Here is a 144,179-nt window from a genome sequence, read left to right as displayed (position 1 = left end):
AACTATAGGACTACTGCGCAGAGTCTTCCCACTGCTTCCAGACACCATTAGAAAGACCCTGGTCCAGGCGCTGGTTATCAGTCGTCTCGACTATTGTAATGGTCTCTTGTTGTCAGCTAATGAGGAGGATCTGGACAGGTTGCAGGTTGTGCAGAACACTGCAGCTAGGCTGGTGGTAAATGCTCCTCCCAGAACACCATCAAAACCACTTCTTGCCAGGCTTCATTGGCTCTCCATTCGTCAGAGAGTCACCTTTAAGATCTGTTGTACGATACATAAAGGACTTCATGGTTTGGGTCCCTCTTATCTGGCAGACAAGTTTGTGCCGTATGTCCCTTCCCGTGCTCTACGGTCCAGTGATCAATTGCTTCTTATGATTCCTAGGATCAAGCGGGCAAGACAAGGGGGTAAGGCTCTGTCGGTAAGGGGACCGAAGATTTGGACTGGCCTCCCTCTCCAGCTTAGGCAGCTTGAAAATCATCTGGCCTTCAGGAAAAAGCTGAAGACGTTCCTGTTCCAGGGCTAACTATACAGTCTCAGAATTGGATTGCAGTTATGTAACTTGTTCTCCTGTAGGTTCGGCAGTCATAAAGCGCGGAGATACTCCCCAGGGAGTCTATTCTAGCGCTCTACAAACACGCAAAATAAAATAAATAAATATATAGACACATTCCTGCAGTCATCCCACGGACATCACAATCAATCAAGAATGCCATAAGCCATTCTGGGGTCATAACAGATAAAAGCAACCTAGCATTTCTACCCCATGAGTTAACGCAATAAATCACAAGCGGGCACAACCAGTATCATTGTGTTGATCTACGAAACCACAAACCAGCATCATCGTGTCATACCAGGAAACCACAAAGTAGCTGTACATAACCACAAGTGTCATCCATGAAACCACTAAGCAGTGCCATAAGGTCAGCCTTGGGAAACCACAAACCAGAACCATTGTGTCAGACACCACAACCTAGCACCATAAATGAATTCCAGAGAATCCACAAACCTGCACCATGATTTCGCACCAATGAAACCACAGACCAGCCCCGTCCCAGGAAACCATAAACTATCTGTATATAACCAAGAGCGTCATCCAGGGAAACCAGTAAGAAGACATGAGATCAACCCAGGGAAACCACAGGCAATACAATAATTTCGTCCCAGGGAAACCACAAACCAGCACCACAACACCCATAAGTCACCCAATGGGATTCACAGCCAGCACTAATGTAGCCTGTGATCATGTACTGAGCAACACCCTGAGGTCTTCTCTTTTACCAGACCAGCTTTGCAGCGCCATGGGAACATCAAATCACCAACCGGCATTAAAGCACCAATGAGAAAGTCAAAGGGAATCAAAACTACCTACAGCCCCACTGGATCATCTACACAAACCCGAAAAAGCTACCATCCAACCACCCGTTCATAACTACACTGCGGAGTTACATCAAGTCACCAAACACATCCACCGGAGTATTTCTACCTCATTTTTAGGGGTGGCCGTATCTAACAGACACCCAATCTCTACACCCCAGCCTCTTCTTCAAGACAATCGTTGGATCAAACACTTTGTCTCTAATTCATACTCTCACACTCAGCGCATCCAGTACCCACATCTCCCTAATCCACCCCATGTATAGGCCAGGCCCAAGTCCCAGTGTCTACCTCGACACCGACTGCCTCACAGCACCCCTACGAGGACTACACAAAGCAAGTACTGCGTTACAGGCAGGGACACACAGTCCACCACAACACCCCTATGAGCATGACAAAAAATGAGCATGATGTACTGGCCGGACATATGAGTGCTGCTGAGGCGCAAGGGTCTTAAAAGAGGCGAAGCACCAGATTTCCCCCCCGCCCGAGGTCAGCAGCACCACAAAGGAGCAGGCGCGAGACACCATCAGCCGCGCGCAAGGCTGCCTGCTCGAATGCAACTTCAAAACACGCGCTAAATCACCAGGCAGGCGCTGGCTGATGGATCCCGGTTAGGATACCCTGTGACACTCCGGGGAGGCCATGCATGTCACGGTGGAGCCGGGGTTCCCTCCCCTTAGCCTCCGGCATGGGCCAGGGTCACTGTCCTCAGATAAGGTGGCCTCTGTTTACATATAAACACCATGCGTGGAAGGTGTGCGTCCCACGCCCCTTTCGTGCTGGCTTGTGGCTCCGGCACCCATAATCGGCATAAGTGGCTCATGCAACCCCCTTACCAAAATAATGAGACCCCCCAAGTGGTTCTTACCCCAACAAAACACGGAATGCGGAATCCTACTTCCAGGGTAATCATAACGAGCGAGGGCTCGTGGGTGGTAGAGTGTGGAAGTGGCTTCACACACTGAGGAGAACAGAAGCTTTTTCCTGCTGTTTTGCCACTGAGCAGGATGTGGTTTCCAGTGGACCCCCGATAAGGCAGCCAGGCGCCCACAGCAGACCCTCCATACATTGCATTAATTGAGGGGATGGCGGCATGTTTTCTACGTTGGCCACGACACGGTGCAAGCCAGCCGGGGGCACATCAACGGGTTTCTAAAACGTGCAAAGTGTGTGGGGCTGTATGAGGCCATGTGCGAGTCATACTGAGGAGCGAGTGCTGGGCTCTTTTGAGAACTGATTTCTGGAAAGAGTTTCTGCCTGGCTGCGCGAGCCTGCCTGCCTGCCTGGCGGTGGTCGGAGCTCTGCTTGGGTGTGTGTGGTCCCCCCTCCCGGCGGCATGTCCTCCGGGGAACGAGACAGGGAGTGCCTTGTGGACGCTCAGCGGGTTTGGGGTGCAGAAGCTCCTGTGTGCATGTGACACGCGCATAATGCTGAGCTTACAAACAAAGCCGCCGGGTGGGTGCAGCCCTCCCATCCGCGCGTCTGATAGGAGACGGGGCTCCCGGAGAGGGGGAAACGCCAGCGGATGCGCGTGCACAATGCCTGCCAGCGCGGTGATGGGAGAAGCCACGCGGTGTGGGGTTGTTGTGGGAAGTCCGGCCAGTGCAAGCCGCGCAGCACACCGCTGGGAGTGGAGCGGCGGTGTGTGGTGGCGGTAGTCATTCAATGGGTTGTGTGGCACGGAGTGCAGCCTGTGTCTGCGGCTAGTATAACCAGATGCGCTGAGTGAAGGTGTGCAATATTTGCATGTCCTTATGGGCTGTGCGTGTGATGTTGTTATAAGCCTTGTCGAAGTGTGAGCAAATGGTGTGCTGTGGAATACAGTGATTTGCTTTCATTTTAGTGAGCGTGTGTGGGCTGCATGCCCTGGTGTGCGCTGGCATACACGGCGATGCACGTGTTGCGGTGTACTTCTTATATTATGGTGCATCATGCTTGGGTGATGGTAGACAGTAGTGTATAGTGAGGAGTTGAGCTGTGGGTCGGAAATATACTAAACCTCGTTGTTTTGCGATAATGGTAAAAAGCTGTAGCGCCCCTTAGTGTCACCCGGGATACTATGTTTTCAGTCAGCTGCTTTCATTTAACCACCCAATGCGTTCTGGGATTTACAGTCCGGGGTTTCTTCTAGTTAAATTAGAAATCCCACCTGATAAAAGTAGTTTAAAAATAAAAGCTCCTTACTACAAACTTGGTATATTGACGAGATGGAGCGAAGCGGTCATCCATGTGTGTCTGTGGAATGCAGCGATGTGGGTTGGTATTGTGGTGTGTGTAGTGATAGTGTGTGGTATTCAGTGATGTAGTGCAGGTTACTGGTGCCTTCTGCTGTGTGTAATTATATGTAGAAGTGTTGTGATGTGGAGTAAGTTGTGTTGTGTGCAGATGTGGGGGCAGTGGCATGGTATGGAATGTAGAGGTGTGTTATTGTGTGGTTGTTGGTGGCATGCATGTGTGTGTTGTGGGTGGTATATTGTGGTGTGGATGTGGTGCACTCACCCGAAAGGACCTGTGCATGGACAGCCATGTGGGATGTGCTCTGGTGTGAAATCCTGTTCGCGTAAACCAGAAATCGGCCCCCAACCTCCCCCGCGCACCCGGCAACCCCTGCAGTCACTGACCTGCTGCAGTTTCCTCGGTCTCTCCCGTCCCCTCTTCAGGGTCTCTTCCGAGGGTGCAGGCGGCCCCTGGCCAGAAGTGGAAGGCTGCCCGGCTCCTTCACCTCGTGTGATCATCGCTGCCGTCCACAACACCAACAAAATTAAGAAAAATTTTTACATACTAAAATATGTAAAAAAAAAATTTAAAATAAAGAACATTCACAACACTGCTAGACTTTAATACAAAAATCTCTTCTCCCCCTTCCAGCACCTTGAAAGATTCCAAAAAAATAAAGATCTGGTGCCACACCGGACGTCCTGGTGCTGCCAAAAAAAGAGGGGGGAGGAGGCAGGGGGGCAGAGAGGCAGGGGGATCTCCTCGGCTACAATTTAGGAAACAGGAATCGAGCTAACACGAAAACGATCCGAGGGCGAGCCTACGAGGGCGAAAAAAAGGTTGCTGCCAAAAACACAAAATGAAATAAAGGGGGCAGCAGGGTTCCCGGCACCTGCAAAGAAAACAAGAGCCGGAAAGCGTCGGCTGGCTGCGGCTGTTCGCCCTCCGGCAGCGGCGGCTCCAGGCGCACCCAGTCTAGCAGCCAGGGAAGCGGCACAGCGCTCCCGGGGGAACGACGTGCACTCGCCTCACGAGTCCTCCTCCCAACCTACGCTCCTCTCCAGTCACCGGCGCAGTCTCCACCAGTAACATCACCACACACCGTCCGCCGCCCCGGGGCCCGCGCCGAAAGCAAAGAGAACATACAATACTCACGTGACGTCAGCCCCCAGCATATATGGGAAGCGCGCATCATGGGGCTGTGGCGCGCGGCGGAGATGCTGGTGCCGTGAGCGTGCACGTGACCAAATCTGCGCGTGGCCAGCTCTTGTCGCTCCCTCTCCATTCATAATGCTGGGCGCGTGCCCAGCTCTTGTCTCGTTTGTCGGCAGAAACGATTGCTATCGTTCTCTGCCGAGAACGCGCTTCGCGCGTCTCTAGGCCGAGACCTAACAATCATGAGGTCTTGACCATTTCTTTTGTGAAGCATGTATGTCCCACCATGCCTAGCAAAACACGGATCCACCGCAGAAGGTGCACTGGTGAGGAACATGGGCTTGCTTTGCGGATGTTCTCTTGGGAAGCAGACCACAAGAAGAGATCTGAGCTACCTATGTTCTCTTGGGGAAAAACTGGGAGATGACCTCTTAACCCCTTCGGTGCTGATGACGGCTCCCGGTCGTCATCAGTTACGGTGGGCGTGTGCTGATGACGGCCGGGAGCCGTCATGACCACGCCTGCGATCGGAATGTGCCGCACAGGCGCAGAATTCCGGCCGCAGCCAGGGTGTTAACGTCACAATCCATGCATTATTCATCCGAGATAATAGCTGTCAAGCGGGCCCTTGTCCTGTGGGCAGTGCTTAATTTGTAAAAGAGGAAGTGCAGTGGCCCAAAGTTATGCTCAGAAACCTGAGCTATCTAATGTTGGTGTGCAGAATATCAAGGCTGTCCAGGCCTTATGCCACCTAATGAATCTTTCATCTTCACCATACACATCCTGTTGATGTTTTTATTCTTGAATAAAAATGAGCATTCTTAAAACAGAATCTGGAGTGAAGGGTAGGAAAATATTAAAAACGTACCTCTTCCGAGTTGACATAAATAAGGCATAACATTAGAGAAGGACGATGCACATGAAATGGCACTGAGAGCTTTAAAGGAAAATTATAGCAAAATGAATGAATAATTTAATAGAAAAACGCTAATTAGTCTCTGGAAGTCAAATCCAAAGAGGAAGCACTAAACAATATTTGAGTTGTTTACATGTTCTGGCTACTACATGTAAATTTAAAGATCTAGAAGATGGAATTGTGAGAGATCAGTTAATCAACAATACTAATAATTTAAAAATGAAAGGAAAGCTTTTAAATGTAAAACTTTGGAGAAAGCCATTACAATTACCAAAAGATTGGAAAGCGCATGATTTTATTAGAAAGTTTTGAACCCTAATGCAAGAAATGGTAAGGCCGAAGTAGGTTCTTGTGAAGCAGAGGTTAAAGGTAAGTTTCACTGCAAATAATAAACATGCACGCAAAGATAATATGGTTGAAATCTTGGAATCCAAAAACTAAATCCAATGTTTTAGATGTGAGGGCATGTATCGTTTAGCTACTTTGAACAGCTGTCATGCAAAGAAGGCAAGATGCTGTAAAAGCTGTGGGCAGTTTTCAAGTGTTTAAAGTTAATCTTGAAGATGATAAGAAAAACAAATGGTAATGGACCTAGCATGTTGTGTGTGACTGAAGAAAACGTTTCAGATGGCTATAAAATATTGGTAGTTAGTAAAACGTTACTAGAGTTTAAAGCTAATGAAAGTTTAAAAAGTGAAGTAGTTTTGAATATTAGAGAACCACATAGCAATCTAAATTTAAGGTAAATATAGGTGTGTTGTGTATTAAAATGTGAGGAGATTCTTGTTCACTTTACGCACTAATTGATTGGGATACATATATACTGTACATCTGTGTATAATGTGGAACAGAATTACTGCAAGGTATATGTGGTAGAGAAAGGTAGGTTGCTGTTGGGGTGGAAGAAAGGAGTTTGCAAATATTGTTAAATCCTAACCAGCCTCAACAGGTTGTAGTAAATGGCATCTCTGGTGAATTCTCTGAGTTGTTCCAAGATAAATGAACGAGGTTAAAAGGATTTCCACACCGCATTATTCTCAAGCCTGTTTCTATGTCTACGGTTCACAAGGTCAAATGAGTTTTATTAACTATGAGAGAAATGCTGAAGTGCCAACTGCAAAGGTTATGTGAAGAGCAGGACATTGAACCCATAAAGGCTTCAGAATGACTTAGTACAATTGTTTTAGCACATGAGCAGAATGTTAAGGTATGCATCTATCTTAATCTGTGTGATTTAAATGATTGCATTTGAGTGGATCGCCACCCCCTACTGAATATAAATCAAATGTTGAGTACTTCAGAGGGCACATATTTTTCAATGCTAAACATGTCAAAAGCTTATCATCATATATTTGTGTGCCCTGACTGCCGACATTTAACATCTTCCATAACCTCAAAAAGTGCATTTGTGTACTTAAGGATGCCTTTTGGTTTGGCATCTGCTTCTGTGGTGTTTCAAGGAGTTATGCAGAAGATGTTGGTGGGGATCAATAGATTGACAGTATTCCAAGACGATATACCAATGTATGGAAACGACAAATTAGATCATTACATGATTTTACACATGATTTTAAGACAAGTTCTACAAAAATTTCAAAAAGGCAGCTTAACCATCGCAGTAGGAAAATGTACAAGTCCTGGAAGGGAAGTAGAATATTTGGGTCATGTTATTCGTGGTGATAGAATTAAACCCACTTTAAAACCACTGAAAACTATGTGCACATAGCTTAAAACAAGGAGCAATTAAAATCCTTTTTCAGTTTATCCGAATATTATTTGAAATTTGTAAATCCTATTGCTGGCAGAACAAAACCTATGAGGATGCTTGCGAAAAAATGTGAAAAGTATTTTATGTATGTAAAGGAGAGTTTGATAAAGCTCTCATATTGAAAACATTTGCTCCAAAGTATAAGCCAGTTGTCATTATAGATGCAAGTACGTATGGCTTGGGTGCTATAATCTTACAATTACATCAATGAAGTAAGTGTATTGTAGTGTTTGCTCCAAGATATTAAAGGGGAGCTGCAGAAAGTTATGTAGTCATTTTAGAAAGAAGCCCTTGCTTGTTGGTGTGGAGTCCAGCATTTTAGAACATAATTGCAGAGAACAATATTCAAATTGAGGACTGATCACAAATCACTCATTAATGTTTTTACAACACATTTTGGGGGCTAGATGGTTGTTCATACTCCATGAGTATTCTTTTAAAAAGAAATGTATGCCAGGAGTGAAAAAAGTCAATGCCAATTGTCTATCGCATTTACCACTAATGTCAATAGCAGATTGTGAGGAAGAAGATTGGATAGTGGTAAATGTAGAAATGTCTTTGAGGGAGCTATAGGAGAAAATGAGTGGAAAGGGAGCCTAAATAAAGATGAAGGATTAAATAAATTGAACGAAAATATAGCAAGAGGCTGGAAAAAAATACTGAATTATGTTTTACTATGAAAATACAAGATTGTTTGTCCAGAGCTATCCGTGGTGAATGATGGATTCCATAAAGGTGTAAGATTGGTAGTTCATTAATCTCTTTGTATGAGGATCACAGAATTGTTAAATGATAAAGGAGGTATGTCTGCCTTGAAACATAAGGCGAGTATGTTTTTTTTTGTGGCCATGGATAGATAGGGATATAGAAAGGTTTGTGATAAGTCATGTGCAACAGAAGAGTACCCCCTCTCCCCCCAGGAAGGTGGAAAAACAGGGTGTGAACATTGAGGACCTTTCAGTCAGGGGGGATTGAAAGTTAAATTTGCTATTGTGATGGTTGACTATTTTCTAAGTGGCCAGAAGACTGGATAGTTAATGAAGTAAAGAGAGGTAATGTGATTGCATTTAGATGTATTTGCGAGACAGTGGATTCCATAAGATATCGTTATTGATAATCGTCACCAACTTATATCTGAACATCATAGGACTATGATACATCACCCTACATAAAATGGATTCAACAGAGCTCTTGGAGGTTTTGACAATCTGCAGTCAGAAGTAATTTGGACTTGAAGAAGAAGTAAGCAAGATGTTGTGGAATTACAGAACCACACCACATTCTGTAATGGGAGAGCCTCCATTTGTGCTTCTGCACGGAAGGAAGCCAATGGTAACGATAGTTTATCCTTGGTGGATGAAAGAAAGAATGACGAAAGGGTATGATCTAAGGATAATTGTGAAAAAGGTAAAGTAGATGAAAGAAGTAAACACAACGTTAAGTTTAGAAGAAAAGTTGCACAACAGTTCAGAGAAGGAGATTGGGTTCATGTGAAATTAGGAACAATAGTGAAGAAAGGTGAGTCAAAATATTCAAATTCTAGATGGTAAGCAGACTTTTTTGAAATACTGTAATGCTAGACAATGATGAGAAATAGAACGTTAGATGGTTGGTTCCTCCTTGCAGCAAGAAAAGATGACAAGAAGGAAGATAGCTTGTTGATGGTAAATGGTGGCAGAAGTTTCCTTCAAGAAAGGGTGAAGAGATGTCTAACATGGATGAGTGATTACATTCAGTATTAAACATCAAGTATTTCACTACCCTTAGAACACATATTTTATGGAAATATTGGCATCAAGTTGTGTAAACAACAACAATAGATGTTTTATGCTAATATGATTTTATGTCATTATTATATACAAACATACGGTGTAAAATGTGTTGTAGTCTGTGTAGCTTTAGGATTTAAGAATTCCATGTCGTCAGGTGGAATTTTAGAACACATGTTGGGGAAAAAGCAGAGCTGAGTAGGTCGCACAGTCGAAGTTCTTCACCTAATGTGTGCTAACCTTATTTGAATAAAACAAATATCATTTAACACCTTGGCATGACTTCTTCACCCCACATATGGTTCAGTGACTTAATATCGAGGGGCATAATATAGAATGCCCAAAATATTGACTGCATGGTGGACTTTTCCACAACGGCCCCTCCTGGCATACAGGATCACAGCAGCGGTGCCACGCAGGCTTCAGCCCTTCTCCTTAAGGCAATCTTTTCCACAATAGCCCCTCCTGGCACACAGGGTCACTGCAATGGTGCTGCGCACGTTTTCACCTGTACCATACAGCACGCTTTCCACAGGTTATTCTCACAGCGACCCTCTCCTGACATATGTGGTTTGCTGACTCATGTCTGCACCTGGGTAACAACCCGATCAGCCCAGAAGCCTTTTCCTCACACTGAGAGTCCACTCTACAGGGCTACCCACTAAACCTTGCTCCCTCCAACACTCTCCTCTTCCTCACAGTGCACACTGGTCTTGGAAAGTAGGCAGGCGCTTTTGTTCTAGACATGTGGTCTTGGTTTCCGTGGGTGTTGTCTCCTCACCAAGCAGGGAGTCTAGCAGACCTCAGCCCCTATTCTGGCTCACCGGCAGAAGCCTTGCAGATCATCCCCTCCTCTCATAGCCCGTCTGGCTGCTTGGAAAATGGCAGTTGTGGGGTCTCAAACTCACCCTCTTATACCTGGACCTTCTTATAGTCCATTCCTAGACACCAAATGCAATTTAGGGTTTTTGAAGTTTTATGTTGTCATTCTTCTTCTTTTAAAGTGCATACTACTCCGCTCCCTTTTCCTCTTGAAAAGCCATCTGTCAAATCAGGAGAGATCCCAAAGCCACACACAGGCAATGGGACTGAACAGAGTTCACACCTGGATGTCAGACACAGTTATATGTGCATCAAAAGGCTAATCTCAGGCTCCCAGTCCTACTCTTTATGATTTCCTTATCAGCCCCATCTCCTTCCTCAGATATGTCCAGGCCCATTACTTATGATCTCTCACTGAATCAAAGAGCAATCTTTAAAGTGTATAGGGGAGCTTGCGCTCCCCTCAATGGTGTATCCCATCCAGCTCCCAGGAATGCAGCAATACACAAACCTATCTGGGAAAATACCTTTACCTCCTCATGCCTTCACTATGCAGGCCTGGGTTTCCCAAAATAAAACCCAAGGTCCTCCATGCAATGTATCATTACAGGCACACTCAGTGCTTGTGCACCACACACACACTGTCCAGCACTGTTACCTCCATGTATTGTGTCACCACAGGCACACATACACTCAGCACATACATTCCCTTTGTGTGTGGTGCACAGCACAGTAGCTTTTCCGCATTGTGCCATTTGCAGGCACATATACACTCAGCACACACATTCACCATGTGCATGCTGTACAACACTACATCCTTCATGGACTGTACTCCTCGGAGGTACACATACACCTGGAGCACGTATTGAACTTTGTTTACCCAGGCATAACACTTGATTCTAGATTGTCATAAAACTCACAAATAACCCACTCTAGAATGGTCTCACACAAGGGTCAGGGGCTATTCTTACTAAATATAATGTGTCCGCGCCCAAAATGATCACGCCAGCCCTAGAGATCTAAAAATATAAAGCCCAGGTGACTGCCCTATATAGGTCTGAGTTGTGGGGCATATGTACTGTTAAACATCATATATCCGGTAAGAATAAATTACATTTATGAGAGGGATATTAGGCCTACGAGTGGTAACACCTCTTGTTCCTATGTACCATGACCTAAACATAAACGAATAGAGCATATTGCAATCTTATCTCCAATGCTCCACTGGATTAGATTGTGGATGGCCCGGGAGTTGACAGACTATAGAGAGGGTAGCAAGGAAATACTGGAACTCGACAGGACTCCGACATGTCCAGAAATGGCTTATTAGGCTTGGCCTCTTTTCTTACTGGACTGCATCACAATCATTAGTGCAAAGCTCAAAGAAGCATTTAAAATGAACAGACTGGGAGTATGTCCTGAATGGCCTTTACAGTGACCTTAACCTAGGCATATTGACAATGCCATGTTTCAAAGAGTTCCTATGTAACTCTTCAAACTAAGGCCTATACTGTGAACTGGAAATCACAAGATGAGACTACCTGTATCTTAAGCACTTTAAGCCATATTGAAGATGTTGCACATATTTGGTTCTTTTGTACGGCCTATGACAAGATGAGGGTGAAATGGATCCACCAACTATGTAAAAGAGTGGGGTGTAGGAAGTATCAAGAAGCTCTAAGAATACTGAAATGTAACACAACATCATACATAATTTTTTGCTTGAATAAATGGTTGCTAGCAGTAGGATTCGTACATGGCAAGGTGGGCTTGAAACTGTATTGCACTATCAGTGATGATTGCTATAATGTACATTTTTTATATAAATTTCATCGTTTTAAGGAAAACATGGTATGAACTGTAACCTTTTTAATGCATACTTTTAATGTTTTTTTAACTGAAACAAGTTATTTACATACACCTAGTTTATGTCCTCACCATTCACACACTGCACAGCACTACATTCTTCATATACTATACCCCTCGCAGGTACACATACACCAAGTGCATGCACTCACAATGCACACACTGCCTGATCCCTGTATTGTACCCTTCCCAGGCACACTTGCATTCAGTGCAGAGTCACCACTTCTACTCTGAACAGCACGTCATATCCAACTGGTGTAGGCCATAGGGAGAGTTAAGCACACAGCAGCTGAACTACAAAAAGTGAGTGAGTCTCAATCAATCAATCAATTAGGGATTTGTTAAACGCACTACTCACTCGTGAAGGTCTCAAGGTGCTGGGGGGCGGGGCTATCGCGCAGTTTCGACTCAACCAAAGAGCCAGGTCTTGAGGCACTGCCTGTGTAGGCCTCACTCCCATGACACAGGTTTAAAAGGGCCTGTTCACTCCTACTCATCACTACTCAGCTGTCACCACTGCACTCGTACTGCTTAACTCCTGGTGAAGGTGGTAACCTTCCACCACTTATATGGGTTGTGCTTTGGGGACCCCTCCTGGTCCAACACAAACACAATCCGTGAGACAGGCCTACGTCATGGGCACAAGACTGCTTTGCATATGGCTGTGTCTGAACTGGGGTGGCGAAGTTAGCTAAAGAACATTAATGGATTCAACCCAGATCTGTGGCTAGGGGTGAGTGTCAGAAAAGTTTCAGCTCTCCGTCCATCATCTCCTTGTGTTTGCTTTCTCCATGGTTTCTGTTTGGGGACAGGAGTGTTTGCTCGTGAGTCATGACAGTGGTGAGAAAGACAGACAAGGAGGTAATGACATAGGACTGGTTTCTGAAACTGTTGGCACTGACTCTGCAAATTTCACTTTAATTTCTGGCATTTTTAACTGGTTTCATTAAAAAGAATTCTCAAGACAATATATTTTTAGATGCTAAAAGCAGAACTTTATGTTTTCTGCCAGCAGCGTTTTTATCACCATTAGTATAGACCCATGAGAATAAGGCCAAACTGCTGGTAGTAATTGGACTACCATTACATGAAGAACTCTACTTATTGAAGATGAAAAAACAGCAGAACTGTCATTTACCACCAGCAGAAACGTGATTTGACCCTCAGAGGTAGAACTGCAAGTCTCAGCAGCTCTACCTGACACCATTAAATAGTGGGTATACAGTAACATGGTCTTATCATATGTTCTGGTTCAGAGTGAGTCGGTTAGATTTCCAATGTTGTTGTTCTGCTTACCCTTAGAAGATCAGATTTTTTCATGTTTGATAAGCGTTATTAAAAGTACACAATCATAAAAGTTAATTACAATAAAAATAGATGCATATAATAAAACAGAAATGGCTGTACAATGTTAATGAAAGAAGAAGCTTTTTGGGTTTTTGTGTTTTGTAGGGAAAAAGGGAAGGTAGGAGTGTAAAAGAAAGGGGGAAGAAAATATCAATATTGAAGACTGAATAATGATCATAACTATGCAATATAAAATACAAACATTTGAGATGAATGGTTGGTATGGTAAAATAGAACTAGGAGTATGCAGAGAATGCAACATCTTACCGTGGTTTAAAATGTTCAAGTGTGTAGGGTGCCTCTCAGGATAAAAAGTATCAAAGAAGGAAAAATACTACAGTCAAATAAACGTCCCAACCCTAAATATAAAGCTCAGTCCCCCTCATGATTCTGCAGTACTACTTCCTGTACTCATAAATACTTTTGTGAATCAACCCCAACATGCAACTTTGTGAAGCACACTTTCACCTCTGAGGACTTCTTGGCACTGAGGGACAGATGCCTTCGACCCTGGAAGGATGAAAGGCTAAGTTGATGTGCCAGGATTTGATTCTATGACTCTGAGATCAAACACAGACCCTTGGATTGGATGCATTAGTCAAATGAGCCATCAGCCCTAGCAACTTCACTATCTCGTTATTGCATGTTAAGGGAGTTTATTCAAATGGTGGAATGATTTAAGCAGTACAAACAAAACTAAAATACACAATGCTTCTTCAAATACTAACTAAAAGTAGAAAGTTTATGATTCTTATTTTTCTCGGAAACACTTGTCCTTTAAAAAGAACCAAAACAACAATTTACAAATACATAAAGCAAAGTGTGTGTCTGGGGTAAAAATTGCGAAATGTAAAAGTAATAAAGCCGGGCTTTCCAGCATTGAAAGGGCCAACCTTCCGAGGGGGAGCGCGAATCCCTCTTGAGCTGGAAGCAAACATTTCTGTAAACAGAGTTCTTTGCACATCTCAGCTCCCTCTCAACTTCCTCTAGACACAGATGGGAGCAGAGAGGGCTTGATAGGCTGTCTTTATTAACAATAACCGGCGGCCTTATTTATACAGACGTTTCCCCACATCATGTCTATTTTTAGATGGAAATCTATGGGGCTCCGTAGAAGAACAGATCACTTTAGCAGCAGAGACCATTCGATTGAAGCAGGGGCGGATATTTTTCTACATTTGCAGCCTCCTTGAATATCAACCCTAAATAGCCCTCAAATTGATAAAAAAACAATGCCAAAATGCTTCCAGAAAACAATGCTAATTTTGAGAAAGAGACTAGAGTTCCAAGTGTTTTTTACATATTATTATATATATCAACTTTGGTTTCCCTTGCGATGAAAAAGAAAAAAGAAATCCACAGCACTCCGATGCTAGGTCTACTGTTGAATTATTATTTATTACCGAATGTGGAAGAAGCATCGACGCGTTTCAGTGCTCATACACCTTGGTCACGATGACGATCGAAATCCATGATTTGCAATATATATATATATATATATATATATATATATATATATATATATATATATATATATATATATATGTATATATATATATATATATATATATATATATATATATATATATATATATATATATATATATATATATATATTACCTACTGGCGGTCGCCAGTAGGTATATATAGTTAGGATTTTTTTCCTATGGGATTTTTGAAAATTCTATGTCGAATAACTTTGGCGTTTGAGGACGGAATTGGCTGAAATTTTCAGGAAAATGGAACATTTTGTTTCTGAGCAGCCACTGAAAATTTGGGGGGGTTCCATCAAGGGGGGGGGGCCGAGAAAAAAGGGGGGTCCCAAACGCGTTTTTCCCATGCAATTTTCCATAGGGCGGTTGGACTCACTTTTAGCTCGAACGGCTGAATGAATTTCCACGAAACTTGGCAAAATTGTAGATATTGTTTGCCCGATGTGCCTTTGCTAGGTCTCAATATATGTGCTCCAGTGGATTTTGATAAATTAATGTTCAAAAAATATATATATTTGTAACAGCGCTCCGGTTAGCGCCCCGGTTCGCGTACCTGACGCATAACGGAACTTCGCGAAGCGAAGCTGATTGGCTCTCCGGTGTCTGTCAACATTCTAAACAGTCCGGAGAGGCCGCCATCTTGTCTCTCGGTAGGATCGAGGGACAAGAGGTGAAGAAAAACGAAGGGGGAAATTAATGAAAGGGGGCAAGGTAGACCCCTCCTGACCCCTAGGATTGATGAGGGGGATATTAAAGTGCCCCGCGGGGCAAAAAAAAATTAAAAAAATGTTTGCGATTTTTCGCCGTAGAGGCGCGTCCCGGTACGCGAACCGGGCAGCTCACCGGCAGCGTAACGGGAGTCTGAGGAGAGGCTGATTGGCTGTCAACATTGTAAAAAGTCCGGAGCGGTAGGTCGGTAGGTTCGAGAGACAAGATGTGGTGAAAAACGAAGGTGGAAATTAAGGAAAGGGGGCAAGGTAAACCCCTCCTGACCCCCTAGGATTGATGAGGGGGATATTAAAGTCCCCCGCGGGGCAAAAAATAAAAAAAATCAAAAAAAATCGCGGTAGAAGCGCTTCCCGGTACACGAACCGGGCAGCTAACCGGCAGCATAACGGGAGTCTGCCATCTTGTGTTTTTGGAGCGTCCGGTTCGCGTACCGGGTAGCGTCCCGGTAAGCGTAACAAGGGGAAAACCAAGAGAAACAGTAAAAAAAAAATTAAGGGAATAGATTTCCAGCAAACTTGGCAAAATTGTAGGGACTGTTTGTTTGATGTGCCTTTGCAAGGCCTCAAGATATGTGCATGTGTGGATTTTGTCTAATTAAGGTTAAAAAAAAATATATATATCTGTAAGCGTGCTCCGGCGCGCTTACGTTACGGGTTTTGTTTGCGCTGCAGAGCCGATACGTCACGGTTATGCGACGCGCCATGAGGCGTCTCACGTGGCTACGTGATACGTCACGTAATAAAGAATATATTTTACAGCTATAGATATTAGCTTTTAAAAAACCAATGAAATTCACTGAAAAAACCATAGGTTATAGACCATATATAGTTAGGAATTTGCATTTACAAAACCTTGAAAATTCACTGAAAAAACCATAGGTTAGAGACCATATATAGTTAGCTGGACATTTTATTGACATAAAACCAATGAAATTCCATATATAGTTAGTTGCACTAACTATATATCGCGCACCCGCAATCCACTGCTGATGATGTCACATATTACATCATTCATGACATGGTCAGTGACATCACTGATGACATCACTGATGACATCTCAAATGACATCACTGATATAAGGATGCTAACATACCTCCGGGCAGACCGATTATTTCCGCCAGGGACGGTCTGCTGGAAAACGTCACTAAGTACATTGATTACTTTTTGCAAGACTTTGTTTCTGCTTTACCTTCATTTGTGCAAGATTCTAGTGACTTATTAAGAAAGCTTGAGACTATTGATTGGAAACCTGAGTATTGGCTGATTACACTAGATGTATCATCTCTTTATACAAGTATAATGCATTTAGATGGTTTAAGAGCAATTCAATGGTTTTTGAGTAACAGATCTGTGCAGTTTGTGGAACATAACAAAATGTTAATTGCCATGATTTCATTCTGTTTGAACAATAATTATTTTTCGTTCAATAATCAATAATCAATTTTTCAGCAGATCAGAGGTGTTGCCATGGGGGCCTGCTTCTCTCCCAGTTATGCCTGTCTGCACATGGGCTACTGGGAGAGGCAGGTCCTCTTGGGTGAGCACTCTCTGATTATGTCTGAACATGTGCCCCAATGGTATCGTTACATCGACGATATTTTGTTGATCTGGCGGGGCACTAAACAGGAGGCAATTGATTTCATTGCACTACTCAATATCAATGCTTATAATCTAGAATTTACCCACAACATGAGTCAATCAAGCATAGATTTCTTGGATGTTAAAATTGTGATTTCAAACAACCAATTACACACCACCCTGTTTCGAAAGCTAACATCGGGTAATACATTGCTCCATGCTACAAGTAACCATCCGGCACATTTAATCCGTAGCATTCCTTACGGGGAAATGTTACGTATTCGCCGTATCTGTAGCACAGAAGATCAGTGCACATTGGTCCAACAACAAAGCAAAGCCCGTTTTCTAGCCAGGGGTTACTCTCTGGATTTGATTAAATCAGCTATCAGCAAGGTTAATGCTATGTCAAGAGAGCAAGCGTTGCAACCTAGAAGACCACCCAATTTGGAAATAGATCAAACCAACCAACCGGTGAGACTGGTATTGACTTTCAATTGCCAGTTCCAGGCTCTCAGGAAAATTGTCACTAAGAACTGGAATTTGATTAGCTCAGATCCTGTGATCGGTCATCTTTTGCCAGGAAGACCTGACATTTCCTGTAGACAATCCTATTCATTGGGTGACGCATTGGTTAAATCTAGTCCTGAGGTGGCCACTAAAATCCCCTGGTACAAAGCAATCAATGGTTTTAAAAAATGCTCGGTTTGCAAAGCTTGCAAACATGGCACCAGTGTGACCAAGTATTTAACTCCGTTTTCTGATGTTCCACGTTTGATTACAAAACAACTGACATGTAAGACCGAGTACACAGTGTATGTGCTGGAGTGTCCCTGTGCCCTGCGGTACGTCGGCTGTACGAAGCTGCAGGTGCACAAGAGGATACTCCAGCACATTAGGGCCATCAACACTGACGATTCCACCTATCCCGTGGCTCTGCATTTCAAGGAACATCACAACCAACAAAGTCACTTATTGAAATATTTTGCCATTGACTCGGTTCCACCGTTACGGAGAGGTGGCAATCGTGAAGCTATTTTGAGGGCTCTTGAGACGCAGTACATCCTCGAATTAGACACGAAGGCCCCTTGTGGCCTCAATACCAGTGTGGACTTTTATACTCACCTGTAATAATCTGCTAGTTTTCACATGTTGTTTTTTGATTACATCTTTGTTTTCATCTCATATTTGGGGTTCTCAAAATGAAATTGCTATGAATCTGTATGTGAAGGTTTCCCCCATATGAAATTGATCTTTGATCTATTTATTGATTGTACTCCCATTTTTCATCTAGGGATGAATTAATAATTTTTAGCCTTTATTATTTGTCAGCACTGCTCACGACATCAATTATTTTTATTTTTTTACGGTTGATCCAATTATATGAATGTGATACTTGAACAGTATTTTTTGAACTAAAGGCCACAGAGATTGAGAGTAACAATCCAACTTGATATGATAAGTTCGATTAACCCACTTGGGTAATATTATTGTTTCGACCATCACCATCAGAGTGTTTACATTTTTTTTCACTGATTGTGTTTCAACAACTTTTGCATATTTTGCTTGGAAATATTTTATTGTAAATATTCCATTTAGTTGTTGTACACCAGTGTTACATTATGGTGGTTGTATATTAACGAACGTTGTAAACAACAGTGGTGACATATTGACTGTGGACACGGTATATGTTGTCCATTTCTATTGCCTGATCTCTGTGAAGAACCAATCACTGGATCCCGTAATCATGCACTAGCACTTTAAAAATGGGTTGTCTTTTCCCCAACGTCATGTGACCAAGGCCTCTGGGTAGGCCGAAACGTTATGCGGGTGGCGATGCATTTTAATTTAATAAACACTTTCTTCACCTGATGGCTGGGTCGGCTTTCGTTTTTGGCTGGATCGGTGGTGCCCTGAGAGACTAGGGAGTGCTGGTTCATGACGGACGAATGCAGTTGTCATATATATAGATATATATATATATATATATATATATATATATATATATATATATATATATATATATATATATATATAGATAGATAGATAGATAGATAGATAGATAGATATTTATATCTATATTCACTGAAAAAACCATAGGTTTCAGGCCTTATATAGTTAGGAATTAGCATTTAAAAAACTTTTAAAATTCACTCAAAAAACTATAAGTTTTAGGGGTGTTATAGTTAGCTGGACATTTCACTCATACAAAACCATTGAAATTGCTCCTATATAGTTAGTTGTACTAACTATATTTTGCGCACCCGCAATCCACTGCTGATGATGTCACATATTACATCATTCATGACATGGTCAGTGACATCACTGATGACATCTCAAATGACATCACTGATGACATCACTGATGACATCATCCAGTGAATGTGGTTTGCTTCGTTATTTAAATATGCATTATATATATAGCAATTTGCATTGAAGAATGAGTGGATATATAAAAAATAAATATTTGGATGGAGGATTTAGTAGCAGTGTAATTGACTGTTTACTTGACCAATTTATAGTGTCTCACTAAATATAGTGGATAGTGACTAAACTGTTTGAATATCTGTATCACTTTGTCAGTTGTTGTGTAAACTGGTTCTCCAGTTGGTTACTAGCTATGTGAAAGTCTGTATTAGTTATTGATTAGTTAACTGAGTATTTGTATGGGAGAGTGAATGTGTGTGTGGTTCGGTGGGGTGTGTGTGACTGCCCAAAGATGTGTGAATAGTTGATTCACTAGATATATGAAGTTAAAACTACATGGTCTAACAGTTGTTTGGTTGAGTGAATATCTTTATGGGTGTGGTGATGAGCAAATATATTTCTCAATGGTACATGTCCAACAAACTAGAAAAATAAAAGGCAGTGTATGTGTCAGTTGTTGTATATTAATAAGTATACATAAGACTCAATGATTGTGTGAGTGACTGTATGGATAACTTTATACTTGTAATAATGATTTTATAATTCACTAAGTATGACTTACTATCTAAATGAATAGATGAAGTTGTGTTTGTATAAGTGTGTAGCTAAGTAAATATGTAAGTATGATCCATTGTTTGCATAAGTGAGTAGGATGACTTCATATGTGAATAGGATGTGTGCTGGTGTGTAATGTCGATTTAGGTGTATAAGTATTTTTGATAGTATTCTATTTTTCATTGACAGCATGTATGAGTGAATCTACAGGTAAGTGATTAGATGTGTGTATATATCTAAAATCACTGAGTGGGTTTTTAGATACTTGTATTGCTGTAACAATGGATTCAAATATATGATACTCTTTATTTTACAAAGAGTGATGAAAGATTTTACTAGTGTATGAAAAGGTGTATGTGATTGTCACGTGGATGATGTCATCAGTGATGTCATCAGTGATGTCGTTTGAGATGTCATCAGTGATGTCACTGACCATGTCATGAATGATGTAATATGTGACATCATCAGCAGTGGATTGCGGGTGCGCGAAATATAGTTAGTACAACTAACTACATAAGAGCAATTTCAATGGTTTTGTATGAGTGAAATGTCCAGCTAACTATAACACCCCTAAAACTTATAGTTTTTTGAATGAATTTTAAAGGTTTTTCAAATGCTAATTCCTAACTATATAAAGCCTGAAATCTATGGTTTTTTCAGTGAATTTCAAAGGTTTTTAAATGCTAATTCCTAACTATATAAGGCCTGAAACCTATGGTTTTTTCAGTGAATTTGCAAGGTTTTTTAATTGCTAATTCCTAACTATATAAGGCCTGAAACCTATGTTTTTTTTCAGTGAATTTCAAAGGTTTTTTTAATGCTAATTCCTAACTATATGAGACCTGAAAGCCCATAAGGAATCTCCAGTATGCGCCAGGGGACTGCATTGCAGGGAGGTGTAATGAAGCCACGCCCCTTTTTACACCTCTCTGCAACGCAGCCCCCATGCATGTTTGAAGAGGGGGAACTAATTCCCCTTGCATACTGGGAGCCCCTGGGGGCCAACTAGCCCACCTTGAACCTCCAGTATGCGCCAGGGGGCTGCATTGCAGAGGTGTAATGAGGCTATGCCCCTTGTTACACCTCTCTGCAACGCAGCCCCCTGTCGCGTTTGCAGAGGGGGAACTAATTCCCCTTGCATAATGAGGGTCCCTGAGGGCCAACTAGCCCACCAGGATCCTCCAGTATGTGCCAGGGGGCTGCATTGGAGAGAGGTGTAATGAGGCCACACCCTTTTTTACACCTCTTCGCAACGCAGCCCCCGTGCATGTTTGAAGAGGGGGAACTAATTCTCCTTGCATACTGGGGGTCCCTGGGGGCCAACTAGCCCACCTGGAACCTCCAGTATGCGCCAGGGGGCTGCATTGCACAGAGGTGTAATGAGGCTATGCCTCTTTTTACACCTCTCTGCAACTCAGGCCACTGGCGCGTTTGCAGAGGGGGGACTAATTCCCCTTGCATACTGGGGGTCCCTGGGTCATATCTGCCCAAATGCCGAAATTCCGAACGATTGAAAATGACTTTTCTTGAGAAAACATTTGGATTTGGATTATCATGTCCTATACTTTGGAATTTTTGAAATACTGACTTTGAGGATGCTATAAATTACTCAAGTCTGCCCGAATTGTGTGGGTAAAATTGATACCTAGTCACTTTGAATAAGAATGTACTTACTTCTTGTCTAACATTTGGAAGAAATATCTAGTTATATGACAACAGGATAACGACATAACTTGAAGGAAATAAGAACGCCCTGAAGAAGTTCTGTTGTACAGAACGAAACGCGTCAGCTGGCTGTGGTACATAAACTTAAGGAAAATAAAAGCATTTGAATATACACCAAGATTGCTGAGGGGCAAGATGGCCGCTGTAGCGCTGTAGCTAGAAGCCGCATCTCACCCTCCTCTCTGACCTAAAGCCTAAATGAGGAGACAGATGACCCAAACTCCCTCCAAACTGTAAGGACTTATCAAGGCGAGAGCCGCAGAGCGATTTGTCAGAGGAAAAGCGACGTACTTGCCAGAGCTGTATCCCTTTGGAGGAAGTCCAAGGCTCTGTCTTTCACACTGGTCGAAGCGCTACGCTGTTTTCTTGCTGAGAAGGTGATGGCGCAGCGCGGCAAGGAGAAACAACAGCCGCCGCCTGGCAGCACGAGTAAGGAGGCTAGCCAGAGGGACGTAGCAAAACTGGGCGCAATCCCCAAAAACAAGATGCTGATGCCCCCCGCTAAGAAATCTACACCGGCTGCTCTAACGTCATCTGCCGCGTTGAAAGTGCAGCAGCGCAAAGTGGAGAAAGCTCATGAAAAGGAAACAAAGCTGACACGAAGCGCTGTTGCTGCCCGAAGTAACGGGGCTCAGGAAGGGCCGGCCCGCGGCCTGGCAGACAAAAAAAGATCTGACAGAGACCCTACCTTGAGACAGCCCTCGGTAACGGAGGCGTTTGGGCTGATGGCGAACGCGGGGGATGCAGGGACAACTGCGGCAGGCAAACCGCCTGGAGCTTCAAGCAGGAACGTCCTCGAGGACGCCACTGGCTGTGTTGCTAGGCAACAGGAACGTGCGAGCCTCACGCTTCCCGCGGAAGTCTGTGCAACATCGGCAGTAATGGCAGTCGGTTTGCAGAAGGAACCGGAGAGCCAAGGTGAACTGGGAAACGCTCTCTGGAGGGTAAGAGAGGATAATGATGGGGCAGAGAGTCACAATACCTCCCAAATGTTAAAGGCTTTAAAGGAGGTAGAAGCGGAGATGGTGGGGGGGCAGAATCAGCAACAGGGGCCCAAGGAAGCAGAATGGGGGAGCCTGGTGAGCCTTGACTCACAGAAAGAACTGACAGAGCCGGACATTGTCGAGGGGGCTGAAGGAGACAGGTTCTTCACGGTCCCAGAGGGTTCTGAATCTACCATTGCCAGTAGTGACGAGCACAAAGAATCTTCAGATCCAAGTCTCGGTACGGAGGATAGTGGAAGTTCTAGAGGCTCCAGGGGTTCCAGGGGGAGACGCACCCTGAAAAAACGCAAGGTGGGAGTAAGGCGGGCTGGGTCCCCTCTGAGCACTCAAAAAAAACTACTATGGGACTACTCAGCCACATCCAGTATGTATAAAGAGGATGGGCAGGATGGACAAGGAGAGGGGGAGAAACTCGACATTATGTTTGCCACGCTAAAACAAATCCAAGCAGAAGCTAGAGCGGAAAGCAGAAGAGCTAGGCACGACACCAAAAAAATTCAAGCTGCAATCAGGAAAGTAAATAAAAAATATGAAGAGGTCGAAGAGAGAGTGATATGTGTCGAAGAGAGAACTGGCAGATTGGAGGACGAAGTAACGGACTGGAATGTATTCAAAGTGGAACAGGAAAAGGCTGTGGAGGACTTGCAATGGAAAGTCGAGGAGTTGGAGAACCGCCAGAGACGCAATAATGTTAGGCTCCTTGGGATTGAGGAAGGGGTGGAAAAACAAGATCCAAGAGGGTTCGTCATCAAGCTGCTAAATGGGGCTTTTCCTGATGTGCCATGGCAGTGGGAGGTGGAAGTCCAGAGGGCCCATAGATTTCCACTCACTAGAAAGAAAAGACAGGATGGGGGCACAGACACACTCCCAAGGGCTATGTTGGTGTTTTTCGGGAACTTCCTAGCAAGACAAGAACTGATGGACAAGGCCAGGCCAGATTCCAAGAAATCTTTTGATGGTGTAACATTCTTTGCCAGACCTGACTTTTGTCATGTGACAGTGGAGAGGAGATGGCGCCTCAGACAGCTAATTGCAGCATTCCAGAGACAAGGGGCAGAGGCGTACTTAAAGTTTCCGGCAAAGCTAAAAGTTATATCTGCAGGACGAATAAGAATGTTTTTTTCTGAAATAAAGGCGGGAGAATTCTTGGCAGAACTAACAGAACAATGCAGAGATAGGAGCAAGGAATTGGCAAAAGGGAAGGAATAGGGGGAAAAGAAATAGTTGTATAGGGAGGGATGCGATGAGCCTTTATCTAATCTGAGTCATCGCGGGTACTAAGGGAAGGAGAGGGAAGGAGAGGGGGGGCGACTCTGCAACGCACAGCGATCACGCATAGGTCAGCTCTGACCTATTTGCCTGTGCTAGGGGGGAGGGTATCTGGAGGGTGGAGGGGGGGGGGTTAAGGGGGAGGGGGGTGTTGGGTGCAGTGTTGGTGTAGGAGGAGGGGGACATGCAGTACAGATTTGTAAGTTACACAAAGGAGAGAGACAACTACTGATTAACTTCATAGGAGGAATGGGAGAGATGGCAAAAGTAAACCTGTTTAATGGCTGTTAGGATAATTACGCTCAATATCTGCGGGTTAAATAATGCAGAGAAAAGGCAAAAACTAGCCGCAGCATTACGATTTTGGAGATCTGATATACTTTGTCTACAGGAGACGCATGTGGCTAGGAAAGATAATTATATGCTGGAGCAAATGGGGTTTGAGGTGCTCGCCTATACAGGACAGGAAGACAGGAAAAAGGGGGTGGCGATATTAGCTAGGAAAGGGGTTGTAAAAGTTAAAAGGAAGAAAGAAGATCAAGATGGGAGATGGGTCTTGTTGGATGTGGAAACATTGGCTGGCAGAATGACAATTACCTCAATATATGGGTCAACTGAAGACGAACCTGAACTGCTGGAATTTCTGGATGGGGAAATAGCACTGTGGCCGGAGCCTGTAGTATGTTGTGGGGACTTCAATATTAATGGCTTGGATGGGTTAATCGAGAGGGATGGGGGTAAATACCGGGGGAGGAAGATAAGGACATATAAAGCAGTACAGAATCTAATTCGACACAACGCCTTGGTGGATATGTGGGCTGAGAAAAATCCCATAGGCACAGGCAGCACCTACTATTCAGCTCCTCATAGAAAGGTTACCAGACTGGACTATTTTTTCATCTCGAGTTCACTGATGGGTAGAGCTGGGATAGAACGACTTCCTAGGCTAGTGTCGGACCATAATCCGTTGGTTTTAAGCTTGGCATCCGATAGAGAAAGGGATAGGACACATAATCAATGGACGTTTGAACGGGGGCTGCTAAAGGAGGAGGAGTACGTGAAAAGGATGCAGGAATGGATTACACAATATTGGGACATGAATAGATACTCGGCCTCAGCGGATATGGTGTGGGATGCTTTTAAAGCTGGAGTCAGGGGAGAGACACTAAGCTATACTATGTTAAGGAATAAGAAAGAAAGGGAGAGGACAGAGGAGAGGCTTAGAAGTCTGGCAAGTTTAGAGGAGGGCCTAGTGGGTGCAATAAGCAGACAAGAACCTATTGAACAGATTCTACTGGATATAGAGTTACAGAAAGCGGAGACAGGAGTAATGTTGGCGCAGAAGGCAGCAGGGAATTTTCTAGCAAAAAAAGAAAAATGCTATGAGTACAACGAAAGAGTGGGTCATTTATTGGCAATTAGAACGAGACAAACATTAGCTGCAGGGGAAATAAAAGAAATCAAGGACAGTACAGGGGCTATAGTTACTAAGGTGGAGGAAGTGCAGGAAGTCTTTAGGAGGTTTTACGATTCATTATACGAACAGGATACAAGTAATGATATGCCAAGGATAACAGAATACCTGTCACAGACACCACATAGAGGGTTAAGTACGGAAGATAGGGAGAGATTGGACCTTCAGTTAACGCTACAGGAGGTAAGAGAAGCAACATTTAGCCTCCCCTCCGGCAAAGCAACAGGACAAGATCAAATTCCTGTAGAATTTTACAGGACCTTTTGGGACGTGCTAGGAACAGACATCTGGGCAATATGCTGTATGGCGCAGGGGGGAAGGGTAGTTCCACAGTCCTGGGCCGGGGCGGATATAATTGTAATATTAAAAAAGGATAAGCCTCCAACAGAGCCAGGCTCATATAGGCCAATCACGTTATTGAACGCTGATGCAAAAATATTCTCCAAAATACTAGCAAAAAGGCTTAGTAGGGTTATCGAGAGCCTGGTGTCCCCGGAACAGCATGGCTTTATACCAGGCAAGGGAACTACCCAGCACACTAGACAGATGATCACCGTCTTGGATGCAACCGAGGTGGCAGGAGACCCTGTCGCGGCTATTTTTCTGGATGCTGAGAAGGCCTTCGACAGGGTCTCCTGGGCCTATCTGTGGAAAGCTCTGGAATGGGCTGGGATAGGTGAAGGTTATATAAAGGCAGTTCAGGCACTTTATAAGCAACCATCGGCTAGGATAAGAATTAATAAATCATATACAGAGGCAGTACGGATCCGGCGCGGGACTAGGCAGGGTTGCCCAGCTTCACCTCTACTATTTGCTATATACCTAGATCCGTTGCTAAGAAGGCTGGCGCGTAACAATAGGATCCCCCCAGTCAGATTACACGAACAGGAATATAAGTTGCTCGCTTATGCGGATGATGTAGCAATCATAACATCAGCGCCAGGGGGGACCCTAATAGAAATAGAGCAAGAGGCAAAGGACTTCGGGGCATTTTCGGGGTATCTTATAAATAGAGGAAAGACGCAGATAGTGCAGAACAGGTTTGCCAGTTTTCAGGATACGAGAGTAGTTCCGGAAGCAACGTATTTGGGGATTAGGGTATCAGCGGAATTGGATAGAGTCGTAGAGATAAATATAGAGCCACTCCTAGGGAAAGTTAAAAGAAACTTAGAGAGAGTCAATAATTTACACCTGACGCTAATGGGGCGAATTAATATGATTAAAATGGTCACGTTTCCAAAACTTTTATACATTCTCAGAGCAATTCCCTTATATTTTGATTGCACATGGTTTAACAAAATAGAAGCAATTATGAATAGGTTTATATGGGCACAGGGGAAGACACGAAGGGCATATCGGTTTTTGACACTACCGAGGGAGAAGGGGGGATGGGGTGCACCTGATGTTAGATTATATTACTGGGCAGTAGCTCTACAATACTCGCAAGGGTTGTTAGGTGATAGTAGCCAGGGTGGAGAGAGATGGGGCTGTGGGAATGTTTATGAAGCGGTCCTGGGTAACAGGGCCGGACTGGGAACTGAAAGCAGCCCTGGCAAATTTTGCCAGACCAGCCCCCGTCCGTCGCGTAGCGAATCAGCCCCTGTCCAGCGTGTAGCGAGCGAGCGCAGCGAGCGAGCCCGACCGCCACAGCGGGGGTTTGGAGGGGTTCTCCCCCCAAGAAATTTTTGAAAAACGACAGACCAAAATGGTGAATTTTACAGCACGTTTTTCATTACATATTCAAATTGTATCAACTTTCAAAGCACAGTAAACAGTAGATGATGTCCTTAAAGAACATCAGGTTACCCACCCAGTCATATGTATTCATAGGCATTCTTTCAGAGAGCACCAAAAATAGTCTTGGGCCGAGAGGTTATAACTTATCAGGTACATATTCACGTCGCGCGCTGCTTGCTTCTTTCAAGCTCGGGGCAGAAAAACGGACTCGCCTCATTCAGGCCTGCTGACTGCTGTTGGTGGTGGGGTGGCACTGTGCCACCCCACCACCAACAGCAGTCAGCAGGCCTGAGTGAGGCGAGTCCGTTTTTCGCACTGTGGCAGACACTGGACACAGGGCGGTCGGGCTAGGCGTTAGCCACTGCCAGTAGAAAATTATGGTTGTGGTCGCTTACACAGGCAGCTTCAAGCAGCTTGTGTGGGATTTTTTTTTCTGCTGCTAGTGCGACTATGATCCGCGACGACCAGAGGCGATTTCTAATTGAAAGAACAAAGAAGTAAGCAACAAGAAAGCATAGGATCGAGAGAAATTAAGTCCTATAGACCAATAAATGTTTACGCAAAAGAGCAGACACAAAAGCAATAGGCAAACTTCTTGACTGAGTATTAGAAGGCTAGTAAAATGCTTGTAAAACACCTTAAAACGTAAAGCAAGATGCTCTAAAATATCCTTACATCAATCTCTGTGGGCATTCTCAAAATAGTCCTTTTAAAGTTAAGACAAGAGTTATACAGTACTGCTAGATTCTTTTTTGAAAAGCTACCTAAATTCTCAGTAAAAAAAATAAATATATATCTATCTTTTAAAAGCTAAACATTTTTAGCATGCCTATTGCTCATAAAATCATAATTATCGGGCACATACATCAACCGAAGGAATTGCGATTCCTTAATAGTGATTATTAAGGAATCGCTATTAAGGACTCGCAATACCTTTTGCATGTAGGAATTGCAAAATAATTTGCAATTCCTACACATTTCCAAATAGCGAATTGCAAATTGCGATTCGCTATTAGGGAATGCCTAGAGACCCCTAGGAATGATTGGGAGAGCATTCGCAAATTGCAATTACCATTGAAGTAATCGCAAATTGCAAATGCAATTTCAAAGGTGCTAGGGTGTCAAAAGGCCACCCTGATGCACCCCCAAAAATGGTATGTGTGCACATGTGACGTACACACATGCCCTTCTAAGGATTTGTAAATTAACATCAACTTGAAGTTGATGTTAATTTGCGATTCCTTAATGCAAAGTCACATTCTGAGAATGCTTCTTGCACTGCATTTTGGGAATCGCAAATTGCGATTCGCTAACTGCATTCGCAGAATAGGTGATCGCAAAAATTGCGATTACCTGTTTTGCGAATGCATTTTGGGTTGATGCATCGGAAATGCCTGTTTACCAGTCGCAAGCGGGACGATTCTGCGAATCAGCCCATTTGCGACCGGTAAATAGCACGATGCATGTGCCCCTGAATTCCCACTACAGAGTATTGATTTCTACACAAAATTCTAATTTCAAACTGTGGAGAGCAACTGACCTCATATGTTTCCTTTTCTAAACCCATAAAAAAAAACATTGGTCATGTATTTACACCATTATCGTGAAATCGTTGTAATGAATTTGTGCACAAGGCTCTGACAGATGCCATTTTTCCATCTAAATACATATTATTGATCACAAGACAAAATAAAGAACAATAAATATAAACCGTTATTTTACAAATAAATCAGGACTGTAAATCATAAGCAAACATTCTCTTAAAGGGACTATTCGAAGTTGATACTTTAATCACAAAGCCCCAATGAAGTTGGATTTCTACTGAGCTAACTACCTCAGTATCCCGAGTAGAAAGACCCCAGATCTGCTGTTGGGTCCTTTACCATAGAAGTCGGAAACGTGTAGGGCAGTATCTTCTTGCATTTTATGGTCGAAACATTATATGCATTTGGATGAGGCTCAAAACAACCATAAATTCAAGACATCCCTGGTCCTTCGCCCCAGTTCTCAAAAAACATCATACTAATCTCAGGGCCAAACCTCATATTAACAAGCATTTGCAATGCAACAGATCTCGCATTTGCGAAGGTGTAAGCTATTGACATTGTAAATGAGAATGCTTTTTATTTATGTTTTAAAAACCAAAATATAAATAAAAGGCATTATCATTTACAATGCCAGTAGCTTAAAGTCACGTAAATGCGAGACCTATTGCATTGCAAATGCTTGTTATTAACACTGAGTGGTAGTTATTGTGAATGTCAACGGCAATTAAACCAATTTGCAACATGTTTGAAATGTACAAACGTGAGGGAGGGGGCATTGGGGGAGAAGAACCAGGATGTGAGGGGGCCTGCTCCTGCGTCACTCCCACTCTGCGCTGTAGGCTACACACATCCCATGATAAATGAGACACATCCGGACCGTAGTAGAAACCTCTGCTGTGAGACAGGCAGGCCAGGCCAGGCCAGGCCAGACCACTTGCAGTAGAAGGTGAAAGTGAAACTGGGCATACATTGGCACGGCACTGGCACAACGAATGAGGAATGATGAGCAGGCAGCGCGACGTGACTGTACCACCACACTACCTGATAAGTTAGAACCTCAGTGAGTCTCTCGGGCCGAGAGTTTAGAACTTAGTTATCAGGTGGTACTGGTACATAGTCGGCAGCGAGATGACGGGGACAGCGCTGCCTACAAACACGAGCGCTAATGAGAGCAGCACCGCTGCGTGAAGAGTGGGCCGCACCACCGTCCAACTCCAACCACCCAATGCCCATCCGCATCCATCCAACACCCATCCGCATCCACTATCGTCCATCTCCAACCAACCAATGCCCATCCGCATCTACCCAACACCCATCCGCATCCACCCACCGTCCATCTCCAACCACCCAATGCCATCCATCCAACACCCATCCGCATCCACCCACCGTCTGCCTCCAACCACCCAATGCCCATCACATCCATCCAACACCCATCCGCATCCACCCACCGTCCATATCCAACCACCCAATGCCAACCGCATCCATCCAACACCCATTCGCATCCACCATCGTCCATCTCCAACCACCCAATGCCCATCCGCATCCATCCAGCATTCACTTCCATCTGTCTAAAGTCACTTACATACAACGAAAGCCATCTGAAAGCACCCAGCACCGCCCTGCATTCATCCAACACCAATTTTCATCTGTCCAACCACAGCTATCTCCAACCACCCATCTGCATCCATCCAACACCCACTTCCATCACACCAAACTCCATCTCTCCAGAGGTCCCTTTCATCTAACCACCACAGCACTCTCCAACCAGCCAACGCCCATCTGCATGCATCCAACACCCATCATGATCGAACACACACCTGCCTCTATCAAATGCGCACTTCATCCAACCAAATCATCACCATCAAACCAACTCCACCTACATACCCCAACATTCACCTAAGTCCATCCAACACCCATCTCTAGCTGCCAAATGCCCATTTCAAGCCACCAAGCGCCCATATAAGGTGCCCTCTTCAGCCGGTCAAGGCCAAACTTGATCTATCAAACCCCCTCCCTCAACCTTTCCTGCAACAGAAAAATCTCGACGTGGCAACAACGGAGATGTGACCAGATTACAACGTTCATCTTTCAGATGTGAAATACAGCGCCTCCTCCAATGCCGGTCCATTCAAAGCACTGCTTCCCAGTGCCTTAGGCCAGGGCGTCTGAGTCGTGCTGTAAGGGCACACCCAGAGTTTGCACAGCACGGTGCTGTGGTCAGCAGGTCGCAATGACAGCACCAGAAGACATTCGATGCATAGATAGGGGGCTAATATGCCAACTCTACATCTTGTACTCTGCCCCCTGCTGCTGATCTGCACCATCTGCTCCGGTTTGATGTGGTAAAAAATAATGCGGATAAAGCTCAAGGGAGGTGCACCTGTGCCCGAGTAGTAACCCCGATTAGGGCTCGGACTGGAGTTTGCGCCTGAATCTAGATTGGCGCTACACTTGGGGGGAGCTGCGCCGGAAGTCAGGGAAAGCACTAGTCGGAAAACTGGAAATATGGACGCCGCGGCCAGTTGAACCAGAGACTTCCCAACAACCATCATCACCGTAATTGCAATGGCAGTGCGATAGCTCTGTGGGCTAATGCGCGTGTCTGCATATGTGTGACCTCACAGTTGCATTCATTCACCGGACGGCAAGCACTTGAAAGAGGTCAGAGAGACATGTAGTATTACAGCTAACAGCAATTATTTTCTTACTTTTGGTCAGCCGCACCTCCGGCTCAGCTGGGAGACAGGGTGGTGTGCTTGGGTATAAAGGTTCCTGGAGGAGACTCGTGTACCTTGACATCAGGACATCAGGAACTGTATTTAATGTAGACCGCTCAGTGGGCTATTGCTTTTGCGACAGAGATCATTTTCTTACTTGTGGTACAGCCGCACCTGCGGCTGAGCGGGAAGACATGATGACGGACTTAGACATGGGTGTAAAAGCCCCTGCTCAATAGTTACTTGTCTAGTAGCAGTTTTGACTCCCCATAAAATTGTGCATATAGGGTTAAAATGCATGCTGCAAAGATCAGCTGCTTTGCACCTGTTTCTGGTATTTACAGGTTTCCTTCATCTTTATTGAGTGATTTTGCCCGTGAGAAAGTGTCACTCCTCATAGCTGCCAAGGTTTCAGATTGCTATGAGTGACATTTTCATAACTTCTGTGTAATTATGAGTGACATTCCAACGACTATGAGTGACACTTTCCCGCAAGAAAAATGAAGCAGTGAAGACAATGGAATCATACAAATGTCAGAAATTACACTCATTTGAGCATAGCTGCTAATGTTTCGGATTGCTTATGGGTGAAATTTCATAGATTCAGTGGATTTACGAAACGAAAGACATTTAACAACTAAATGTATGACAGGTAGAGCTACACTTTCTTGCGGCCAAAATTATGGAATGAAGTCCATGAAAACAGACACATTTCGGAAATCATACTGATTTGAGCAATAAGAAATTCCAACTCAGTAGCATGTACTTTTAAAGCAATTATTTAATTTTTAAATAATCAGCACCCACCACCCCAACCTCCGCTTCAGGTGTGGCTGAACCACAAAAACCAAAGGGTTCTCTGTGACAAAAGAATTAACCCACTGAGCTATCTACATATAACACAGTTCATTACAATACAATATGCTGGTAACTTTATTTGCAGTATGCATATAAACTCTATGCTCTACTTAATAGTGAGTGAAAACAGCCATGAGCCAAAAGTCTGACACAGACAGCTCTCCAGCGCAGATATTAATCATCTGCCTTATCTGTGACCAAGCAAGTCTCATGCTGCTTGTAGTAACACGGTCAAGCAAAGATATTAAACCCTTTAACTAAACTAGCAGTTTTGATGATGTATTAGTACAGACAAAACTCGGATATGGCCTGCAGTGCATTTACAGAACAGACAACTTTAGAGTACCCATTTACAAGGCGCTATGCTGTGCTTGAGCCCCCTCGCCATTTTCTTAATAAACATATTGAATTTCAGGAGCGGATTATTAAATTAATAACTGACTTACCTGGTGTGGTCTCTTGATAGAATGATCCACTGAGAGGAGTTGCCTGCATGTCACAGCAAGATCGTTAGCCTGCCTCTTGGTTAAGAGTCCGACAGCGAGCGTCCCGCACTGTATCCTCAATCTGTGCCACCTGCTCTCACTACGAGACTCACGCTTGCATGGTGAGTCCGGGGCACTAGTTGGGCTCTGACTGCCTGGGCAGGGCACAGCAACAGGATAGTGTCGAGGTCATGAGGTGAACAGGTGATGATCGTTCATTCTCGAACACCGGCTGCAGAGGAACAGCAATTCATTCCTCGGTGCCTTGGGGCCCGGGCCGGCTGGCGGGCAGAAAATTGAAACATCCTGTTGCAGCCTGGGACAACGGAAGGAGGACCTGATAACACCCAGGAACTTTTAGAAATCACACGAGCGCACTAAGGCTTACCAGAGAAGAGAGCAATTTTAACACCATGCGCAGTGATAAGATCAGTCAGTGCCTGCTGCGCCGTGATTTATTTAAACTAGCCGCGCACCCGCCTGTAACAAGTGGCGCAGGTATCACATCACGAATGTGGTGATTAATCATCTGACGCGGCAGAGGAGGAGACAGGGGGGGGCATTCTGCGCGCTGCGCACAGCCTCCTCCTCCGTTTGGTGGACGGAACCGTGGAAGTTTGCATTGCTGCAGTGCTGGCTGGGTCAAACTCTCGATGCGGGGGCCGATTTTCTAAACGGGGGCCGGTTTTGTGGCTGGGGGCCGATTTTCAGTCCGACCGGCACAGGCTGTGAGTGTGACTGACGGGCGGACTGAAAATCGGCCCCCAGCCACAAAACCGGCCCCCGTTTAGAAAACCGGCCCCCACCACCCTCCAGCCGACCGGGGGATTGCCCGGTGGGCAGACTCACCAGTCCGGGCCTGCTGGGTAAGGAGGCAGGGAACGCCTTGGTGAACACAGTGGACTATGTATATTTCAAACATACCAGATTCAAGACACTGAGTGCAATTTATAAAATCTGGAAGGCCGTTGGGAAAAAGCTAGGAATTGGGAGGTATAACAGATATCTCAGGCTGTACTCAAATAATGATCTTCCTGCAGAAATCTTCAGGGACACAGTCATGAAGGAATGGGATGGTAAGGGGATTAAAAAACTAGGTGATCTGCTGGATGCAGAAGGGGTGTTCTTTTTATTTCAAGAAATTCAAACTAAGTTTAATATTCCAGGATGTAATTTTTTTAAATATCTACAAGTCAGGAGTTATTTTTATAAGAAACAGGGTGGACCAATAGGGATGTCTCATTGTAGGATAATGGACTATTTGGAGCGTAGTACACGGGCAACGATAAGGCAACTTTATGCTGAATTTTATGCATTAAAAACAGATGATAGAGAGAAATTCTCCAAGAAATGGGTGGAACAAGTAGGGGCGCACCCTGATGGTTTACAAACCTCATTAGATTTAGGACGGTCGGTCTTGTGTTCGGCTACGCTACAAACCCAGCACTATAAGACGATTTATTCTCTCTATCATACACCTGCAAGAATTGCCCAGTGGGGGGGCACTACGGGTATAACGTGTCCAAAATGTAATTCAAGTAGTGCCAATATTGTACACATGTTTGCACAATGCCCACAACTTTATACATTAAAACTGGCAATCGAAGAATTTATGTAAGTTTCTCTAGGGATAAAGACTAAATTGTCAGAAGAATTGATAATGTTAGGGGTGAATATAAGAGATAGCAATGAACATCCAGAATTTTTGTTTATGGCTACGGCAGTATTAAGGATTATTATTGCAAGGGCTTGGCTTGATAAGACGGCACCCACATTTCAGACATGGAGCAAGGCTTCTCTCCACATACAACTTAGAGAAGGCCATCTATGATAGGAAAGGTAGAAGGGCAAGGACATTGGGGGGTAGGATTTGGTTACCCTTAGAGAAATGGAAGAATAGGAGTAAGTAGAGGTCGAAAATATATGAATTTTGATTTTGATTGTACCTGAATTTTGTATTTGTATTTGAATTTTGTGCAATGTCTCTATTGATTTTCTTTCCTTTTTTTTTTTTTATAACTATCTGGTTATATTCTTATCTGTGCTGTTAAAATGTATTGGTTGTATTGGAAAAACGAGGGGGGGGGAAAAACTCAATAAAAATAATTTAAAAAAAATGAATATACACCAAGATTCAGCGCTTCAATAAGGACTCTAAGTGATATGATTTGATTGGACTTATTGTGCAAGTGGTGCTGTGCCAAACTTTGGAATATTCTCCACTACTCTCTACTACTTACTCTCTACTACTCCACTACTCTCTAATACTCACTCTCTACTACTCATTCTCTACTACTCTACTACTCTCTACTACTCTCTCTCTACTACTCACTCCCTACTACTCACTATCTACTACTCTCTACTACTCACTCTCTACTACTCTCTACTCTCTACTACTCACTCTCTACTACTCTCTCTCTACTACTCACTCTTTACTACTCACTATATACTACTCTCTACTACTCACTCTCTACTTCTCACTCTCTACTACTCTCTACTACTCACTCTCTACTACTCTCTCTCTACTACTCTCTAATACTCACTCTCTACTACTCACTGTCTACTACTCTCTACTACTCACTCTCTACTACTCTCTCTCTACTACTCTCTACTACTCACTCCACTACTCACTCTCTACTACTCTCTACTATTCTCTTTCTCTGCTACTCACTCTCTACTACTCTCTACTACTCACTCTTTACTACTCTCTACTACTCACTCTCTACTGCTCTCTACTATTCACTCTACTACTTACTCTCTACTACTCTCTACTACTCACTTTCTACTACTCACTCTCTGCTACTCTCTACTACTCACTCTACTATTCACTCTACTACTCTCTACTACTCACTCTCTGCTACTCTCTCCACTGCTCTCTACTACTCTCTACTACTCACTCTCTACTCTATTACTCACTCTCTTCTCTCTACCTCTCTATCTCTCTCTACTTCTCTCTCTACTAGTCTCTACCTCTCTACCTCTACCTCTCTACCTCTCTCTACACGTACACATATACACATATATATATGCATATGCATTTATGTATGTGTGTATATATATATATACATACATATATAAACATATATAATCTGCATATCTATATAAATACAAATATAAATGCATGCATACATATACATATATGCATACATATGCATGATATTTACATGAAAGTTTTAAAAACACTAAGAAAAGCAAAGCTAAAAAGCCACCTCATTACAAACAGAATGGCTTTAACTTAAACGAGGGCGAGAACTATTGCATTTTCAATACTTGTTTACTTTGGTTCCATCAAGAAGGCATTCAGATGTGTCACACATTTGCCATAAATTCTGAATGTTAGCACTCTAGTTGCTCATTAGATCACTGTAGTAAAGCTACTGCTCACCAGGGAAGTCTGCTGCTAATCATACTTTCTATGGCAAAATGAACCCCCTCATTTTGTTCGTTTTTAAATTAAATGTTTTCAGACTTACCACTTCATTCCAATCAAGATGGCTTCTGGTGTGCCATACTTTTGTCATAAGTAAGACTGTTAGCGCTCTAGTTGTTCTTTAGAACACTCTGGGACATTCTGTAATTGGGCTATACTTGGGCTACATCTGGGTGATATTTGGGCTACATTTGGGCTCTTTTGTCTCTAGTGGCCATCTTGGGAGACTGCATGTCAAAATGTTTTAATGAAATAGAAGAGGATTTGGGAAGTCACTCAAAATGTGCCCTAATTTTTCTTTCTGCAGCACTAATCATGCTTTCTATGGCAAAATATACCCCCTCATTTTGTTCCTTTTTAAATTAAATGTTTTAAGAGTTACCACTTTATTCCAATCAAGATGGCTTCAGGTGTGCCATACCTTTGTAATAAGTAGGACTGTTAGCGCTCTAGTTGTTCTTTAGAACACTCTAGAAGGCTGCAGTAGAACACAAAGGAATCAACTGACAGTCTCTGTCCTTGTTGGATGTACATGTTTTACTGAGAATGTCAGACTTCATGCTCACATGACTGAGAAAGATAATGTGAATTTACAGAAAATATGCTTTCAGTTTAGCTTATAGATCCCCTTCCAAACCACTGTGGGAAAAGCATGAGATAATAGTTTTCTTTCGAACATTCATGATATCCAAGCAGAAGGCTTTTTCACATGGTAAAATCACCTTAGAACACACCACAATTCCTAACATGAGTATGGTACCATAAAAAAATGATTTATAATGTAACTAAAGTCCTAAAACCCTCCATTAACTACAATGCTTTTTAATGAGGTGCTATCATGTATATTGGTCCCAAGATGGCTGCCAACACTTCTTGAATGAAGTGCTGACAGCCAATCAGATCTCACGATGAGATGTGTGGTTAGGCTTCGCCCAGATATATATGTGTTTTTGAAGTTAGTTATCATAATAACCACTGGAGCAATTTTCACCAAATATAGCAAAGGCACTTCTGCGTACCAGTCCCTACAATTTTGCCAAGTTTGGTGTAATTCCGTTCAGCGGTTCGGGCTGTAGCCAGTCAGTCAGTCAAATACTTTATTGCGATAACTTAATATCATACAAAGACAATGGCAAATATATGAAACAAAAATACAAACAACACATACATTAAAAACAGTTAAAAACAATTAAAGAATAACAGGTTAAAAAAGACCAACATACACAATGTTACATTTTAACATCAGCATAACTGGTACAAAGTGCAAAGTGCTAAAGTGCAAAAGTGCTAAAGTGCAATGAAGACTTAAATAAAAATGTAAAAATGCTAAGGGGGTCCCCAGCAAAATGATTAGAACTGGCAACTACTAGCCCTGTTACAATGCTATCTAAGAATGCTGACCCAAGAGGACACCAGCAAACATACTAACTAGAGTGTTGATCTATACTACAAAGGGAGGTAGACACATTTTTAAGTCTGATGTTCCTGCTTCTAATAGCTCTCACCAGGAAACTAGCCACGTAGAACATAATCCTGGGAGTTTGTAGCATTTGTAGATAAATAAGAGCAGGTCTAACTAAAATAAATCCTGCTTCCTTGAGTATAGGTACGAGAAACAATTTCCGAGCTTCATTATAGTGGCTGCAAAACATTATAAAGTGCATAGTACTTTGCTCAGAAAAATGGCCGCAAGAACAGGGTGGTGCCTTTTCTGGGGTACTCCAGACAGGATAAAAGCCCAAGCTAAAATGTATCAAATTAAATCGAAAACGAGTTAAAATAAACCTGTGGTAAGGATGGATCACCACGTTAAGGTAACTGTCAGGACCGTTGGGTATAGCCAGCAATACACTGTCCCTGACACAGGGTTTCTTCAGCTCAATTTCTTCCCTCTCCAGGGTTAGGAGCTCCTTCATTCCAACTTTGGTGTAAACAATATCTTTAGATGTTACAGAATCAATAGCAGTGTAAAGTTCAGGCCTCCCCAACTTCAAAAAACTTTCCTTAATGTACATCAACCACCTAATCCTGTGTACATTATCTAGGTTCAAACAGTCCCTCATTATGGTATGATTAAGAGGAATTTCTGTGTTCAGCCACATCCTCAGCCAAGCAACTAAAGGTGCTATTCTAATCAGGTCTGAGATGTAGCCTTCCCCCAGTTCCATGTGGACTGTATAGGACGGGGCTGACTGGGGGACGCCCAAGACAGATCTAAAAAAATTGTTTTCCATTGTCTGTATGGGTTCCACTCCCCTATATCCCCACAATGAGCCACCATATGATGCAACTGAAATGCATTTAGCCTTGTATATTTTACTGATAGCTGCAAATGGCCTACCCCCCAGTTTTTTAGAAAACCCATGGAGGGCGGCAGATGTCCTGGCCAGCATAGATGCTCTGCTTTTAACATGAGGACCCCAGCTACCTTTGTCGTCAAAGGTGAGCCCCAGGTAGGGAAAGGAGGAGACGCGTGCGAGCTTTTCCTGCCCACAAAGAAAGGTCTTATGAAAAGGTCTCCTAGAGGCCCTGCCCATGAGCATAACCTGCGATTTTTTTGCATTTATTTTCAGGTCAAGTGAGCCCATAAAGGATTCAAAGGCATCCAGGAGTCGTTGAAGCCCCACCCCAGTACGCGCAAGAAGAACCGCGTCATCCGCGTAAAGGAGAACTGGTATCCCCTGCTCTCCTGCACGTGGAATGTCGCTTGTAACGCCCCTGAGGGCTGGCTCCAGTGCGTTCACATAAAGCGTAAACAACAGTGGTGCCATAATACAACCCTGTCTTACTCCCTTTTCAGACGCAAAAACATCTGTACACCTTCCATTCGAGGATACTCTAATTTTAGCAGTAAGGCCAGAGTGTAAGTCAGCTAATAAATTAACTATGGATCTATCCAGACCCATGTCGAGTAATTTTAACCAGAGCTTGGATCTATTGACCATATCAAACGCAGAGGAGAGGTCCATGAACCCAAGGTACATGGACCCATCCTTGGCCCTGGTATATTTCTCGATCAGGAGGTGGAGATTAAGGCACTGATCCAGGGTACTTCTTTTAGGTCTGAACCCATATTGCACATTACTCAAGATATTATTCTCGGTGGCCCATTCGTTCAATTTAACTAATATGACTCTCCCTAGAATCTTAACTGAAGAATCAATCAGTGAAATTGGTCTATAACATGCAGGATCCTGCCTATTTCCTTTTTTAAAAACAGGAATAATTATTGATGTTTTCCATGACTTGGGAATATTATCACGGTTTAAGGCATTAAAGACCCTGCAGAGCAATCTTGACCAGAAGTTAGGGAAGCATTTAAAGGCATCAGCGGGGACACCATCTGGTCCTGGTGCCTTTTTTTTCAGAGTACAATCTATTGCAGATAATACTTCACTGACTTCAAAGTGCAAATGGTTCCCTAATGGAATAATATTAACTTCCTGTTCCCTGGTTTCAGCGTTATTATGAACTGAATAGATGTCTCTGAAGTGTTTAATCCAACCCTCATCAGGGATATTAGTTTCTAGAGGGGAGTTATCCTCCCCTGTGAGTAAGGGTTGGTTGACAATCCTCCAGAATTCTCCACTATTTTTTAGTATGGCTGGATCAGTAAGTTGTGTCCAGGCTTCATCTTTAAGCTGTTTTTTCCTTACTACAATGGCCTTTTTGTATAGTGCTCTACTATTACTGATGAGGTCACGATCTTTCGGAACAGTTTTCAAAGCATTGAGCAATGCAGAGTGTGCTTTTGAGCAACTGTGATCAAACCATCTTTTAAGAGGTTTCGGCTTGGGATTACTAGTCACAGAAAGCCTGCCGTTTATCTTGTTACATATGCTGCTAAATGCAAGGATCACTTCCCCATCATTAGAGTCACTGGATAAACACACTCCAACCTCCTCCTCAGCCTCTGAAAGAACTTCTTGAACAAAGGGTTCTGGGATTATACTATCCCATTTCAATCTCCTTCCCTGTTCCTTAACTTTAAGCTTTCTTTCTTCATAACAAGGACCATGGTTTCGCCCTAAAAATTCAGACACTACTAGGTCCATGGAAACTGGGTTATGATCACTAAAAGCGGAAACCACAGTTCTATACATTAAAACCTTGGATAAAAAACATGCAGAAATAAAGATATAATCAATAATAGAGTCATTGTCTGAGCCCTTGAAAGTAGGGGCCCTAATCCCCCCCTCCCCACAACTGGATTCATATAAGTTCCATCTTGCGAGGAAGTTCTCTAAACAACCCCCCTGTCTGTTATGTTCAAGATGGACCAGTGCACAATTTGGAGGGGATTCTGAGTCATCGCAAACACACATAAGTGAACAAGGGTGTATATTAAAATCCCCCAAAAAGATGATTTCAAATGCATTAACATCTTCACTATAGACTGACAGAAAGTAATCCAATCTACCTAGACTATATGATGTACAGTCAGCAGCGTTGGAATTATAAAAATTAATAAACAGAATATTAGGAGATTCCACACGAGACAATTCAACAATAAGGCATTGCTCAGATCCTGAGTCACATTTCTTAAGGCTACCTTTGATGTCTAGTTTGAAGAGGCTTAACAGTCCTCCCCTCGCTCTTCCTGCTGTGCTAGCCACAGCAGGAATACAAAAATAACTGTAGCCATCAAGCGAAAAACTAGAATTTGTTTCCCAAGTTTCCTGCAGAGCAATGATATCATACCTAATTATAAAAGCCAACCAAGTTGCATTACCTACTTTGGTCTTTATACCAGGTATATTCCAAGTAAGCATGCTGAATACTGGCACACTATTCTCTGTCTGACTAGAATGTTCTGACAAGAGTCAGTCATTATGATCCAAAAAGGATAAGGGTGCAAATCGATTAGACAATAAGAGGGGTTGAGCAAAAGGATTCTGATGTACTAGGGGAGCGGATTGATTTACAGTATTCCGATGTTGTTCCCGGCCCCATCTATAGTTTAAATCAGAATTAGTATCCCATCCAAAGGCTGGTGTTTTAGGGTAGGTGACGTTCTGCTGCTCACCATAAAAGAACTTCAAAGTTAATGGTACAACAGAGCCCTACCTGCGTTGGGGTGGGAGTAGATTGATAAGGATGTTAGGCAACACGCCTGAATGTAAGAAGCTTACTGCCACGCAATCCCCCTTAAACTTTTTGGGGCGATTACCTAGCCATGGGACCCTTTTAGCAGTTTTAATCTCTTGAGCCAGCAGTTGACCCCCCCCTCGAGCTAACCTCATATTAGTAGTAAGCCACTGCAAGGCTTTGTTGGACAAAGAGGAAGGGGATTCTTCAGCACCAGCTTCTAAGGGTGGTACATTTGCCAATACTAAAACGACAGGGGAAGCTTCAACTATAAATTGAAGAGGGTCAGTTAACTGAGCATGTGCAGGGGGTATCTCAACCGTTAACAGACCATCCCCTCTATTAGTATTGGGACCAATAGTTTTTGGATCAGGAGGCTGAGGTGGTGGATTATTTAATACGTCATCTGTATTCTCCCCCTCCTGATCATCAACTTCTCTACTATTATTGTCCAGGTTTGATACCAACATCGTAACATTATCAGCACCCTCTGTTAGTTTATTCAACTGCCCTCCCAGCTTTTTGACTTCAGATTGTAATTTATCAATTTTAGAGAGTAATGGTTTAACAATGGATTTGATTTTACTATCTATTAAGTCAGCGATTCTATCAAACAAGTCCTCATCATGGCTGACATTAGTCTTAACACTTCCCCCTTCAACTTCCTTTGGGTTTGCTTTTGGGATGTTTACCCTCTTCCTCCTGGCCCCAGATCTTAGTCCCCCCCGTCTCGGCGGGTTTTTATTTTTCACAGAGTCTAATCGAGAAGTTTGTTCAGTGATAGAAATATCTTCATCTGTAGGGTCAGCACGAATTTCCTGATCCACATCACTGTCAGATTTATTTCCAAGCTCCACGATAAGGACCTCGGGACCAGACAACATATTATCATTTAGGGAGCCAGGTTCCTGTATGGTAGGACAATTGGAAGAGGCATCAGAGAAAGTCTGCAGGGACACTAAGTCCTCAGGTGAGGGGGATGAAGATAGGGACAAACAGTGTAAGTCAGGTGATTGACTCAATCCCAGCGATTCTCTCCTCTGTAGATTGATTTTTTTCACTGTTTGCACCAAGTAGTTTTCCATTGTGTTGGCTAGTGGTGCAGATCCCTTTTTAGGCATACTGATGATTATAACAAAGAGCTAAAACTCCTCAAACCACAGGAAAGTATGTATCACAAACAATACAGTCTTACTTGGACAGTAGGATGCCTCACGAACCTTGCGCAGGGTTTCTGGCCCTGCCCTGCCTCCTCGTGCCGATGAGGGCCGTAGAGGGCCCGCCCTTTGCCCGGGCTTTGCCCCGGGCGTCCCGCTCGCGTCCCGCGAAGCGGGTTCCTGGCCGCTTATGACCGCCTCCCTGGCACCCTCGCGGTGTCAGGATGCGCGCCGCCGCGTAGGCTGCCGGGATTTGTGGTCCCGGAGCGGCGACGCGTGTAGTCTGGTGGGAAATTACTCTTGGCGGTGGCGGCGTGCTTCAAGGTACCTGGCAGCGGTAATGGCGGCGTCTCAAAGGTAAGTGCAGTGTTTCCCCCTGCTTCGCCGGTTCCTGGCCGCTTATGACCGCCTCCCTGGCGCCCTCGCGGTGTCAGGATGCGCGCCGCCGCGTAGGCTGCCGGGATTTGTGGTCCCGGAGCGGCGACGCGTGTAGTCTGGTGGGAAATGACTCTTGGCGGTGGCGGCGTGCTTCAAGGTACCTGGCAGCGGTAATGGCGGCGTCTCAAAGGTAAGTGCAGTGTTTCCCCCTGCTTCGCCGGTTCCTGGCCGCTTATGACCGCCTCCCTGGCGCCCTCGCGGTGTCAGGATGCGCGCCGCCGCGTAGGCTGCCGGGATTTGTGGTCCCGGAGCGGCGACGTGTGTAGTCTGGTGGGAAATGACTCTTGGCGGTGGCGGCGTGCTTCAAGGTACCTGGCAGCGGTAATGGCGGCGTCTCAAAGGTAAGTGCAGTGTTTCCCCCTGCTTCGCCGGTTCCTGGCCGCTTATGACCGCCTCCCTGGCGCCCTCGCGGTGTCAGGATGCGCGCCGCCGCGTAGGCTGCCGGGATTTGTGGTCCCGGAGCGGCGACGCGTGTAGTCTGGTGGGAAATGACTCTTGGCGGTGGCGGCGTGCTTCAAGGTACCTGGCAGCGGTAATGGCGGCGTCTCAAAGGTAAGTGCAGTGTAGCCTTGTCAGAACGTCCTATGGAAATTAACATGGGGGAAACACGTTTTGGGACCCCCCTTTTTTCTCAGCCCCCACTTCACGAACCCCCCTGAAACTTTCAGGGAAGGAGCGCAGCGGAGCTGGCCAAAGGTTTGGAAAATTACACGCAAATTCCTCAACCGGCGCCAAAGTTATTCCCAATAGAATGTTGCGGATTTCCTATGGTAGCTAGGTCCTAACTATAAATACCTACTGGCTATCGCCAGTAGGTAATATATAGATAGATATATAGAGATATATATATGCATATATATATATATATATATATATATATATATATATATATATATATGTATATATACATATATGTAGATACATATATGTAGATATATATATAGGTTAGGAAACAAGTTGTGCTATGGAGATTTACAAGGTTCCAGCATACTCTCAGTGGCCTAACTGCTTACAGCATCGTTTGGTGCATACAGCACAGGTGTCTCATTAACACAGCATAAATAGTCCACGACTGAGCTTTCCTTCCTCCTTCTTAGTGCGATATTATTTAAATTTGTACATAAATGAGAGCATGAGGAAAAACGTAGAGATGATGGGAAGGAAATTAATAATAATCCATTCTTTGTCACTCCCATGAGCATTTAGGTAGACTGAGAAATCATAAACTGTAGAACTACACAAAAACTAAATGAGAGCAGGTGATGCATGTGGTCAACAGTGAGGGTAAATTCTGATTTTCCACAGCCAGGGGGGTGGGTAGAAAATAATGATTTTATTAAAGACGCAGAGGCTATTTATGTGCATTATACCCTTTATTACCCTCACCCACAGCAGCAACCAGGATAGAACAGTGAGTTAGAAACGGAACCTTAAACATTCTAAACTTGCATTAATACTCAGGACTTGCAGTCATATTCTTTCTTTTTAGCTGCAAATGGATCAACAATCCCACAACAAACACTTGAACCATCCTTCAATCTCCTATGAGAAACTGCTTCTGAGAAACGTTCATCACTGCCAGCACACTGAAGCAATTTTCAGACTTGTCCTGACACAACACCACAAAGAAACCATGAAAAGGGAGGGGCGTAGCTGGGTGGGATAATATTAGCCTCTGTGTCTTTAATAAAATCATGATTTTCTACCCACCCTGCTTGTGGAAAATCTGAATTTTATGGCAAGGAGGCTGATATTATGCATGCAAATCCTTGCCATAACATTCACTGAGGCACTCTCAAGAGGTTTTAAATACAATATTTTAAATACTGAATCACTGAAGCAAGAATACTGCTCAAACTTCCTCCCACCAAAAAGCTTCAGTGGCCATAGCACCATTTGCTGAATGAATCCTGAACTGATCGATATTTATATCTGCCTTTTTTATAACTTCTTTAACCGACCTTGGTAACGTAGGAGTAGAAACTGGTAAATGTGGTTACCTAAATGAAATCAACGACCGAGCATCTTCCAGCCTACTTACATCCTGAATTCTCCATTCATATTCTTTCAAACAACTTACGACACACAAGTCCTCCTTATGCCCCATTCTAGGATAGGAAATCATTTTAGACATAGTCTTAGTCCTCTTTCTCACATAAAAACACACTCCCTCAGGCTGATAACATCTAGAAGAAACCTACACATCACTTATATCCGAAAATCACTGGAAAGAAACCAAACAAAGTAGCATAGCTAACTTGAACAAAAAAATCCTCAGAGTTAAACCCTTATTTCTACCTCAATATACTAACTCCTTCAAAATAGAATCAACATCCCAAAGAGGTGAATACTTTGAAGCTGGAGGAACCTCCAACCAAATACTTCTAACCAATCACTTACCCAAGTCATGCTGCCCTACAGGGACACCACCCACCAAGAAATGGCCTGGAGAAACCACTGCTACATAAATTCCCCAAACTATATGAAATACCTTGTTTAAAAACCTCAGTTATATAATTAAGAACACCCACTACAGCCACCTATATGGGATCCAAACCTCTCTTAACACCTACAAACCCATTTCCTCCATGTCAATTTATAGGCCTTTTTGGCACCTGGTGCCCAAGACTCTGATGAGTTTGGAAGCCTCTGAAGGTAAGCCTGACACTTGTCATCTTCATCTGAAATCATCCAAATCATCAACTGCAGGTTGCCCTACAACACAAGATAGTGACTCTCCCCATTGCTTTCTTCAACAACCCCAAAAAACATGGATTGTCTATCAACAAACTCAGTACATCTGGGAATCACGCTTGAGAAGACCAAAGAGGAATCACCAAAAGACCTTCCAACTTTCAGATACTTACTGTAATCCAGCCCGCATAGTCTGTGGGGTTTCCAAGATGGCCGCCACTGTTCCGACTTGAAACAAAACATTGATGCTCCAGTTTCTAATGTGAACGTCACAGTTGCGTCGAGCCGGGAGCCAGTAAAAATGCTTGGGGGTGGAAAGGTGTGCCTGACCACTACATCAGAGAGGAGGACGCGGAAGTGAGAGATGCAGAAGAAACCAGAACCCCGGTAGAAAACGCAAGAGTAGAAGGAAGATGCCCAAGACGAGAGAGAAACACATTCCGGAACGTCAAAGGAAGAAGAGCGAGACCAGAGACCAGGGAGAGATGAAGTGAGTGAGTGAGTGAAAGGAGTCTTATCCTGCGCGAACTTAGCCCAATGGGCGTCAAGGCGCTCAGTGATCAGTGAGCCTTTCACCCACAACGCCCTTATGAGTCCAGTGGTCTCAGAGGAGAGAAGGATACTGTGACGACCCCTGCCACACCCCGGAGTAACGTGGCTTCAGACAAGTACCAATATTCTGGTACTTTTCACTCGGAAGGTGGTGGGAAGGAAAAACTTATGATAACAGGCACGACCACAGCTTGGAAAACACAAATGATAGTAAACAAGCACCTTAAATCACAGGTGTGGTGACAGCACTTTAAAAAGGTTAGGTTCACCCTGATTAACATAGCCATTTACTCCTTCATGTTTATTTCGAAAGGTCAAGTAGTTCTCACCGCGGGACCAAAAGAAGAGCCTTGGAAGAAGTCCTATCCCAAACAGCTGATGGGATGGAAGAGCGGCAATTCTTTTATCCTTTTATGTTTGTACAAAAACTGAACTAAATAAGAATAAATTCCACTCAGCACTGAACTTCAAAAGCTTAACGTGTTATTGCGTGACCACACTTACCTTCACTAACAATCTCTGAATCACTGAAAAAGGAGGAAATGCATAATTGCAACCCAAGTCCCAATTCTGCGGAAATGCATCCACCGCCCGGGCATCTGGAGCCAGTCTCCAACTGAAGAGCACAGAAAGCTAAGCATTCAACCTGCTTGCAAACAGATCCACCACAAATGGACCCCACTTCCTCTCGAAGCTCTTGAAAATGTCCTTGTCCAACCTCCAGTCGCTTAAATCTCTTAGATTCCTTAAATTCAAATCTTCCACAGAATTTTTCAGAACTGCAGTGTGCTGTTCTGAATCATAATATTCTGATCTAGGCAAAAATCCCTTGCCAAATCTGCAAAAGCTCTTGATGGTGGAGCCCCTAACCTGTTGACATACCTGACTGTCGACACATTGTTCATTCTCAACAACACACGGACCTTTGCTAAATCCCTGACAAAGCTCTTCACTGCAAAGGAACTTGCAAGCAACTCTAGATGATTGATATGCATTTCATCTCCTTCACGACCATTCCCCCCCCCCTGTCGTCACCGAACCACATCTTGCAGGCTTGCATTCTATTTTGTGACTATCTCCAGTAAATCTCCAAATATGGCTATCCACCAATCAAATTCCTTATTCATTTCCTAATTCAAAATCGTCTTTTGTGAATACTTCATCCCTAAATGAAGATGATAAGCCTTCAACATCTGCAAAGCTCTGTAACGCTAAGGAGCTGGAAAAATAACCTGAATCGATGCTGATAATAATTCCAGCAATCTCACCAGCAGGCCATGAAATTCAGACTGATGTCTTCATTCTCCTTAACTCCAATGCAGGCCTAGATTAAAGCATAACACCCTACTCAATCATAACAGCAATCGGGCCACAGTCAGAGATTTGAGGGTAGTACTCCTGTGGCTACAAAAGTAGAGTGACGTGGAAGGTGTCCAGGGCAGATCCAGCTTTACGTACATACCCCATACACCCAAATCAACACTTGAGGTCACAGCTAGGGATTTAGGGAAGTGCTCCGGAAGCAGTAAAAATAAAGTGTGGCAGAGAGTGTCCAATGCAGGTCCAGCTTCATGCACACACACCATCCACTAATATCATCACTCAGGGCCACAGACAGGGATTTGAGAGGGTGCTACAGTGGCTGAAAAAGCAGAGAGAGGTAGAGGATCGCCAATGAAGATTCAGGTTTATGCACACAACCCACCCACCCATATCAGCATCTGGGACCACAGTCAGAGATTTTGGTGCATGCTCCAATGGCAGCAAAAATACACTGTGATGGAGGGTGTCCAACGTAGGGCCAGGTTTATGCACACACTCTACTTACCCATATGAACACTCATGCCACATTACTTGATTTGAGAGTACGTCACAATAGCAAAAAAACAATCAGGCAGAGGGTGTCCAACACAGGTCCAGATTTACACACACACACACACACTCACCAGTATCAACAAACAGAGCCACAATCAGGGATTTGAGGAAGTGAGCCAATGGCAGCATCAACATTGCAGTGAGGCAGAACGTGTCGAACACAAGTCTAGATTTATGCACACACCCAGGTCAGAATTATCAGCACTCTGGGCCCCTATTAGAGATTTGAGAGAGCGCTCCAAGTGCAGCAAAAGTGCAGTGAGGGATTTAACTGATCACAAAGATTTGCGGACACCAAAGGAGGCAAAGGAAAAGTGAGACAAGACCAAAAATAGTTACACATGTTCAGATACACACTCAGGACTACTGCCTTGAACATTATCATGGTAAAGGAAGAAATGGCACTGTCAGCCATTGGCTGTCAGACAAAGAACTAGAAAAACAAACAGCAACACTCACTCGAGTACACACTCATCAGTATTCACAGAGAACTGAAGACCTGGGCCAGGTAACATAAGTAAGGGGTGGGGGCAGGTGGACAACTCCCCGAATCAATCACCCCCCCAGAAACTCCTTCCCCTGGGCCTATTGCATTACTTAAGAAGAGGTCTTAAAAAGAGAGGGACCCTTTGAGACCCAAAGGTCTAAGATTCAAACAGAAATTCTACATTAGGCGTCCTCTGGGAGTGCTAGATAGTAATTACAACTTACACAGAATTCCTTAACAGACAACACAACCATTCGTCCAACCACTATTACACATTCACTCAAGGGTAACACTGTAAATACCAATAGTCTACGCGTTGGCACAGAAACTTACAGTTGATGCACTGATATGCTGTCTTTATTAAAATTGTAATACAAAATTAAAAACATTTCATCTGAAAAACAAGTATCAAGCACTATAAACAACACTTTCAGAAGATTTTCGTTAGAGACACAACACGAGAGATGACAAAGACATTAAAATTCTGTCATTAGGTACCACAACCACTACCAAAGACTGTACACAATCACCCCAATGTTTCAAAATTCATCAGCATTTGGGGTGAATTGAGAGCTGTGAGTTTGTGGTGGACAAGCGTTGATGCGTTTCAAATGTTTAGTAATAGTTGGACCGTCTTTATCAAGACTACATGGAACAGTACCCTCGGTGGTTAAAACATCTACAATACAGATATATAACAAATCAATAAATACTCAATTATCAAGGAGAGAGAGAGGACTAGATGGCCAGTCCGTATCCCCAAGGTTATTATATGCAATCAAAAGAGGACTAGGCTATTTATGCATGATACAGGACTCAGGACTGTATGGGAAGGGAAGGGAAAACTGTTTGGTTTCCTTATGAAGTCCTAACCCACCAACCTAGTTGGTGGCATGCTTCATCATCGAGCCCACCCAGTGACACTGAATGTGTCCCGTGTGTGCTTCAAAGCCTGTGTTACAGCGGAACATGTATTTTACTGAGTGTGCAGTGATAGTGGAGTGCAAGTGAAAGTTTAAAAGCTATCCAGTGGTCCCAGTACCCACGGGGGTCATCTTTAATATCTGTGCCTCTGGTAGCGGTAAAAGCAAGTCAATGGATGTAGGTGGAGTGATAATTAGGAACTCCTGCATCCGGTGGGTGGTCTACATGTTTCAGCCAGGCCTTTCATTAATAACTGGCTTTCCTCAGGATCTTAAACTATGTGAGTGTGAGATCTACACTAAAAGTAAGTGTGTGATCTTTAAAATGTGTTGCACGCGCTAAGGTGTCATACGTGTGGGAGGGGGATTCCCTCTCCAAGCATTAGCTTGCGATTTGCAGCGAATGTCTCTAGGGAGATTCCGGCAGAGGTTCTGATCGACTTTGTATGTCAGGACCCTTGTGAAACCTGTTGTTCTGTGGCGAATTTCCTCCTAAATAGGCTAGTCCTCTTTTGATTACATAAAATCAATGAATACTACAGACAAATCAATACATCAATAATAATACTAACTTCATAAGAATAAAACGGCATTATTATCAAAAAAACATCATGAGAAGAGGGACAACACTCCCCCTCTCCCCTGTCAAGTCATCGTAGGTCAGAAGGACTTCAGCCCCTGGGACCAAAATGAAGTTTATAAGGAGGGGGGACTTCACTGCCCCCCTCCCTGAGCCTTAAAAGGCTCCAGGGACACCATCCTCCGGAGCCATCTGGGAGCTGGCAAGGATAGCACTGAACTAATCCTATGCTCTTAGATTTTGCTGTGGAAATGGTAAAATAATTTGTCCCTTTCTATTTCGGTGTGGTTGGCACTGTACTAATCCTAAGCTTGAAGACTTTGATGGAAAATCAGACATTTGGGGTGAGCAAATTTAGAGTGTCGCTGGTGTTGAGAGTGCTTTATATTGGAGCTGCTTTCCACCTAAACATGAAATCTACCCAGACTTCTCTGCTTTTTTTATGTGTCACTCTATGCCTGCAAGGGTTTTGTTTTGACTTATACTGGGCGCTCCCTTACATCTGGACAAAGCTATATCTCTCTGAAGAACTCTTATGAGAGCAAAACACGTGTCAGGGGTTGCTTGTATTTATTTCAGGTTGGCTTGGATGGTATTTAACCAATCCAAAGCTGTAATACTTTGCCTGGAGAGGTAAAAGGCTTTGGTCCTTTTACAGCTCTGCAAAGATAGCACTGTGCTCATCCTATGCTTAAAGAGTTTGCTGTGAAAATGGTAAAAGACTTTGTGCCTTTCTATCTTGGTGTTGATGGCACTGTGCTAATCCTACGCTTAAAGACTTTGGTAGAAAAGCAGACATCTGGAGGAACTGCCATGGCAAACCAACTACATGCTCATTATTATGGACGTGATATCGCTATACACGAACATTGATAACAATATTGGATTAATGGCCTGTGCGTTTTTTCTAAAAGAAAGAGATATCCAATTCAATCGACATAATCAGATGCTAATCGACATGGTAGAGATGTGTCTTACACAAAATATATTCCTTTTTGGTGAAGAAATTTTCCAACAAATCAAGGGATGTGCTATGGGCTTCTCCTTTAGCCCGGCATACGCATGCCTCACCATGGGATGGCGGGAACAACAAGCGGCATGGCACCCAGACAATGATCAATATGTCAACAAAGTAGCAAAATGGATGAGATATATAGACGATCTCTTAATAGTGTGGGACGGAACGATCCAGGAATATGAAGCATATTTTAAAATTCTAAATACATCGGATGCAAATATAAGAATCACATATAACATCAGCAGTGAAAAAGCAGCGTTCCTGGATAGGGAAATTTATATAAAATAAAATAAAGTGGAAACCGCTCTACAAAGAAAAAAGACGTCTACAAACTCAACCCTACATGCAGTAAGATTTCATAAATCATCAGTAAAAGACAATATCCCCTATGGGGAATTCCTGAGGGCACGAAAGATTTGCTCGGAAGAACAAGAATGGGAAACCAACAGCCACATAATGGCACAGAGATTTAAGAATTGTGGTTACAAGAAAGGAATCATTGAAAAATGTTGGAAAAGGGCAAATGACAAGAGAAGAGAGGAGGCTTTGGAAATAAAACGTAAACGGATACCTGTCACCGATGATTTACAAACAGAAGAAAGGAAAGTGAGACTTATTTTGGATTATACTAGAGAATCCAAGCAAATCGTGAGCATCCTAAGAAAGAACTGGAAATTGCTTCAATTAGATCAGACGACTGGCAGAATAATGGGGAAACATCCACACGTCACATTCAGACGAGCCAAGAACCTCAGGGACAGACTTGTACATAGTCATCATCAGAACCAAGCCAAAAAAAAGAAGGGCATACAGTGGCTAAAAACAAAAGGGTTCATCAAGTGTCAACACTGCAAAGTGTTCCAAATTGCTGTAAATAAGACCGAAGTGATGATGCCTAATAACAAAACGTGGCGGATTAAAGAATTAATAACATGCCAAAGCACGTTCGTTGTATATGTGATAGAATGCCCCTGCTCCCTAAAGTACATAGGGAGCACTAAATGTGAACTGAAGAAAAGGATCTTGGAGCATGTAAGGGCAACGGTGAACAAAGACAGAAGCAACGCCTTTGCAAAACACATGGAGGCAATGCACAATGGGGACTGGAAACTGTACAAATGTTATGCCTTGGAAACAATCATCCCACATGAGAGAGGGGGTGACAGAGAACGAACATTGAGATGTAGGGAATCACGACAGATCCTGAATTTCAGAACTTTGACCCCGATGGGGCTCAATCAAAGTGAGGAATTGTATGTACACTTGAAATGGTGACAAGATATGTAACAGAGAAATTGTAAATACAGTGGAACTGAGTAGTGGAAAAAAGGAGAGTAAACATTATATGCATGCTGAACTGTTATGGTGGAGAGGTAACCAAGAAGTAGGGTAAAGTAAAGTTGGGCACGGCATAACAAATTAGACATAAGAATCCCGTAAAAAATTGAAATCACAAACATTGACGGTAAATAGATAAAAATTAAGCTATCAAACTCGGGATAGTAGGGAAAATAGTGGACGAGTATACTGGCGGCCCTAGTGTGGAGCGCCCACTGGAGGGCGGATAACAAAACATATACAATACCAAACAGAATTAAACTTAAATAACAAATACATAAGAAAATAAAAAATTAAAACACTGAAAAATAAACTGCCATGTGTCATGAAACATAAATCAATTTAATAAGGGAGAACAAATACTGCTCAGGTATAAGTAAAACGAACCACGATTCCCAGGACGCAATGCGACTGGTAAATACAGCAGGCCCACTAGAGGGCGACAATGCGGACCTAGTTTTGATGTTCAATAAAGTTTTTGAACACAAATCACATAAATAAATCCCGACTGAAGCACTAAATGAATACGTACAAAGTTTAAACGACATAAACGGGGTGTAATCGGATAACAGAGGTGATACCGAATAAAATGTAATAAAGTGAATTTGCCGTTAGCCCAAAGGTAGGAAGTATGAGTGAAAATTCAAAGAAACTACATTTCCCATACTGTTTCAGCATTGTAAACCGGAAATGATGTAATGTATCACATGTTTTGGCTAACCATTTCTAAATATAGGAGGGGTTTGAAATTTGAAAATATCTACCGTGAGCAAGCCGCTGGTGGGTGGCGAAACGCGTCGGTATTGAATTGTGATGCTGGATTATTGCTGTGAATAAAATTGGAAAAGAACCGAACCTGGGAGTGCGTACTCATTCCTGTGAAGGAGGTGTGCTTAATTAATGACGGCAAGGCTCTGCCGAGGAGTATCGCACCGGTCGGAGAAGCGCCAGGGGGCACCTAAGGAGAGCCAAATCGATATATATATATATACATATATATATTTTCACCAATCCTGGCGGCGACAAACAGACAGGCACTGACTCTGTGAGATGATGACAAAGAAAAGTTTAATCCATCCACGACCTAGACGCTTTTTGGCGCCGTACCGAATTAGCATTTATGCTAACCACTTACTGCTGGTTGTCACAGCAACCAGTGGCTGAACTATAGACATAGAAGTCTCCATTGTCTGTATTTACATGACCATGCACTTTTACTCGTATGAAAAGCAAAGTTTGTAAGATGAAAGGAAAACACAATATTATTGTTAAAGAATCATTCCTTCAAGTGCACAACAATACGTCAAACAATATAAAAGGGTTATTAAGCATATTGTGTAAAAATTGTGAGAGATTACTCATGTAACACCTAAAGACATGGAAGAAATAGTAATGCGAGATTTCGAGCCATGAAATGTAAAAGCGCACGAGCCAGTCAGTTTATGTCACTATGCTCTGTAGGTGAGGATTGAGTTTCTAGCGTTGGTTATGGGGCCAAAACGTTTAGGTGGCACAGCGCATGCAGTCCTGAGCTAAAGGAAATCCTCTAGCTATAATCGCAAGTCAGTCACAACCCATCACATCTAAGTATGACGTTCACACAGCTATAGGTGTGTGAGATCCTATGGGATAATAGACCTAGAAACACCAGCAGTCTATATATATATATGTGTGTGTGTGTGTGTGTGTGTGTGTGTGTATATATATATATATATATATATATATATATATATACATATATACCAGTAGGTATATATAGTTAGGATTTTTTCTCTATGGGATTTTTGAAAATTCTATGTCTAATAACTTTGGCGTTTGTGGACGGAATTGGCTGAAATTTTCAGGAAAATGGAACATTTTGTTTCTGAGCAGCCCTTGAAAATTTGGGGGGTGTTCGTCAAGGGGGGGCTGAGAAAAAAGGGGGGTCCCAAAACGTGTTTTTAACATTGAGTTTTCCATAGGGCGGTTGGCCTCACTTTTAGCCCGAACGGCTGAATGGATTTGCATGAAACTTGGCAAAATTGTAGGGACTGGTAGCCCGATGTGCCTTTTGTAGGTCTCAATATATGTGCTACAGTGGATTTTGAGAAATTAACGTTTAAAAAAAGATATATATCTGTAACAGCGGACCGGGCAGCGCTCTGGTTCGCGGACTTTTCGCGCAACGGAGCTTTGTGAAGCGAAGCTGATTGGTTCTCCGGCGTCTGTCAACATTCCAAACAGTCCGTAGCGGCCGCCATCTTGTCTCTCGGTAGGATCGAGAGACAAGAGGAGGCCAAAGCGAAGGGGCAAATGACCATAAGGGGGAATAATAGATCCTCGCTGACCCCCTACGTTTGATGTGGAGGTTTTAAAAGGGCTCCGCGGGGCAAAAAAAAAAAATAATAATAATAATCGAACGGCTGAATGGATTTGCACGAAACTTGGCAAAATATTAGGGACTGGTAGCCCGATGTGCCTTTGCTAGGTCTCAATATATGTGCTCCAGTGGATTTTGAGAAATTAACGTTCAAAAAAAGATATATATCTGTAACAGCGCTCCGCTTCGCGTACTTTTCGCGTTACGGAGCTTTGCGAAGCTGATTGGTTCTCCGGCGTCTGTCAACATTCCAAACAGTCCGTAGCGGCCGCCATCTTGTCTCTCGGTAGGATTGAGAGACAAGAGGAGGCCAAAGCGAAGGGGGAAATGACCATAAGGGGGCATAGTAGATCCTTCCTGACCTCTTAGGTTTGATGTACCATTTTGTCAAGTTTGGTGTAATTCCGTTCAGCCATTCAGGCTGTAGACGTATGTAAATGTCCTATGGAAAATTGCATGGGGAAAACACATTTGAAAGTGTTGAAATTTAGAACCAATTAAAATGTTACTTTGGTTTTGTATTTGTGTGTGATGAAAGTTAATTGGTTATGTATATATGTCAAATGAGAGGAAACCACAGCCATTTTGTGATACTACTGTCTGAGGTACATTTGTGAGGAATTTTTGGTGGTGAATTTCTGGTGTTTGATTTACACAGTACTAACACTTCTGCTACTTTTAAAAAGGTGAGTTGTTAATTTGTAAGGGGAACTATGTTGTACACTTGAAGATAATTTGAAAAATGTTTTCTGTTATTTATTTGCAGTCCTTCTGTTATACTAAATACTTGATGAAGTTAGTTTTATATTATGTATTACTAAAAACGATAAATGAAAGTGATTATTTTTTTCTGCAATTTACAGCAAGCAATTTCAAAATAAAATGGCTCACAATGAAGAGACCGTGGCAATTTCTTTTGAATTGTCCACTACATTGATTGAAATTGAGAGCACCAATAATGAAATATTGTCACAAGGAGGACATGACTTGTATGATTCCATTAGATTGATTGAAATGGACAGCACCAAGAATGAAATATTGTCACAAGGAGATGACTTGAATGATTCCACTACATTGATTGAAATTGAGAGCACCAATAATGAAATATTGTCACAAGGAGGAGATGACTTGTATGATTCCATTAGATTGATTGAAATGGACAGCACCAATAATGAAATATTGTCACAAGGAGGAGATGACTTGAATGATTCCACTACATTGATTGAAATTGAGAGCACCAATAATGAAATATTGTCACGAGAAGATGACTTGAATGATTCCACTACATTGATTGAAATTGACAGCACCAATAATGAAATATTGTCACAAGGAGGAGATGACTTGAATGATTTTTTGATCAATCTCTTGATGGCGAATTTATCGAGTGTTTGGAGACCATAGAGTTACAAGAATCATCATTGGAGACTTTTAATGAGGACATTGCTGATGAGGACATGTTACTAGTTCTTTCAAATTTAGAAAATTCTGAAGAATAAATTTATATTTAGAAATCAAAAATTGTTTGAGACATTATTCATTTTTATTTTTAATTTATGAGGTTGTAGCGAAGTGATTGTAGTATAAAATGAGACTTATAGTATAGAGTGCAACATTTTTATGTTACATGGTAAGTTTACTCATATTTACTTGCCTTCTGCCACTATATTATCTCCAATGTGTATTTGACATCTCTTCTTCATCTCCGGCCTCCTTTCTCTCACTGTGTGTCTCCGATGCATCTTATCGCTGTTATTTTGTGTAATTACAGAAGAGAGTAAAATAAAATAGTTCGGAACGTGAAAAGGGGGCAAAGTAGAGTACTCCTCACCCCCTAGGCCTTTTTAGGCGGTCCCAAAAGGATCAGTTTCTGCTTTCCTGAGAGATTATGGTATGAGTTCCATATACCACAATAACTTGCATTACAACATGCAAGATATCTATCTCCTATTACCAACTTTTGGAGATATTCGCGCTAAGCGCGAATATCTCCAAAAAGTAACACCTGCCCTGAGCAGTTCTTAGCCATGTTATCCAATGGGAGGTGGATAACATGGCTAAGAGCATTAGCTCGGTAATGCATGAATATCGCTGAGTTTTTAGCGATATTCATGCATTGCGGCCGTTTATTATCGCATTTGCGATAAACCTTGATAATAGCAAGGTTTATCTTCGATAATTTCTGACGATGCTTAGTGGTAAAAAATTGGTTGGTAAGCATCGTTAGCGATAAATATCGCTTAACTTTGGTAATATGCCCCAACGTCTGTTAACGTTCGATTCGAAGGAAATGAGGAAGTGTTGAAAAACATTGTCTGCGCCATCTTGCCTTTTTTGAAATGCCACACTTTTGTCGTGCACGGCAGCCATTTTAGATGTCTTGACCAGACCCACTCTCTGCACGCTGTCGATTCGTAGCATGGCTCCTCACCCACGCAAGCATCTTCCCTAGGCACTGGTCACCACCGCTCTCTGTCTTATGCATGGGCAATAAACCTCCCCCCATCTGCGCTGCTCTTCCCTGAGAATCACACTCTGTGCCCGCCCGACACCTCCCTTTCGCCCTATTCACTACCGCACCCTCTGACACTCCTCTTTCTCTGTGTCCGATTGTCCAGGCTATCAGCTAGCCCTGCAGATGTAGTTTATGGCCCCAGCTGTAAAGAATCACCCCTCTTCAAAGGAGTTATAGTAGATCAAGGCCCACACCCGATGAGATCCGTCACACCACACGTGTTCCTACTATCTGAAAACCATCCTGTATTGTGATTGGGGAGGGGACCGAGCCTGAAGCGGAAGATTCCAGGAATGACTCTTTGTACATCAAAGTTTTTACAATTATGTGTCACATTAAAAATATATAGCACTCCAACAAAGTAGTAGGAATATAAAACTTTAATAACATATAAATATATACAAGAAAACAAAAACAGTAAAAACATTTAAACAACGAAGAGACCGTGGCAATTTCTTTTGAATTATCCAATAGATTTATTGAAATTGACAGCACCAATAATGAAATATTCTTGTCAGTAGCGGTCTGTTGTGCGAATAGTTCCAAGGCAGCAGAACGCGCTGAAATCTAGATGGCACGAAAGTGATGTCTAGTAAGTTGCCGCCCAGCAAAAAACGGCGTGGGGCGCCGCGGGGGTGAGTGAGTCCAGTAGGCACCACAGCTATTCTTACCGGCATTGCAGAATTACTGCTGGGGACAATGCCTGTGCTGTAGCAGGGTCACAGCAGAAACAAAAAGGATTCTGTTGAAGATGTTGTTGGTTTTCAATTTGAAAACAGTTCTGGTGTCAACTGCTATGCTAATGTAGTGGTTAATGTTTTGTTTTCTCTAGAAAATGTAAAAGAGGGGGAGGCAGTCCAAAGTTCCGTTAAAAGGGCAAAGGAAAGGATCGGTGGTTTGAACTATCAGTCAAAAAGGGGAGGGGGTGCAATAATTTTTCCTACCGGGTCACACTGTGCTTTCACCGGAAGTGAGGTCTGCAGGATTCTAGTAATTCAAAGTGAGGCTGGCGCCAGCATGGGAGCGCCGACGTCCCGCGGATACAGTTTCGTCACTCCACGGGCGATCATGGCAGTCATTCCCCATCGGGGGTCGGAGACTCCCGCGGCTCCTCTAGAATTTTCAAGGTCGTGGAGGACTACGGTGGTGGAGTCAACCAGTGACCGGGCCATTTCTTTATGCTGGGCCCGCTCTTGCCAGGTCGACCGCCATTTTGAGAGTTCGGCAGCTACCGGCGATCGCGGGGTCACATGAGCGGACGGGCTCCACCCTGCCGGGCGAGACGTTGCAGCATGGCCACAGTGGAAGAACCCTTTTCCGGGCGCCTGGAGCGCTGAGGGTGCAGCTGGGAAGCCTCCACCTGGGGAGGCAGGAGAGGCCTGTTCGCACCGTCTCTCCCTCCCAGTGCACCCCATGGCGTCTCGCTTGAGATTTGTTATGGCCGGACCAGGCGATGAGGACGAGGGGGGGGGGGGTCGGAGGCATGTGCAAGACATCCCCCCCCAGTGTTGTCGCAGCCATTATAAAAGAAAGAAGTGTCCCGTCCATCTTCGGGCCGGGCTTCCGGTGGATGTCGGCCGGACGCCCCTGGCTCTGGCCCCATGAACGGGTTTCTTGGTTTATCGGCTGCAGCCGGATCCCGTCGGCCTCGGCCCCCCGACCGTTGGTGGCCGGACCGGAAGAGCATGTGGCGGGACTACCTGCAACTCTCAAGGGCCACCGCGGCCGGACTGGGAGAGAGAGGGGAGGGTCGAGGAGACATTCCCCCCCCCTGCAACTGTTCAGCGTTGTAAAGGCAATCCCCTGGCCGGGTCCCGCTGGCCTCGGCCTCTCCTCCGGCTACACCCTACGTTAGGATCTCCTGGCCGAGGCGTGGCAGCAGGACCTGCCTTATATGGGCTGCTCCCGGCTGGGCGTAGCCGGAACCCTGCCCCACCTTGGAAGTTTCCAGAGTGGGGGCGGATGTTCTACTGACTTGCATTTTCCCTAGTCTATCGATTTTTTTGGCGTGGCAGGCGGTGGGACAGCGAGGGGTGATTTGGTTTCTCTTACTGTTTTTCTGGTCTCTCACCACTGGCATATTTTAACGTTTTCTTGTTTCTAGGACATTAATAGGTTTTATCATTACGTTATGTTATCGTTTCTTTGTTCGTTGTTTAATAAAAGTTCATGTTCATCAGTGGCCTACTGATTTTCGTTTTCCTATTTTTTTCTTTCCAGGTTGTTTCATGGTAAAGTTTCTGTTAACAGGATACAGTGATCACTTCGTTATTATTGCATATGTCCTTTTCACTAGGGGTGCTCTCTGGTCGGGCCAGATGACGTATCTCTAGTAAATGGTCCGGGTGAAAAAGGTGCATCAATCAGTGGGGAGTAGATAGGCATGACAGATTACAACGGGGGAGAAAGGTCCGCATTACGTACCCTTTCACTACTTGCAAAGATTTTCCTACGTTTATTTGCAAACAGGGAATACCTCCAAAAAGAACTAATTCCCAAACAGTCAATGTTCGGACAATCAATCAATCAATGAGGAATGAAATAGGTACGACGTGTTAAAGGCTTGCGTTACCTACCCTTCACTATCTGCAAAGGGAGAGAGAATATTCCTATTCTTCCTCGTTTGCAGGTAGAGAAGATCCTTAAGAGAATTAACTTCGAACAATTCAATGCTCGATTGAAACAATCAACAAGGGGTACTGTGAACACAAATGAACGCCGCTTATGTACATACGCATTGCTATTTTCAACAGGTTGTTCCTAATGTTTCTATTTTAGCGAGGTCAAAAAGAGATCCCATTAGTGGCCTACTGATTTTGCTCGATTCCTTTTGTTTTTTTACACGATTTTTCGCTATCTGCAAAGACTAAACAGAGTATTGCGACTCTGTGCTTGTTTGTAAATAGAGAATGAACCAAAGAGAACAATCAATCAAATGGAGAGAGAAGCAGGCACGACGGATTACAAAGGGGGCAAAGGGCTGCGTTAACTACCCTTCACTATCTGCAAAGAGAGAGTACTCCTAATAGAAATGAGGGGTGGGGGGCAGCATTCAAAGCAGATCAGTGTGCATAAACACGAAAATGTTTTTACTTACCACGTACTTGACATTCGACAGCTTATGATATTTGCTATTAAAAAACCATTGAAATTCACTGAAAAAACCATAGGTTATAGACCATATATAGTTAGGAATTAGCATTTACAAAACCTTGAAAATTCACTGAAAAAACCATAGGTTATAGACCATATATAGTTAGGAATTAGCATTTAAAAAACCTTATTTTACTCACACAAAACCATTGAAATTCCATATATAGTTAGTTGCACTAACTATATATCGCGCACCCGCAATCCACTGCTGATCATGTCACATATTACATCATTCATGACATGGTCAGTGACATCACTGATGACATCACTGATGACATCTCAAATGACATCACTGATGACATCACTGATGACATCTCATTTGACATCATTCTTGTGCTAATACGATAAACCTCTTCAGACTCTAATATAACCTTAGATACACTCAGTGTATACAGACACTCACACACTGCCACTCATCCATGGAGTTACTCACACACCCAGTCAGTCATGCAAAGAAACAATCTCACCTCCATTTCTTCAACTATACAGTTAAACACACCTTACTTATTGAAACATATACTAACACATATTTACTCTCTTATACAATCCCTGATACAAGTTCACAATGATCGATACAACCACTCACTCATTCAGTGGCTCTCATGCACAGTTATTTATATATGCCAACTCTCACATGTACTGTGTTTTACATATGTACTTACTATGACATGTAGCATTGAGATATCCATTCACTCATCAATACACTCATGCACACAGTCAACTGCCCATGTAGCTGTTTCCACATGCACTCTTGAACTCATACACCTAGTGAATAAACTGCTCACACATCTATGCATAGAGTCTCACACCTTCCAGCCACCCCCACACAAACTCAATCTCCCATAGAAATACTTGGGCAACCAATTAATAACACATATAGCCTCTCGTATAGCTAATGATCAACACATGCAGCAGTTTACAGAACAACAGACATAATGATGCACAAATTAAGACAGTTTAGTCACTAACCCATGCATTCAGTGAGACACATTTAATCACTCACTCATACAGTCAGTCATGCACCTACTAAATCCTTCATCCAGACACTTATACATCCACTCAAGACATATTTTAACTTTACAGAAAAATACAGTCACTGGATGTTGTCATCAGTGATGTCATCAGTGATGTCATTTGAGATGTCATCAGTGATGTCATCAGTGATGTCACTGACCATGTCATGAATGATGTAATATGTGACATGATCAGCAGTGGATTGCGGGTGCGCGATATATAGTTAGTGCAACTAACTATATATGGAATTTCAATGGTTTTGTGTGAGTAAAATAAGGTTTTTTAAATGCTAATTCCTAACTATATATGGTCTATAACCTATGGTTTTTTCAGTGAATTTTCAAGGTTTTGTAAATGCTAATTCCTAACTATATATGGTCTATAACCTATGGTTTTTTCAGTGAATATATATATATATATATATATATATATATATATATATATATATATATATATATATATATATATATATATATATATATATATATATATATATATATATATATATATATATATATATATATATTTCAACACAAGATGCCCCAAAGCATTTGAAGAGCACACGACTCCTCCCCAGCCATCCGGCAGTATGTGCAGTTCTCCGCGATTCTTCCTCTTTAATTAAAATCTGAGCATTTTCAAATCCTTGAGTAGGATGGGGCATCTTGTGTTGAAACATTACTGCACGGCCGGTCCCTGCCGTGGAAGAGGCACCATCTCACACACAAGAGAGGCTGGGAGTGGAACCTGTCGACTCCATCTGCACTTCTTTCCCCTATGCGAACGAAATTCTCCGGGAGGATTCCCCATCCTACTCAAGGATTTGAAAATGCTCAGATTAAATAAACAGACACCGAACTTACTCAAAGAATATTGTAACTTGCAATACTGTGCCTACATGTCCGAGAAGGCTCTGCAGCATCACGAATTGGGAGGGGCTGCTGCCGGGACATGTGACATCAATAAAACAGAGAGAAAATGATTGCAAGTCTCAGTGCTGTTTACGAGCTGCCCATGAAGAAGGGTCCGCTGTGCCCTGAAACACGTCGGCGAATTTTAATTAAAGAGGAAGAATCGCGGAGGACTGCACATACTGCCGGATGGCTGGGGAGGAGTTGTGTGCTCTTCAAATGCTTTGGGGCATCTTGTGTTGAAACATTACTGCACGGCCGGTCCCTGCCGTGGAAGAGGCACCATCTCACACACAAGAGAGGCTGGGAGTGGAAACTGTCGACTCCATCGGCACTTCTTTCCCCTATGCGAACGAAATTTTCCGGGAGGATTCCCCATCCTACTCAAGGATTTGAAAATGCTCAGATTAAATAAACAGACACCGAACTTACTCAAAGAATATTGTAACTTGCAATACTGTGCCTACATGTCCCAGAAGGCTCTGCAGCATCTCGAATTGGGAGGGGCTGCTGCCGGGACATGTGACATCAATAAAACAGAGAGAAAATGATTGCAAGTCTCAGTGCTGTTTACGAGCTGCCCATGAAGAAGGGGCAGCTGTGCCCTGAAACGCGTCGGCGAATTTTAATTAAAGAGGAAGAATCGCGGAGAACTGCACATACTGCCGGATGGCTGGGGAGGAGTCGTGTGCTCTTCAAATGCTTTGGGGCATCTTGTGTTGAAATATATATATATATATATTGTGAACAAGGCTACGTTTAGCCGAAACGCGTCGTGGCGGACTGGTGCTGGGTTTGAAAAGAATAAAATAATTTTGCACCACATCTTGGGTCTCGTTGGTTCCTGTTCGCGTGTGTGGCAGATTGCAGCACTAGTGGGCGAAGGAACTTGACATACCTCATATATATATATATATATATATATATATATATATATATATATATATATTACCACAGTTTCTTCTTTCCACATGAAGTAGATCAAAGGACACGGCACAGCAACAGATGGCTTTTAGCGTTCTTTTATTTACACACCAGTGCAAAAGTAACGTGCATCAAAAAAGGACGGTCTACGCGTTTCGGCTCCGGCCTTCCACTGGACCATAGAGTCCCTAGGTCTAGACCTTATTTAAATAGTGTTAATAGTGTAAGTACCCTCTACCATTTCCATGGTCATCTAGACCAACCCACCCAGCATGGTATATACATGGCCAGTACATGTTAAAGGTATATACACCAATATGTACAGTCAACGTAAAGTATTCTAGTGTTAATCCAGAACTGTACATTCAAAAATAAAGTATTTACACTGTTGTTCTTTTATACATATTGGTGTTTCTAAATTGATGTGAAGTACCATGAATCAATCGAACCGATAATTATAAATAAAGTATTGACAACAATTATTTACAATCAGATCCATCTCTATCTAAGCATTTATGGTATTAATTCATACTCATTCAATGGATTATTCAAAGGTTGAGGACTAAGTTAGTTCAGGGTTAGTGGTGGCCTGAAATCATATGGTAATCCATTCGCAAACCTTGCGGAGGAACAAATTATTGGGTTTTATAAAGGTTGGGAAGCTGCTACAATAGTCTAGAATAAAGTATCATATAGACATAGAAGCCAAGACTTAGTAATGCATATTGTCATTCTCTAGGTATAGCACAACCTTTCATCTGTAATTATATGCATTATTCCGGCAATTCTTTCTCATGCAGCTACCCCGAATTATTGTGAAGTCACAATCTCCTTTAAGTTCCTCATTTTCTCCTAATATTGTCATATGTTCTATAAATCACTTTGTCCTACAATTCCTATCCTCTATTTATGCTTATAGAATCCTTTAGGTTAATCGGTTCTCATTTCATACAATTCACAACATTTACACATTCCAGCTTCAATTAGATGGTTCTTATACGATTCCCTTGGAATACTGCATATTCAAATGACAGCATCATTCTATTGTTTTTTGGTTAGGTCACAAATGTACATACAGTTCGGCATCCAAGTTATGACCAAACGGTGCCTCAGTCCCCATGTTCAGTATCATTCGCGACTCTAGGCGTCTCAACAGTTGTAATTGGTCGCCGCCCCTCTCCGGGAGTTTGCACAGTTTGATTCCCGAATATCTCAGAAGGGAAGTGTCACTCTGGTGGTATTGAGCAAAGTGTGTGGCCATTGGGTAGCACGGGTCCTTGTTTTTTATTGCCCTTAGATGTTGCAATATCCTTAACTTAAGTTTGTTTATGGTGCTCCCGATGTAGTATTTGCCACAAGGACATTGAAGTCGATAAACCACACATTTGGACTCGCATGTAATATGGTCATATATGGTTTCTTTTCTGCCATTCTGTAGTATATAATGTTTGATATTTTCCCCATGCTCACAGGCTTTACATTTGTGACATTTCCAGAAGCCAGGTGTTGTCAGCCATTTCTGTTTTCTCTCCTTACGTGGTTCTAAATGACTTTGTGTCAAGATGTCTCTTAAGGTAGAGGTTTTTCTGTATGTTATGCTTGGATTTGCTGTCAGGCTCTCATTCAAAGTTTTATCCAAACGAAGAATTGGCCAATGCTTTTTGTAGGCTTTCTTCATTTGTATGCTTTGGTTATCATACTCCACAATGAGTCTGGTTGTTCCACTGCTCTGGTCTGTTTCCTGTTCTTGATCTCTTTTTAGTTTCTTATTCTTAGGGGTTAGTAGTTCTTCTCTTTTTTTCAGATGCATACGATTTTTTGCGGTGTTGATCACTTCCATTGGGTATCCTCTTTCGAGGAATCTGAGGCCCATGTTCTCTATTTCTTTATTCAGGTCGTCTTCCTCAGAACAATTCCTTTTTACCCTTAACATTTGTCCGTAAGGGATACTCCATTTTAATCTGGTTGGATGCCCACTATTAGCATGTAGAATGCTATTACATGCTGTTGGTTTTCTGTGGATTTTGGAGCAAAGTTTATTGTTCATAATGAATATTTCCACATCAAGGAATATCAGAGAATGGGTGCTAGTCGTATATATATATGAGATGCAACAAAGTGATCCAGCAGGTAGTTAGAGCGCTCAACAGCGTGTGCTCCACTCAGGGGTCGGATCCAGACCCTGAAATCGTTTTTTGGCACAAAAGGAGCGGCACAACCAGGATATTTTTTCAAAGCTTTTAATTAGAGCTTCACCCCACCAACGCGTTTCAGCCTCAACAGGCTTTGCTGACCGTGAGCAAAGCCTGTTGAGGCTGAAACGCGTTGGTGGGGTGAAGCTCTAATTAAAAGCTTTGAAAAAATATCCCGGTTGTGCCGCTCCTTTTGTGCCAAAAATATATATATATATATATATAGATATTCACAAGCTCCAGTGTCCAAAAACACTCTGCACTCGTGGGGTGAGTTCAATCCATTTTATTAAAAGTACACAAGTTTTGAGGAGGCGTTTTGGCGTTCTGCCTTCTTCCAGCTCGCGTGTACTGCACACAGCGTGTGCAGATCAGTGCCTTAAATATCAGAGCTGGATGCTCATTGGGCGCGGCAGTTGTTAGGGAGAGAGGGATAGGTGGATCCATATCCAATGGCTTAGACCCCTCAGTTGTCACAGTTCGAGCGTCAGCCATACAGACTGGAGGAGTATCGGATATATGTGATGTAATTTGAGATGTCATCAGTGGTGTCATGAGTGATGTCACTGACCATTTCATGAGTGATGTAATGTGTGATGTCATCAGCAGTGCATTGCGGGTGCGCGAGTTATAGTTAGCTGAACTAACTATGACGGGGGAATTTCAATGGTTTTGTACGAGTGAAATGTCCAACTAACTATAACGCTCCTGAAACCTATGGTTTTTTCAGTGAATTTCTAAAGTCTTTTAAATGCTAATTCCTAATGATAACGTGCCTGAAACCTATGTTTTTTTTCAGTGAATATATATATATATATATATATATATATATAGAGCGCAGTAGTGATGGGACACAGGTATGATGAAAATACTTCATTTTCAAGTAACTTTCCTGATGAAATTAAAGGGTACTTACCGACACTGCGTAATATAAAAAGTTGAAGTAAATGACATTCATGTCTGAACACCTACTGCCACTTTAAATCGAACTGGTGGACATTGGTCCTTCTTCAATGTCTAGAGCTACGTTTTAAAAATGCTAACAAACCCATCCGTAAAATTGTTGCATATGATTAAGCCTCAAGGGAGGCGAAACGCGTCATGCATGAACTGTCTCCAATAAAGGAAGCAAAAAGTACGGTTGGAGTGGCATGTTTCTGGTTACGAAGTGTAACTGTTGAATTTGTGAAGGTATCTGGCACACCTACGAGGGCCCCGACCTGATTGGCTGAGGCGCTACATTTGTCAGGCTTCTGTTTGTGGATTGCATCCAACTTTGAAGCTCCCGCCGGCTGTAATAAATGGATTGTCAACGAAGGAATGATGGAAGGGCCACGCTGAGAGGCCCACCTCGACTTGGGAGATAAACGTGGATACAGCCAGGGTTTGCATAAGGGATTTCCCCTGCACTGCGTGCTGATGTAATTTTCTTGGAATACAAAACAGAAAGAAATAAGGACTGGGTGGTAGCAGAATGGACTTGAAGAGACGCTGCAACCGGTAATAAAAGCCACAAAATGGAACTATTCCGGGTGAAGGCAATTTTACATACGGGACTTGCGGCTGAAACCAGGTTTGAATTTTGCCAAGAACTGCATTGAAGCACTAAGTAAGTAAAAGATGGGCAGCAATGGTGTATTCTGGGTACTGTGGTCCGAGCACAACAGTTAAAGACCTTTAGAAAATAGCGCAGTGATGGGACCCAGGTATGATGAAAATACTTCATTTTCAAGGAACTTTCCTGATGAAACTAAAGGGTACTTACCGACACTGCATAATATGAAAAGTAAAAGTAAATGACATTCATGTCTGAACACCTACTGCCACTTTAAATCGAACTGGTGGACATTGGTACTTCTTCAATGTCTAGAGCTACGTTTTAAAAATGCTAACGAACCCATCCGTAAAATTGTTGCATATGATTAAGCCTCAAGGGAGGCGAAATGGGTCATGCATGAACTGTCTCCAATAAAAGAAGCTAAAAGCACGTTTCTTAGTTAATTACCCAAGTGCACTGTCAATTCCTCCCCACTATTCAATCCATTGGGGGATTTTGTCTGTAAGTCTATGATATAAAGAGACTATATCCTCCTCAATTTCAACACTCTATCCCCTCCTCTAGCATTAGGGGGTACACAGTCGATACTGAAATATTCTAACAGGTCCCTGTTACTTTTGTGTTTGATGGCCAAATGGCGTGCCACAGGGTAATTAAAATCCTTTTTTGTTATGGCATGCATATGTTCCAACACTCTCAGTTTCACACTGTGTATAGGGCTCCCTATGTATCTAAGTCCACAGGGGCACTTTAGAGAGTAGACGGCATGCGTTGTTTGGCACATCATAAATTTATTGATCTTTCTATCTGATTTCAATCCCTTAATTTGGTATGTTAAAACCCTTTTACTGAAGGCGCAAGCCTTGCACAACCCACAGGGGTAAAATCCTTTCATGTCATTGAGAGTTCCCTGTCTAGGCGGAATGTTCTCCAAATGACTATATACCAAACTATCTTTTAAGGAGCGGGCCTTCCTATATGTAGTCAATGGTCCTGCTGGAATATCAGCCCAATGATGGTGTCAGTTTTTAAAATGTGCCAATTTCTCCTCATGATGTTCCTGAGTGTATCAGCGTCTTCCGAGTAGGTGGTTATCATTCTAAATTGCCCATTGTTCTCTCTGGATTTTTTTTGTTTCAACAAATCCTTTCTAGATTGTGTTTTTACTGTTTTAAGAGCACTTTCCAGGAGTCCTGCATTGTATCCCCTATCTAGGAATCGATCAATACTTCCTTTCACTGCTAGGTCAAACTCACATTCCCTGGAGCAGTTCCCCTTAAATCTTAAAAATTCCCCATGGGGGATGCTGTTTTTCAGTTTCTTGGGATGACTGCTCGACGCGTGTAGCGGGCTGTTTCCAGCAGTCGGCTTTCTGAACCAAGTAGTGGTGATTTTACCGTCAATTATCTCAACCCTCAGAACGAGATAGTTTGCTGCCACCAAACTGATCTCGCCTGAGAATCGAAGATTGACCTCATTATTGTATAGGAGTGTTATATACTCTTCTGCGTCACACACAGAGCCTCTCCACACCAAAAACAGGTCATCGATGTATCTATACCATGACACTATCTTGGTGGTCCATTCCTCATTGATAGGGGACCATGCCACCTGCTCCTCCCACCAGTCCACGAATAATTTCGCATAGCTGGGGGCGAAGCAGGTGCCCATCGTTGTCCCCAAGACCTGCCTGAACAGTTCCCCCTGAAAAATAAAGATGTTATTAAGTACGCAGAATTCAATGAGTTCTAACAGCATGACGTTATATGTGGCTTATTTCGAAGATCTTTTTTGTAAAAAGTAATTCACAGCGTTTAAGCCCTGTGTGTGGTCGATACAAGTATATAGACTTGTAATATCTAGGACTATCAAGCAGTATGATGACTGCCATTCCAAAGCTTCTATATGGCCAAGGAAGTCTGTGGTGTCTTTGATGTATGATTTTAATTCAAGTACATCATTAAACAAGAAATGATCCAAAAATTTAGAGAGATTTTCTGTAAGGCTCCCCATAGAGGAAACTATCGGTCTACCGGGGGGTCTGACCTTGTCCTTAATATGCACCTTTAGTAGATGATCGAAGGCAGGTAAGGTGGGATTTGTGGTTCTCAGTAACAAATGTTCGTCACTGTCCAACATTTGTTTGTCATGCCATTTTTTTATGAGAGCATGAAATTGTCGTATACTTTCCTGATACATAGTCATGTGGTCAATTCATAGCAGTCTTTATTCCTTAATTGCCAGTGGGCTTCTTCCACGTATTGTTACAGAGACATAACAACGATATTTACCCCTTTATCGGAAGGTTTATAGATGACCGATGTGTCTACTTCCAGATTTTTTATGGCAATCTTTTGTAGTTGAGTCAAATTACCCCGATTTTGGGAGGTTTTTTGTTCTCTCTGAACTTCAACAAATCCTTGATTACTGTCTCAGAGAAAGTGTCAATGGCATCAAACGGCATCTTTGGAAGGAATTGTGATGATGGTTTCATGCCACTAGTAGGCGCATCTTGTTCTACATCCACGCGCCTGGTCCGCTGACTCAGCATTACTACAGTCTGGGAACCTTCCTTAGTTTTTTCCTGGCGTAGGTCTTCCAATATTTCCAGAGCTGTCAAATCATTGACAGTTAATAGGTCAGTTTTACTGCTCTGTGTCTAAAGGAATCTTGCTTCATTTATGGTAGGTCTTAATTTGAAAAATGTATGAAGTTTAAGTTTACAGACAAACTTAAACAAGTCAATCCTCGTCTGGGTGTACTCCATGCGGTTCTGTGGGCAAAAAGAAAGTCTGAGTCTAAGTACTAATTCTTCTGTAGTTGTTAGGACTTTTGATGATAGGTTGATTATGGTTAATTGATCAACATCCCCTACCATCTGCCTCCTCTCTTGCTCCTGGTGACTCTGCTTGTTTGATTGGGCTTTGCCCTGCTTGTTCCTGCCGCCCCTTCTGTTTTTCCTTCTTCCTCCGGGGGCTTGCTCTTTCCTCCCTTCAGCCATGATTGGCGAATAGTGTTGAACTCTTGTTGAAAAGGGGTTTTCGTGGCCTACCAGATGAACCCGCTGAGTCCTCTTCTGATTATTCGTTCTCCGTTATATCGGATTCAGAGGTCTCTACCCTTTGAGGTTCTTCATTGACAGTGGCTCTGTTTTTGTTCACCACCTCCTTATGCGGCTGATCGAATTTTTCGGCAAAGGTTAGAATTCGCCCCATGGCATAGTCTCTCTCATCCCAATCATACTTCTCTTGTTTTTGTTGTTTGATCTTAATTTCGTATTTTGAGAGACGCTTTTTCATTGCTTCTCTAAGCTGTTCTTGATGATCCTTCTCCGGATTCTGTTGTAATTCTTCTTCCAAGAGTTCGATTTCTTTCAACGCCTTCTCTCTATCGCTCCAGGCGAATTGCACTAGTATTTCCAACATGCCTCTGCATGACAGGGCAGTGTGTGCCGCCCAAGCCTCTAGAAGTTTCGGATACGGGTTCTCATACGCCGGGACCGTATATATTCGTAGTCCCCTAGGTACTCTTTCAGCCTCAATATAACTTTGTAAGGACGTGGCTTCCCACCATTTCCGTACTTCTCTCTCGTACAGTTTCTCAAGTATTGTGTATTGATTTGACAGGGTATTGGGCACATTGCTAACTGTATTTGTTTCAGTTTGTTTGAAATCTAATTTTTTCTTCTTGAACATATCAGCTGCCCCCACATTGCGTTCTGTGACACTAAACACGTTAGTTTTGTATGATTGTTAGAGCTCCGGTCCCAGAACTCTATTGCAAAAAGACTGCTTGTTGTTCTTACAAAGCCCCTTGTCCTGCCCATGACACAATTAATGTACAGCACAGGCACAGCCAGGCTTACTGATCTTCGTGGTGGTTCGCCTAGGATGCTGGTCGGTATATGCGTTTCTTTCCTTCAGGGTTTCTTGTTATTTTCAAAATAGTGTCCACGGCGGTGCCACCGCCATTAGTATCCCGCTCCAAGTTGTATCAGATGCGGGTTACTCAAGGGACGGGTGCCGATATTGCGTTGATGCTCCACAAAAAATACTTGCGCTACAAATCCTTTCACGTCTGTGAAAAAGAAAAACGGCACTCGCAGGGCTTTAGATACAGCAGCAGTTTTATTCTCCTGTGTACAGACACATTTCGGAAAAGCTTACAGACTTACAGACAAAATCCCCCAATGGATTGAATAGTGGGGAGGAATTGACAGTGCACTTGGGTAATTAATTAAGAAACTGTTGATGTTGGTTGTTGCTTCAATCTGACATCGAATGTTCTCAGCGGGGAAGTTTTGTCTTTCCTAATATTATTATTCTCTTTTTCTTTTTCTTGAACAAAGAACCATGGGCCGATACACGGCATCATAGCATTGAACATAGGGATCATGCCTGCAACCGGCTTGATAGGTTTCGGTTGCCGATCCACGGCCAGATCTATACACATTATTTTCGGCTAAACGACTTGTACAATGCAATATTTTGAAATGTCTAATGTCAGGTGTTATTTATTTCCCTTGACGCATATTCATTACAAGTGTTTGTTTGACTTGAATAATGAGAGATTTTACTCATCTAAGATGGCGCGCGCTACATAGCAATTTTGCGCTAGCCCTTGTTTGTTTCCATGAATGCATATGTGATGCTTTAAATATGGTGCCCGCCAGTACATTGTGTAAACAACACTGACGAAGGAAGCTTTTCCGAAACGTGTCTGTTCATTAGGAGAATAAAACTGCTGCTGTAACTAAAGCCCGCGAGTGCCCTTTTTCTTTTTCACGGACGTGAAAGGATTTGTAGCGCGAATATTTTTGCGGCACATCAACGCAACATCGGCACCCGTCCCTTGAGTGCCCCCCATCTAATGCAACTTGGAGCGGGATATATATATATATTGGTAAGCCTTCTTATAGAATGTTAGCCAATAGGGTCAAAGATCATATTTTATAAGGCTTTTGACCAAGGAAAGAGTGCTCCGCAGAGTGCTCGAAAGGCTGATGAGCAACCACTCCTAGTGTTGGCCTGACAGACAGTCTGTCAGCGGTGAGGGTAAATCACCTGAAGTCACCTGAAGTCCACACTTTCTACTGAAAGAGCTGAGGATCTGCCTAGTGCCTACAAGCCTGCCTGTCTGATGAGAGACGAACAGGGTCTATCTGGACCTGCAGGAGAATAAACTGTCCAGGAGAGGCCCAGACTGTTCCTAGTGAGGGAACACTCAGAAGGAAGCAGGCTGCCCAGAGAGCAAACATCAATGCACATAAACCGTGGAAAATATCCACGGTAGGGAACCAGAGGCTAGAGGGCCTCAAGGGCGAGTTGGCATCCAGCCACCAACTGTTATATACAAGCAAGCCACCCAAGTGAATCTTTTAAGATTTTTATCTAAATTAACATATCATGCAATATTCTCATGTTACATCAGCCTGCTCTTAAACATACACAACAATGTGACAGGACACTGCGTGATTACTGCACCGGGACAGGGCGGGCTGTACTTACCATGCTGCGTATTTTTTTGAATCAACCCAGAAGACTCCAAAGGCAACTATCGGTCTCAGCTTGCTCACTCAAGAGGCCATTTACGGCGAAGATGTGGGTTGTGTCCTACCTTACTTGCAGTCTCTTCCAGGAGAGCATGCGAAGATTGCGGCCTTCTGCATGTGGGCATAAGCCACATGCTACATTATGCTGAGGTGAACACAGGGAATTGAGAATGTGACAATACCCACTACAAAATCAGGAATAAAGAAAAGACCGAACTGGTTTTACATTTGAGCTCTGGGAAAGGAAGGCTGTACTTGTGCCTTTTTAGGTCGAGCTGGAGTTAGCATCCAAAGGATGCGTCCAGCTGGAGACCTAATGTTGCCTATCTTGGGGGAAGGAAGGACAAGAGGGTGCCACGCGCTTCTCTTGTCCTGGATTTCACTGCGTGCACGTGCACCCACAGTCACGCATGCGCACATCACAGCCACACGCATACACAGGCACACACACACACACACCCCCCGTCGCCGCCGCACCTACACACACACTAGTGCACCTACACGCACACACAGAGACCCCCCACACACACACCAGCGCACCTACACACACGCACGCACACATACAAACACTCCCCTCCCCCCGCCGCCGCCATCGCACACATACACACACACACACACACACAAGCGCACCCCCCTCCCCCCTAGAACTAAGCACCACTTACCGCCATTCGGGACTTCGGTAGCCGGGGCTCTCCCTCCGGCATGGGAGCCCCGCTCTCAGGTACTCCCTGGGCGCGTGCGCGGGACTTCAGTAGACGGAAGTCCCACCCAAAGGAAGTGGCTCCACGTCTCCTCCGTGTTTGCCTGTCTTCCTGCCTCGGCGGCCGCCAATGACAGCGCGGCCCCGAGCAGGGAGGCGGGCACAGCGTCTCCCGTCCACAGTACAGCGAGGTAGGCTCTCACTTAGAGAAATCAATTGTTCAGCTTGCGTTTTTGCTGTAACGCAGCCCTGGCATCGGGAGGCAGTCTGTCAAACACCCTGGTGGCTGGGATCTGTTGCTAGGCAACCGCTTTGTTTTGGTGAGGCGGGTGCAGGCAGTAGGCCGGCACTTCCGCAAGGGGAGGCGTCTCACCGGCCGGTGCTCTCTGCTCTGTGTTTCAGCTGCTGATGACGAGAATTGTCGCGCTTTTTCTTCACGCAGGACATCAAGAAGGAGAGGGAACACAACAGCTTTTGTTTAGTGCTCATTGGTAGCGTCCATTCGCGAAGAGGGTGGTACAGAGTTCACGCGCACGCATTCCATTCCCCCCACCCAGTCCCTGCAGTGATTTCACCCGGTTCGAACGCCACCGATCTCGTTAGGGCGCCCTCCCTGACCCGTGTGTTTATCGCTACACCAGTCTCTGCATCTTTACTCTTCTCTACGGATTTGCAGCTGCAGCCAAAGTCCTATTTTAACAGAATTGTAGCCCATCATTCTCTATAAAGAAAACCCCACATTCAACTCTGGAATGACTCCTGGTCTCCAACCTATCCCTGTCAGCAAAACGTTTGTGGCATAGACCTTATTTGTTTGTCTGGTGGTTCGGCTATCCGCCTTTGGCGAGAGCGCTGTACCTAACACTGATAGAGCCCCATTGTTTACCAGTGCCCCTGCTAAGCGGATACGCATCTCTGTTCGTGGTATAGCTAAACTCCGGCGGTGATGCTTTGTACCTGGATTCCAGGAGTATAACCTACGCCGTGCAACCCTAACCGGCTTGAAATATACCTCTTTGGTGGCATAATCGTTGAATCAGTTTATCTTGGTGCATCTTCCTCTTTGTTCCTCTGTGTTAGCTGAGTCATGGTGCTGCTTACCTTACTGTCATAAATAAATCCCATCTGCTACTTTGGCTTCCACATTTTAGTAGTAAACCTCTGCTTCTTTTACCGGTAGGTAGTTTAATTTACTCTCATCCTGTGTAATTATTCACATCTCTTCTCTGTTATCCTAGATCTCCAACTATCCTTTGTTGGTGTAGTTTTAAGTGGTGTAGGCCTCTTTCTCCTCACTGTGATGGTTCAAGCCTTTTTCATTTTGTAAGCCTCAAGCCCCTACATTGCACTCCACCTCTTCTTTTCATGCGTGCCAGCAGCCCATGATGGAGGCAAGTCTTACTTGTGCTGTTTGCCTTGGACTTTTTGAAGAGCCAGTGACACTGCCTTTGTGTTCACACAATTTCTGCTGGCGTTGTGTGCAGGCGTGTACCTCCTCACCCCCATCGCTTCCACAGCAACTTTGCTGCCCATTCTGTCGCAAAGTCCTCGCCCCCAGGGGCCCACGCAGCAGTCCCAGGCTCACAATGAGCGAGAGAGAAGGACTTTGGCGATCCTTACCGGGGCTCTTCAGATGGCTGCGTCTGCGGCTGCTGCTCTCGCGGGTGCTCGTTGTTTCTTCTTGCCCCGCCCCCTTTGCGCTCCAGGCCTCACTTTCGCCCAGGGCTCCCTTGTTGGGCCCGTGAACTGGTGCTGTCTTCGCATCCTGGTCTACTGCAGTTCTAGTCTTGTCCTGTGAGTTTGTGACACTTCTTACGTATTTTTTTTATTGTTCTCTTCGATCCTCATGAAACTGCTAATTTGTTCCGCGAACGTTTCCCTTGCGGATGTTTAAATTCAGTGAATATTGCGCGTAATTTACACTGTGTATGTATTTCTGAAACCACAGCGCCAGCATAGCTGTTAAGTGTCCAGCATATTGTGAGACGCCTTCAACCAGTCATTGAGTTCAATCAAGCAGATTGCAGGCCTGCGTTGGTGTCTTGTGGTAAGGCCGGCAGGTCCCAGCATGCAAAAAATAGTTTTCTGCAATTTAGGAATAGGTCAGAAGTGGCGTGAGGCTATTTAATGGGTATCGTTTGTTATTTTAAAATTCTTGACGTTGTTGAATGCTTTTGTATAAGTGATGTACGTTGCTTGCCTTTGACAGTTTATTTCTGGTCTTCTTTGCAAGCAAGGTTCATTTGGGGATAACTCGTTACATTTTTTTTCTTTCAGAAAACCATTTTATATACATTTGAATTGTAACCACAATGGGGAAAAATGACATTGCCCCCTACCCAGAGGCGGCTGGTGACATTTGAAAGTGGTGAGGCGTAAACGAATTTGCATATTGCACCGCAGCGAGCGAGCGAGCCCGAACCACCTTGCATCCATCCATACATCATTCATGCATCCACCCATCCATCCACCCACCCACCCATCCTGCATCCATACATCATTCATACATGCATCCACCCATCCATCCATCCACCCATCCATCGTCCATCCTGCATCCATTCATGCATCCACCCATCCATCCTGCATCCATCATTCATTCATGCATCGACCCATCCATCTACCCACCCATCCATCCTGCATCCATCCTGCATCCATCATTCATTCATGCATCCACCCATTCATCCACCCATCCATCCTGCATCCATCATTCATGCATCCACCCACCCATCCATCCTGCATCCATCAATCATTCATGCATGCACCCATCCATCCACCCATCAATCCTGCATCCATCCTGCATCCATCATTCATTCATGCATCCACCCACCCACCCATCCTGCATCCATCATTCATTCATGCATCCACCCATCCATCCATCCTGCATCCATCATTCATTCATGCATCCACCTATCCATACCGATATGTTGTGGGTATTAAATTGCTTAATAAACGACAATATTGGAATTAGAATTAGTAGAGGGGATCTTATGTTATCATTACACCTGTCAAATGACTGCATTGTTACTTCATTCAGTGTGTTTAAGAGTTTAGTGAAAAACGTTTTCTGCACAGGAAAATGTATGTTTATTTCGGTTTTCATACTTTTACAGACTGTCTTCCTCTGTTCTAAGTGAAATCTTTTTGTCATCTTCCTGGGGCTTCTTATCTCTGTGTTCTGGGAAGTGCGGGCGGGTTTTCTACACAGTAATATAAGGCCACAATTGTTATATGGGGCCTCCTCCTGGCATAACTTGTGGATTCACCTCACAGAGGCTGCTCACTTCCACCTAGCCTTTCAGCCTCTGCTTAGATGTATTTGTATAGTGTATACAAGCGCACAGGCTACCCACAGACAATGGAAGCTTGTATTAGAATCACAGCTTCCTTTCAAAATTTGCGAAAACCGATAATCACCCGACTCCAGGTTGACTTCAGCACACTTTTTTTTAGCAGTGGGTTCCCCAACCTGCGTGAACTCAGGCGAGGTATGCGCTGTTGTGCTCAACGCCGCAGGAGGAGTACAAGCCTGACACTTTTAATTAAGTATTAATTATCATGTTATCAAAAAAATATCTTAAAAAAACTAAAACACTATTGCAAAGTTTGCACAATATATTTGTGATGTTTCCAATTACCTCGTTTGGAAATCGCATGTACATATCAAATTTATTTCTATCTATCATTAAAATTAGATACTTTTGTACAAGCCATATTTTATATGTTCCTTTTTATACAAACAAAACTTAACTACTGCAAAAATAAAAAGACATTGCCATTTACAATACTAAAAGCTCAAACTTACCTAATGCGAGACCTATTGCATTGCAAATGCTTGTTCATGTTCTTGCCAGATTTTAATGGGGATCTATCCAGATAGAGAAGGACAGAGCACATAAGGAAAGGGTTGGGGTGTAGATCCCACAGAGAAAACGTGGCCAAGGCTATTACAATGAATACATCAATAGAACTGTGTAGTATTTTGTATTACTATGTCATTAAAAGTGTGTTTTTCTTTCCAAAAGACAAGCACTGGGCTGGAGATTGATTTATTGTGACTTTTGGTTGATTGTTGAGTTCTGAGCTCAGGCCTCCTACGCTACCTCCGTGAGATGCCAGGGTAGGGTGACCAGAATTCAAAAGCAAAAACGAGGCCATTTTTTTGCGCAAAAATAGATGCAGGACTACAATTCTACCTCAACCGAGCACACAAAATGACAGCGATCCTCGGCAGAGACGTACACAAGAGGAAGTAATAACATAAATAAAATGCAATTTTTAAAGCCAGTAGCATGCCTGTTAATTGCCTTGCTTTCTTATTACAGCTGCTGACTATTACTGTTTTGCAAACATAAAATGGCACCTTCCACAGTTTTCAGTCGGCCCTCTCTAAAAACCGGGACATGAGTTACATTTTCCGAAATCTGCGGGGAAAGCTGGTGAAAAACCAGGACTGTCTGGGCAAATCCTCGACGCATGGTCACCCTAAGCCAGGGACATCCGGCCCCTGCTAGTCTGCGAGTCAAGTGTACCAAAGAGTGTGCTTGGCTCAGGTGTGCAGAGCCATAGATGGAAGAACCTCAGGACAACAGTGACAAACAACCACAATCACCATGGTTAGCCCTGTCTGGCATGTGACCTCCTCAACGGAGTATATTCTCCAACCCCAGATGCAGAAGTCTCTTGTTTACATGCTGGTCATTGTTGCAGTTGCTCAGTCCTCATGGTGCTAGCTACTATACTGAGGGGGTGGGCTTGGTTCAGGACAGTGTTTCACGGAATGAAACGAGTGACTCTCATCTTCAGCAGCAGTGGCCTTCACCACCAGTTGCAGACATGGGGTCAGATCTGGCAGAGATGCAGCTTCACTCTTTCCAGTCTCAACAGCAACCCCGCTTTTTGTGGTAAGGCTGTCAGAGTGAGTTATGCATGCAGCACTTCTTTCTGTGTCACTCTCTTATGTGTGTCTCTTGCTCAGTGACAATAGTAGAGATTCCATTTTTAACTCTGGGGTCAAGTTTGTGGTTAAGGACATCTCTTAATAATTTCTTATAAGGTCCCAAAGGCAAGACCTATTGGCTATGCCAATGCTTGTTAACTCTTTGGTCAAGCCTGTGGCTTGTTGAGTGATCTATGCTCACTACGGTATATCATAATACATTCTTCGTTGGATCTTGTATGTTTGTTACACTTTCCTGGCGTAACAGCCAGAGCTGCTGACTTTGGAACTGGGGAACCAGGTTCGAGTCTCAGTGTCAGCTCAATATCCTGTGTTTCTGCGCAAATCACGTAATCTCCCTATGCCTACCAACAAAAAAATGAGCGTATCCTTGAGTAACATAACTGGTGCTCTCCAATACCTTCGGATCGAGTTTGCACTATATAAAACTGCAACCAAAAAAAAGTGCCACCCAAGACCAGAGTCTGCCGCAGTGGTGTGTAGAGGGGGGCAGGAGCAGAGTGAAAGCGGGGTTACAATCCACAGCAGGCTTTAGCACGCTGCCTTTCTCTTTCTATAATTAAGACAGATCTGCTCCCTGGGGGGCGAATGAAGCACTCATCGCAATTATTTCCACAGTATCATCAGGAAGTAGCAGGCCCTTTTGCTGAGTGTGTCAGACTCCTGCACATCATCTCTCTAAAAGCACCTTTCTCCTTGAATACTACTTTTTTACTTTGTCTCTCCCATATTCTAATATTTGCCAACAATCTATGACCATGAAAATGTAGGATGTTCAAGTGTTAAAACCACTTATTATCATAACGGGGCCATCACTACAAATAAATTACCAGACCTGTGACCTGATTAGAGCATGAAATCGCAAGCAATGAAATCTGTCTCAGAAGAAAGAACTTGGGGGCATATGCATCAAGCCCGCATTTTGCGAATTCCAAATAGCAAATTTTACAAATTCGCTATCGGGGAATCGCAAAATGCTATGGATGTAGGAATCGCAAAAAAAATCGTGATTCATACACATTCCTTAATTAAGACTTGCAAATTGTGAGTCGGGCATGTTTGTGTGCAACATAGAACTTTGAAAAATGCACTTTTGTGCATTTTTCAAAGTTTTCGCAAATTACCATCAACTTTAAGTTGATGGTAATTTGCGTTTCTTAATAGCGAAATCAATTTTTTTTTGTTGCATTGCATTTAGGGAATTGCAATTTGCAATTCCCTGAATGCAATCGCAATTTAAGTAATCGCAAATTTTGTGATTGCTTAAAGTGCTATTTTTGCATTTTGGGTGATGCATTCCAAATGCACAAATTGCGACCACAAAAAGCAATGATGCATGTGCCCCAAAGTTGCTTATGCCCCAGATAGCATGATGGGAAATATACATTGAGATATACATGAAAGACTTCTGTGCACTGTGGCCAGTTTTAATCTCAGTAGCACATCTTTTCGTTCAGAGACATAGATGTGCGTGTCAGCAGGAGATGCATGAATTTCAGGCTGTCAGCGACTTGTATGTAATTCTCTCTGTGCTCTTGGGAGCTGAGTTGTACGCTAGGAAGCTTTAAGCACGCTATGAAACTATTTGTTTTTGCATTGTTTATTTAGAAGCGCTGTAAGCAGCAATGTGGCCGGCAGATTCCCAGCAACAAACTCGACCCCCACTGGCAGTGAAACCAGCCCCCACCCTGCCACCCAACTCACACACCTGATGCCCGGTAGGCCAGTCCAGCCTGGTAATGAGGTGCTGCATGCGTGTAAGCCAAAAAGGGGTGGGGAAATCAGAGAAGGCCCAGTAATCCATATGGCAATGCGCACACATCGGAAATGGTATCAAATGAGTTGAATGATGCCCAATGGGCAAGAATGCAAGTTGGTGATATGAGCAACCCTCATGGCCTTTTATAAAGGCAGGGACACTCACTACTGCTGCCCACATACATCTCATGAGGAAGAAAAGAGATGGAGAACCAATTAGGTTTGGCAACCTGAGCAATAAATACACAATCTTCAAAAGGCCAAGATTTTGCTTATGCCGATAGACTGCAAGAAGCCAAAATTTTGAGTCGGGGTTGGTGTTGCAGACAGATCGCATGCTCCAAAAGCTCCCAAAGGAAGATGTGCACCAATGAAGGAAGCCTGAGTACGCTCATGGGACAGACTTTAGCTGGAGAGGGGGGTTGCTGCCCTGAAAGACAAGCATTGGCAAAATCAATAGGTCTTGCCTATAGGCAATCTTTTGGCTTTAGCAACTGAGTGGGGGTAGAGAACGGGACATCGGGTGGGTGTGGAGAACAGGAGATTGGGTGGGTGTGGAGAAAAGGAGATCGGGAGAAGAGAAGAATGGGAGATCGGGTGGGGTGGAGAACAGGAGGTCGGGTTGGGTGGGGAACAGGAAATCATGGGAATGGAGAATGGATGATTGAGTGGGGGTGGAGAACAAGAGGGCAGGTGGCAGTGAAGAACAGAAGGGTAGGTGGGAGTGGAGAATGGGAGGGCAGGTGGGGGGGTGGAGAACAGGAAGGCGGATGAGGGTGGAGAATAAGATGGTACAAATAGCAATATGATGTGGCCAGTGCTGGCCGCATCATAGCATATTTTCCTCTGTCTGTTGGGAGGGGGAAAAGAAACAGGGATGGGGCAGGCTGGGGGAGAAGACCAGCAGCAGGAAGGTTGGCGGAAAAGAAGAAACATGGACGGGGATCAGGTAGGATTAGAAGAAGAAACAGGGACTGGACCGTGTACGTAGCAACATGGAAGCGGGTGCGACGAGTAAGAAGTGGCACAGGTGGGGAGTGGGAGGGAAAATAATTTGAGTGGAAGAAGAAACAGAGATGGAGGGAAGAGGCAGGATATGAAACAACACGGACGGGGGTCAGGTGTGAGGGGAAAAAGCAATACAGATGGGAGGTGAAAGGGGAAGGAGAAAGAAACTTAACATACTAGCACCCCAATCACAGTCTCAGAGGCAGAAGGACCTTAATTAATCTCAAGCAATCAGTATTTGGTCCGTGCTCCTGCAGAAAAAGAGGAAGTGACGATGGCTCCCTCTGTCAAATTAGGAGGCAGCAAATGAGATTCACAATAAAGCCCACAAATGGTAAGCAATAGGCGGGTTCCTAGCCCCTTATTCAAGATAATGTATCTCACAAGTGCGAGCGCATGCACTAGCACACACCTACTCAACCAGGTAAGATCTCAAAATCTAATCCGCTCACCTGGTGTTGCCCTTCTGCAACCATCTCTTAAATTTGCGGGATTGGTTGATAACTATCCCCATTCCAGTCCTATTTTCTATGGATTTTCTCATCTGCCACCACTCTCACTCTCTCCTTCCATTTCTACAACCCCTTGCTGTATAGCCTCTCTTTTTCCATTGTACTCTATCTTCCTTTCCATCTGCCCTTCCCAGTCCACCTTCAATATCATTCTATAGCCACCGCCTTCTTCTCCCTTATACTCCCACCTTGTCCTACCATATACCTTCCACCCTTGCCTACACTATACCCCCAACCTCTCCTACCCTATACCCACCACCTTCTCCCCGACACCCTTTCCTACCATGTCCCCCACCCTCTCCCACCCTGTACACCCCCTCTCCCACTCCATACCCAACACCCTGTCCAACCTTACCCTCACTCTCTAATGCCCTAATCTCTCCACCCTCTCACACCCTATACTGATCCTCTCCTACCCTCTTTAGCCATACTCTCCTACCTGATAACCACCACCTTCTCTTAACAAATACCCTCACCCTATACACACAACCCTCTCCTATCATATACCCGTTACCCTCTCCTACTCCCAACTCTCTCCTACCCTATACCCACCACTTTCTATGTATCTCTGGTCTTCATTTTGGTCTTCATGGCACACTCAACAGGCTGATTGAGTGGTCTGAAAATAGGCGTGCCCGATTGGACGTAGCGGATAGAGGCACGTGCTCTCCCTGTGAGATGGCTCTCCTTTTCCCCAATAGAATCCCTGCAGCATTGACGAGCTGTCTGTGGTGCACCAAGCCAAGGAAGACGTGGTCTGCAGAAGGCAATCTGGTCTGGAACCGACCCTCAAGAGAATAACGAGCCATATCCGAGCTACCTCACTGCCAATGAACAATCAGGGCCAGACTTACTACTGAAGGGCATGGAATCTACCCTCCTGTTATGTTGGGGTGTCCCTGTAGAAGGATACAAGGGGTGTTTTTGATATTGACCCCGTTACTGTTAGCGACAACAGTAGAGGCTGTGAGATCATAAGGAAAGCATTAGAAGGACCCGAGGCACGTACTTCGTGGTCAGTGGTGTAAACCATGCCCTGTGTCCATTGTGTCTTTGTATACTGCACAGCCTAGGTGTAGATAAAGCAATTGGTGACAAAGGTGGGATTCAACCCCCTTCCAGTAGTCTTGTGAAGTGCTTCACCCCGGTGGTCAGCCCTGTTCTCCTACCCATCAGCAGCGGAGCGTGGCCTGCTGCTCCTGTCTGACTTGCACGCGGGTTAGTGCCATTTCACCTCAGGAGGACTGTGTCTTGCTGCTCCAGCCGCCTGCACTTAGATTTGCCTGCGCTTCTCTCTTGCCGGGGGCGGAGCAATGCTGCTCACGTCTGCCCCGCCCTCAGAATTAACTGTTTGGCTGCCGGAAAGCGTGCCCTGCTGTTCCGACTGCTCAGGTCTTCCTGCAGCTTTTTTCGCTGAGGAGCATCTACTGCTGCTCCAAGCCATCCCAACACATAGAGATGTTTTTTGACATGGGGATGGCCCCATGTGAAAGGAACATTGCTGGAGTTGTGTCACCATTCTGACACAACTTCAGCAATGCGTCAGTTTTGCGCCGACAGATACGTCAGTAATACCGACGTATCTGTCATTCCTTGCGACATGATGAGTCGTACAGTAAATATGATGCATCGATGGTGTTGCAAGGAGGGCACACTGAGAAGTGTTGCATTGCTGCTTTGTCGCTGCGATGCGGCACTTCTCATAAATAAGGCCCACAGCTTTTGTTTTTAAAATGTAAATTAATGCATTTATATTCCGCAGGCAAAAAGAAGTAATTTGCCCAAATTCACACAATATGGAGCCGATGCCGCAGCTTGAACAGAGACTTATACGACACACAGCTTTTGTTAGCACGGCGCTCGCTGCTTCAACAACAACTGCCTTCATGCTCGTTTATTTAACCCGTTTCATGCTGCCGTTGGCCATTGGCTGACGGCAGCACTACCTCCCCAGTGCTGCCGTCGACCAATGGCGGAAGTGCCGCACTTCCGCAAAATCACGGCCGCCGTTAAGGTGTTAAAGGCTTCTTATACGTAATACTCCTGTGCCGTCTCTCACCCATCCCCTCGCTCCTCCCACAACACTGCTTGCATAGCCCTACAACCACTCCAAATCGCTACGATCACAGTTTTTTTTTATTAATACATTTAAAACCACAGGCGAAAATAAGTAATTTGACCTAATTCACATGATATTGAGCCAAGGCTTAAACATGGATCCCCAGCAGCTGGTACACATTCCCTCCTCTTTCTCGCACTATGGCTGCAGCTTTGAGTGCTTGGACACGGCGCAAGTTATGTGTGAGCTCTCTTAGCAACTTCATGAAACTGTGTCGCTTTGAATGCTCCGCGGTGGCGCAATGCAGGCCCTGAGCACAGCAGCCAATCAGGTACCTCTCCTCTTGTGGTATCCCGATCCCCACAAATCTTCAAGCCATCTACAATGTAGACTTAAATCCAGCCACTCAATAGAAAGTCTCAGTTGTTTCCCCAGATCCATTCCTACTTTCCAAGGCATTCAATCTCAAAACGTTAAGACTCTATTTAATAACAAACACTACTTAAATACCATGACTTGTCTAAACTGTTCACATAGATCTGTTTAGTCAGCATAGATGACAAAACGGTATGCTATCTAGTATATTTGTAGCTTTTGGTAACAGCTTTTTCCTTTAAGGTATGACTGGAGAATCCCCGTAGAAAATGCAACAATGAGCCAAAAAACTGAAAACAACTTATAACATACTAACCATACTGTTGATGGACGCAAAAATCTAGTTTAGGTGAAAACGACCATTCATACAATAACACTCTATCAGAATAACACTCTATCAGCAACTAGCGCAGCAGAAAAACAAGGTGAAATCAAATAAATGTCCTTCTGATGTTTATTTTTTTCTACATAGGAATTAATGTCGCAGAGTGTACTTGTTGGACTTGCCGAAATGCTGGACATGGGATATAAAACTGAGGGGCATATTATCAAGGACGGGCGATACATTATCGCTGCTTTATCGGCAGAAAACTGCAGATAAAGCGGCGATAATGGGCTTGATAATATGCTCTATGGAATTCCAATCAAAGCCCATGTTAGATGTGAAGACATCTAACATGGGCTTCGATTGGAATTCCATAGAGCACATTATCAAGCCCATTATCGCCGCTTTATCAGCAGTTTTCTGCCGATAAAGCGGCGATAATTTTATCTCCTCTCTTGATAATATGCCCCTGAGTCCGCTGTTTTCTTGTGTTAAGCACGTAAACTCTTTATTATTCCTAGGTAAATTTCGTATTTTTTCAGTCAGTATATTACTTTTGCCTCCCCTTCCTCATAACCTATTTCCGATAACTGGTTCTCCAGCACTGCAAAGTCATAGGAACGGCAATAGCGCTATGAAAATATGATCACTACACTGCAAACAAAAAAAACAAAAGTAAAAAATAATGCCATTTTCAACGCCAATAGCTTTAACTTTCAAAAATGCAAGACCAATTGCATTGCAAATGCTTGTTTTTTTACTGTTTGTAGTTATCAGACGCTGCCCTCCCCGAGCAGGACATGAGATGCTGTTGGGTGTCAAATGGCAAATTTTGTGATGTCATCATATCGGGAGAGAGTTCGGTGGCACATTATTAGCACTTCTGTTATCTCTTGTAATTTGGTAAAACAATATCAATGTTGTGTTGGCAACTGTACCTTAAAGTGCCTACAGAGAAGTTCTGTACTGGACACGGTCCCAAATGCACAACTCTGCCAAATGGCAATCACCTAAAGGCCAATAGCCAGCTCTATTAAATTTAGAATCGAAGTATGACACCATGTGGCGTAGCTAGAGCTTTTGCAGCCCGGGCAGTCCCTGAGTTTGCCGCCCAGTGACAGTCAGTGCAGGTAAGAGAAGAGGGGGGGAGGTAGGGGGTGAAGATGACAAGGAAGGAAAATAAAATGTACAAAAGAACAAAAACACTTACCTTGCGCTTGCTGAAATTGCTCACCTAACCCACCCCCAAAAAAGTGCCCCCTGAGGCAGACTGCCCTATCCCCTAGCTACACCACCGCACGTGACTTCACGTCACAATGACACTACTTTTCCACACCTGACCCTTTCTTTTGGACATGAATGTTTTAAGGTGTGACAATCCAGTTGGTTTATTTTTTACGAAACTAACTGACGACTTAAAAACCCAACAGGCACTGATGTGGTAAATGAAAGCATTTAAAGCAAGGCGCCCATGTGATGTGGAGTTATATGATAAAATTACATAGCCCATTTAGTTTTGTTAGATGCAGCGCCTAGCATGGCACCATGCATGGCCCTCAGAGGCTCTACAAATAGGGATCCTGCCTGTGGGGCAACAAAGATGCACCTGCAGGATGAAGGCTATGAGATGGGGTACTGGGATACACTCCAGGGCCTGACGCACCTGCAAGGTCTGTGAGTTTTTGTTTTTCTCAGCTGTTGAAGAATTGCCTCATCTCTACATTTTCACATGTTTATAAAGATACAGTGATTTTGTTATTCTAGGGGGTAGTCATGGCTGCCATGCTGTCTCATGCCAGGTGTGACAGGCACAGCCATCACTGCACTTTAGCCAATAGCAGATTCCATGTTGGAAATCTCGAGCCCATCATACCTAACAAACAAAACTATAGGTCAGGTCTGGAAGGCACTCACTCTTGCGCTGACAGGGCCACCTGTCCGCTATGTGTGATGGCAGCCAGGTTCATGTGCCCTGCCCCCAGTGGGCCCTACATCCATTTTGAAGCCGCCATCCATCAGTTCACTTAAATTGGTAGACAGGCTCAGCTTCAACTGCTTTCCCAGTCCTGTTGACATCATCTAATTCTGAAGCCGTAGCAAAAGAATCTCAGAATGCCACACATCTCCCTTCTTTACAAGTAAACCCAACCTTATTAAAAGAAAACAGTGATTGTAAAAATACAAATAACATAAAATATTTCACACAACAAAACAAAGAAGATAAACACTTCCAATTTTTTACAAATTAAAAGATATAAGATGCAGATAACAATTCATAAAGTACCATACCAATTACTTCACATATTCATTCAAATACGCTGGAGGTGTAGACACCCTCACAGACCTCCGAATGAGCTCAGTATTTTTGGAGGAGCCTGCAAGATCAGTTCCCAGTTGGGTTTCCCAATTCAAAAGATGATCCTGAATCAAATTATCTATGATCATGACAACTCTGTTTACGTTCCATAAGCGATAGTCACTAGTCTTGAGAACATTATTAAAGACTTTGATGACTTGTATAGGTTTTAGAAACCCTGTAGAAGAACCTTTTTTGCACGGATTCTTAACTAAAACCCAGTCTCCCACTTTGACAACACTTCTTTTAACACTCTTTCTTAGGTCATAAAGGTCTTTACGAGCTTCAATCTCCTTAGCCTCTGCCGACCTCCAATCATACCCCTCATTATACTCATCACAATTTGATTGCATGTCTCTGATCCAAGTAGGTGCCACCAGGGTGTTGACACGCCTACCCCTGAATAATTCAACAGGAGTCTTCTTGGTAACAGCCTGAGGGGACACCCTGTATACTTCCACCATTTTGAATATTTCCTCCAGCCAATCCAAACCTGCACTTTTTGCCATCTCTATGGTTTCTTTCAACACACGATTAAAACGCTCTACCATTCCATTCGTCTCAGGATGATATAACGGGCATTTTTTATGTATAATTCCACGTTCACACAGAAACTGTTACATTTCTCTTGAAACTAGCTGTATCCCATTGTCTGTAAGAATTACATCAGGTATCCCCTCTATAGCCATAAGCTCTTCCAAAAATGCCTCCACATGCTTGGTTTCAACACCATGCATAATGGCTATTTCAGGCCATCTAGAAAATAAATCAACAAGAACTAAAATGTACCACTCACAGCCTGAAGAACTATATCTAAGCCAACTTCCTTCCATGGACTATTAGTGCCCTCCCTTATTACCATGGGTTGGACCTTAGGCTTTGCTACTCTTTCACTCAACACACATGGAACACAATCTCTGATAACAAGTTCCACATGCAAATCCAAGGAAAGGTTCCTCATGCAAATCCATACCCAGCCACCAGTAAGTCAATCTGAGTCTCTCCTTTGTCTTGGCCATTCCTTGATGACCTGCAGGAGCTAAACAGATAAGTTCCTCCCTAAGGGATACTGGGGGAACCAACCTCATGCCCCTGACCAGCAGGCCTTCTTGCTCTGACAGTTCATCCTTAACATGACAATATGTTTCTACTTCTTCATCTCCATTAGGTTTGATGTTCCAACCTGTCCTCACCCAATCCAAGACTCTAAGCATACCACGATCAACAGCAAGAGCTTCATGCCACCTTTCCTTGGCAATGCAACCCCCTTTTATTAAAACAGATGACCTCCTCATCTTGTTTACTCTCAACAGATAAGCTCTTGTCATCACCATCTACCACCAGGACAAAGCATCTGCTACCTTGTTCTCAACGCCTGGCAAATACTTAATGTCGAAATCAAACTCTTGTAGCGCCACTACCCATTTGGTGATTTTACTGAAAATTGCATCAATACCTTTTTTCTTAAAAATCTTGCATAAGGGTTTGTGGTCCGTCCTTAGTTCAAACATACAGCCCTAGAGACTTCGCAATTTCTTTACAGACCAATGTACATTGAGGTCTTCTCTTTCCACAACAGAATTGCACACTTCAGCACCCCTCAAGCTCCTTGAAAGAAACAGAATTACATTATCGTGCCCTTGATTCCTTTGTAATAAAACAGCACCTAGTCCCTTCATGCTAGCATAAGTTATCAGAAAAGACTTATTTTTAGGATCAAAACTTCTCAATTTTGTGCACAACTCAATCTCTCCTTCAATATGCAAAAATCTTCTTCACACACTTGGTCCCATATAAACTCACACCCTTTACGAAGCAGAGCTCTTATGTGAACACATAGAATAGCAACACCTTGGACAACTTTACTGTAGTATTCTGCCATTCCTAGAAAACTCATTAACTCTTCTTTATTAGTAGGCGAATGCAACATTCGAATGGCATCAACCAAGTCCTCTGTGGGCATCACATTAACCCGCTGAGATAGAATGTCCCAAATAGTCAATGGACTCCCTCTTGAATTTACAATTCTCAATCATGACTGTCAGATTAAATTAATTGAGTCTGCTCAAAGCACTCATGACCCTCTCATTATGTTCCATATCATCTCTCCCAGAAATCAATATATAATCCAGATATATTCTCACACCAGTTAGCCCTTTCAAAACATTTTCTAAAGCTCTCTGAAAAACCGAGGCTGCTGAGACTAAACCAAAAGTCTGACAAAACGATAAGTCCCAAAAAGAGACACAAATGCCGTAAGATCTTTAGCGGCCTCATCAAGCTTATTCTGATGATAAGCAGTAGCATTAACATGTCAGTTATCTTAGGTAAAGGATAACTGTCTATTACCACATGCTTGTTTAGCTCTCTCAGATCAACACATAAGCGTAAAGATCCTACAGCTTTCTTGGCTGCTACAACAGGAGCAAGCCACTGCATTGCTTCCACTTCTTTAATAACACCATCTGCCTTTAACCTCTCCAATTCTCCTTGCACAAGTTCTTGCACAGCCACAGGTACATTACGCACTTTACTACATACCGACTTCGCACTATCAACCTGACGTATGCGATGAACGTATTGTCGTAAACATCCCAATGTTCCACAAAACACTTGAGGAAATTTCGTCCTCAACATATGTATGAAATTCTCTGATGAATTATCTTACATAGTACATATGTTCTTTACCTCAAAATGTTCTTTCAATTTAATAGGTGGTGATTCATTAGGATCTAAAATCACCAAGGTATATCTGGTGAAGCCAACTCAAAATACTGTCACCCTTTTGTGCAATATATATTTTCGCATTAACAAACCTCCCCTTGTATTCCACAAGATCCCAAAAGTAACCAGACAACTTAATTGGCTTAACTCCATATTCACAAGGTCTTATATCAGGTCGAAACACTTTCGTTTTTATCTTTGACCTTCTTTGAGTAGACGTCTCTGGAAACTATGGTGATTTTAGACCCTGAATCAAAAAGAACATTGGTTGTTTCACCTTCCAACAAAATTACATCAATTGGGCTACTTTTTCTATCAACATTTTCAGTGACTTGTAGTAGTATCTACCCATGCTCCACACAAGACAGTGCATCATTTGGTCATACAGCATCATCATTAATTTAATTTACCCTTCCCTTAAATGTCTTGCCTTTACAGACAGCAGCAAAATGGTCTCTCCTCTTACAATTACTGCAAGTGGCTTTGCTAGCTGGACATTGTTTGTCATTAGCTAAGTGACCTACTTTCTCACCACGAAAACATCTACCTTGAAAGGTGTAGGACTTTTCCACTTTGTCGAAATTACTCCTCTATTTCTCATGTCCCTTTTGATCTTTTTGTGGTTGTTTGACAACTTGAACAGAATCCTTCTTGTCACCTTCTTTTCTTATAACTTCCACGCATTTGATGGAATGTTCGATCCTCTGTGCAATGAGTAGGACATCCTCAAGGGAAGGTCATCCTCTTGCCAGAGTTCTTCTCTTCCTCGTTCAATGTTACACCCCAACATAAACTGGTCCCTTATTCTTTTATCAAGAGTGGAACCAAATTTGCACGTTGAGGCTAGTTTCCTCAAACTAGTTTATAGTTCTCTATAGTCTCATCCTCTAACTGACTCCTGCGGCCAAAATGTTATCTTTCAAGTATGGTACTAACTTTGGGTAATTACTGTTTGTTCAGTTTAGCAATACAAATGTCATACTCATTAAGGTACCCATCATACATTTCAGGCAGATAATCAGAAACCTCTTGTCCTTCTGAACCTAGACAGTGTAACAGTAGAGCCGTTTTTCTTTCTGCACTTAGAGAAGAGCCACACACCCTGGCATATCTTTCAAAAATGTTAGCCCACTTTTCTCACCAGGAGATGACAAAAAGAAGGGTGGCACAGTAACATTTTACAAATTGAAAAAACTCCCAAAATGTTAAAAACACTAAGACACCAAGGATAAGCAAATGAATAAATATTATGGGAAGAAACGGTGAAGTAAATGACAGGAATAAGTGACAAGTGTAGAAAATTAATACAAGAGCATGAAATTGTAAAACAAACTTTTGAGATAAAGTGTGCGTGTCACTGATGCACGCATGGAATGCATAAAGCAGATTGAGGAGGAGTATTTTGTATACAGTGTGCCTATCACTGATAAACAAGGACAGGCCGAAACTTGTAACGTATGTTACCTCTGATCAAAGTAGGTGAGTGTTAATACAAAATATGCATAGAATTGCAACTGAGGTTCCTCGTAAATGAAGAGCAAGTGTGCGTGTCACTGAAACTGAAAGACATGCAGAGCACAGGGAAGAAGCCGATGTAGCTACATGCTTATCAATTAAATAAAAACTCCACTCAAGATGGCTGCCACGTAAGCGTAACGTGACGACTGTAAGGTCAGAGGATGCAATTGACGCTGAGAGTCTTTACCTTGGAGACACAGCAGTGCGTGTGTGAAAGTTCTGATGCGCATGTTACAGCACAAGAGTCCTTGCAATGTGCGCGAGTCAGGCGAAGCTGAGCACAGAGTTCTGGTGTGCACACTGCTGCACGCTAGTCCTCAAGAGGTAATTTAAAGGAAATTCAGAGACTAGTACTGTAAGCAGGGTTCCCAGAATCACTTGCAAACAAATGAAACAGTACCTTGAGTGGGTTTCTTCGAGGTAGCTGTCCGGAAACACTAGTGGAAATAATAAAACAGCTGTCCCCTTGAATCAAGGCGCTTAACCTCGACACAAGACGCTTAAGTTCGATGTTTCGATCCTTTCTTTAAAATCCAAGCATCCTATGTCCCCAGTGTAACGAAGAAGGCACCTCACAATGAAGACAACGGTAGTTGAAGGAACTTGTGAGTTGTTTATTTCTAGAAAGAATCTAATTCTATGTCAGGACGGAGGCTCCGATTATGCTTTTCTCTATTTCTTTACTGGAGACAGCAGCCAATGAAAACACAGTAAAGAAGAAACAAAACTACATTTCCCATGAGCACATAGCAACCATAGAGTACATAGAAGGTACAAATATAGTCATAGAGGTTCCAACTTCCTCTTTCTTTGCTGCTGCGCAGCCAGTTAAGTGTTTTTTCCTTTACTCTTGACTTATTGTGCATTTTGGCTTGTTAAACTTTGAGAGCTTTGTATTTCCATTTCTGCGGCTTGCGCTACTGTATTTCAGCTAATTTGGAACTCCGGTTCCCTGTTGCGTGCTGTTTTGCTTACCGGCGTTCCTTTAGCGCCGTTGTGTTCGGGGGCGTGTGTGTTCACCCTCTGTGGCAGGCTTGCTGCTTGCGCCTGCCTTTGTTCTTTCGTGGAGCGGGAGTGGGGCTGAGAGACGCGCGTTTCTTCGCGCGTCTCCCATTTTCGTCAGGCTCTCTCCAGCGCATGCGCAGTACACCGGCTGTGTCGCTTGGTGGTCAGCGGTGGTACTGCGCTCTTCGTTCCTGTGGAGTTCTGTCAGGACGGTAAAGCACTCGAGTCTCTCTCCTCGGAGTTGCATTAATTGGCTTTTCAAGCCTTTGCCCATTAGCCTGTCGTTAGGCCCCTGACGCCCTGGTGCATTCAGATGACCTAGGGTTGTAAAATAATTGCAGAGGCTTTGCCTAGAGTGTGTCAGCAAGCCCTCCCTCCACATTTGATTATATTTTGACAGGTTAGTGCCTGTTCTGTGGCTTGCTTGGGGTCTTTCACTCCCCCCTGAAGTGCCCTTTGGGTGGCTACATTTTTTGCTTCTCCTCTTGGGCATACTACCTTTTCAAGGTCAAAATGGCAGAATATTATGATGATGAGGAGGCATTTTATTACGATGAAGAAGAGCCCGCAGGCTCTGAGGGTGCAGGATACATGGACCAAGCTTTGTATCAAGCTATAGCCCCTCTTAAAAGACATTTGGCTGAATATGCCACTCAGCAAGGTTGGCTTCCTACTTCAGGTCGTTCCAAAAAGTCTCCAAAGAATCCCCATAAGGCGGATTCTGTTAAATTGGCAAAAAATGTATCTACCACCACGCCATCTAAAAGGTCTGCCTCGTCTTTTCAGACGCACCATGTTTCCACTGTGACTGAGGATTCTTCTACTGATTCTTCCTCTGATCCGGTGGCTCCACCTCCCAAAAAGAAAGCTCGCAAAGAGCATTTCGTAGATGCTCCATCAATTCCGCAGGTCTTAACTTTTGATCCAGATGACATTATTCACCCAAATTATTCGGCCTGGCTTCCCTCACCTGAAGTTACAGAATATGTACAGGCACATATTCGTCGTCCCTTTGAAAAAGATGTTCGTGCCAGATTACGCTCTGAGTGTCCCCGTCCAGACCTGGTGGATAAGTTGGCGGAGACTCCAGATGTTGATCCTTCAATGGTGACTTACATGTGTAAGTATGCCAAAGACCCGAAGAAGGGTCTGGATAGGTCATGGAGGTCCTGCCAGGACAAATTACCTGATCTTTTAGGTCCTTTGACCAAGATTCTGGACTTGGCATACTCTGCAAAGAATTCAAATTCTGTGATTGATCCCGATGAGCTAGCAGGATGGTCTCAGAGGGCCATCTGCATTTTAGGCAATGCTAATTGTGCTTTATCCTGCGAGCGCCGTCGCTCCATTCTGATGAAATTGGACCCTAAGTTAACGGATCTTGCCTCTTCCGAATCTGGTTCCTTAGCACAGGGATTTCTCTTTGGTCCTCCATTTCTAAAGGAATTAACAAACTTTGTGGCGATGTTCAGTGGCCTTGACAAGGCGCAGTCAAACATGCGTCATGCCTTCCGTCCGGTTTTCGGACGGGCCTGACGAAGGGGACGTTCGTCCGGCCGGGGAGATAATCAACCTTCTCAGCGAGGGGGTCAGTCCCAGAGAGGAGGAGCCCAAGACAACTACGGCTCTGGAAAGACAAGATTCTACCCTTCACGGACAGGCAGAAACAACTATGGCAGGAGGACGTCAAGAATCCTCCAATTCAGGTGAGCTTGATTCTGGCATCCGAAGTTGTGTTGGGGGGCAGACTGAAATGTTTTCTCCAAAATTGGCAGCAAATCTCCAGCGATGCTTGGGTGTTGGAGACGGTACAAGGTTTCAAACTAGAGTTCTACGAACGTCCTCTCCAGCACCACCTTCCTTTACCCCTTGTTTTTTCCCAACGAGATCAGGACTTCATCTCCGAAGAAGTCGAATCTCTTCTGGCAAAAGGTGCCATCGTTCCTTCTTCCCGTCATCCAGAAGGCTTCGTCAGCAACATTTTTCTAGTGGAGAAAAAAGGGGGAGGTTCCCGCTTGGTCCTCAACCTCAAAGAATTCAATGGCGGCATTGTCTATCAAGATGGAGGGTATCCATCTTCTTCGAGACCTTCTTCAAGAAGGAGACTGGATGGTCCGTTTGGACCTGAAAGATGCCTATCTGTCTGTCCCGATTTATGCTCCCCACCGTCGCTTCCTTCAGTTTCGGTGGTTGGGGAAATGGTTCGAATACACTGTTCTCCCATTCGGTCTTTCTTCCACTCCATGGTGCTTTACGAAGCTCATGCGACCAGTGATGGAATCTTTGCGAGCCAGAGGGGTCCGTTTGATTGTCTATCTAGACGACATACTTTTGATGGCACATTGCCCTTCTCTTCTACAACTTCATTTACAATGGTCCATAGAACTATTGCAGTCTCTAGGGTTTCTTGTCAATCCGCTGAAGTCGGATTTTCAACCCTCGCAGAGGATGGATTTTCTCGGGTTCCGCATCGATTCGCTAGCCTGTCAGCTTCTTCTTCCAGGTCAAAAGATCAGAGCGATCAAACGAGAATTACGCATGGTCCTCTCCAAGGACTTGGTATCTTTTCGAACCGTGGCTCGAATCGTGGGTCTGTTGTCCTCTTCAATTCAAGCCATATTTCCAGGTCCCTTACATTATCGGGCTCTCCAACGCCTCAAGATCAGGCATCTTCAGAAAGGCCTTCGTTACTCGGATCTCATTCCCCTTTCCGAAGACGCTCGTTGGGAGATGTTATGGTGGCTGGACCACATGGAGTCTTGGAACGGTCGTGCACTGTTCGGGAAGACTCCGGACATTGTTATCGAGTCCGATGCGAGTCTTTGGGAATGGGGAGCCAGGTGCGGATCTCTGACGACAGGGGGCCGGTGGTCCCAGGAGGAATTGTCCCTCCACATCAATTGTTTGGAACTTCTTGCGGGCTCTTTTGCGATCCGCTGTCTTTCCCGTCAAGCAACGAACTGTTGCATTCTCCTCCGCATGGACAACATCTCAGCGGTGAGATATGTCAACAAACATGGGGGGACGAAATCCAAACTCCTTTCGGAGATCGCCAAGGATTTTTGGCATCTATGCTTGCAGCGCTAGATCATGATTATTGCCGAATACCTTCCGGGTCGCGACAATCGGATTGCGGATTGGAATTCCCGTCATCTCCGGGATTTCAACGACTGGCGTCTCCACCCTCTGGTGTTTCGGTCCCTGGCCCGGTTTTGGGGCCATTGCCACCTGGACCTCTTTGCCTCTCGCCTGAACAGTCAACTTCCACTGTTTTACAGTTGGCGGCCGGACCCGGAGGCCTTGGCCACGGATGCCTTTCTCCCAGTCTTGGTCTCCTCTCCTGTGCTATGCGTTTCCCCTCTTCATGATGATTCCCAGGGTTCTGGCCCGCACGAGGCGTTTCCTCTCGGATCTGATTCTCATCACTCCTCTTTGGAGGGCTCAGGCGTGGTTTCCAGTTCTTCTGGAGATGAGTTGCTCTCCGCCGCTCCTTCTCCCCAACAGGTGGAACCTGTTGCTGGACCCTCTTCTGCAGCCCCACCCTCTCATTCTGTCGGGTCATCTCCGTCTTGTTGCGTGGCGGATTTCGGGGGACGCTGGCAAATCGCAGGCCTTTCTTCGGACGCTGCCCGATTTATCGGGGAAGCTTGGGCCCCCAACACCCACAAACATTATGCGTCAGCTTGGAAACGGTGGTGTGATTGGTGTACTCAACGGTCAGTGGATCCCTCTTCGGCAGATGTCACCTTAATGCTTAATTTCCTTGCTTCTCTTGCTTCTTCTGGTTTGGCATACAGAACTGTGAATAACTTTCGTTCTGCTATTTCGGCTGGTCACATTCCAGTAGGTGGTAAGCCTATTGGGGAACATCCTTTGGTTTCCAAATTACTCAGAGGCATCCGGATGGTAAAACCTCCTTGCCCTAAGTATGTTACATAATGGGATGTCTCTGTGGTTTTGCGCTTCTTGAATTCCTGGCCTGATAATTCCTTACTTTCTCGAAAACAATTGTCCGCAAAATTGACAATGTTGCTATGCCTATTGTCATGCAAACGAGTGTCAGATGTTCGTGCTCTGGACCTTGCCGGTCGCACTTTTTCACCGGAGGGTGTATCGTTTTCCATTTCTCGCCGTACTAAGACTAACACGACTTATGTGTCTTATCCTTCTTTCCCACACGATCCCAAATTGTGTGTGGTACAGTGCATTAAGGATTATGAGGTGAGTACTGCACCTTTTCGTCAAGATTTACAGGGTCAACTGCTTATAGCTTTGCAAAAGCCTTTCAAGCCTGTATCTCCCGCGACCTTGGCACGTTGGGTACGCTGGCTTATGTTGGAAGCGGGCATTGACATTTCTGTCTTTGGGGCCCATTCTGCTCGGGGAGCTATGGCTTCAAAGGCTTTTTCCTTGGGGGTTGGCCTCCAGGATATCATGAAGGCCGCTGATTGGTCTTCGGAATCTGTTTTCAAAACGTTCTATTATAAACCTATTGATGATGTTGCCTCTGTTGTGGTGGACAGCTTTAAACAAGCATAATCGGAGCCTCCGTCCTGACATAGAATTTAAAATTTGCTAACATTCGTGCCAAGAATTTTCAATTCTATTAAGGACAGGAGGCGAGGATTATCCCACCCTTATTGATATTATTATGCATTGAATTACGTATGCAGATTGCTATACTGTACTGTTCTTTATTATATGACTCTTTTCCCGCCCTATTGTGAATTTTGTACTCTATCCTTCGGAATGACCTTTACGGCTCTGTTTTTATTTCCTCCAGGCTCCGACCTTAAATGAGATGTGCTGTGAGTTCCTGCTCTTCGTGGGTCTTCTTCTGTTCCTATGGATCTGGGAGGTGCCTCCGTCCCTTCATATGGATGATGATTTTTCCTTTGGACGTTCTTAAATAGCTTTTGACTTTCTAAGGTTTTCTTGGTTCTGGACAAAGAAAGAGGAAGTTGGAACCTCTATGACTATATTTATACCTTCTATGTACTCTATGGTTGCTATGTGCTCATGGGAAATGTAGTTTTGTTTCTTCTTTACTGTGTTTTCATTGGCTGCTGTCCCCAGTAAAGAAATAGAGAAAAGCATAATCCTCGCCTCCTGTCCTTAATAGAATTGAAAATTCTTGGCACGAATGTTAGCAAATTTTAAATCCATCAGTTTACTCCAGTTGAGAGACAGGCTCAACTTCAACTGCCTTCCCAGTCCCGTTGACATCATCAGATTCTGACGCCATAGCAACAGATGCTCAGAATGTCACATTGCGCCTATAAGAGCGAAGGTACGCTATGTCACCGATCACAGATCCGGTGCTGTGGATGGGATCTGGGTAGCTCTAGGGGCTTAAGGTCACAAACATGGGGGGGTAGGACAAAGTCTGTGAGTCGGAAGGTACCCGGGCTCAGTGGGTAGCCTCACATCTCCAGCCCCTGCCTCCCCACACAATGCACCTTATAAGCATGTATATGTATGACTTGTACTCAGACCAGTGTAGCCATAGCAAACATGTAAACAGTATGAAGTGCTGCAGTCTGCCCAGTACTGGCACCATCAGTTTTCTTGGGTTTTGTAAACCAAGCTATGAAGAGGTGTATCTTCTGGTTAACTTGGAACCACTGCGCCCTCTCTGACCCGAGACCATGGGTTGGCAGGAGCTGACCTTCCTATGACCTCCTCCAGTGTGGGATTCAGAGCCAGCCTGAGCAGTGCCTCTCAAAGCCAAAGGAGCCAGGGATGTCCTCAGAGATCCGGATTCGAACTTTATATCTTCGGACATTTGTGAGATGTGTGCTGCTAGTGACACCTGCTGCGTGTCTGTGCGTGTGGGACATGGTTGCTGTGCGTCTTAACGTATGTGTGCCGCTTGTGACATCTGTGTGTCTTATGACATGCTGGCCACTTGTGACATCTGCGCGTCTTGTTACTTGTGTGTCCGTCTTCTCTACTGTCAATGTGTGTGATGTGTGTGCCTCATATGAAATCTGTATGTGTGCATTTTGTGTGTGTGCCTTTACTAATCTCTGCATGTGTGTACGCATTGTGACATCTGTGTGCTTTGAGCAGGCATGCGGACCTTTCGACATGTTTGTGGTATGTGCCTTCGGACATCTGTGCATCTTGTGAGATGTCGGTAATGTGTCTGTGCACCAGCTGTGAGTGACGCCATCCTGCATCCCCTCGCTGAGCGGGTTATCCCCGAACTGAGACAGAGGCCGCCCGGCTGCAGGGGTGTTCCTGTTGCCAAGGAAAGATCCGTTCTGAAGCTTCTTGGATGCAATGGCATTTAAAACCAGTGCTATTTTAAGCAGTAGACTAGTTATTCAGTTAGACTGATTTCTAAAGATCGCCATCCTTGACGAGACCGAGTGTCCTGTGACCCTGTTTGGATTTTTGTGCTCACGGCGGCTTTGAATTTGAGGGTTGGGTCTTGGGCTGTGCCCGGGGCGCTCCACGGTAGGGGAGGGGAGTCGAGTCACTATCCCACAAAGCAGCTCTGCTGGATACATGCCAGGAACCAGCCTGGGTTCATGTCACATTTTTTCCAAGATGCAGCCTTTGATCGCCATTCTTGGCCTTTTTCCCGCACACTATTGTCACTCGCCTTTTTTTTTGTTTCTTGATCCTGAACATGCCATTGCTTTGAAAGCTCTGAGTCAGCACCTTGAACAATAGTAACTGCAGTCTCACCCCTATCATCTACCAACCCTGCAGCGCTCAAAAAAAAACCAAGGAATCAGCAGCCCCTTCCCAACAAGGGTCTCATTAAATTTCCAAGGGAAGCCCCCACTTCACCCCCTCACTTCAGTGTCCGTCAACCTCCCTCATTCAGTGTCCGTTATCACTCCCCTCACTTCAGTGTGTCACCCTCCCTCGTTCAGTGTCTGTCACCCCCTCATTCAGTGTCTGTCACCCCCTCATTCAGTGTCCGTGACCCTCCCTCATTCAGTGTCTGTCATCCCCTCATTCAGTATCCGTCCCCCTCCCTCATTCAGTGTCCGTCACCCTCCCTCATTCAGTGTCCGTCACCCTCCCTCATTCAGTGTCCGTTATCACTCCCCCTCACTTCAGTGTGTCACCCTCCCTGATTCAGTGTCTGTCACCCTCCCTCATTCAGTGTCCGTTGTCACTCCCCTCACTTCAGTCTGTCACCCTCCCTCATTCAGTGTCCGTCACCCTCCCTCATTCAGTGTCTGTCACCCTCCCTCATTCAGTGTCCGTTGTCACTCCCCTCACTTCAGTGTGTCACCCTCCCTCATTCAGTGTCCGTCACCCTCCCTCATTCAGTGTCTGTCTCCCTCCCTCATTCAGTGTCTGTCACCCTCCCTCATTCAGTGTCTGTCACCCCCTCATTCAGTATCCGTCCCCCTCCCTCATTCAGTGTCCGTCACCCTCCCTCATTCAGTGTCCGTTATCACTCCCCCTCACTTCAGTGTGTCACCCTCCCTCATTCAGTGTCTGTCACCCTCCCTCATTCAGTGTCCATTGTCACTCCCCTCACTTCAGTGTGTCACCCTCCCTCATTCAGTGTCCGTCACCCTCCCTCATTCAGTGTCTGTCTCCCTCCCTCATTCCGTGTCCATCACCCTCCCTCATTCAGTGTCCGTCGCCCTCCCTCATTCAGTGTCCATCACCCTCCCTCATTCAGTGTCTGTCGCCCTCCCTCATTCAGTGTCCATCACCCTCCCTCATTCAGTGTCCGTTGTCACTCCCCTCACTTCAGTGTGTCACCCTCCCTCATTCAGTGTCCATCACCCTCCCTCATTCAGTGTCCGTCACCCTCCCTCATTCAGTGTCTGTCTCCCTCCCTCATTCCGTGTCCATCACCCTCCCTCATTCAGTGTCCGTCGCCCTCCCTCATTCAGAGTCCATCACCCTCCCTCATTCAGTGTCCGTCACCCTCCCTCATTCAGTGTCTGTCACCCTCCCTCATTCAATGTCTGTCTCCCTCCCTCATTCAGTGTCCGTTACCCTCCCTCATTCCGTGTCCGTCACCCTCCCTCATACAGTGTCCATCACCCTCCCTCATTCAGTGTCCGTCGCCCTCCCTCATTCAGTGTTTGTCATCACTCCCCCTCATTCAGTGTCCGTCACCCTCCCTCATTCAGTGTCCATCACTCTCCCTCATTCAGTGTCCGTCACCCTCCCTCATTCAGTGTCTGTCTCCCTCCCTCATTCAGTGTCTGTCACCCTCCCTCATTCAGTGTCTGTCACCCTCCCTCATTCAGTGTCTGTCACCCTCCCTCATTCAGTGTCCGTCTCCCTCCCTCATTCAGTGTCTGTCACCCTCCCTCATTCAGTGTCTGTCATCCTCCCTCATTCAGTGTCCGTCACCCTCCCTCATTCAGTGTCTGTCTCCCTTCCTCATTCAGTGTCCGTCACCCCCCTTCATTCAGTGTCCGTCACCCTCCCTCATTCCGTGTCCGTCACCCTCCCTCATTCAGTGTCCGTCACCCTCCCTCATTCAGTGTCTGTCTCCCTCCCTCATTCCGTGTCCATCACCCTCCCTCATTCAGTGTCTGTCACCCTCCCTCATTCAATGTCTGTTTCCCTCACTCATTCAGTGTCCGTCACCCTCCCTCATTACGTGTCCGTCACCCTCCCTCATTCAGTGTCCATCACCCTCCCTCATTCAGTGTCCGTCGCCCTCCCTCATTCAGTGTTTGTCATCACTCCCCCTCATTCAGTGTCCGCCACCCTCCCTCATTCAGTGTCCGTCACTCTCCCTCATTCAGTGTCCGTCACCCTCCCTCATTCAGTGTCTGTCTCCCTCCCTCATTCAGTGTCCGTCACCCTACCTCATTCAGTGTCCGTCACCCTCCCTCATTCAGTGTCTGTCACCCTCCCTCATTCAGTGTCCGCCACCCTCCCTCATTCAGTGTCCGTCACCCTCCCTCATTCAGTGTCTGTCTCCCTCCCTCATTCAGTGTCTGTCACCCTCCCTCATTCAATGTCTGTCACCCTCCCTCATTCAGTGTCCGTCGCCCTCCCTCATTCAGTGTCCGTCACCCTCCCTCATTCAGTGTCTGTCACCCCCTCATTCAGTGTCCATCACCCTCCCTCATTCAGTGTCCGTCTCCCTCCCTCATTCAGTGTCCGCCACACTCCCTCATTCAGTGTCCGTCTCCCTCCCTCATTCAGTGTCCGTCACCCTCCCTCATTCAGTGTCCGTCACCCTCCCTCGTTCAGTGTCCGTCTCCCTCCCTCATTCAGTGTCTGTCACCCTCCCTCATTCAATGTCTGTCTCCCTCACTCATTCAGTGTCTGTCACCCTCCCTCATTCAGTGTCCGTCACCCCCTTTCATTCAGTGTCCATCACCCTCCCTCATTCAGTGTCCGTCACCCTCCCTCATTCAGTGTCTGTCTCCCTCCCTCATTCCGTGTCCATCACCCTCCCTCATTCAGTGTCCGTCACCCCCCTCACTTCAGTGTCCGTCACCCCCCTCACTTCAGTGTCCGTCACCCCCCTCACTTCAGTGTCCGGTCTTCTCCTTCAAGCCAGAGGAGAGCAGGCAGTACCCTTCCGCTGTCGGGGGAGTCTGTCCTCACCCCGATCCAGTGCCATGCACACGCAGGGGCATGCATAATGGAGCCCACTATTCTTTTTTCAATTAAGGGTGAATATCGTAAAAGCTCCACTACATCATTTGTAGAATCTCCCTCTTGGTTTGTATTTTGTACCCTCTGTTAATATGATTATATGATCATTAATATGATCATGAGGATACTGCTTCTTTTGAGTGCAGCCTAAAGCTCTTGATTCTTCTCAGTATATGCATCCATCCAGTACTTTACACTTCCAACCCTTGAGCAAACCAGCTGTCCATGCTGAAGCGGTGCTCTAGAGGTAGCCTTTCATGGGATAGGCCCTTCACCTGATTCAAGGTCTTATCATAAATACCTAATGGAGCTCAATCTCCCATCCAAATCATGTGTTCTTTCTACTGTTTTGCATCCTCAAATTGCATGCTATCTCAAAAAGCCTCGTCTGTGTTCCCATAAAAATTGACTGTGACTTAAAACTTTTTTCAAAGAACCTCTCCTCACTGTTCCATCCTCTGCATGCCGCCCCTCTCGCTAAGCACAGCCTTCTCTTGGTCACATGTATATTAACCGTAATATTAGTTTTTGTTGCAAATTGCCCATACTTTATTTCAAAGATCACAACCTCTCTTTTAAAAGTCATACCCCACCACCCTAAGAGTAGATAATCTCCAGTAGCTCATCTATTAATACCCTCAACCACTTGCATGAATTCACATATCTTCACTGCCCCCTGACTAAAGATGACACACAACACCTTTCAATGTAATTTACCACATAGAAGCTGGAGTAAATGCAAGGAAGGGTTTCCTTGAAAGCACAAGACTAAAACCACTGAAAAAAACGACTAACTAAGGGTTCCGGAGCAGCATACTGCCCAGCATAACTGTTTCACCTCATCAGGGACAGTAGGCACTATGTACATGCAATTACAATACACAATATAACCACCCTCACTCACACTAATACCAATGCTATAGCACCCAACAGTTGTGAAGTCGATTGTAGTTCACACAGGCTGCATAATATTTATTTTACTGCATGACACATTTACACTCACATAAGACAATACACCTATGGTTCATGACCATCAATCATTACTTTACCAGTCCACAAGAATATAACACTGATTCTCAACTGAATATGCATGGCATAACTGACAAGCTTTTTCACATCACATGTCACTGCCCAATGATGGACCTTAATTTAGTCCACCACTTCAGGTACCAGCTAGCTACATACTATCACCACTTCTTGACATCTAACAATGACAATCAGATATGGGGTGATATAAACAACGACCATCCGAGCAGATCTCTCCACCACTTCTCCCTCCAGCCTATGCCTGCTCAAGATCATACACTTTAAACAAACTATCTCAGAATGGACAACCCAGTGCAGTACCCAGCTATGTTTAGTATGATCATAAGCAGGGCAACTGGCATTATGCAGTTGTGCAGCCACAGCGTTTTCACGTAACTATGTAGCTGCAGCATTTTCCATATAATCCATCATCTGCTGCATAATTTGCAGATATTAACAAAAGAAATTTGTTTGTAGATCAAATGGTTGAAAGGTTACTAAAAATGCAGCAAAACGTGTTGCCATGCATTGGAAGGCCCCTTTGCAAAGGTGAGTGGCCATCTTTCTGTTGCTTATTGTTATATTTGAGTATTAAGCTGGTATTAATGCTCAGACAGTGTTAATAGGTGTTGAAATGACAAAATAATGAAGTAATGGTATCATAAAATGTGTCACATTACTCTACATAATTTGCCTTTTTTTGCCCAATAATTTAGTCAGCCCTGCCATATAATTTGGCTCTCTGCCTGCCACTTAATTCAAGTACCCCTGATCATAATTAATGCCATGAAGGGACCTGCAGAGCTCACTGAAAACCATAAACTGTGCAACTCTCTCTCACACGTCCTCATCCATCACAATGCTAAGCGCTGCATCCCAAGACACAATAACTGCACCTTGGTGGTCATCACGTACAAGATGAAAACACTTCCCACACAGGATCAAAGCAAAGTCACCACACTTCCAACCATACACCCTACACAGTGCAATGTGCTACTGACTGACTGACTGAAATATTTTTAAAGCGCTCTTATGCCGAGGCGTCTTGGCGCTGAATAACGGAAAGAGTACAGGGGTTGGTTAGGTCATAGAAAAGAGCCTGGTTTTTAGCGCCTTCCTGAAGCTAATTCTATTCTTGTTGGACCGTAGGGTGAGGGGCAAGGAGTTCCACAGTTTGGAGGCCCGATAGGAGAAGGATTTCCCACCCCATCGGGCTCACCGTATTTTTGGCAGACAGATCAGATCTTGGCTTGCTGATCTTAAAGTGCGCAATGGTGCATAACGCGGGAGGAGATTAGTGAGATCTTCTGACCCCTTCCCATATAGGGATTTGTGGACCAGGCAGAGAGCCTTAAATTGAATTCTGTGCCTGACTGGGAGCCAGTGAAGTTCTCGTATGGCTTGAGATGTAGGGTGCCGTTTCGGAAGATTCATTAGGACTCTTGCAGCCGCGTTTAAAATTCACTGTAGCCTGGCCAGCTGTTTTTCGCCTGTTCCTAGGTACAGCGCATTGCAATAATCCACCCTTGATGTTATTAGGGCTCCCACCACTGTTTTCCTTAGAGGGAGCGGAATATACGGTAAGATTTTCCTGAGCACCTTGATGGTGTAGAAACAGGCCGATGTTACCTGATTTATTTGCGCTGTGCAAGAGAGATCTTTGTCAATCAGAAAACCGAGGTTTCTGACCTTTCCAGCAGGAACAGGGATTGTACCAGCCTCTGGAGGCCACCAAAGGTGGTTCCAGATAGATGGTTTTTGGCCAAACTCTATCACTTCTGTTTTTTCGGTGTTGAGTTTTAAAAAATAGTAACTCATCCAATTTTTAACATCTAAGAGACAGTTTCTGAAGCGTTCTGCTGTGGCTTCCGCCGTTTGGGAGAGTGACACTACTATTTGTGTGTGGTCGGCAAACGCCACTGAGTGCAGACCATGTGATTTTATTAGTGCAGCTAGCGGCGTTATATACAAATTAAATAGTGTCAGCGAGAGTGCTGAGCCTTGGGGTACACCACCAGGGAGGGAGAACTCATCAGATTGGAGACCTCCCCAGTGGATTAGCTGGATTCGAGCATCTAAGAAGGACGTAAGAAGGGTTAGAGCAGTGCCTGTGATTCCCAGAGTCCTCAGTCGGCTCAATAGGACCTCGTGATTCACTGTGTCGAACGTCGCTGTTAAGTCCAGTAGGATCAGGGTCGCTCTACCACCTCCATCCATTGTTCTACGGATATCCTCTGTTGCCATAATTAAAGCGGATTCCGTGGAATGGCATGGCCGAAACCCATGTTGTGAGGGGTCTAGTAGATTATTCTGGTCTATATACCTCATTAGTTCCTGATTCATGGCTTTTTCTAGAATCTTAGCAGGTAGAGGAAGGCATGATATCGGCCGATAGTGCTTAGGTTCCTTAGGATCCAAGGTCTCTTTTTTGAGGATGGGTCTGATGCAAGCTTTCTTCCAGCTGCAAGGAAATGTACCTGAGCTAATGACCTCATTAAGCAGAGGGGTCAGAGCTGCACATATTAGCTCAGGAATTAGATGTAATATATAAGGAGGGCACGGGTCCAGTGGTGATCCAGATTTAGTCTGGGTATGCAGGTTAGTGACCTGTGTTTCCTCTAGTGGTGTGAACTGAGAGAAATTGGTTACGTCTGGTGTTGAGTTTTCTATATGGGTGACGGATGTTCCTGCAGCTGAGATATGAAGGTCATCATAGACCGGCTGGACCTTTTGTTGGAAGAATATTGCTATATTCTCTACAACATTCTGATCTGGCACAAAGGCGGTGTCGTGGGGGCTCTTTGCTAGATGTGCAACCGTTTTGAATAATTCTCTAGAGGAATTTGAGGCCTCTTGAATTTTTTTGGTGAAAAAGGCCGATTTGGCCTGTGCTATCGTTATCTTATATTCATGTAGAGTTTTGGTGTATTCTGTCCTGTTATGGTGGCTATAGTCAGAGCGCCAGATCCGCTCATAGCGTCGGCATTTGAGTTTTATTCGTTTTACGTCAGAAGTATACCATTGGGCGGTGGCTGATCGTCTTCTGGGTTTTTTGGTTTCCACTGGGGCCAGCTCATCCATTGCTTGGCTGATCCAGGTATTGAAATAGTTCCCTCCAATTTCGCTGTTGTAAGTTTCGGGTAATGGAAGGTTCCTAGATAGCGTGTTGGCTAGTTGGTTGTCTTGCAGCTTCTTCCAGGGACGTGTTTTTACTGATAGCAAGAGAGCTCTGCGTCGGATAATAGAGAGATTCGTTTGTAAGTTGAAGAAAATGGCCGCATGGTCAGACCAGGGAACTGGCAGAAACGATGTTATTTTTAAGTGATGGTTGTTAGTAAAATTACCATCAAGTGTGTGTCCAGCTGTGTGTGTGGGTTTGGAAACTTTCTGGTTCATCCCGAAGCTGTGGAAATCGTCAATTAGAGTGGCCGCCTCGGTGTCATTATTATCCTCTAGGTGGAAATTAAAGTCACCCAATATTGTGAAAGTGGGTGTATCTGAGGTAGATTCCAGAAAGGTGAGAAGTGCTTTAATAAAGGGGGCTCTGGGTCCTGGGGGCCTGTAAACCAGTAATCCAGCGAAAACGGTTTGATTTCTGTCTTTAACGTTAAAGATCATGGTTTCTGCCTCCAAACCTTGTTGTGGGAGAATGGTTAATTAAAAGTGGGAACGGTAAATTATAGCAATTCCGCCTCCCATTGAGCCCGTCCTGTTGGCATACCCCACGAAGTAGCCGTTCGAAACTGCTATATTCCAATCCGGCCCTGAGGTTTCAGACGCCCATGTTTCCGGAAGGAAAACAAGGTCAGCGGAGTTGTCAGTTATTAGTGCTTCAAGCTCATATTTATGTTTAGCCATGGATCTTACATTTATAAGTATGATCTTTAGGGTTTTGTAATTGCTGTCAGGTTGACCATCTGTGTGGTGGATGGGTCTATTTGTGGGCAGTGGGTGGTTAGACGCATTATTGGGCTTTCTTTCGCCCCTATGCGGACGCTGCTGATCATGCAAGAGGGTTAAGGTTACGCTGAGTAACCGGAACCCACAGGCCGTGCAATTGGGGGTATTAAGAATACCATTATTGTGCAGGATGGTCGGATGCTTACAGGTCGTTGGCTCTAGTTGGAGCAAGCCAAGAATATCGAAGTCAAGAATATCATTGACCAGAATATCCACTTTAAGGTAAGTAATATCGATTTTTTTTATATCGAAGTAAGCAATATCAAAGTAAACAATATCATTAGCAAAAATATCGTTGTCAATAATATATGTATGTTTAACATGTTTTTAATGTTTTTTCATCTTTTTAAATATATGTATTAAATGTTTAAAAAATTGTAATTTTTTAAAGTAAATTTTGCGTTTTACTATCGGAGTGGGTTGTGGGTTTATAGGGGAATAGGGTGGGAAGTAATTTCATTATAATTAATTAATATGTTGTTTATGTATTGTTATTGATTATTAATTTATTGTTAATTAGGAATTCATTGATAATTAATGTTTATTAATTGGTTAATTTATGATTATATTACTTAAACTTAAGTTAGTTATTTGTATTTATAGTAATTGTTAATTAATTTAGTGTTAATTAATTATTAATTTTAATTAATTTTAATTAATTGATTAATTGATAATTAAATTAATTATGTTATTTTTTTATGCGTAGCAGATTGTGGGTTTATAGGGGAATCGGGTGGGAAGTCATTTAATGAATAGATTTGTATTTATTGTTATTGATTTTCAATTTATTTTAAATTAATTATTACATTGTAATTCATTTTATTAATTGGTTAAGCTATAATTAGATTACTTAAAATGTATTTATTATTATGTTTTTTATTAGTGTTCATTAATTTATTGTTAATTAATTATTAATTCGTCATTAATTTTTATTAACTGATTAATTGATAATTAAATTAATTGTGTACTTTTTTATGTGTAGCGCATTGTGTGTCTAAGGGGGATCGGGTGGGAAGTAATTTAATGTTATTTAAGTACATATTAATGTAATTGTATTACATTATTTTGCTCATTAATTATTAATGTATTATTTATTTTACAAAAATTATTTAATTGATAAGTATTTTAATGTACCCCCTACGCTATTCTACATTCTCCACACTGTTACACTCACTGGAGTTGGAATAGTAATTTTAACCCCTACTCTATCCAACGCTTTCCCTACTGTTGAACTCACTGGAGAAGGAATAGTAATTTTTACCCCTCCGCTATCCAACGCTTTCCCTACTGTTTCACTCACTGAAGTGGGAATAGTAATGTATGCCCCTCCGCTATCCAACATATTCCCTACTGTTGCACTCACTGGAGTGGGAATAGTACTTTTTACCCCTCCGCTATCCAACACATTCCCTATTGTTGCACTCACTGGAGTTGGAATAGTAATTTTTACCCCTCCACTATCAAACACTTTCCCTACTGTTGCACTCACTGGAGTGGGAATAGTAATTTTTACCCCTCCGCTATCCAACACTTTCCCTACTGTTGCACTCACTGGAGTGGGAATAGTAATTTTTACCCCTCCGCTATCCAACACTTTCCCTATTGTTGCACTTACTGGAGTGGGAATAGTCATTTTTACCCCCTACGCTATCCAACACTTTCCCTACTGTTGCACTCACTGTATTGTGAATAGTAATGTTTAGCCCTACGCTATCCAACACAATCCCTACTATTGCGCTCACTGGAGTTGGAATAGTAATTTTATGTCCCACGCTATCTAATATTTTTTGTATTATTTTAGCTAATGTAGTGTATAATTAATTTAAAAAAGATTACCATTTTTTTTATTTGTTACATATATTTATTGAATTTTATTTATATTATTGTTTTATGTGTATAGATGTATTTATAATGTATAAGATTGTTTAAACAATTTATAAGTTATTAAAATAAATATTAAACGTATTAATAAGTAAGTATATAATATATATTATATGTAAATGTTTAATGTATTTTTATTATATATATTAATTATAATTTGTATACATTTTAAAATATGTTTAACTGTTTATTTTAATTATATGTATTATTTACTTTATTTGACATTATTTTTTTAACTTAAATAAAAAACAATATTTTTAACAACGATATTTTTGACATTAATATTTTTTTCTCAATAATTTTGTACTTACCATAATGTAGATAGGATGTCCATATTCTTGACTTCGATATTCGTGCTACGGAATTTGTAGGTCGATATTGTGACTTTTTATATTTTGTCAGTGCTTTCTGAATTATATATTGGTCCCTGTTTGTGGTGCATTGTGCCCTTAAACACGTGAAACCAGAGCAGACCTGGAAACCGCTGCTGTCTGCAGTTTGAAACTGTGGCTCCATCTTTCAATAGATGCAGGCCAGCCTCTCTTTGAAGAGGAAGATAGACCTCCCCTTGCAGATGGATGAAGTGCTTTGCTGCACCTGGCTGCAGGGGAGTCCCTCCGACCTCTCGCCCTCCTCAATACGGAATCCCTTGAGACACACGGATTGTGCACCACCTCTCTGTAATGCACAGTGAGTGTGCCTCCCAAAAGGTTCTTTACCTCTGAGCTTGCATCTATAATATGCCTTGGGAGCAAAGGCAAAATGTCTGCTTATTAAGGAAAGCCCCGTTGTGATTGGATTACTACGAAATGATTGTCAGCACAATCCATATTACAGAAGCGACTGCAAAAGCATCTGTGGCCCCTTCTATAATAGCAAAGTTACCAGACGTGCAAGAGGTGGGGGCAAACACCGGGGCACTTTTTGTAATATAGGCCCTTGCATTGTATTCTTTAATTGATGCAGACCATCGACAAGGGCATCATTCATGGGTAGCCAGACACAGCGAATGCTACCTAGATGTTGCTCCTTTGCAGCCCCTTATGTTATTTATTTCGCTCTTGGACAGGTTGCAGGTGCCTGTAATACAGCATTGTAGCAATGGAGCTGCACTGCGGTGACAGGCAGGCAGGTGCTTGGTTTGAAAGTGTTGTTTTAATGTCTTACATTGGTATATTTGAGTGTGATGTGAAATATCCTGACATGTGGTCTAGTTTTGCGGTGATCTTGCTAATGATATGTGTGCCAATGTTTATACGATATATGATAATGAACAGAGTGTGTGTCATGCAGTATTTACTCAACCTACTAGAACAATAAAGTGTTGCATGGAGGTGTGGCATCCTCCCTAGCTCTGGAGCATGCAAATGACCATGCCACACATGGAGCTCTGTAACAAACGACTTTATTATTCTAAATGCTACTGCTAACAGAGCGCATTACGGCATAAACTTTATTGACCACACCCAGACACACCCAGATACCTCCCAACTGATTACTTAACTTTGTAAGGAATGGTCCCACTGCACATGATCACCCAACACTACAGGAGGGTGGGATACACAATCCCTCTGTCAGAGTTACTGGTGTGAAGCATTGGGTTAGCTTGGTTGTTGTTAGACCTGGCGCCATTGGCGTGGGTCTCCCTTCCATTTTTGCTGTTGCCTCACGTATTTTTGCTGGTGTTAGATTCTTTGGGCACTGTGCCACTGCTATTCAGTGCCACAGTGCAAGTGCTCCCTATTGTAGATTGATGTATGGATTAGTGATTCCATATTTGGCTATTTTGGTTTACTTGTCAGTCCCTAGTCTAGTGCACTGAGTGTGCCAGGGCGTGTAATCCAAATGCTGCTGGTGGGCCTGCAGGCCTGGTTGTGCCACCCACAGAAGCAGCCTTGTAAAGTGTGTCTAAGGTCTGCCATTGCAGAGCCTGCGTGCAGTCTGGTACTGTCATGCTGACTGGGCAAGTGCACCCACTTCCCAGTCCCTAAACCTTCCCTTTTCTTCATATCAGTCACCCCTATAGAAGGCCCAAGGGCAGGGTGCATTGTAAGTATAACATAGGACAAGCCCTGGTGTGTGTGGCATGTCCTAAAAGTGAATTACAGCCATTTTTGTTTTTCACTATTGCAAGGCTACCTGTTCTCCATAGGCCACATTGGGCTATTAGAATTGTTACATTTTATAATCCTAACAGGCTCAGAGAACATGGTTGAAATTCGAGTTTAGTATGCCTGAACTTAGAATAATAAAATACATCTTTTAGTAAAGTTTATTTTAATATTCTGTGTTTGCAAATACCACTTTTAGAAAGTATGTATTTGCTTGTCTAACCATTCAAACCTGCCTCTGCTAAGTTGTGTATTCCTATCTCTGTTTTCTGTGAGTGACAGGGCTTGGGAATTCCAGGAGACAGGCTGAGTCACCCAGTGGTGAATAGAAAGATCTGCATCTAGATGGGAGGGAGGTGTGCACCTGAACTCTGAATAGTGCTGTGCCTGCCTTCCGCAATGCTGGCTCCACCCCCTGGGGAGCGGCTGATGTCTCTGCCCTGCACACTGAAAGAAGAGAAGGAGTCATGTCAACAAAGTGCTCCAGGACTGTACTTGCCTTCCACAATGCTGGCTCCACCTCCTGTGGGGCATCTTATGCGCTTGCCCTGCACTGTGAAAGGAAAGGAGAAGTCTGGTAAACAGAGTGCTTCAGAACTGGTTTGGACTGGGCAAAGGCCCCTCTCCCCTCAAGGAACAAAGGGTTTTGGGGTATAAATATTGGGACCCTGCTCCCAAGAAATTAGATCACTTTTGGACTACAAGAAGAAACCTTTACTGAAGAGAAGAACCTGAAGAAACTGAGGAGAGACTATTCCCAAACTGAAGCGCTGCTTGGGGGATTGGCCTGCAGTAGTTGCCTTACTGCCAAAGGAAGGAGAAAGGAACTTTGTGTACTTTGCTTTCAACTTGTGAAGGATCTCCAAGGGCTTGGAAAAGAGCTTGCCTCCTGCTGAAGTCTCAGGGACAACAGACTTCACCCCCAGCTCACCAGAGTTCTTTTGGAAGTGCCTGCTGCTGTTTTGGGCCTTCCGAGGAACTGTGTGTCGCAAGGAGCTGGAAGCGCGACTCAACGAGAAGAAGCGTGTTGTTGTCGCTGTGCCTTGCGTCACAACTACGGAGAAAGGAGGGTGTCGCCACTGGAACTGTCGCATTGCACCGCATTGGAGAGAAGCATGCAGCAACAAAGAGGAAGCGTGTCGCCGTCGCTGCTGCTGCCGTCGCAACTCCGAAGGAGGGTGTCACCGCTGTAGTTGTCGCAGTGCACCGCATCAGGAGAAGAATCTCGCAACGAGGTCAGAGCGTGTCGCCGTCGCTGTGCTTGCCATCGCAACTCCGAAGGAGGGTGTCGCTGCTGGAACTGTCGCACTGCACCGTATTGATCAAGAGCACCTTGGATCCCCGAAAAGCGCACCGCCGTCAGAGCTGCTGCCGTCGCATCTTGGATGTCGCCGCTATAGTTGTCGCATCGAACGGAAGCTTCACGCATAGTGGGAGAAGAGTGTCGCCGCTGGAGCTGCTGCCGTCGCATCTTGGATGTCGCCGCTGTAATCCATGCATCGGACCCAGAACTTCTCGCATCCCCGAGAAGTGTGCCGCATCTGGAAGATCAAAGCGGTACAAAAGGGGGTGGTGATAGACGGAGCATCTGAACCAATCAAACACTCACACCCAGTCAACAGATCTGGGTTTCATCCAACACCGTTCTTTAGCCTACTCTGCCACCCCAGTTCAGACATGGCCATATGCAATCAGTCTGACCCTGTGCCTCATGGGAACAGTCGAGCCCGAACTGCCAAGCTGAAGTACCGAAATTTACAAACCCCTAAAGGATCATACTTACAATTACCAAATATCATTCATCAATAACCAGTCGATTGGCAGTGTAGAAAGTTCAAGCGTTTATTAAACAAATAATACTCTGCCAGAGGAGCTCCCAACGACCTCACACCCCGAGGACCGCAGAGAGACTGCTGGCACATTGTCAGGTCAACACATATATACTATCACAATTTGCAACCGTTACCCAAAATGGAAAAGTACAGGTTGGTACAGGAGGTGGCAAGGGGTATGCCATATATGGCACACAAAGCGTCTATCTGAGCTCAGTATAGCAAGGTCAGGCCGGTTGACTCCCTTCTGCTAGTTTCGGTGAGAGTCCGCACAGCGCCTGCAAGAATGTGCTTATCTGGCCGGCTCCCTCCTATAAACTTGACGGGGCCCAAAAGCAGAAGCAGCTGCTTGCTACATTTGTCTAGCTATTTGTCATGAGAACGGGAAGATGCGAAAATGCTGAGACATGGAGGTTTTTACAGACAGTGCTACAAATCGGCCAAACAAAATGGCGCCGGTCCTGCTGACCGATGCTAACCTATTTACAAGGAGAACAAAAGAAACGATTACAAAGAATATGACGGAATATAACATAAAGGGGTGTCTTATGCCATAGGGGTGTTCTTAGTATGTTAATTAGCTGCATCATGCTGAACACTGACCGAGAAACGACAAACTATTCCCCCGTGCGAGGCCTAATCTAATTCTTGTTCCTCAAAGCCATGCCTTCCCTGGACCGGATTCAAGCTTCCTAGGACCGGTTTCTGGCATTACAGCCGTCTTCAGCCAGGCTTGCTTAAATCCAGTGGCAAAGTGAGCAAGGGACTCACGTCTGAGCATACCCTGCCAACTTATGGCGGCCAAAACGGTACAAAAGGGGGTGGTGATGGACGGAGCATCTGAACCAATCAAACACTCACACCCAGTCAACAGATCTGGGTTTAATCCAACACTGTTCTTTAGCCCACTCTGCCACCCCAGTTCAGACATGGCCATATGCAAATCATTCTGACCCTGTGCCTCATGGGAACAGTCCAGCCCGACTGCCAAGCCATACCTTCCCTGGACCGGATTCAAGCTTCCTAGGACCGGTTTCTGGCATTACAGACGTCTTCAGCCACGCTTGCTTGAATCCAGTGGCAAAGTGAGCAAGGAACTCACGCCTGAGCATACCCTGCCAACTCACGTCCATCACCACCCCCTTTTGTACCACTTTGTTCGTCATAAGTTGGCAGGGTATATTCAGACGTGAGTCCGTTGCTCACTTTGCCACTGGATTCAAGCAAGACGGCTGAAATGCCAGAAACCGGTCCTCGGAAGCTTGTTTCCGGTCCAGGGAAGGCATGGCTTGGCAGTTCGGGCTGGACTGTTCCCATGAGGCACAAGGTCAGACTGATTTTCATATGGCCATGTCTGAACACTGGGGTGGCAGAGTGGGCTAAAGAACGGTGATGGATTAAACCCAGATCTGTTGACTGGGTGTGAGTGTTTGATTGGTTCAGATGCTCCGTCCATCACCACCCCCTTTTGTACCGCATCTGGAAGATCTTCACGTCTTTATTTCTTTGTACCTGAACTTTGCCGCATTTCCCATTGCTGCGACATGGCTTGTCGTGGAAGCACAACGCAACCTAAGGTACATTGACGCAGAGTGTTGCATCTAAGAACTGAACTGAACTGAACTAAGCTTAATCTACCATCTTAAAGTAATCATAGTGTGTAATTTTGTTGTTTATGGTCTTGTGGTAACTCTATATAAAGTCTACTTATTTTTTATATAAAACCTGTGTGGTGCCCATTTGTAGTGTTGTCACTGGGTTACTGTATGTGGTCACAACTGCTTAACTTACAACGTCTCTGAAGTAAAGCCTTGACTGCTCTCGCCACGCTACCTAGAGGGTGAGCAGGGGTTATTTTAGGAGTGTAATCCCCCTTATCCTGACTAGAGGAGAGTGTCCCTATTTGTCACAAGTACCTACCTGTGCCAACTAGAGACCCCCAAATCTAACAGTTGCCTTTCAGGAAATCTGAAGGGAGCTCTTGTAGGTTTAAAGCTATGGTTGTTAGGAATGGCTGGATACAAATCTCTGTATAAAGAACACATTATTATTGTACCACATCCCATGTTATACCATTTCAACCCATCCCATGTTATACCATTTCAACCCATCACTTTAGATGTAACCTGAAGACATAGTTGACTAACATGATAAGGAGCGAAAAGAAAAAAAGACCTGGAAGAGTAGAGTTTTCTTCCTCCCTTCCTGGCACGCCATCCTTCACAGCGCAAGGCGGCCAATGGATGGAATAGGCTGACCCCTTGCTCCATGCCGTACACTGCGATGGGCAGAAGCAAAATGTGAATGACTGCTGAGCGGCTAATAGATCAGGGGCCCGATGTAGGTAATTCCTATTTACCTACTCTTAAATACCGAATCATACCCATTCGGTATTTAAGAGTAGGTAAATAGGAAGGGGGCAGATATAGGTAATTCTTATTTTAGAATTACCGAATCTTTATGATTCGGTATTTACCGATTCGGTAAATACCGAATCGGTATTTCCTATTGATTCCTATGGGCCTTGAAGCCCATAGGAATCAATGGGAAATACCGATTCGGTATTTACCGAATCGGTAAATACCAAATCCTGCAAGGGTGCAGGGGGTGTCACTTTGACACCCTCTATCACCACAAGTACAGGCATGTGTGCCATGTGGCACATATACATGCCCTAAGGGCATGTCTGTGTGTCACATGGCACAGGTGTACATGCACAGATGTGCATGTACACCTGTATTCGGTATTTTATCACCCAATAGGATTGGGTGGTAAAATACTGAATTCTGAAGGCCTGTAGCACTGTAAACAGTGCTACCTACATCTGGAATTTACCGAATCGGTAAAAATACCGATTCGGTATTTTACAGAATCGGTAAATGTACCGATTCGGTAAATTTACAGATTGTGCAAAATATTGCCTCCTACATCTCAATCACCAAATACCGGTCGGTAACGGCCGAATTCGGCCGTTACCGACCGGTATTTGGTGCCCTACATCGGGCCCTAAGAGAGTTAACCCATATGTGCCATGTCTCCCCCAACTGCAGTAGGAAAAGAGAGACTTTCTCCTAGCATGAGCAATCCCAGATCTCCTTCGATCAGGGGCAGAAACCCAGCTCGCCTGTTCTAGGGGCATTGGTATTGAGGCACCTGATGAGAGCGCTGTAACCTGTTGTCACAGGGAAGGCAGTCTGCCGCTCAGTCTATGGCCCTTCTGGTTAAGGCCAAAGCCTTTCTTCCAAAGACTGGTGACAAGGAGGCCTGGGCTCTATCAATGAGGAAAGGGTTTCTTTTACATCTTTATGATGAGATTGCAGAGTTTGCATCCCCTAAAAACACCAGAATGCTCTTTAAGTCCAGTTTGATAACAATTCAGAATCAATGTGCTCTCCATTTTGCATGCTGTGAAATGCTCAAAATTATTACCGGCGGCCGAAGCATATCTAGCAGGCGGGCCGGACTGGTCGTAGCGAGCACCGGGTGTTTTCCCGGTGGTCGGGAAAGGTGGGGGCTATTTTTTGAGTGGTGGGGCTGCCGTTGTTACTGGGGGCCTGTTTTGCAGCAGAGCTACAGTATCGTCCCCAGTCCCAAATGCGGCAGCAGGCTTCTCACCAGCGCCCCCTGCCACTCCGGGGCAGAATTGCCAGGGTTGGTTTGTGTTCCCAGTCCGGCCCTGTCGAGCAGCATGTCTTGGCATGCTGTCCAAGCATGGTCAATATTCCCTCTAGGTCGATATCCACCTCTAGACAAATACAGATAATTTGCTGATCTAATGCTGGAGTAGTTGCTACTGTGTCTGGAACTGTAAGTACAGGACACTCAGACCTCACTTTTGATCCCAAAGGTTTTTCCAAGAGCTGGCGTAATTAAATTAACTCTGATGTACTCAGACACGTGACCAGACAGGAGCCAATTGGAGGAGCTGGAACTCTGGATGGGATTAGGCTCTAACGTTGTTTGGCCATTAACAACGAATATCACTGCTGGTACTGTTACACTCTCATCTCTTGCGTCATGATTAAACCATAATTTCTGTTTCTTGAAGTCATCCAGCCGTTCTTAATCATTGATGATTTTTTTTTTGTTGCAGATTTTTGTATAACGCGAACTCGACCCGAAGGTATTGGAGCGCTTTATGTGAGCACCGGTAACGTTACAAATTCAGGCACAGGGAGATCGAGTGATTTGCCCAGAATCACAGGTTGTGGACTGCAAACCCGAGGCTCGAACCCTGGTTTCCAGCCCCAAAATCAGTAGTCTAGTGGACGGGCGGCATCCTCTCCTTCAGATTGCACAATCTGAATTGGAAAACCATCCCCATCATCCAGGTAATGATCATAGACTATATTTGATTTATTCATTGATGTATGGGAGCTTTTTCTTCCCTTGTAATATACTCCCAGGCGAGCATGCTTTTGAGGATGCAAGGCCAACTAGGTGGACAGATGAGCAAATTAATCAATATAATTCCATGACAAAGCGAAGAGGATACATGTTTTGATATAACAATGCATTTACCACTGCCAGTGCATAGTAAGTACACTTGTTGATAACAACATTTTTCTCTAACACATGTGAATTATCATGCACTAGGTGTAGCCTGCTAGCACCAGGCAGGGTCAGGCTTTCTCAAAGGACTTTAGCAACTCAGAAGCCAATGGCTGAGGCTGCTGGCTAAATGAAAGAAGACATGGCCTTCGGAAATTTTTGTGATTCAGAAGTATTGAGAAAATTATATTCATATTGTTTTACACGTTGTTCCTCTTTAAAATCAATACTTGGCACCATGCCATCAGTTTTTGAGGTGGAACTGGAGGCCGTAATGCACTGAAATAATGTAGATCGCCCTGCAAAACCAACATAAAAGCGGCAAATAAAAAAATGTATATTAACCCAGAAGTGTCCTGCCCTACCATATGATGAAGTTAAGAAGTAGATACAGTGAAATGCAAATAAAATACTAGAACTGTCTCTTCCAGGCGTTGAAACAAAGCTCAACCACAAACATAAAGGGTCGGAGGTGCTCATTATTTTCACCCTCTTGCCTAACTTATATCAGGATTTGAGGGAATTCTATGTCTGGTTCCCAGGGATCATTATTCTTGTGGTACAGATGGAGAATGTTCGTCAATTGAGATCAATTAAACCTCAGCAATTTCCTGGATTAAAAACTCATTCACCTTTGTGATTGATGCACAATTTTGAATCATTCTTATGGCACCCTACTCACGGACATAAAGGAGTGAGGGCAGGAGGGGCGCGTGTTGCGCTTGAACAAGGTACCCATCTGGCACTGTCCGATCTCCTGATTCAGTGTTGCAGCAGAGTGGCAGGTTGCCGAAGCACAGACCCTTGGCAGCAAGGTAGGAAAATAAGTAATTTAGCTTGCTGTAGGCAATAAGCAAGGCAACACGACAAAAAAAGCAGTACAAACAAACTTAAATTATTTTACAGTCATGCATACTTTTAAATTGTGGGTTGGTAAGCAGCAAGAAAAGAAGGTGATCTGGTGAGAGGACGACCCACAGGGGATTTTGGTCAATGTACTTTCTTTGTTTGTGGTTGCTGGTAAATAAAGCAAGATTAGTGTGGCATTACAGAGCTTCCAGTTTTAAAAAAAATGCAATACCTCATCCGTTTCTCAATAAAAGGAAAAACAAGTATTTGTAATACAATAGGTCTCGCATTTATGAGAGTTTGAGCTATAGGCATTGTAAATGACAATAGCTTAAATTCTCGCAAATGCGAGACCTATTGCATAGCAAACATTTTTTGTTTCCCAGCACCCCATGACGCGCTTGCACGTTAATAGATGCCACGCCCCTTTCTTTAGAAAAGCTGCATGGAAAGAAAGGGACGCGGCCGTCATTAATGTGCAAGCATGGCATGAGGCGCTTGGAAACACCAACAAGGGATTAAAGAGTAAAAAAACATGCAGCCTTGTTCAGCGCTGCAAATAAATCAAAGGCGCAGCCGCCACTGTGGTGTGCTGTGCCATGAAAAAAAATTAAGTGTTAGGAGAGAGCGTGTCCTGCCTGCAACAGCAGGCAGGTAAAAACAATTTAAACAAAATAGTGCTCAAAGGCTGTAATTAAAGCCTACTGAGTAACAACACATGTAAGAGAGCCAGTCTTTATGGGCGGTTACAAGATGAGACAAGGCGGTACTAAGGAGGGGCTACTATTTACTTTTTATTTTCCTTTTTCCTTTTCCCCCCCTGCATTCTTTATCTTATGATATTTACTGTGGTACCCTAGTTTATTATCCTTTTTGATGATGATGTATTTCACTTCATTCTTTGTAATAACAATTTTGTTTATTCTAATAAAATTCTACTTGAACTTAAAAAAAAAAGGAGGGGCTACTAATCCTACTGTCCAATGAAGAGCCAGAGTTTATAAAGGATAATGACACAAGCCAATGAAAAATATGGGCGGAGAGTGGGCGGAGCTTCAAGTCCATACCTGAATACAGCATGCCTTGCAGAGCAGCGCATGCGCTACCCAGGCTCGACCTAAAAAGAGAACCAGCCAAGATTGATAGGCCGTAATGTATTGAGATTGGGCCCCATGAGCCCTCTGTCTAAGTGGCTTATGACCTGCCAGGGATACCTTCTGTTGTAGATTTCATTTCTAGGGATTATCACATGACAGCCCCTTGGAGAAATGGCATGAGTGGGTTTTATTCATCTCCGAAAAGGTTACCATCTTCTTCCTCTGCTGTCCATGCACTGTTCCTTGGGCTTATGGTTTTATACAGTGGGTGTGAGTTTTCTCTCCTTTTGATGGTGCAATTAGGCAGACTCGTTTAAACGAATATTCTTACATGCCGGGTTATCATGAGTTTAGGGTACCAACTATTGGTGATGCCAATGCTGGGTTATTAGACTAGTCCAATCACTCATTCTTCAGCTCCTATTCCATTTGGAAGAAGAAGAGAATGGGAATGCACCAGTCAAAGAATGCGACTGGCTTTTTTGCAGGAACCAAACGCAGTATTATATGTTTGTGCTACAAACGGTGTTCACTCTTTTTTTAGAGGTCCTTCATTTCACACTAACATTAAGGACAAATTGGACCAGTTGCAGGTCCTCAGCTATGCCACATGCCAGCAGTATCCCAGATTCAAAGTCTGTGATGAGCATTGATGTCTATCCTTCCTTTACCCTGCAGTGGATTGAGCATTCGAAAGAGCCTTTGATAGGCAAGAGTTCAAGACACTCACAAGTAAAGATGTGACTTTGTGTGTTCATGAGCGGGGACGGAGATTACAGTCGAAGGTATGGTTTTGTGGCTCAGAAGGTTATGGTGGAACTTTTGTTGATCAGTCCTGTGATGCTTGAATCCTGAACTTACCACTGCCACTTATGCGGGCTGGATGGTGCTTCTCTCCTAGCTGCACCAAAGCGATGATAGGGACCACTTTATCAGCTTCTCATCCTGCGTTACCTGATAGTGTATCGTATCTGACATAACCTGCCTAGCTGCAGCTCGGCAATCTTCGACTTCCAGCTGTATGGGCCTTACCCACCGCGCCATACCCAATTGAAGAATTTGTGCTTTTCACACTTGGCATATGTTTTACCTTTGGATATGCACGCCTCGCTCTGGGGCGTAAGGCCCCCAAACTAGCTGCATGGATTTAGACCTGTTTGAAGCCGGTGCATTAACCTGGGCCAGGGAGGACTTTATTTGTGAGCATCTTCATGTCTCATTTGGGTGGCTCTTCGTCCTTAGCAATAAATGCAAAGCTGCTTCGGTGTGGGCCGCACTTACTTGAAAGTGCTGGACACCTAGCAAGTCATTGACATTGAGGCCCAATTCATTCAGGAGCTGTTGTCTCGGTGCGGATGACCGGCTCATGTAATAATAATCTGTCCCGGCAGCTCTCCGTCGGGCCCTATGGCTGTGCAGGTGCTCTCCATCTGACACAGGCATCTGCCACCCTCTACAACGCGGGATAGGAACTTCTCGCAGTCTGGATGTAATTGTGGGGTAAGATGGGTATCAAGGATGTTGGCTTGTGCTTGATGAATTCCCCAGCCCCCTTCTTGGGTAAAGGAAGGAGCATCTTCCGCACCCCCTCCACCGTACGCTGCCAGAGCACAGATATCCTCACATTGCCACCCATTGCCTTGGATGAGGCCTGCAGCAGATATGAAGGCTTACGCCACAGCGTCCAGCACGCCTTGTGATGTCAGGCACACGAGTGGCATGGTGGCAGACCCACCAGCCATTCCTTGGTGGTCACCATGGCCCACGGTGGAACGGTGCAGCATCAGCCGCTCTTCATCCGTGACCACCTCACGCCAGCGGTTCTTGTGTGACTTTTGGGACTGTCATACATGCAGTCAGTGCTTTAAATGAGCTGGTACTGTCCGGTATGGAGTACCAGCACTCTTTTATTTTGAGAGGGAGACCGCCCGCCCTTCTCAAGAGAAATGCTATACTTTTAATTGGAGAGTAGCAGCACTTCTCAGAAACAAGCAGATACTCTGGTGAAGAGTACCTGCACTTCTATTTTTCCATTCCCAGCACTGCATGCAGTCAGACAACTAATGGGTGCTGTGCGTCGACAGCAGCACCTCGCGGTGACCCGGCCTTCACCGGAAGTTACCCAGTGCCCCCCCCCCCATAAACTGTTAGCTCTGGGGACAGGGGGGGGGGGGGGTGGACGGGACCCAGTCACGTGCCAGGCTGCCCTCGACAAACATGACAGCGTGGCACGCGCGCTCTAATGGGCTTTCAGGGACACTGCTGAGGAGAAATGTGCCGATTTACTGATGGGCCATCCCGCCTTCGCTCGTGGCTAATGGAAATTCTATTAACAGCGCGGACAAGAAACCGAGAGATGAAACCTCCAGAAATCAGCAAGCGAGCGAACATCACCTCCTACCCGGCTCCCAGCGCGTATTAATCATCTCGCGGGAGCGCGGACGGCTGGCAAGAGGGAGCCTTTTTGCTCGTCAGGGCCGCTTAAATTTCCATTTCGCATTGAGACGTTCATTAGCAGAACCCGGCGACGTGGGCGCGGGCGAGCACCTCCGACTGCGCGTTTCTGTGTTTTTCTGTCGCTGTTACAGAGGCGTCGTTCTTTATCAGTTAATTACAGCATATGTTAGGGGGGTTCGCGCGCTGGTGGTTGGCAAACAGGCTACATCTCCGTATGCTCTGCCTTCCGGTCCGCCTCCCCAGTACTAAACTCCTGTATCAGAGGGCTACTCCCGCACAAGACAGGAATGAGAGAAATTATGCTGATTAGAGCGACAGATCGGTTTTAATTGTTTAATACCAAATATCCTAGTGCGTTGCAAGAAAGGGGAAAGTCATTGCCATTTCCGCCAAAGGTCATACCTCTCAAAAATGTTCAATATTCGACGACCCAGTTTGACCATTTTTGCTGTAACTGGGATCTGATTCCAGGCGGGCAACTAGAGCCAAATTTATTTCGGGGGAGGGGGGGCTGAAAAATATTTCGGGGGGGCTAATCCTTCCAACCATAGACAGAGTGACTGAAAGAAAGGGTGAAAACACACCAAAAACACCAAACACTTAATTTACACGTAAATAGTCTTTTAAAGACCTGTTAAGCACTCGGGTGCGGATGCAATTAGATGGCCGCCAGCCTGAAAAGCTGTGTCAGCCCGGGCTGACACACACGATGGTGGGGGGGGGGGAGGGGCTGAAGCCCCGTGAGCCCAATGGGTGTTGCGCGCCTGTCTGATTCCCCAAGTGACCAGGGGGAAGATTTATGTTGCCTGACGCATCTCTGCAAATCAGCAGAGATGCGCCGGAACGATGCGGCACGCAAGTTTATCCTTGCACCACCCATGGTGCCCATATTTACAATGCGGCGCACCATGGCGCAGGAATAAACAGATGTGTGTCGTATCTAGGGTGTGAAGTTGGCGCAGTGCTGAAGTTGTGTTGCGTGCGGCACACAACTCCAGCACTTTTCCAACTTGCCCTATCTTTAACGAGGTGCGTCAAGCCTTACGCCTGCTTCAAGCAGGCGCACGGTTTTGTCGCATCAGCGTTGGTAAAGTGACTCAGTGAAATCTTGTAGATTTCACTGAGTTACTTTTCAGTGGCTATCCTGCGACGGAACGCCTCCCCTGCGTGGAAACGCCCACATGAAACCTGACACAGGTTTCATGTGGCGCAGGGCCTTACACCGTGACCCATCTCCATAGATGCGTCACGATGTAAGTATTTTGCAACGCGGCGCAGGGTTTACAATGCCGCTGCGTCACTGACGCAACGGTGGCGTAAAAGTGGCGCAAGTCCAAAATAAATTTGCAACTAAGGATTTTAATCCTGGATGTCTCACTGAGCCAAATTGTAAGACCTGACAAATTGCTTCAGCGTGCCACGCCCAAAGTCTTATCTGCCAAAACAGCAAGCCCCTTCAAGCAGATGTCCCACAGTTGTCCATGCTTTATATATAAAAAAAAGTTGCCATGTCAATTTACCGAAACTCCTGGGGTAGAGAAAGCCACGTAATTACCCCTTTAACCACTGATGACAACACAGGATTGAGCCCTTTGCCTATCCTTACCCTTCAATAGTCTCCTTTTTTAGGTCTGCCTTTTGAGAATGAAGCTGTCAAACAGAAATAATGCCAGCAATATACACATTGGCTGTGTTTAACTAGACTCTTTCAGCCATTGGCTCGAGACTTAGTCAATCACAACTTTCACCCCACCCCACCTGCTTACATTGAAGTGCATGAGGGTCTACTATACAACAAAGGCCCTCTCTGTCCACTCCTTCAGGCTCCTTCTCAAATGTCAGTCTCTAAGGTGCTGACGCGGCTTGTACTATCACATTAAACCCAGACCTATTAGCTTTGCCAATGCTTGCACTATTGAGGGCCTAAAGCATGGATACTCACAAACATTTTCCCAAGGGCCAAAATGTATGGTCAGTGATGTGACCAAGTGCTGCACTGATGCCAGCAGGGCCTGTTTATTTAACATCATTTTAATGTTAGCACTCTGTTTAGTTAACAGCAGCCCAGTGCTGCTGTTGCCCAAGGGGCGGCATGTAAAGGTCAGGAGGGACGCATTTTAAGATCAGGAGGGCCGCATGTGGCCCCAAGGTCATACTTTGTGTATCACTGGCCTAGGGGACAGCAAAAGAGTGGAAACTGCAGGAAGTAAACATGTTTGCAGACTCCTGAATATTTTCTGTTCCTGCCTCTGATTTTAGGTCTATGAGACCTGTAACTTGGGCAGTGCCAGTGGTGGTACAGAGCAGGGCAGGAGTAGCATGTTACCACCCCACACTCCCAGCAACCACTAAGACGCCCATGGCTATGCCATTGACACAACACAGAATAGCTTGTTTGATGACGTTTGCTCCTTTTTCCCCATGCCGTCTTCTAGGGGCACACAGGGCGTTGTTAAATATATGCTCCATATGCTGAAATATTGACAAGAACGGGTGGATAAACATTCAATTTGCCTCCGTCACACGATATGAAGCGAGGGAAGTGAAAACGCGCGGGCTCTTTCACCAGCCTAAGTAGCTTTGTTCGCTGGAAACCCACACTTCCCATTAGCTGCCCACGCGTGGGTGCCTGGCAGCGGTGAGGAGCGATTCACCGCCACCTTGTTAAAGAGGCCCTGCGTTTGATGAGCTGAAAACACATTTCTGATGTCTGGGGAGGCTTGTGTGGGTGTGGGAGGCCTGTGTGAGAGGAACGTGGGCGATAGGGCACTAAAGAACACGAGAGAATGGGCGCGTGCGGCTGGTCGTAGGCGGACAGCCACAGGGTGGAGAGGGCTGCCTGTGTAGGCTAATGGAATTCTGGCACACCAATGCATCTTTACCCCCTGCTGATTCTGTACAGGGCCGGACTGGCCTTAGCAGGCATTGAGCGGTTTGCTCCGGCAGCTGGAAGGGTGGGGACCGGTTTTGTTACTGGGTACTGGTTTTACAGTGGTGCTGTAATATTGGCCCCAATCAACAAAAAAAGAGCAGTGCTGGGGGCTGGTTTTGTTAAGCAGCAGTGATCCAGGCTTGACCCCTAAAACCCCCTCTCCCCGGGGTGGGGGCTGGTCCGACAAAATTGTCAGGGCTGCTTTGGGTTCCCAGTGAGGCTCTGATTCTGTATACTTAAAAACATGACAGGAACGGATCAGCCACAGCTCCTCCATTAAGACGGAGGAAGGTCCGCCCCACTGCTTTCTGAGCAGTGAATAATAGGAAAATAAAATGATAATAAAACATGTTATTATCATTTTATTTTTCCTTGCTATGCCGATTCAAGGGTGGGGAAGGGCCATCCTGATTGACCCAGGAAGGGTGGGAGGAGGAGTGATACGCACTTCTACAAGTGCGCATCTCTGTTTGGCGGCTGTGTTAGGTCAGCCAAAGAGACATGTGCACGTAGGTTTCTCCAACCCAGATGTATTCCACAGCCGGGTGGAGAAACAGCACAGACTCCCTGTGGCAGCCCCCTCAGGCCAATCCCCATGCTGCTCTCATTCTAAGTATAGCATGAGAGCAGCGCCTGCATTGGATGGGGATTCTGTGATGTGTCCCAGGGATTGCTGGGAACAAGAAAGCAGAGGAGCACCGAGGCATTAGGCGGCCAGCAGAATCAGGTAAATCTTTTATTTATTTATTTTTAAGCATCGCACATTCCTTCCGTGCTCCCTCGCCCCACAACTTTTTATTTGTATTGGCCGCCACTGCAGGTGCTGCAGGGCAAAATTGTCCTGTCCCAGTAGACTATAGGCAGGACCACTGAAATTGTGCAGTAGGAGAAGACCTCATTGTGTGGCAGAGTTGACTAAATTATGAAGCAAGAAAATAACACTTTTTGACTGTATTAATTCATAATTTTTCCATTTTTGCCAATGTCTTAGCAAATGTGTCACCTTATTAGAATCACTTTTGAACTTAAATACGGTAATAAGCTAAGTGGCAGGTGAACCTTCCCAAAAGGCTTTCCACTGTGCAGCAACACATCACGTTGTTTATAGCTTTTGAACAACTTTTGATCTGTCTGAGCTACAAACACATTTTTTTCCTAAGTATGCAAATTATGCAGCAGATAGTGAATTTGGTGGCAAATGCGGTAAATCCATAATTTTGTAAAAAATGACAAGGCAGCAGAATCTTATAATTCCAATGGGCTGGACTACACTCCTGTGGCTGCTTTGGAGCTGAATGGGCTGATGTGATCCAACCATGAAAGCCCCAGTGGAATCACTGTATCAGCTGCCTCCTGTACAGAGGGGTCAGTTTGAACATTTTAGCCAGCGATGATTTTGGTTTCCTGTCTGACTCTTCTCTGGGGCCCCTCCTTATCTGGCCCTATGCCTTGGAATCTACTTATTTTCAATATACGCCCCTGCCCTCAATATCAACAATGGGAATGAACAGCAAGTAGAAGTTTTTGGCCAATCAGAATAGTCGAAGAATAATGGCTTTTTTTTATAAACTGTATTTCATACCATGGATTTTGCAATTACTAAGCATTGTCAACAACACAACACCTGTGCAAACACACATCAAACAAGGCAAAGCAAAGCTCAGGCAAACATGGCACAGACATACCTTGCATTGTGTCACGGCACAGAATCAAAAACTTCCAAAGGAGCCTAGTCAACTTTGGAAAAGTGTGCATGTACAGAGAGGGACCACACCTACAGAAATGAATAAGAACCAATTACCAAACACATCACAGCGTCGGAGACAGGCGCAAAAAAAACAATTTGCAACGCAATAGGTCTTGCATTTATGAGAGTTTGAGCTTTTGGCATTGTAAACAACAATGCCTTTTATTTATGTGTTGTTTTTAAAACTGAGAAATAAAAGACATTGGGCCATATGTATCAAGCAAATTCGCATTCGCAAAGGCCGAAATTCGCAGAATTTCGGCCTTTGCGAATGCGAATTTGCTACATGGTATGTATTAAGCAAAATCTGCTGCAAAATAAGGAATAGCAAAATTTGCGATTCCTTATTTAGCAATTGCATTTAAGGTATCGAAAATTTTGCGATTCCTTAAATGCAATGTATGAAGCAAAAAAAATGTGCAAAATGTCCTTAAGGAATCGCAAATTACCACCAACTTCTAGTTGGTGGTAAGTTGCGGATTCCTTGAAAAATGCACATTTTTGCATTTTTCAAAGTGCCATGTGATGCATGTATGTGCGCCACATGTGCACCCATGCATATTTCAGGGGTACAACAGGGTGTCCTTTGGACACCCCTGCACCCTTGAAATTAATCTCAATTTGCGATTAGCAAATTGCGAATCGCAAAATTGAGAATAATTTCCCAGTCATTCCTATGGGCCTCCGGGCCAATAGAAATGAAAGGGAAAGTATTCCTTAATTGCGATTCGCAATTTGCTAATCGCAATTAAGGAATTTTAAGAAATCGCAAAAAAAATGCAATTTTGTACATACATAGCCATTTGCGATTCTCGAATAGCATAGATACATATGGCCCTTAGGGTCATATGTATCAAGATACCCATTTGCGATTCTCAAATAGCGATTTTTAAGAAATCGCTATTTGAGAATTGCAAATGGGTATGTATGTACAAAATCAAATTTTTTTGCGAACAAGGCTATATGTATCAAGATAAAAATCGATTTTTTTTTTAATTTCTTAAAATTCCTTAATTGCGATTAGCAAATTGCGAATCGCAATTAAGGAATACTTTCCCATTCATTTCTCTATGGGCCAGGAGGCCCATAGGAATGAATGGGAAATGATTCTCAATTTGCGATTCGCAATTTGCGAATCGCAAATTAAGAATAATTTCAAGGGTGCAGGGGTGTCCAAAGGACACCCTGTTGTACCCCTGAAATATGCATGGGTGCACATGTGGCGCACATACATGCCCTACGGGCATGTATGTGCGTCCCATGGCACTTTGAAAAATTCAAAAATGTGCATTTTTCAAGGAATTCGCAACTTACCACCAACTAGAAGTTGGTGGTAATTTGCGGTTCCTTAAGGACATTTTGCAATTTTTTTTTTGCTTCATACATTGCATTTAAGGAATCGTAAAATTTGCGATTCCTTAAATGCAATTGCAAAATAAGGAATCGCAAATTTTGCGATTCCTTATTTTGCACCAGATTTTTCTTAATACATATCATGTAGCAAATTCGCATTCGCAAAAGCCGAAATTCTGTGAATTTAGTCCTTTGCGAATGCGAATTTTCTTGATACATATGACCCATTGTCATTTACAATACCAATAGCATAAACTCTCGCAAAATGCAAGACCTATTGCATTGCAAATGCGTGCTATACATTTTTTTAGAAAGGGTTAGGAGAGAGCGTGTTCTTCCACAGCAGGCAGAACAAATCTATTTCAGAAATTACTGCTCAGAGGCTGCTTTTAAAGCCTGCCAATTGTCAACATATGTAACAGGGGGTGTAGCCATGAGAGGTTAAAATGAGACAAGGCTGTACTAAGGAGGGAGTACTAAGCCTTTTTGACCAATGAACAGCCACAGTTTACAGTGGAAAATGAGACAAGCCAATGAAAAATAAGGGCAGAGAGTGGGTGGAGCTTCAAGTCCCTACCTCAATACAGCATGTCTCGCACAGCAGCAGCGCATGCCTCGCAGAGCAGCTGATGTCCTGCCCAGGCTCGACCTAAAAAATAGTGGTGGCGGGAAGCGAAAAATGCACCTCATAGATGAGCAGATGGAAATCCTGAATGCTACAGTGCGCACAAGAACAAAGCTTTTTGTGAATTTTAAAACTGCATGAGGAAATAGTTAAGGTAGGACAACATGCAGTGCAGAACAGTAGAAAATGAGGCAAAACACAGAAGACAGGCCCAGGCAACAACGTGAAACAGACACCCAGTGGCAAGCGGCAGATTCAACTGCACCTGCAATGATGAAATGACTGGAGGGGAAGACCTTGCTGACTATGTCATTGTCAATGAGGGAAAACCCACAGGAGGTTGGATATTTTACACACACCTTCCAAGCGTAGGTGGCTTGTTTAGTCTGTTTTCATTTTGGTACTCGCAGGCCTCATCTACCAAAGGTATACAATAAAAAAAATACACTCAGTTGATATGAGAAACTACAATCCCCAGGAGCGGAGCAGGCGCGGCCCGGCACAGCTGCTAGCGAATGGAATGGTGAACCTACAGCGCTGACCATACCCAACATGACATGTGACACCGAAATGTCCAAATATCACCAGTGAACTGAACAGCCATGTGAGGTACACGCTACGCTAGCAAGGGAGTTACCGTTCCTTGTGCACAAACCTACTCTGTAGTGTGCTAAAAAATGAAGTAGTAACAGCCCCCTACATCACAAGGGGTGGTGTATGCAGTATTTTAGACATTGTAACTTATCACGAAAAATGGCACTGCAACAGTAAGCTTTCACTACTTAATTCATGGAATGTTCTTCTGAAAGTTACTTCTTGTGATTCATTCATTGTGCCATGGTGCACTTTACTACCTTGACACTGCTATTTTGGTTATACCATACTCAGCCGCGCTGTGCATGGCATGGAACACAAATGTTACACCAATAAATAGTTTTGTTGTCTTTTGAAATGCATAAGGAAACAAGAAGTGTCACAATCTGTGCCGGTGGATCCGATCTACCACTAAATGGCACACAAGCTATTGAACACACAACCCTATAAGGACCAGAGGTGGATCTGTGCAGTGACAATAACACTGGAAAGTCAATTTTGAAAGCTTCACTAACAACCAGCTAGGCCAGTTGAACCAGTTGAATGACAGCAAAACAACCTAGTGAGGATGTCTCGAATAATGCAAGAACATCTCACAGGTTTTGACTACAGGATCATATGGTGTTAGAGTCAAACAGGCACAGATGTGGAAGACGGCATGGCGTGCTCGCGTGCTGACTTGAAAGTCATCCAAAAGAGCATCAAACCCTTCCAATGTCTTATAAGCGCAAGTAAAGTGCCATGGCACATTCCTGATGGATGTGGAGGATACTCTGAAGGACCTCACGGAAGCCATATAGACCATACAGTCATAAATGCACAAATGCCAAGATCACAAGGAGACAATGCCACACCACATTAGTGATTATGGTGTGGAGGATACTCTGATGGACATCAAAGAAGCAGTATCGAATCATACACTCATAAGCTAAAGCAGCATTTTACAGTTGTGTTGAGCAGTTCACTGAAGGCATGTCTGTTAGCATTGCAGATGCAGTGGGTCTGATATCAGATGAACAAATGGCTGCAATCAGGGTTTTAAGTGGAATGAAACAACTGGGGGGTCTCTCAAAGGGGCGTGGCTAATGTAATTAAGGTCGTGGCTTAAAAACTCCCAAGCTAAAAATCTGTGCTTAGCATAGTGTGCCGCACGACTTGTATTTTGCTGCTTATGTCTTTGCATCTAGATATATAATAAAACAAGTAATAATACACCTACAACAAACCAGGACTATTGGCTTTTTCAATGGTTGTTGTGTAAGATAAATCATCAAGAAATATGGCTTTGTTGTATAGAATATTGAAAATCCTTTATTTCGGGCTTGATGAGAATCTGAAAGTACCATAACGAGTCTCTTTGAAGTTACATCAAAGGCAGTGAAGGGTGGCACAGCTGCAGAGTTAAGATTTTTTTTCATCCTGAGGGTGAGGGCAAAAATGGAGAGCCCGATAGGGACCAGTCTCAGCACCTGCTTTTTAGGACTGGCGGTGCTGAGCACAGGCAGGACCCAGCCTACTTAAAGCCCTGGCTGCAATTAACAACATGTCTGCTGGAATCAAGGATTCACTTGGCACTGACCGGGGAGATAGGTAGTCTAGTCTTAGGCATGGTATATATCTTGGTTAGGTGCACCATGAGCATTAATACACAAATGCCAAGAGCACAAGGAGACACTGCCAAGGCTTTCCAGAGGATCACAGAGACGATGGAGGTCTTACTTCCCCCAGTTAGGTCCAAAGGCAGGATTATTGCAAGAGCCTCTGTCCAAATCATCATCAACCAGAAGGATCAGACTAGAGGAAACAGGGAATACCTGCCAAGGTCTGGAGTGCAGATGGAATTATGTTGCAGATAATAAAAACATTATGCAAAACAGAAACTCCTGATTAGAAATTGGGTTTACGCATCTTTATTCATTTCAATTTCTTTTTGTTTATAGAATGTGGCCTATATGAGGTTATTTCATTTATTTATTTAAAAAGTTTTATATGGCGTGGACCAGACCACAGGGGTTATCAGAGCGCTTCACAGAACGTTAATTACAAGGGTATAAGAAATATAAACGACATTTGAACAGGAAGGACCAGAAAAAGACAACATCCGTCACAACAGTGGAACATTTCAAAAGGAGAGTGAGAGAGTGAACCCGAGGGTGAGACTGAAAGACTGACCAAATAATTCATTTAGCATAACCCTTTGACTTTCTTAATAAGGAAGCAAAAGTTAATATCACAGCTGAACAGGAGAGGACAAAACTAAATGACAATCACAATCATTGCAGCACACTCGAGACAAGGGTAATGTAACAACTTCTCATGTGGGCTGTAGGACTAGCCCAGACATTTCTTCATCAGAATCGGTTTGACTTCCCTTTTGAAGGAAGCTGTGGAATTATTCAGTCTTAATGCCCTGGGTAAGGAGTTCCAAATTCTAGGAGCAATACCTGAGAATGCTCAATTGTACATGTTCATGTTGCGGAATTTCTGTGTTTCAAGTAGTAAGATCCTGGAGCCCCTAGAGGATCTGGAGCCTCTGGAGGTGAGTTAAATGCCAGGCGTATGCCAGGTTAGGTCTCTGCAGAACAAACTCGACCATACATCTAAAGATTTCAGTATTTGCTGGACTGATCTTGAATTTGTTAAGTGTGCCCAAACTAATTTAGTGGTCACAGTTGTATATCTTCGAGCCTGGTAAGGATGAAAATCATGCTAAGCATTTGTACCCAGTCTCACAAATGAAGAAGTTCCATGTGATCATGGTGCCTTGTCATTCTTTCATCCTGTGAGTCTGTCTCACACACATCCTCCTGCAAACCATATAAGTTACATTCTAAATCTGACTTCAAAATGTCAAAACATCCAGTAGCATGGTACAGTCAACCAGTCTCACACACAGCAACTGGCCACCTGTGCCATGGATTAAAGAATGCATTACACATGTTACACGTCTTCTCTCATCTGCCTTCAATGATTGCATGTGTCCATGTTGCTTTTCAGTACCTACTAGTAGACTTTGTCCTTGAATGACACTTATTCAGATCCGAAAAAATGTCCAAGGTCTGAAAAAAATGTCCTACCTCTGAACATGGCACGTATTCACCACTCTGCCTGCACATTGAAGGAGTCTCCTGTTTCATGTGCTCTTAAATGAGCCTGAGGCCAGGAGATGCAGTTCAACAAGCACTTTTAAAAGCGTTGGCATGAGATGCGATCTGCCTATACCTCGCCCTGTGGACGGTAAACCGTATTTAAATAGATTTGGTATAGTTTTACTGCTTAATGTGATTTAGGCTTGTCGTCTTATAACCCAAACAATGTAGCTCCAGCTCTGTACATTTCTTTCTGCACAGCTTCTCTGTATTTCATTTCTTGCTGATTACAGTGCTCAATGCCGCCGCAGTCCGTGCAGGTAACAGCAGTAGGGCCCTGTAAGGGGGGAATTCGAGGGACAATGCAGAGGGAAACTGTATTATTTATTTCATTTTCCCTCTGCATCGTCACTCGAACCCCCCTTACCTGCACCGACCGCGGCTGGCTCTATGTATGCGTTGCTATATTATCATCTCTCTGGTGTACCTTTTATAGAGGCCTCATTATTGCACATTGCCACGTTTAATGGTTTGCGAAAAGTATTTGCGCTCGACCTACGCTGAACTACTTGGACGAATGAATGAATATGCTATGTATAGAGGGCACAGCTGTCATGTCAGAGCCCCGGCTCTGACAACAGTACTTCAACATTACTGAAAAAAATACTATTTTCAGGTTTTTTGAAAGAGTATTCCCCATTGGAGGCCCGAATGCCAAAAGAAAAGTATTCCACGTTTTAGGGGCCAAGTAGAACACGCAATGGGATAGCCAATAGGTCTCGCCTTTGGGACCTTATAAAGTGTTTAGCCATGCAACAGTTGATGTTGTTGCACCAAGGATATTGTGCTGCATAACTAAATACTTATAAGGTCCCAAAAGCGAGACCTATTGGCTATACCAATGCTTTTCTAGGAGTCTTTTCTTCTCATTACTTCCTCCACCTCTTCTGCTTAAGACTTACCACACTCTCAGTTTATTAGGTGCTCTTTCTCTAGTTTTTAAGGGACCCTCCTGATGATGAATGATGTCAAAAGTAGTTCAGCGTAGGTCGAGCGCAAATACTTTTCGCAAACCATTAAACGTGGCAATGTGCAATAATGAGGCCTTTATAAAAGGTACACCAAAGAGATGATAATATAGCAACGCATACATAGAGCCAGCCGCGGTCGGTGCAGGTAACAGCGATGGGGCCGTGTAAGGGGGGGTTTCGAGTGACGATGCAGAGGGAAAATGAAATAAATAATACAGTTTCTCTCTGCATTGTCCCTCGAATTCCCCTATTGGGTGACATAAACGGTCACCTGAGATAAAAGAATAGCAACATAGCGGCCCCTACTCTCACCTGAGGAGAGGGTGAAAAGAACCGGGATGTATAGTCAGTGAGGATCCGTGGTGCAGAGAGGCTGTGAGAGGGCACACTGAGGTCATGGGCCGCACGGACATACACTGTGAGGAGCCAGGGGCACAGAGAGGGCGCCACATGGACACTCACTGTGAGGAACCGGGGGCACAGAGAGGCTGTGAGGGGGACACTGGGGACATGGGCCGCAGGGACACACACTATGAGGAGCCGGGGTCACACGGATAGTAAGAGGACATGGGCCACACGAGCACACACTGTGAGGAGCTGGGGGCACACGGATAGGGAGAGGACATGGGCCACACGAGCACACACTGTGAGGAGCTGGGGGCACACGGATAGGGAGAGGACATGGGCCTCATGGGAACACACGGTGAGGAGCCGGGGGCACGCTGAATGTGAAGAGCCGCGGACACATGGAACAAGACCGTGAGGGCACATAACAGTGAAGTTTGAGGAGCTCAGGACACAATACAGTGAAAGCCTGTGATGAGTTGGGGACAGGAGGATGCTGTGTGAGGGGGGAGATATAGGAAGGTAGCATGAGGTGCTCGGGACATGTAGGAAAGCACTGTGAGGCGCTGGAGGCACACGTAGGCGCTACGTGAGTGTCGGAGGAGATAAGGACACTTAACAGAAGGAGGTCACAAGGACAGACAGAGATAAAGTGCAACCTACAGACAAGGCGAGGAGCTGAAGGTCCCTGGACAGCCGTTGAAGGGTTGAAAATAAAGCCCGTGAGTGGTGCGCGTGCATGCCCTGCAAAGAATTTAAGGAATGCAGCTGGCTCAGTTCGGGGCCACTGCTCGCTCCCTAGCCCAGGGAAGAGAGAAGGCGGGACATGCACCAGCCTTTGGCCAATTGCGTGCTGTCTTTTATAAAACGACGCGCGCAAAGGCCAATATCGTGCGGTCCGAGTTGGAAGTCCTTACCAGAAGCCTCGCAGAGTATCGCATGCGCGCTGTCTCAGGTGAGACCTAAAAGGAGCTGCTACCCATACAGGATTTAAAAAAACTTTTCAAGATGACAAAGCACATGCCATAAACGATCTTTACCTATAGGGCAATGGAGAGTGCATTGTCAAATTCAACTCCCAAGTTTCTGCCTGTAACACCGGCGCAGAGGAGGTGGCCAATTCTCATTTCCACCAGACATTGGACCACAGGGAGGGGGAACAACGAAAGAGTATGACCTCCGTTTTAGCCATATTAAGCTTCAGCCAGCTAGACTTTATCCAACCTGCTCTACGGAGTAGACAAGATTGAAAAGAATGTTGAAGATTACAGTTATATACAGAAAAAGATATTAGAAGCTGTGTGTTGTTAGCGTAAGACACCTTCTTGAACCCAAGGTTGTGGTAGCAAGCCTCAGCCAGGCCTACCAGTGCAAGGGATTCGCCCTTCTCTACACAGAGTCCTAAGACCAATAGCAAGAAGTTGGCACAGAAACTGGAATAGAAAAGACAGAGTTTATGTAACCTCATGAGGTGGAACTACATTCACACAACACCCTTCGGTAGAGTATGAGGTAGTACACTGACTAGAAGGAGCTTGGTCCTTTTATACCCACACAGGGGCTGAAATGAAGGCAGTACAAGGCACAGAATGCTGGTTTCAAATACATATACGGTCATACAGAGAGTGTGCTAGCAACAAGTGGGCAGGGCTGACAGTTAGCTAATTCTGGTGGACACATCTTGACAGTTACAAGTTAGCGACAGTTGTAAGCTCGACTGGGCATGTGCAAAGCAGAAGAGGATAAATATATCTTGTCTCTAGGCAGATTACAAGAGCATTCGACAGGAAGGTAGGACAGAGCACATGGGATACAAAATGGCCGACAGAAATACAAAAATGGATTCCGTAAACGGACAAGATAGTCTCTGAATACAAGATGTCTTCTGCTAATGCTTAACCTAATCATTGCTAAATTACAACAGACGACCCTTTCAGCATTTGCTGAAGACATTCGTCTATCTAGGGTAATCTAAATCTGCATCCTGTATATTGATGTTCATCTTCTCAGTAACTTCACTGTTTAGCATTTGTTGTTCTTTTGTAATATTTCTTTTGGCAGGTGTACAAGCAGTGATGCACATAGAGCAAACCATAGGGCCACATTGTATACAAGTACAACATGTAAATAGTATCACCAGTAGTATACATAGAATAGTCAGTAGTTTCCACCCCCAAGTAACAAAGAGTGTCCACATCCAGTTTGAAAATGTCCATGTACCAGTCTCTGGGTGAATGTCTGCAGCAATCTTATGTAGCTTAGAGATTGCATCATAAACTGAAGGTGAGTGATCAGATATAAAAAAGAAGCAACTGCTACCAATGATGCGACATGCAGCACCTCGATCAGCCAAAATCACGTCGAGCACCATCCTATTTTGGAGTGCTACAATTCTTGCAATTTGCAGTTCTTCTGTAATGTTCCCAAGTGCCATGGCTGTCTGATTGGTGACAGCTTCCACAACACGAGTCAATCGTCTGACTTTTTTGCTATTCAATGCAGCACCCACAAAGAAGAACAAACCCAAATTGAAATCGACATATTGTTGCAGAGCGGTGTCTGTCTGGTCAATCTCGTCAGTACTTGTTGTCCGTTTATATCTATGTTTAGAAATATCATTGTACAGCTTCAGGTCAAGATGATATGATGCAGGTGCTAAAAACACAGGTGGTAACAAAAATGATATGTAGCATACCCCAGACCACCCAACAGGTTATTGATAGTATCCTTGATTACCGCACACAAAATAGATGTCATGTGACTAGGTAAAACTACTATTATTCATGCCCTCAATGTTCAGTACAGAAATACATTCACTTAGTCCTACGGGAATTCTTCCAACACTGCCAATACACAAATCTGATTTTGCTCTTGTTACAGATATCACAAAAAGTCCAATATTTTTATTCGTCCTCACATTTGTGAAGACATATGGTGTCGAAATATTGTCCGGTTGGTATTCATCCCATTCCCATTTAGTCCCTTTAGCTTGAGGATAACCATTTTCATCTTAGTAACATTCTTTATTCAACCGAAAAATGATTCCACCTTCTGAGGGCTTCCCATAAGCAAACAAAAGGGCATACCAAGCTTGGCAGCTTGGCATGAACCATTATGGGAAAACGGTAGAGGAATAAAAGGCGTTCATCCTTTCTTCTGGTGTGCAGGTATCATCCCACATACCAAACAATTGGTAGTATTTGTAGCATTATGGGTATGATGCAACATCTGGATGAATGTGTTATTCAGATAGGACTGTCGATTTTTCTGTTCATGATAAGGAAGAGTATAGTAACGATGCTCCAGTGGAGCTGGAGTAGTTGCAACAAAAAGCTGTCGAGCAGGGACTGCTTTCTCAACAAACCAAGTGGTTATTGCCAAAATCATCAAGGCAACAACAAACCCTACAGCACAAATAATTCTCTTGTTATTCATTTCAATGACAGTGATGATCGATCTTTCTAAGAACCTGTTGAAAACAATCGTTGGAGCTCTTCTCCCTTGGGTAGCTGTTGATTTCTTCACCACGGGCCAAGACGGGTGTCACTACACTAATGCAAGGCTGATTCCCCCCCCTTGCCTCATCGGCTCTCCGTTTCACAAACCCAGGGCGGTAGCTCAACCAGTCTTCTTCAAAAGTGAAGATTCCTTTCTCGGTCTCTAATTGTATCGCGATGCTCCAGGAATCGTGTGGTCTGGGAAGACTTCCGTAGACTCATCAGGTGAGATAGCTTGACCTTTCTCAGTCTTCAGAATTTCTTGATGGTCGGTCAGCGCAGCAGGTTCCACCAAGGCGGGCGATACACGCTTGCAGTGCATGGTATGGAGCCAGTTCTTTTTGTTCGTCACTCGAACTGCAGTCCTTGTAGCCAACAGCACCTGCTCAGGGCCTCGCCACCTCGGCTCCAAGCTGTTTGATCTCTCGAAGACCTTTATCATTACGTAATCACCGGGATGGAGATCATGGGCATCACCTGTAGATCTGTCAGGAAGAGCTTCTCGAACCTGTTGATGAATAGAGGTCAAACTGTCAGTTAACTGTGCCAAATATTCATTCAACAGAACACAAGGTACATCATGTATGGGGCGTGGCTTAGGAATTCCCCAAATGTTCATCGGTCTTCCAAATCCGGTGTAAGACCTGATCGTGACTGTGGTACTGATCTTATGGATAACAGTGCCAAAGGAAATGCATCTGGCCACTTTAGGGACGTGGAAGCCAGTATTTTCGCCAGCTTCAATTTTAAATTAGCATTATACCTTTCCACCAATCCTACTGATTGTGGAAGACTGTATGGAATTTCTGTTTGATCCCTAACCCTTTCAGGACATAATCAACAACTTGCCCAATAAAATGAGGTCTGTTGTCACTCCACAAAATTTTACAAACACCGTACCTAGGAAAATATTCCTTCAGAAGCACCTTTGCTGTGGTAAGAGCAGTATTATCCTTTGTAGGGTATGCCTCTATCCATTTACTGAAGGCACATACCACCACTAGGACATATTTTAGATTATTGCAGCGTTCAAGTTGGATGTAATCCATCTGCAAAACTTCAAAAGGTGCGGTTGGTGTAGCAAACCCTCCTGTAGGAGTTTGTGTCCCTTTTCCAGGATTGTACTGCCAACAGATCAAACAGGACTGTACTATTCTTGTAGCTGTGCTGGCAATTTTAGGATGCTCCCAGACTTGTGTAAGCAATTTAGTTATTGCTAGAGCTCCAACATGTGTCAGCCCATGTGCCATTTGAACCATAGTTTGTAAATAGGCTGCAGGCAATTTCCATTTATTAATTTCTTTGTTACGCCAACAACCCCCATCGTCTAACATTCCTTCTTTGGACCACTGCTCAAGTTCTTCCACAGAGGCAGATCTCTGTATATCCAATACTTCCTCTCTAGCATTATGCCAACACTCAGCTTGTGATTTTACTACATACATAGATGAAGTGCTTCGCTGTATTGCAGTGTCACGAGCTACACGATCTGCAAAGGCATTTCCTTGTCCTATTTTGTCAGTGATCTTCTAATGTGCGCTACACTTCATAATGGCAACTTTCTTCGGATATGTAGGTGCAGTCAAGAGATTATATACCAATTCTCCATGCATTATCTGCATCCCGTGGGATGTAAGAAAGCCTCTTTCCTTCCAGAGTAGGCCAAAATCATGAACCACTCCAAAAGCATAGCGGCCATCGGTGTAGATGTTCACACATAAGTCATTACTAAGCTCACATGCTCGTGTCAAAGCTATTAGTTCAGCTGCTTGAGCCGACTTCTGTGGTATACGAGCTGTTTCCACTACTGTCTCAAGTGTGGGGATTGCATATGTGGCTGAGGTTGTGCCATCTGGTAACTTCAAACAGGACCCATCAACCCACAGCTCCCCATCGACATCTGGAAGGGGCCTATCTTGCAAATCGATGCGACCCTTTCTCTGTTCCTCAGTAAGAAATATACAATCGTGAGGCTCCTTTGATTGAGACTGAGTCGCAGGATAGGGCAACAAAGTGGCTGGATTCAATATCGCGCACCTCTTCAAGGTAATATGAGGTTCTAACAGTGTCAATTTGTATCCTGTCAAGCGGGCACTAGTTAAATGCTGAGTTTTAGTCTGATTCAAAAGGACATCTGCTGCATAGGGTACTAGCACCAACAGTTTGTGTGACAAAACTATCCCTTCGCTCTGACGTTTAGACACAGCTGTCGCTGCAACTGAATAAAAACATCTAGGCAACGCACGAGCAACAGGATCAAGAACTGCAGAAAAATATGCATAGGGACGCTGCTTGTCACCGTGTGTCTGTACTATAACTGACAATGCACATCCATCTTTCTCGTGTACATAGAGTTCAAAGGCCTTCGTATAATCTGGTGTGCCTAACACTGGTGCAGAGCAAAGAGATTGTTTTAACTGGCAAAAAGCATTTTGACATTCATCTGTCCAAGGAAGAGGAATCGGAGTGTTCTTAGTCAAAAGTGCTGGCAAAGGTTTAACAATGTGTGAAAACCCCAATATCCATTGCCTACAAAATGAAGTCAAACCAATAAATGCATGGACATCTTTCTGTGTGGAAGGTACTGGAGTGTCTAGAATTGCTTGAATGCGATCTGGTGTCAGTGCGTGGCCCTCCTTAGACAGGAGATGACCTAAATAGGTTACCTTCGGTCTACAGTATTGCAATTTCTTCCGTGATACTTTATGGTAGAGGTCTTCAATCTGTGGGGCGCGACCCCCAGGGGGGTCGTGGAGTCCTGGGAAGGGGGTCGCAGATTCTGTCAGAGTGTGCAGTTTTTGCCTTAGTGGTGTTGGGCTGATTGAGGGTGCTCGCGGCGGAGGCCTAATTTAATTCACACCAAGGGGTGAAAAACATCAAAGCCTCATTAACAATTAAAATGTCTTTTAAAGACCTGTGAAGTACTCAGGTGTGGCTTTGTGTGTGTCCGTGAAGCTGTTTCCGCCGGGCTCACATACACGAGGGGAGGGTCTGGGGGGCAGGGGAGGGTGACTGGGGGAGGAGGCTGTAGCCCTTTGAGTTCAATGGGCATTGCGCACCTGGAGCTGTGGGTCCTGCCAGTAAAGCACATGAAAGGTCCGCCGATGCCCCACCACCCTCCGACACGTCCCATAAATCATTGGCTCAAGTCCCACTAGACCTCATACCTGGCGCCTATGTGGGAGAAATGTGCCTGAGAGTCTGTTCTTCATGGCCTGTCTGCCCCCCTCCTCCTCCCCAGCAGGGAGGCACAGAGATGCCCTCCCATGAGAGAGGAAGAAGAAGGAAGAAGACACAGAGAGATACTGACCCCCCCCACCCCCATGAGAGAGGCACAGAAAAGGTGGGTGGATGAATGATAGGTGGATGGATGAAAGGGATGAAGAATGGATGTATGGATGAAAGGGTGGATGGATGAAGGATGTATGTATGGGTGGAAGGATGAAATGGTAGATGGATGAAGGATGGGCGTATGGATGGATAAAAGGTTGCATGGATGAAAGATGGATGGATGGATGTGTGAAAAGGTGGGTGGATGAATGATGGGTGAATGGATGGATGAAAGGGTGGATGGATGAAGGATGGATGTATGGATGGAAGGATGAAAGGGTGGATGGATGAAGGATGAATGGGTGAATGGATGGAAGGATGAAAGGATGGATGATGAAGGATGGATGTATGGATGGATAAAATGTTACATGGATGAATGATGCATGGATGGATGTGTGAAAAGGTGGGTGGGTGAATGATGGGTGAATGGATGGATGGATGAAAGGGTGGGTGGATGAAGGATGGATGTATGGATGAAAGGGTGGATGGATGGATGGATGAAGGATGGATGAATGGAAGGATGGATGGATGGATGGATGGAAGTATGAAAGGGTGGATGGATGACGGATGGATGTATGGATGGATAAAAGGCTGCATGGATGAATGATGGATGGATGTGTGAAAAGGTGGGTGGATGAATGATGGGTGGATGGATGGATGGAAGGGTGGATGGGTAAAGGATGGATGTATGGAAGGAAGGATGAAAGGGTGGATGGATGAAGGATGGATGTATGGATGGAAGGATGAAAGGGTGGATGGATGAAGGACGGATGTATGGATGGATAAAAGGTTGCATGGATGAATGATGGATGGATGTGTGAAAAGGTGGGTGGATGGATGATGGGTGATTGGAAGGGTGGATGGATGAAGCATGGATGTATGGATGGAAGGATGAAACGGTGGATGGATGAAGGATGGATGGATGGATGGGTGAAAGTGTGGGTGGATGAATGATGGATGGATGGATGTGATGAGGTCTAACAGGCGCATTTATGGTTGTCAATAGTTGTTGATGATGAGGAGTACCAGTTGCTAGAAACTTTTGTCGGAAGGGGGTGGGGCCATGTAAGGGGGGATTCCGAGGGACGATGTAGAGGGAAAATTAATTAATTATTTAATTTTCCCTCTGCTTCGTCCCTTGGGATCCCTCCTTACACGGACCCACCGCTGTTACTTGCACGGACCGCGGTTGATCAGGAGTACGGACAGCAGATTAAGAGGCAGTTCAAGGTAGAAAGAGGATACAGAAGAGCAAGATATAAATTGAAAGCTGTGTAAAATAACAGATACATGAGGGAGGGTGCCTGAAAGGAACCTCCAGAGTGAAGATGGAGGCAGCCTGTGTTTTGAAGATAGAGTAATATAGGCAGAGCCACTGGAATTATGTTTTCTGCAGCCATGACATTTTCTGCATAATTATGGATTTAGCACATAATCTCTCATGTGCTGCATAATTTACAGATTAAAAAATAAATTCTCCCTCAAACACATCAAAAGTTGTTGCATTGCACTTGCAGTATACATTTTCAACATTAAAGGTATTGCAGTGTCGTGATGTGAGTTAATCTGGTTCAGTCGGCCAATGCAGCAACACATTGATATGCGAATGAATAAAGCCGTAGGAGGCTTAAGGCAGTGCCATCACCCTCTGCCATGTAGCAACTGTCATTACAGAAATGAAACACATATCAAAGAAAAAAAATCAACTTTGCTCAGTCCCCGCAACCCACAAACCGCACACCCACCCCCCATTGCCAGATTAAGTCAAGCGACCACATCTCATATCACCATACTGATTAGCAGTAACCCCTCCATGAATTGAAAAATAGGCCTCAAAGTTGAGGTACATTAGTGTGTCTGTTGGGGGCAAAGACAGCATTCATTTTGGTCAAACACTCATTCCATTGTTCCATAACATTACACCTCCCATCCCGAGCTCTGATATCCACCTCAACGGAGAGCTCTGCATTCGTCCATCGGATCACATCCTTCTGCCACACAACCACTGGAGGGGCGAGTACACTCCTCCATGTCATTGCGATACGCGGTTTTGCTAGTACCAATGCCAGTTTCTAGAACCCCTAAAATGTTTTGTTTGTTTTGTCACAACTCCTGAGTGTAGAAGACATAACACAGCGTCATACAGCAGAATGGATGCAGTGACATTTGAGATACAGGAGAACACTGCTTGCCAAAAGACCACTATTATTGGACACAACAATACCATGTAGAGAAAGTCAGCATTTACCTGTGAGCATCTAGAACACACTTCCCCAGTACTTGGGATTTTTTTTTACTATTCTATCTGGGGAAAGGTACTTGTGATGTTTATAATTGAATTGCGTAAATCTAAATTGTGTATTTCACGTGGTCGTTCTAACTAAGCCCAGACATCTTTGCCTCATGGAGTCCTGCACTTCCATATTCAGTTTCTCTTCCCACCATCCCTTAAGTACCGGGAACCCCTCATCCACACCCTCCTCTCGCAATGCTCCATAAATGTGTGGGATAGCTCACCTGGATCCTGTCAATGGTAATTTCAATTCCAATCGGCCACCCGCCTACACAGGATTCCCATCCAATTTCCACAATTTCCCTGCCACTCTTCTCAGCACGAAATACAGAAGAAACTGCCCCAGGTCTAGTCCGCCCCCTCCATCAAGTCCTTGAAAGTGTAAAAACGACCATCTACTATTACATATCCCCAGGTCTCATAACCAGCCGCGTTACAGGATTCCACTGGAAAAATCCCTTTTAGGTGTCTACTCAGTGGTAGTGCCAAGAGTGGGAGACTAGGCACATAGGGAGTATCAGTTCCATGTCATCACCTTCACTAACAGCAGCATGCGAATGGGTGGTAAAGAACCACTCAAGTGGCAAGTTATCCCCAAAAGCAGTGCCCACCAGATGCTGTTCCGGGTTGGTCTCCTCTAGCAGCCAATAAAGTGGCTATTGAAGTTGGACTGCAGCATATTAAAATTCATAATTGGCCGCACCCAACCCTCCTTTCTCCAACTCAGCATATAGCATCTCTAGTTTCACCCTCTGCCTCTAATTCACGAAATCAATGAGGCCAGCAATTGCTGACGGTCTACGAAAAAAGGGCTCTTCAGTATCACCGGAAGTGCTGCAAAGAAGTACAGGAGGCGTGGAGTCCCAACATATTAGCAATAGAAACTCTCGCCAGGTTTGATAGAGGTAGTTGTGTCCAAAAGGGTAGTGATTGTCTAATCGTAAATGTTAGACCTGGCCCCCTTGGCGTGGGTCTTCTTACATCCAGGGCCCCGACCGTTGGCCCCGTGCGAGGCCAACACCAGTATAAACCTGTCCTCTGTCCGCCCCGATCCCTCCTGACCCCGGAGGAGTAGTAGCAGCCCCAGTGTAGCACCCCCATCCCCCCAGTGGCAGGAAGCAGAGTACCATAGCATTAGACGACCTCGGTCCGCCATCACTCTTTCCCCCCTGAGGCCCGACTCGATAGCCCCCCACACAGTACTCCGATCCCCGAGAAACCTCGATCCCCAACGCGACATGCCCGGCTGTGGGAAGCGAGCCTCCCTCCAGTGGAATGGAGTGTAGGGGTTTCCATCACACCTCCTGCCAGGGATGGCCCCTCTCCCCACCGGGCGTCTGGAAGCACTCCAGCAAGACTTCAAAGGAAAAGAGCGCCAGATGGCCAAACGCCCGACAATCAGCCCCGGGCCCCAGGAAGCCGCCTGGGTGGGCTCGAACTTCAAAGGAAAAATTAGTATAACCGAAGCCGCTTTTGGAGCGAGAGTTGTTGAATCCTGGAAGAAGAGGGCCCTGCTGACGTGGTCGCGGCCCATCCTGCTGGAGCAAGAACGTTGCCCCCACGCTGAAACCCGCTGAGCCCTGCTGACTGGATCGCGGCTCTCCTAATCCTTAAGGACACTTCACTCTCCCCTGTCTGAGCCCTGCTGACGTGGTCGCGGCTCCCTTGACCCTTGAGGACGCTTCGTTCACCCCGGCCCGAGCCCTGCTGACCTAGTCGTGGCTCGAGCCTTACATTGCACCGGGAACACCGCAGACTCGTGTAAGCGCTAGAGAACCAGCCGCGTTTGGAAGTACGAGTCGTAAGCAGCGGAGTACGAGTCGTACCTGGAAAGCGCCGTACTCGTGTAAGCTTGGGAGTACGAGTCGTAAGCAGCGGAGTACGAGTCGTACCTGGAAAGCGCCATACTCGTGTAAGCTTGGGAGTACGAGTTGTAAGCAGCGGAGTTCGAGTCGCACCTTGAGCCCACCGTCCTGGTAGCACGCCCCGAACCAACAGAGCTCGACAGTGCGAGCCGTGCCCTGAACTCGTCGTGCCCGTGGGACATAGGAGAATCAACAGCTTCGAAGGTACGAGCTGCACATGAAAC

This window comes from Lissotriton helveticus, chromosome 5_1 (genome assembly GCF_964261635.1).
Source record: "Lissotriton helveticus chromosome 5_1, aLisHel1.1, whole genome shotgun sequence".
NCBI classification, from domain to species: Eukaryota; Metazoa; Chordata; class Amphibia; order Caudata; family Salamandridae; genus Lissotriton; species Lissotriton helveticus.
Note: the sequence above shows the minus strand (reverse complement) of the source record.